Source organism: Rhinichthys klamathensis, unplaced genomic scaffold (genome assembly GCF_029890125.1).
Source record: "Rhinichthys klamathensis goyatoka isolate OS25496 unplaced genomic scaffold, OSU_Roscu_1.1 h1tg000557l_1, whole genome shotgun sequence".
NCBI classification, from domain to species: domain Eukaryota; kingdom Metazoa; phylum Chordata; class Actinopteri; order Cypriniformes; family Leuciscidae; genus Rhinichthys; species Rhinichthys klamathensis.
In genome coordinates, this window is record NW_026607025.1 from 2,304,644 (window position 1) to 2,448,822 (window position 144,179).

Below are 144,179 nucleotides of genomic sequence, written 5' to 3' on the forward strand. Positions count from 1 at the left end.
AAGATGAGGAGGAGGAAAAGAAAAAAAAGAAAAGGCTGGACAAGACCAAAGCAAAGAAGCCAGTGGAGGAGAGCGCAGAGAGGTACGTCATCCACAGATCTAGACCAGCCAATGTCAATTATCTAAAGTTTTGATCCGTTTGTTTCTCCAAATGTCTCATGTTTTGCTCCATCATGCCCACAGTGAGCAGAGCAGCGGCACCGAGGACCGGAAACGAGGCAGGAAAGCAGTGAAGAATCAGAAGAGCGCTTCAGAGTCAGAGAGCGAATCAGAGAGCAGCGAATCAGAGGAGGAGGAGTCGGAGGAGTCGGGGGAGGAGTCTGAATCTGACACCGACATCAGGAAGAAGAAGGTTAGACTAGTTCAGAATTAGCCTGGATGCCAGCCCGAACCCTGCCCACAACATTTTTTGGTTGGGAAGTTCGGTCTGGACTCGCTCCATTGAGGAGTAATTATGATCGGTTCAGAAATCGTCGGGCCAATCAAATTGCCAGGGCGGGCTTTATACGATGATGGACAGATGATCTGCAGGGACGTAATCCTCACGTTATCAAAGAGCGCTTGGGTTGAACTGGTTTCCCTCAGAGATGACTGCAGCTGGAGAACTGAGATGTAGAGATTCCGCTATCGCGTCTGTTGTAAAAGAAATCGACAGCGCATTCATTTTAAAAGACGAACAGAGAACTGCAATCAAGGCATTTGTCGATCGGAAAGATGTGTTTGCCATCCTTCCTACGGGATTCGGCAAAAGTTTATTTTATCAGCTGGCTCCGATGGTAACTAAGAAGATGGGACGCAATGAAAACCCTGTGGTCGTTGTGGTTTCTCCTTTGGTCGCACTCATAGAGGGCCAAGTAAAAGAAGCAACACTCGTTATTTTACTTCTTCCAGCGTGCGTGCATTTGAGTTCTGTAGTTGACAACTGTGCTATGCAAAGTAGTTGACTTACTGCGTTGCTCTCATTGGTTGTAGGTCTATCCAATTGAGTGCAGAGTTTTTTTTTTTCCCTGGTTCGGTTAAGACACGCCTCATAATCAAAGCCCTATGAAGCAGTATCAGACTCACATTCTGACTAGAATATGAGTATGACGAAGTCAGGCTAGTTCAGAATGGGATACTAGCTTACTACTTAGTGAATACTATGCAGAATATATCATATAATTAAAGTTTATTATCTGGTAATAAACATTTCTAAAAGTAGTATGCTACTGTTGTTACACGAATCAAGGTGTTAATAAACTGCTATTTGCCTCTACTAATTACCTTATGCACAGATGAGAGTTCATTCATGTATTTTTCTTGTTTCGCTCAGACGCCCGTATCAAAACAACCTCCCAAACAATCCAAAAAAGAGAGCAAGAAGGAGACGCAAGAAATGTCTTTGTTGGATCTGGATGACTGTGAGTAAGACATACAAGACCAAATACTAAAAATGCTTGAATGTAAAAGCATATAAACTCTCTCTCTCTCTCTCTCTCTCTCTCTCTCTCTCTCTCTCTCTCTCTCTCTCTCTCTCTCTCTCTCTCTCTCTCTCTCTCTCTCTCTCTCTCTCTCTCTCTCTCTCTCTCTCTCTCTCTCTCTCTCTCTCTCTCTCTCTCTCTCTCTCTCTCTCTCTCTCTCTCTCTCTCTCTCTCTCTCTCTCTCTCTCTCAGTTGAACCTACCACAGCAACAGCTCCGGTGACTCCAGTTAACTTCATGTCGAGTAGTCTGGTTTCTGATCTAGAGGGTTTGTCACTGACCGACTCTATTCTGGCACCTACAGTGAGTTCTGGGCCAAAATACAGAAAAACAGTAAATTGTATTTTTTTTTATGAAACAGCAAAGTACTATGCATGTACTTTGCTGTTTCATAAAAAAAATACACAAAAAACAGCAAAAAATGTCAATATTTTTTTCTATTTGAATATATTTTAAAATGTGATTTATTCCTGTGGTCAAAGTCTTTACTCCAGTCACATGATCCTTCAGAAATCATTCTAATATGCTGATTTGCTGCTGAAGAAACATTTCTGATTATTATCAATGTTGGAAACAGTTCAAGAATCTTTGATGAATAGAAAGTTCAAAAGAACAGCTTTTATTTGAAATAGAACTCTTTTGTAATATAGTTCTTTTAATACTGAATAAAAGCATACATTTCCTCTAACTGACCCCAAACCTTTGAATGGTAGTGTATATAAAATTTCGATTAATATGATATAAATAAAATCTTTTCTGTTTTCCAATAGACCATTGCACCTTCTGGTTCGATAAAGATGTATGAGCTCCTGCATCGTATAAAGGGCGAGGGTCTTGCGGTTGAGTACTGCTTCAGCCGGCAGCCCTTCAGTCCAGACCCCAACATGGTGGCCGTCCAGATCCAATTCACCAACAACACCAACTCAGAGACCAAAAACCTGCACATCGAGGAGCCCAAGCTGCAGTCCGGGATGAGGATCCGAGAGTTCTCCGAGATAGGTCTGCAGCCCAGCACAGAATGAGTTCTTCTACAGGAGCTTCAAGTTTATTTTTGTTCTATTTGCGTTGTTCTTTCAGAGGTGTTAGCAGCAGGTGATTCGGTTACTGTGGTGATGGGCATAGATTTTTGTGATTCTACGCAAGCAGCAAACTTCCAGCTGTGGTGAGTGTTTAAGAGGAGCTGAATGATTCACTTCTGTTTCCTGATGTCCACTTATGATAATGCCTGTCTTACACTCAAAATGGTCATAATTTAGTTTTTCATGACCATTCGTCACATTTAGAATTTAACTCTTTCCCCGACATTGACGTAACTTTCCGGCTTTCCGTGTTTTCACTGTTATACGGTAGGGGGCGCTATTACACACCTTCTGAAAAAGTACTGAATCTCCTGATCAAAACACATGCAAAGAAGATGCAGAAACAAGCAAGCGATATCATATGTAAGCAGATGCATATGTAAAATAATTTGGTCATCAACATTAAACAGCATATTTAATGCAAAACTGCATAATGTTACTGAATGAAATGTCGATATAGGACGAGCTATAGGGTTTGAAGCTAGAATAAAACCTTTCTTGTTTTGTATTGTTTTTTTAAAGCAGTGGGTCTGTTCTTTATTTTGATATATTGGATATTTAGATCTTCATACAACAAAATATTCTGGGCGCCATGACATTTTTGTGAAAATGATCAAAAACGCTGGCGGTGGCTAAAATGCTGGTGGGGAAAGAGTTAAAATATTTCTATATGCAAATTACCTCCATTATGATTGGCTTAACTCCATTTATATGACTGGGATCAGTTCTTTGACTCCAATTCCAATTAGCTTTATTTACTGTAAAAATAATGTTTCAATTTCTTTTTCAGTACTCACACCCGCAAATTCTTCGTTACGATCCAGCCGCCCGTCGGGGAGCTCATGACACCGGCGTTTCTGACAGAAAACGACTTTAGGAAGGAGCAAGGTGAGCGAACATCAGCCTTTCTCAATTTAGCGCTCACAGTCTATCGATTGCTCCTTTTCCTCAAAATGTCTGTCATTTTTTTGGGTGTCTCTGAAATACATTTTCAAGGGTTGATATGAGGAGAAAACTTTTTATGTCTGTCGTTCATTATTCATGAAGTATGGCCCTTTTTTTGTTTCATGGCTTTTATCAAGGCAGAATCCTAATTTGCATACTTCGATTGTGCACTAAAAAAAACGACATAATTTTGTAACAGGAAATTTGCCTCTTGATATCTCTTGTACTGCAAAAGCATGCACAGATGCACATGTCATTTTGACAAACTATTTTCAACATATTACAATGTTGAACACACTAAACTGAATCTAGCATACTTTATGTCACGGATAGTGTGCGAATTGGAATTCAGCCCACGCTAGTTAGTTAGCATGCCGCTAACAGCTCAGCATAAACCTGTCTGTCAGTTTAGCATACAGTGTTAACGTATTTGTTGAAACGTATTAGTTTAACAAACTCATGTCTTCCTCTTCCATGGGGTTGTTTTGACGCTGTTCGTTAGAGAATCTTTTGGATGGTAAGTTTCTCTGATGTAGCCGATTAGCATAGCACTTACAGTCACCTCCTCTTCCACTTTAGTCCCTGAATTTATATTTTTGTTAGCTGCACACCTCCTTCCTGTCTTCCTGTAAATGCTTTTGCTTCCAGCTGCCTCTCCCTCTTAACGCAGTCTTCAGTTATTGCCTTGGCGACTGTTACCATGACTATGCATTTTCTCATGGCATGTCAAGGTAACAACATGCTGCATCTCACTAGGAATGTGCCTTAGAAACACTGAACCCGTCCGATCGTCCCTGAACCATCACAACACTCTTGAGATCAGCACGCTCAACACAGCTCACAAAAACTCTTGTCTACTGTCTACATAGACTGCTACCTTTCAAGGTGGTATCTATAATGACTTTTAAGCTTTAACGTGGTTGAATCGAAACACTCATTGTGGGCAGCAACTCTGTCAATGCACGACAGACCAATAGAGTCTGACTTTAGTTTTATGTTGCTAAGCTAACAACAACATAATTCATTTAATTAGATGGAATTATTTATGCTCTTCAGCGCTTGGTCTTGGTATTTTTTGGTCATAATTTTGCTGCCTACTGTTCAGAGTCTTCACATCTGGAGTGCAAGTGTGATTCCTAAAAATTGTTGTTGATTAGGTTGTCAGCAGAGTTAGCATTTTTTCATTAGCATTCAGCTAATCTGACAAAGTGATGCTTTGTGTGTCTTTTTGCAGGTAAACTGATGGGAATGAATGAAATCTCAGAGAAGTTGTCGCTAGGAGAGAAATGTGTGAACGAGCACATCATCGTTGAGAGAGTCACGGCCACCGCCAACTTGAGCAGGGTACCCTGCGGTTCTGATAAAGAGTGCAGGTAATAAACACTCACACACACACACTCACATGAATACAGTGGCTGTGTCCCAAATGAAGACTTTAGTAATGCAATGTTGCATAAGGGCTTTTCACACTACGCTTAACCCTGTGTTATTGTCGTTCTGAACCCTGGGTAAAGGAACGTTTCACCAGTGATGTAAAGTAATTGAGTAAATGTAATTAGCTACTGCACTTAAGCATATTTTGGCTACTTTGAGTGTTAGTGCTGTCAAATCGATTAATTGCGATTAATCGCATCTAACAAGTGTGTAAAAGTTTTGTATACGTTTGTAAATATATATGTGTGTGTATAATATATATATATATATATATATATACTAGTGACATTTCATACATACCTTTATAGTCCAAAAAGTCCTTAATAGTAAAGCCAGCAATATATAATATAAGGATGCCCAATGCTTGAAAAACAGGTCACATGCTCTGCTCATCCAATCAGTGACACTTACATTCCAAATATGCAAATAAGAATGTTAACACACATGTAAGATAACCCAGGATTCCGTTTACCAAGGTTTTAGAATTTCAAGTGTGAAAAGCTAGTGAGCACATTTCTGTACCAAAATATGACAAATGGGACACTCGATGATCTTGTAGATGAAGTACACACTAGTTGTGTCAATTGGAACGGGTCATCGAACTACACTGAATAAATCTGGTGTAGAAACTATTTTCACTCAAAAATTGCCTGTGAATTTCACAAATAATCACAAAGAAACAGCAAGTAACACATTGAATTAAACATGGAATTTTGAAGGCACAAATAGTATTGTCTTGTAAAACACTCTAATAATCTGTTAGATTTTTTTTTTTTTGTGTAGCGCCAGTATGAGTATTAGTTATATTTTCGAGGACTCTCAGATTCGTATGTGCAAGTATATTTTGATTTAGGCTTATTATTTGAGTATGTAAAACTCTTTCATTTTTCACTTTTCTTTACTTTACTGTCTGTTTTTCTGGCCTGTGATCTCTTGAAATCTCAGTACTCCTCCTCCTCCTCCTTCCGCTCCTGTTTACAGATTCGCAGGTAAAACGGTCAGCAGCGGCTGTCTCGTGCTGGTCACCGTCGCTACGAAGGAAGGGGTCGGAGCTCAGCTGACGGTCAACTGTGAGAAGATGGTGATCGGCACGATGCTGGTTAAAGATATCCTGCAGGCCCTGTCGCAGTGATGGCGCCCCCTACAGTCAACACCCTCCTACTGCTGCTTACCGCATTGAGTCGCATCGCTGTGTAGATATTTCCCCCGCGTGGACTGGCTTGTAGCATCAAAAATATACTGATGTCAGAACCGCGACAACAACAACATTCAGGGCCTCGTAATCAGGATGTTCCTCTTATGTTCCTCTGTTGAATGTTGCATGGCATCAAAGACAGTCAGTGCACCATAAACCTGCCGAATTACTGCACAAACCTGTGTCAGTTTTAGTTTAGGGTCTCTTTAGGATTTACAGTACATGCTCAAAACAAGTATTTGGACACTACCTTGTAATCAACAGCAACCAGTTAATAACAATCCATCTGCTCAACGAAAGAGACTAATAATCATCTGAGTTATTAATTTGCTTTCAGATCAATCGTTGCCTTTGTGATCTTCCTAAAATTAACGGAAGCTCAGTGGGGTTTATTTTTTAGCGTTTAGCTTACACATATTCTGAATGTAACATCTTGCATCTGATCCCAGACCACATCCCAATGACGACAGTAGATTTGTTTCCAGAAACCACATCAAACTGGTTTTTGAGCTTTGTTGAACTCTCTGGAACATAATGCAGTCAATTTCTGTTGGTTTAGCAAAGCCAAAAGCTCCAAAACACACATCAGTATGAATTTGCTGCCTTCATCTCAGATTTTGTAGCAACCTCATCTAATCTCTCAAAAGGAAATGTATGTCTTCTCTGTTTTTGTTTTGTTTTGTTTTTTTTGCAAATGTGTAACTACTGAATCTAAGACTGGTGTTTATCAGCTTCTTGTTCTCGTGAAGCTCTCAGAGAAGTACAGTAACTCACAATCCCATTATTTTAGATATTTAAATGCAATCTGGAGCCGTTTATCTTGATGAAGACTCCATTAGTAGTTAGTTTTAGACTTATTTTTAGTTATGATGATGTGCTTGTTGGCATAAACCAGATCTTCCTCCGTCCTCCACAAGGTAAAAATGAAATCCAGCTTTACTGACTCATCTCTGTGTGACAGTGGGAAATCATGTGTTGTTTGAATATTATATCTCTATTTATTATAAAGAGTTTTAAATGTCAATAAAAGAGAACACACACTCAAATAAAGATGTCTTCTTTTATTATTTAACTTTGATTTGAGTTATTGTTTATAATGTGGATTGATATTTATGCAGGCTATTCCAGTTTTATTCAAGTTGGTGTATTTATGAAACGCAATTTCTGTATAGGCCTAGACGAATAACATAAAGTCTACAAAAATCAATTGAACATTTCCACCATTATTGTCTAGAAAAACAGGAATTCAGTTCAATGAGCACATAGCTTTGTGACAACATGCCCCAATAGCGGTCACAATGTAGCGTAGCCTAAAGGGCTTTTCAACCCAATTTAAATAGTAAATTTGAATGTCAAAACAATTAATCGAACGGCGATTTTTATCGGCCATTTCTGAGGACAGAAATTGTTTACAGAATTTATTGTAGGCTAATACATTGTAATACATCTATTCGTATAATTTTATAAACATTTAAAACCATGTATAAAACTACTGTTAGAGAAAAAAAAAACATTTTAGGTACTGAAATATATAACCCTCGTGAGTCGTGACAACTTCCCGTGTGACAACTAGCCCCGACCCCCACTGTATATTGATCGCTTGTTGTCTGCGCGTGGATGTTCGCAATGTGCGCGTGATGTGCTAATGCTGAGCTCATGCACCTGTTCAAAGCAAAATGACTCTCTAACCTGTTCAGGTTTGAATCCTGGTGTGTCGAGCAGCAGCGTTACACTCATTTTGAGCGGCCTGAACTGTAAATTATAAAGTCAAAGTTGTCGTGTTTTTGTTTTGTTTTTAGCTGCATTTAGACGCTCTAATGGATTTCTGCAGGGTAAGAGACATCATCTGTGTATGAAAAAGTCTTAAACTTTCAGTTTCAGTTTTGTATTGGCGCGAACTGTATATATCATCATCACCAAACATTTGCAACTTAGCTCTGTATAATAAAAATACTGCAAACATAAAGTACACGAATTGAGGCAAACAACAATGACAACACAGAAGAATAAAAAAGATGACGAGCATTAAGGCATATAAATAAAAAAAATAAGGAAGATAAATAATATAAACAACACCTAATTACTGTTTTAAGCAGTGAGCTTATTAGCTTATAAGACACAGACTTCATGTTAATAGTAAGTGGAATTTTTCATAGTTTGGTAGGTTCTTGCTTCATTTTTCAGCTGTACATTCCAACACTTTCTATAATTATTTTAGTTAACTACTTACAAGTAGACTTAAAGGAAATGTTCAGCCATTTTGACAGTTCTGTCACCCATGTTCGCATAGAACAAACTGTCATACTGTTTCTTTTAACAGAGAGTGAAAAATCATCGTCATGCTACTTATGGAGACCCTGGAGCTCACAGGCCCTTTGGGCTCTTCACAGGGGCCAACCAGCAGAACTTCACAGGTGAGATCCACACACACACATACACACAGATAGGCTACACTAAATTTAAGACTAAAGGTCTCAGTAAGGTCAACATAAACTTAAGCAATGAGCAAGTTGTTAACGTTGGTCAATAAAAATACAACCGTTCTTTGTTTGTGCATGTTAACTCAGATCCGTTAAATAAAATTAACAGACACAACTTTTGCTTTTCATTACTAGATAATGTTGAAATCAACATTGACTAATATGAATAGATTCTTTGTCAGGATTTTGTTTAGAAATATAGTACTTGCTCATATTCTGAAACAAGAGTTTTAGACTAGTGTGACTATTGTTAGACTAAAGTTAACCAATTATACAAATAGCTATTTAAGAACTGTTTTCGCAAACCTGCAGATGCTGGAATCTAATGCACACTTTTCATTATCCTGATAGATAAAATCAACTTTTTCTAACAATGTGAAAGTGATAGAATTTCACTTTCACATGTAGCTTGCAAAAGAAAAATTAATTTTAGAACGGCAATGAATATTGTCTCAGAACCGTATATTTAGGTATAGTTAATTTATATTAACTATACAATATACTGTATATAGAGTATACATAGTTTATTATGAATGATTTTATATGATATATACACATATAGGTGCTCGCGTGTTCAAGAGCTGCTAACAAAGTAATCTATTTACATAATGTTCTTTCTCTTAAAATAAAAGCGAGTGTAAATGTCATTATCATGTAGATATATTGAAGAATGTCGGCAACCAGACAGTTGATGGACCCCATTGACTTCCATAGTCGGGAAAAAAATGCTATAGAAGTCAAGTGGGTCCATAATATCTTATTTTGTGTTCAGCAGAAGAAAAAAATTCATACAGGTTTGAAACAACTTGAGGGTGAGTAAATGATGACAGAATTTTCATTTTTAAGCGAACTATTCCTTTAATTGTGCAACGCCAAAAAACATATAGTAGTGTGTAAGTTATAACTTAGTGCTCATTTACATCTAAACTAGGCTAAGTTGTAACTTACGCACAGCTGGTGCAACAGGCCCATGATAACTTTGATTAACGTTAGAATGTTTCCTGTTAGCTGGGAACGCCCCTTTAGTCCGACACTAGGGTGTGTCTGGTACAGCCTGGGTTCAGCAGTGTGTGTGTGAAGTCAAATGAGCTGAATCATAGTGATCGTTGAAGCCCTGCCCTCTTCTGTCTGTCTCTCTGCTGAGTCAGGCCATGAATGGGAGACGGGCCAGAGAGACAGACAGAACACGTGATTCTCACACACACACACACACACACACACACAGGGACGGGAGGTGGTGAGGCAGTTCTGGCAGACCGAGTGTGTGTGTGATGGAGTGAGCATGGCTTTAGCACTAGCAGCAGTGTGTGAGGTTTCAGTGGGGCAGTCACATGTTTAACAGGTCAGTGATGAACACACAGCGATATAATGACCTCCACTGGACCAACGGCAGGTCGGTATGGGAAACGAGGTTCGGTCGTGTGTCTTTGTGTCTTTGTGCCTCTGTAACTCTCTCTCTCTCTCTCTCTCTCTCTCTCTCTCTCTCTCTCTCTCTCTCTCTCTCTCTCTCTCTCTCTCTCTCTCTCTCTCTCTCTCTCTCTCACACACATAGATGGTTCGGGCTCAGGCTGCTCTCCGCTGGTTAGCAGAATGCTGTTCTCTCCAGAGCAGCAGGATCCCGTGGCTGTCGTGCCCAGCGTTGATGAGCTCAGTCTGGGCCTGTTGTCTCTGAGCCTCCCCTGCTGGACCCAGCAGCCCTGGAGCCGCCCTGATCCCCAGCGCTCGACCCAGCCCGGTGAGTGAACCTGTGTGTTAAATGTGATGTTTACAGTTTTGTGTGGCCGCTCCTATCTGTCTGTTCAAGCTAGTTTCAGACACTTTGTGAGTTTGTGAGTGAACTGCAAACAAATCAGTGCGTTTGTCTTGATTATCTGAGAATATATGATCTATAAACAAAATATACGATCTAAATAATAATATAGACTATATTTTATAATACAAATATTACACAATTGTTTAAAGATAATAAGACTTGATGTCAGAGAATATATCTATATTTTTATATACGTAAGTATAAGCCTTATTTATACTTAAGCATTAACCTCAGTCAGTGGTTACATTTAAATAATTAAATTTGTATATATATATATATAAACACTTTAAGTGCATATAAATTAACAGTTAGCTAGATTTTTGTTTTATTTAAATTGAACAACACTAACTGAGATTTATGAATAAAAGTATATATAGTTAATTTAAATGCATATTACATTATATAAATTATCTATATATTCCATATATATATATAGTAGCTATATAGTTTTTTATTTTTATTTAAGTATAAATCTCTATCAGTGTTGTTACATTTAAATGGAAAAAAACGAATAAAGTGAGAAAAATAAATTAAACTGTTTATCACTTTTTAAGGATTTTCAGATTTTTAATGTTAATAGATTGTTCTGGAAGGTCTGAGCTGTAGTGTTGTCTCATATCTTGATTTCTCACTCATGACTAATCATTTTCACACCGATCACAGAGGACAGAACGCTGGATTCATCAGCGTTGGGATGCGTTTCATTTTGACTTTCCCTATAGCTTCCCTATCTCAGATTACAAGCTTAAATGAGTGTGTCCATCCATGTTTTAAATGAAAGCCATGATGTGCCTTAGGTTTGTTCTGACCCAAATCCTGTAAAAGAGGAACACACACACACACCAAGCTCGTTTCTGCTGTCTCATCCAGCACTTCTCCCATTCATTCAGTCTTTTCACAGGAATAAAGATTACAGTGTTATTTTTCTGCTACTATTGGCTGCAGACATAAATGCTCAAATAAAAAACACGCCACCCACCCTGTCTGCCATCTTTTGGAAAAAAACAGGTAGTCCAACCCTAGACTCACAGCACTGGTTGAGCCAGAAGTTGGCCAATTTCTAAAATGGAGCTATTAATGCTCATTATATGCTATTATTTCAAGAGCTTAAAATTATTTTGGTAACACTTTAGTTTAGGGTCTAATTTTCACTATTAACTAGTTGCTTATTAGCATGCATATTACTAGAATAGTGGCTGCTTATTAATGCTTATAAATGCCTTATCCTTTAATTCTACTAATACCTAAACTTAACTACTTTACTAATATTAAGCAGTAATAAGGAGTTTATTAAGGCAAAAGTCATAGTTAATAGTTAGTTAATAGTGAGAATTGGACCCTAATCTAAAGTGTGACCATCATTTTTATTTTAATATCTTTTAAAATATATATTTTTCCTGTGTTCAAAGATTCATTTCTCAGTTCATTTCTCATTGTCTTCAGTGTCACATGATTCTTCTGAAATCATTCTAATTTGCTGATTTGCTGCTTAAAAAAATTCAGATTATTTTCAATGTTGAAAACAGTTGTGCTGCTTAATATTTTTGTGGAAACAGGGATACATTTACTTTTTTTTTTTTTTACAAATATTTTGTAATATTATAAATGTCTTTAGTGTCACTTTTGATGAATTTAATGCATCCTTGCTGAATAAAATAATTTTTCAAAATAAAAACTGATCCCAAACATAGAAACAATGGTGTAAATAACTAGTTTAATATTTTGGTAACACTTTACAATAAGGTTCATTAGTTTTAACTAACATGAACTAACAATGATCAATACATTTGTTACTGTATTAGTTAATCTTTGTTAACGTTAGTTAATAAAAAATACAGCTGTTCGTCGTTTGTTCATGTTAGTTCACAGTGCATTAAGTAACGTCAACAAATACAACCTTTGATTTTAATAATGTATTAGTAAATGTTGGAATTAATATTAACTAAGATTAATTAATGCTGTAGAAGTATTGTTCATTCTTAGTTCATGTTAACTAAGGTAGTTAACTAATTAACCTTATTGTAAAGCGTTACCAATATTTAAAACACAATATTCATGATTTTGCCAAGTTATTGTTTTCCGCTAAAATGATACGCCCCTTAAGAAATTAAAGAATGTAATTATAAAAAGTCCGTAATTGACATTTTTAATCACATATTCTCTCCTGCAGCGTTTAATCTGTTTGGTGCTTCACGAGGCGGTGATTCGGTTCAGCAGCTGGCTTTCCAGACCCGTGATTCTGCCGCTGGAGCAGATCCACTGGAGCGCTTCTCGAGTCTGATCCCAGCGCTGGAGCCTCACTCTCTGCTGCACTCTGGGTCCAGCAGTCCCGTCAACTCCGAGAACAGCGTGTTCTCTTCAGGATCCGAACACCTGGTGAGCAGGAACTCAAAAGAGTGCAGTGGAACCTTTCACAGATTTCCACAGTGTCAGTTTCTCAGTAGTTATAGTGTGGTTATTAGCGTGTCCGTCTCCATCAGGCCTCTCTCAGAGTCTCAACCCCGTCGCCCCTGGTGCTGCCTGAACTGCAGGCGGAGGGCGTGAAACTGGACGCAGTTGCCCGTTTGGGGCAGAACCCACTAACCACCTTCACGAACGCTCCCAGTGCTCAGGCTGACGGGTCAGTGTTTGGGTGCTGGTCCACAGGTCCCATCTGGCCCGGCTGGGACACTTTGAGCCTGAGCAAACCCTCGTTCTGCATCGAGAGAGAGGCCAAACTTCATAAACAAGCTGCAGGTACAGTTACATTAGCCACCTATGCTAAACTATTAGATTCAATAAGCATGATAATACTCAATGTAACTTAATTCATTAATTTTTTGCAACATTAACAATGAATATTGTATAAAGCGCTATTTAAATGTGACGTTTAAAAAAAAGAAAGAAAATGGAACAGATGTTTTGAGGTGCATTTTTAAAGTTTAGATTTTTTAAAAATTGCCATATCAAATTAACCCTATACAAAGCCTACTGTATCATTTGATTAGCAAATTTCTACGGCCTTAAAATGATCAAAACTGCTGAAAACCTGTTGCACACAATCTACTACATGCCTTCTGTCGTCTGATTGATAGTTATAAATTTAAGCAAATAAAAGGCCTTTTATTGTAATTGTAAGCGTTCAACTTCAGGTCTTGGTTCATGTGTATTTTTGTTGTGAAATCTTTACTGATTTTTAAAAAAAAGTAAAAGTTTCTTTTCAGATCTGAAGTAAAAGTGAGAATAAGTTTTATATTGTTAGTAATATTTCAAGATGAATATTTTCTTAGCTGAAGCAACATATGTTTTCTTGATTATCCTTACATAAGACAAATCACGTTAAACTGTGAATATCAAATATGATACATCAGTCTTTTAAGTAACGTTTATTTGAACATCTCTCAATCATCATTGGGTTGTACACAATCACTGTACATAAAAACTATTTTATGATACTAGATTTGATCATAAAACTAAGCAATTAAATCAACTTACTAAGACATTATTTGGCAGATAGAGTTACAACAGATATTTATATGCTTTATGCAAGAAGTTATACTGTTATAAAGATCTGATTGATTTACATTACAAGCATTTCATCTTAATTTTTGGACATATAAATAAGCAACTACATGAAATAGCATATTTTTGCTCAGTTTGAGTCTCTGAATAAAATTGAGCTGTTTTTTCCTCAAGTATGAGAGCCATATTCTTACTAGATCATACCATAAAATCCTGATGTATCAAATATGGTACTAAAAAAAACCTTATGCAACCTTTTTTTTTGATATCTTTATATTTTGTCTTAATCTTAATTAAAGTGTTCCATTAATTTTTAAGTATTTCATGTTAACTTTTACATGGTAAAAATGGTTAAACATTAAAATGCATCTTAAAACTCTTGCATTTAGTTGCTGCACTCTGTCTAGCTGTCATTGATATTGTAGTGACTTTATGATTGACTGCGTCTCACAGCCGTGAATGAAGCCACTTACACCTGGGAAGGGCAACTTCCTCCACGCCACTACAAAAACCCCGTTTACTCCTGTAAAGTGTTCCTGGGAGGTGTGCCATGGGACATCACAGAGGGTGAGCTGACAAACACACATTTGAGATGGAGATTATTATTCGGTATCATGCATCACATCAGAGGATGGTGATGAGGAAGAAAGATGGATACATTTCGAGTCCTTTTATTAAAGGGGTCATGACGTGGATTTTTTATTATTATTTTAATATGTTCCTTGAGGTTCACTTATAAATGTTAATAAAGTTGTTGTTTTTTTATATAAAAAACAACAACAAATTTTTCAACCTTTTTCTCATGTCATGACCCCTTTAACAAAAACCAAAAAACAAAGAAGGTAATAGAAATATAAACTCACAAGTTGGAGAAAACGTAGCCGCTTACTTGGTCAGTAGCATAAAGACAACATGACACTGGACTGCAAACGGAGGAGGGTTAAATACACAGGATAAAGAGGAGTAAAACAAGGCACAGGTGGGGACTAATCAGTCAACTAATGAGTAACCATAGAAAAAAAACTAGAAATGGGAACAAAGGAAACAGGAACAAAAACAAAGTTGATGAAAACAGAACTGAACTGAACACAAACGATTTGTGAATGACTATTTTTCTCTCTCTCTTTGTAGCAAGTCTGTTGCACACATTTAGTGTGTTTGGTCCATTGAAAGTTGAGTGGCCTGGTAAAGATGGTAAACACCCACGCTGTCCTCCTCAAGGTAACAATTCCAGATCTACAATTCAACAACATCTATCTAACATTAATAAAATTAAAATTAGATTTTTATAATATTCTAACGTACGTATTTTTTTCATTATTCAAAGTTATGTCATTTTGAATATATTTATAAATATATTTATAAATACATTGATATATTTGAACATTTTTTTTTTTTTACATTTAGCATTTTTGGGGGGAAAAGTTGCCAGGATCAAAAGTTAGCAAATTATTTTTGATAATTTTCACAAAAGTTTCATGGCCCCCAGAATATTTTCTTGTATGAATATCTGAACATCCATCAGTCCCTCTGCTTAAAAAAAAGAAAAAAGAAAAGAAAAAGGGTGGTATGTGTATAAAAATGTGGGTATGTTTCATAAATAAAGCAACATTTTGAGCAAAAAGCTGAGGAAATCACGTTTTTGTCAAAGACTACATCCAGATTGGATTCAGAACGATGATCAAAACACAGATGGAGTAGATCAAGTCCATCAACACCCTAAAGCTTCAGTCCTGTAGCTCATCCTGGGTCGACTTTTCCTTCAGTAACATCAGGCAGTTTTGATTTATATGTTATTTAATGTTGATGATTATGTTATTTTACATATGGATCTGCTTACATATGCTATCACAGGGAACTACACTAACATTTTCCACTGGTGGCACTTGCGCTACTTACTTTTTCAGTTACTAGCGCAAAACATGATTTGGTCGCACAAATTATTTATAGTAAGCTACTCTGGATAATAATGACCAATAATGAAACTGTATTGCATACAGATGTGCTTTTTATTTTACTTGCCATCTTTTAAACCAAATGCCTTCTTGTTTTCTTTAAAATTGGTTGGGATAGATTTACTGCAATAGAAAATACAGTAGGCCTACACAATAAAGTGCTAAATGAATTTCTTTTGGATTTCAACATGCTATTGCAGGCACAGATGGGTAGACTTCTGAACTCTTAAGGAAAAATAAAATAAATATAATCCACTTCGCGTGCTTCATACTGTCATAGTGAAGCTTCAATGATTTGTGTTTGAATTGTTTTGACGCAGTTACAAATTTGGACAGTCCTGAAGGCCCACAGAATTTACAGTAGGGCTGCACGATATTGGTAAAAAATGACATTGCGATATTTGATTTTGCTGTGATATATATTGCGATATAAAAACAATTTCAAACAAAAAGCTCTATTTGGAAAGAATGAATCATTCTAGAATGACTGGGGTGGTTTTGTCATGGAGTAAATCCACATAGAAACTAATATTAATAGAATGTTTTAATGTAGTTAACTAGACTTTAATAAATGGAACCTTATTGTAAAGTGTTTCTGATTTATGTCTCTTGAGTTCAGTGTTGGACAGATCAGTTGTTTTAACCATTCATTAAAGTGAATCGGTTCAAAGGAGTCATATTAGTTCGCGAATCGGACGTGTCATTAACGGACCACGGCACACGTTGTGTGATTATCCAGGCAGTTTAGGACATCGCAAAAGATTTGTCTCACTCTCAACACAGAAAACATTTCATCACTAGATAGATTTTTTTGTTTTGTTTATTGAAAGTGTGGTTTATGTCATATTTGTGTGGAAAGCTTTTCAGAGAAGATGAGGCAACGTTATTTTAGCACAATTCACAACCAGTGGTAGTTCAGGAAAAAAATACCATCGTGTATTCTCAAAGATATTCAGTCAACTCAATTCATTAATATGAGCGAGGGCGGGAGAGAGAGCAAGACAGTGTGAAGATGGCGAGAGAGTGCGCGCGCGCGGCTTTCACTCTCTCTCGTTCTCTCAGTTAAACAAGCGCGAAGCCAACTTGATGTGTTGAATGCTCAGAGAACGTTATAAAACGTATTCTTAAAATACACATTTCTGTTTTAATAAATGCTCATAGTAAATCATAGCATATTGCCTAAAACATATAGGTACAAAAATAATCAAACGGTGATACATTTGCGACCCATTAAAAATTAGGGTCGCAATGGCATTTCAAAAGGTCGCATATGCGACCATTTTGGTCGAAGTGTAGTTCCCTGTATCACTTGTTTCTGCTTTTTTTTTCTCCTGTGTTTTGATCTGGAGATTCAGAACTCTTTCAGAAGATGCGTAATAGCGCCCTCTACTGTCAATGGCAGGGAAAGAGTTATATATTTGTATTAACCTGGTTCCTTTGGTGGCATTGAAACTTCCACGAATCATAAGTTCCTTTTATGAACAAAAATGATTAAATTAATAGAAAATGCTTCAGAGGTTGTAAATGCAATTAAAAATACATGTTTATTGTGATCAATAAATTACCACACAAGCAATAAGTATCAAATATTATACATAAAACACACACATATTTACATTTTTTTTCATGTAAGTGTTACAAGTGATTGTTTGTGTTTGTGCAGGTTATGTGTACCTGCTGTTTGACTGGGAGAAGTCAGTGAAGATGCTCCTGCAGGCCTGTACTCAACACCGCCTGCAGTCTGACGATTATCTCGAGTTCTTCTACAAGCTGTCCAGCAGGCGGATCCACAGCAAAGATGTGAGAATAACATGCACTTAAACACACTGTTTTTGCCCCCTGGCCTCTGACCCCGTTCTCTCACTTCTTCTACTGCAGGTGCAGGTCATCCCGTGGGTGATCTCGGACAGCAATTTCGTCCGTTGTCCCTCCCAGCGTCTCTGCCGCAATAGGACCGTGTTCGTGGGCGCTCTACACGGGATGCTAAATGCAGAAGGCCTGGCACACATCATGGACGATCTCTTCGGAGGGGTCACGTACGCAGGCATCGACACAGACAAGCACAAATATCCCATAGGTTTGTGCACGCTTCTTTCATTTATATGAAAGTGGTGGTGTGTGCACACTTAGCAGGTTTGGTTAGAATAAAACAAACTCTAGTGTGATTGCTCTGTTAGTGCGGTTCATTTGAACCATAAGTGTGAACGCTGCCATCCGAACCCTGGTGTGCACCAAACAAGCGGACCAAGAGTCCTGAAAAGATGGGTCTCTGTTAGCCTGGGAAAACCCAGACAACTTCTGGCAAATTTAGATTTGCTCTGAAAGTTAGTCTGGCAAAGAGCTCATTCAAGCCCATTTCCAATCCGCCGAAATCGCGGCACCAATCAGAAACGTTGGGGCGGGCTTTACACGATGACGACAGCGCTGGGATTTTGAAGCAGATTTTGTAGCCTACATTACAAAGATGGATGCCGCCGTCGAACATCACTCGTTCCAATCAGCTATCGCGTCTGTTTTAAGCGGTTTGAACATTTCCTTTTTGTTAAAAACCGAGCAAAGAACAACACTCGGTTTCTCCGCCGCTCTGCATACGTCATCTCCTTCATCGCTCTGATTGGTTTTAGGACTATCCGCGACGTCCGTTGGTGACGCCCCTCTGGAAATGATTTGTCTATGACGCTTTGCCAGACCATAACTCAGTTACAACTGAGAATGGTCTGGTTTTAACCAGGATAGGTCTCTGTCTGCTTACAAACGAACTCTGGTTTGGTTTGAATGATATATGAACGCAACACGGACCAAAGACATCTAAACAAACTAAAAACAGGACCATAAAAAGGACAGAATGCTCAAGCATACATGGTTCCTTTCATCACATGAACTACGCTGTCCATTAGAGTTTGTTACCGGAGTCGGAATCACTGTCTTTTTGCAGCAGATCTTCGTTTGTGCGTGTGACGGAGGGATTCCTGACGCTGTTTTGACACTTTTACACACTTTCTAAAGTCTTCATGAGTTGTCAGTTGGTAGAAAACACCACCATATGAACGCACTTGTAATGAGCGTGTTTGTCCCAAGCACACAGCTTTGTTTTGGATGTTCGGAAAGTTCCGTCGCAAAATACACGTCATAAAAGCCATTGGTTTTGTTTTGTATCTTTATGTTTGTTGTTGAAAATGACAGTGTGAACACCAAGTGAACCAGGACGTATCATTTTCTTTTTTGTTCTGGTCCAGAAAACTAAGAGAACCAAACTACAAGTTTGAACACACCCTAAAGGCCCATATTCACACCAAGGATGATAACTATAACGATAACTATATTGGTGTCCACACCAACGGACGATATCATTGTTTATTCTAAGCGCGCGCTGCAGTTTTGTTGTCTACCGCTTTAAATGCTTGAGCTCTTTAAACCAGGATTGATTCTGATTGGCTGTCAATGTTTTTATTGTTCATCAGTTGGAAAAAATCGTTCTGAAAATGATTCGATATCTTTTCTCTGTGCCGTTATCGTTATAGTTGTGGTGTGAACTCTGCTATTCTTTTAAACCATTTTTAGAACTACATCTTTATCATTATCGTTATAGTTATTGTCCTTGGTGTGATCTGGCCTTAAGAATATTTTTCTACACCCATAGAGTGAACGTGTTGCATTTGTTCGTGTAGGTTCTGGACGAGTGACATTTAGGAGCCAGAGGAGCTACTTGAAAGCCGTGACTGCGGCGTTTGTGCAGATAAAAACATGCAAGTTTACCAAGAAGGTACAGAAGAGCAGGACTTAAATATACAGCATCAAAGATCATCCCCGTGTATCTACCTCACTCTCTTTCTGTTCCCTCTGTAGATCCAGATTGACCCGTATCTGGATGACTCCATGTGCCAAATATGTAACAGTCAGCCCGGCCCGTTCTTCTGTAGGGCCCAGGTATGAACACTGTAAAGCATCATATCAAGAGTTTCAGCTCAGGTCACTTTGTTTCAGCATGATTCTGCCCTTTAAAGGTGCAGTAAGTGATTTCTGAGAAACGCTGTTGAAAGTGGATCACCCCGAGCAGTACAACACACTTGTAGCCAATCAACGGTAGGGGGCGTGTCCATTTATGATGGGGTAAGAGAGAGAGTGAGCCAATCAGCAGCAGGGGGCGTGTCCACTCGTGATAAGGGGGGAGAGAGTGAGCAAGAGCGAGATTTAAAGAAAGAGAGATCGCCGAGAGACATTACAAAAGAGAAAAGGTCAGAGGAATATCACTGGTAAGAGAAAAGTAACGATTAGGCAAGAGCTTTAGGACTTGTGTTAATACTAGAAAAGCTTTTCAGCGCTGGAGAGACCAAAGCGGCCTGTTAGGCCTAAAAAACCTGTGGTTGTGTTGTTTCTGCTCCATTCGTGAGAAACATTGGTTTTGCTAAGTTTCACAGAACCAAGATATGCTGTTGATGTAATGTTAGCTACTTTAGCAGTTTTGAGTGTCATTGTTTGTCTGGAGCTGCTGGAGACAGAGTGAGCTGCTTGTTCACTGTATGTTCATCCATCTTCACTTTATTTTTCGCAAAGCTTTGCTTCAGCTATGATAAAGCATCCACCCTTGCATTGAGTGTTTGTGAAGGGAGGGGTGTGTTTGTTTGGGTTGATTTCAGATATCAACTGTTTCTCAGAAATCACTCTTTTCACATTGTGTTATTTTACTGTAAATGTGCATTATCAACGTGACAGTGAACATGAACAATTTTTAAACATTGTTTGATCAACTTTTTGAATGTATTTCTTTATTGTGGCCATGTTTCTAATAAGTAGGGCTGTGAATCTTTGGGTTGACGGCGAATTGATTAGATTATTGATTCACTGGGTTAAGTTGAAGTTTTATATATATATAAGCACCTAACAAATCACACTCTTTACGTATTGCACTTCTATGTATATTTCTTGAAACTATTTTTTTTTTTTGTTCTTCCAGGCTTGTTTTAAATACCACTGTCGGTCATGCTGGCATTGGCGTCACTCTCTGGATGTTTTGAGTAGCCATCAGCCACTCATGCGCAACCAGAAGGGCCTGAACCCCCACTAAACCCAGCGTCAGCGGCGTGGGGAAGAGTCCGGACTGAGTTCACTGTTTCTTGAAAGGATGTTGGTGTGAGTCTGAGGGGAAACAGGGGCGACTCACTTGAGGAGGTTATTGCGTTGTATTGCACTGCTCTCGTTCATTAAGGCTCTATGCACACTAAAGGGTTCGTTGATGCTGAGCCACTTGCACAGTTAACCAGACAGCCATCGCCATGGATATCTGATTTTAAGAGTTGTATTTTAAATTTAGCATGAACAGAAATTAGTTTCTTGCAGTTTTGACCCTCTGCAGGCAAATGCCAGTCGGTGCCTTCGGCTTCTTTTTTGTTACCAGCTTTTCCAGACCTTTTTTTTTTTTAATTATTATTATTATTGGCTGGTTAGCTGGTGATTTTTAGAGTTTTTTTTTTTTTAAAAACAGATTTTGAAGTTGGGCTGTCTCAGTGTCTTTTCCTTTAGGGCCTTTTTATTTTGTTTTTTAACACTATTAAATGGTTGATGAGCATCTTGGCTTGTAAAATGCTCCAGGAAGTGACATCACAGCTGGCTGATGCTGTTGCTTAGCAACCACCCCGCTGCACCCCGTCAATCATCCATCAGATTGAATACAACTCTTGTTAGCAACTCTGGATGTTACTCTGACCTCTGTGCTGTACATAGTTTTTATCAAATCGTAGCACTTTTTTAAACATGGCACTAGGGAAACGTTTGCCAGTGGTTTTAAATTTGTTTGTTAGAGCAGATCGAAGTGAAATCCTCGCATTGAGTTTTGTATTTTGCTTTAAACACTCCTAACCTTAGTTCAGTAAATCTGCACGGCTCTGGTTTCTCGCTGTGCCAAAGAGCATCATCTCTTCCTTGTTGCCTTTTGCAGCTGCTTTTTAGATTTTCAAAGTCTCTACCTCATTACTCTGCAAGTATTGCCATGGTTATTTACAAATGTTCAGAGTGGACAAAATAAAGTTGTTGAAGCATCAATCCATTGGCCGTTCTGTTTATTTTGGTGTGCAAACATGAAAGTGTTAGAAAATATCACTCTAAAGGGAATTATTATGCAATTAGATACAAATGTAAAGTCAATTGAATATCCTATGAATTCATTTAGAAACTATTAAAATTCATTAATACCATAAAAATCAACTGAACTAAAATAAAAATGTTGTGAAAAATAAGAAATTATGATAAGAATGTATGACTTGTTATACAAATATATCTGATTACAGAAGTCAAATGGGTCGAGGACAGATTTTGAACTTAATATTTATGAAATATTCAAGATTTAATTTAATAAGGCTTTCAGCTGCCAATAAGAATTACTGATACTAAGGATTTCAGTACAGAAAACATGGCAAAAAGTGTGTGGAACCTTCAGGTCGACTTTTCATAGTGCACTTGTGCAACATTAAGGCAAATTGTTAAGCTCTTTGGTTTGGTATTTTGGTCCCAGAATGCCAAGCTTGGCTGTATCATGTCAGTTCAGTCTGTTTAGTTTGAGGCAGGCGTAGAGCCGCCAGTCCTCCTGCCAGCAGGAGCGCAGACACCATCAGCAGAGGTACGGCACAGTTGGAGTCCACCAGCTGCCCAAAAACAACATTTCCCATGATGGCTGCCATGCGGCCCACTCCAGTAAAAACCCCCAGAGCTGATGAGCTACAAAACAGAAACTGCAATTAATATATTCATTCATTTCGTTCTCTGAATTCTATTTAAAGAAGCCATATTCTACACCTTCCTATTTATTTTTCATATAAAGTTAGTTAAAGTTTTATTTTATTAAGGTCATTATTTGTATTTGTAACTTTTTTTGATACTGTACATTTATGTAACTCTATACAAATAATTAAGATTTTGTTTAATGTTGTTGAAAGAAGTCTCTTCTGCTCACACAGGCTACAGTTATTGGATCAAAAATACAGTAAAAACTGTAATATTGTGAAATATTATTACAATTTAAAAGAACTGTTTTCTATTTTAATACATTATAAAAAGTAATTTATTCCTGTGATCAAAGCTGGATTTTCAGCATCATTAGTCCAGTCTTCAGTGTCACATGATCCTTTAGAAATCATTCTAATATGCTGATTTGCTGCTCAAAAAAACATTTCTGAAGGATCATGTGACACTCAAGTATTTCAGCTTTGCATCGCAGGAATTTTTACAGTTAAAAAAAAAAAAAATTGTAATCATTTTTCACAATATTTTACTGTATTTTTAATCAAATAAATGCAAAACCTTGGTGAAAAAAAAAGATTTAAAAAAGCTTCATTACTCCAAACTTTTGACATTATGATTGTCTGACCTCTTTGCATGTGAAATCAGTAGCAAGATTACAAATGAATATTGGGATTTACCGTAGTTGTGTGGGGTAAAGTTCCGTCCCGACCACGTCCAGGGCGTTCCAGGAGATGACAGAAACGCCACTGAACACGCAGGACACGATCAGACTCTGAGTTTTGGTTTTCACCATGTAGATGACAAACACACTCACGCTGGACGCCAGCAAACTGACGGCTACCGGACAGAAAAAAATCATTATTATAGATGGACTTTTATAGTGCGCTTTGTTAGTTCTTTAATGTTTTGCAATAATTAATGTGGTGATGAGGTATATTAACCTGCCATAACAATCTGTGCCATTCAGTCATTGTAAGATAACTTGCTGTACTTACACAGCAGAATTTTCCCGCCAATTCTGTCCATGAGAAGGATAGTGAAGATGTTTCCCGGCAAGTTTGAAGCCGCAGTTATAAAACCCTCCATGTATACTGCAAAAGACACAAAGCCATTATAAAAATACTTGGTCATGACAACAAAAGAGAAAAATAATGATCAGTCTCATTTGGTCTGGTTTTAGTAACACTAACCTGCAGTTTTGACTGGATAGCAGCTTTCATTCTCTGAGCTTTGGACTCGAGACGTGTTGGTGCATGGAGACCCTCCGTCCTCGGCTCTCTTAAAAAGCTCCGGAAACCACATCCATAATCCATAATACCTGCACAGAGAGGGTTTTTTTCAAACTAATTTGTAATCTTAAATGTAGTTAGCTAATCACAACTAGAAATCTTAAAGGTACAGTAGCAAAAACAGCCTGTGTGGAGGTTAGCCAATCACAACAGAGGAGAGATATATAGTATATCCTACTTTACCTGCATACACACAGTACACAATAAAGCAACATATTTTATATACCAAATCTCATCTGCTCGATTGCTAATATCGTCGCAAACATGTCAGCAGTGTTACCGTCTCTACATATATATATATATATATATATTTGCATATATATAGTATTCTCACGTAAAGCAATACATATATATTATCAGCTCTTTAGATATATACAGTAAGTATCTCCAACCTTAACTGCATAAACACAGTATACTTGCTAAAGGGGGGTATATACACTATATAGCAAATCTCAACAGCTTGATTGCTTGTATTGTCGCAAAATGTAAATATATTAACGTCCAGCTCTAATCTGCTAAATGTGACTATAGGGCGTGAAGATATTAACATATTATAAACATCAATGTCATGATTTTCAGTAAAGCTGTTTTGAAGCTGTGTTGTGAAAAGCGCTATACAAATAAGTACATATATATATATATTTATATAAAACATATTAAAGTCATGATATAATAGTAGCAAAATACAGCCTTTTTAATTCTAAAGGTCAGAGAGACCGGGAAATGGCCGTGCCAAACTAAATCATGACTTTGTTTGGTGTCAAAAACCTTGACTAATATAATAAGTGGGCTTTAGAGACAATAATAAACCTTAAAATAGCAGAATATTGATAGGTTTTACCCAAATGAAATGCAGAAAAATATAATCAGCAAAACGACACTTCTGGAAGCCAGCGGTCCAACAAACAGCTGTTTGATGGGGTCCAGTGCCTGTAGAAGAAGCAGCGACACCATCAGGACCTCAGTGAGGCTTTAATACTTTCTAAGAAAATGTTTTGATAACATATCAAATGTGATCCGAACCTGTTTGAGTTGATGGCTAAACCGCTGACATCTTGAGCCGCTACTGGGTCTGTTCTTCTCTTCATCATCTTGGGGTCTGATCACAAGACCTAGTGCCTGTTAACACAAACTCATTTTCATCAACTGATCATCTAAATAATACAGTTTCCTACATGAACAGAACAGTGGGAAGGTTTGGCCCAGAACTCATCAAACATCTGTGATTTACGCACAGGAAACGGTTTTGTGGCATGTCTGTTGTTCAGTTTGAACATCTTCTGGAACACAGATAAAGCCTCCGCCTCACGTCCGGCCTGTGGAAAAGAAACACCTAATGAAATAGTCCCACTAAACCTGACAAACATTCGTCCGGTAACAGACCCAATGTAACTTGTTCAGATACATGAAGTTCTAGAATTTACGACCTATTCGTTGAAAGTTGAGTCAGTGCGTACCTCCATGAGGAACTTCGGGCTCTCCGGCATGAACAGTCTGAAGATAAGTGCTGATGACAGGCTGGGGACGGAGCAGAGGACCACAAACAGACGCCAACTCTGAAAATCCAACCAGCCCCAATGAGCGTTCAAAGATGTTCTGGGAATCACCATCCACGCCACACCTGGACAAAAACACACAAAATACCTATTCAAATAAATATTTATGTGTGAATGTTCTGTGCACATAGCAATGGTGTATGTATATATATATATATATTAGGGCTGTCAAACGATTAATCGCATCCAAAATAAAAGTTTGTGTTTACATAATATATGTGTGTACTGAGTATAATTATTTTGTATATAAATGCACACATGTATATATTTAAGAAAAATATGTTATTTATATATAAAATGTTTATATATAAAATATACATTATATATAGGCTACATTCAGTCTATATACAGGCAAATATTTCTTAAATATACATGCATGTGTGGGTATTTATGTATTAAAAATAATAATACACAGTACACACACATATACGTATTATGTAAACACAAACTTTTATTTTGGATGCGATTAATCGCGATTAATCGTTTGACAGCCCTATATATGTGTGTGTGTGTGTGTAATAATATATTTATGGACATGTATGTATGTATATATATATATATAAATATTATAATTATTAAGATTAATCGATTAGACAGCACTAACTTTATTTTGTGTTATACAGTATATATATATATATATATATATATATTTATTCATTTATATATCTTTGGTTATGTATTTTCGTCTCATTCTTATTTTTTATAGAAAATATTCTTTTCATTATAAGTCTATTTATATATCTTGTATTTTTATGTATGCATTTATAAGTTTTTGGTTATGTCTTGGCATAAAGTTATGTCTTAATGCGTTTTTATTTTACATAAAGAATTTTTTTTATATTTATTTACATATATTTTTAATTTTCATATATTCATTTTGGTTATGTAATTTAGTCTTTATGCATTCTATAAAGGATATATTTATATATATATATATATATATATATATGTATATATACACTTTCTTTGTTTTTTTTGTATTTATACATTTTTGGTTGTATTTTGTTTTATATATTTTTTATATTATATTGTTTTATATTATATTTATTTTACATGTATTTTGTCTTTTGTCATGTTTTTATTGTTTATTTATATAACCTTTGCAGTTTTATTTATTCATTTATTTATTTATTTTTGGTTAAAGTTATAGATGTTCTGATTGTGTTCTTTACTGCTCATGTTTCAATATAACAACAACAACAAAAAATGGAAAGAAAAAGATTAGTACAACCTTCCAGACAGTATTTTAGAGGCACTCCTCTCTCAGCTCAGAGGATAATGGTTTTACCTGCTGCCAAAATATTTCCCGCCATCCAGAATGTGGCGAGAGCGCTGATCATAGCTCCCCTCCTCAAACATGGTTGAAACTCAGAAAAATATGAGAAGATGACAGGAATGGACCCGCCGACCCTGAGAGCGAGACACAGATGCATTCATGTGATACTAGTAAAGATTCTGTCTGTGTAATATCGATCTAAACCTTGAAACTGCATGTAAAAACTCTTTTGGGATGTGGTTACCCGACTCCACTGAAGAACCGCAGGAGGAGAAAGAGCCAGAAACTCGGGGCCAAACTGGCCACTGCCCCAAACGTGCCATTCACTGCCAGAGAAATGACCAGAACACTCCGCCTTCCTCTGCGATCAGCCAGATACCCCCAAACATAACCGCCCACCATCATCCCTGTCAGAGGAGACGCTAGTTATCTGACTGAGCAGCATGAGACATGATCAGATGACTCGGGCAGTTATGCATTTCTTGTTAAAACTCTCCCTGAAAACAATGAGCATGACTCTGCAGTTTTCAGACACATGATAAGGCAAATACAATTCAAAGTTCAACCAAATAGAGAACAAACTGCATTTCTGACCTGACTTAACAGTTTACATGATAAAAATGAGTAGCTAATGTTTCATTTTCCTTGTTTGTCCTGCTGTTTAAGAAACCAGTTTCTCTTCTTGAAATGCAACATGATCATTACTGATTCTTTTTAACAGTTTGGTTAGAAAACAAAACACAAAAAGACTGATGATAACCCAGGAATATGCTGGCAGTGAGGAGCCCCATGTCGCCTGAGCTGAGCTGGAGGTCGCAGCGTGCCGTGGGCAAGAGGAACGACACACACAGGATCTCCACCGCATCACTGGAGTTCGCCCACCCGCAGACGACCAACAGCAGCCAATGGAAGAGTCCGAACCCTGCGGACAGACAGAAACATGAGGACCGATGACCACTGCATGTGGACAAACATATGAAACTAAATGTAGGAAAAACTATTCAGCACATTAAAAACATAAAGGTAAAATTAACCTGCTTTCTCAACAGCCTCCTCATAAGACAGTTTCTTTCTACTGGACACCTGGTCATCTGATGATGGACACATCATATATCAGAAAACATCACAACATGTATTTCCATCAAGAGGTGCATCGATTTTTGGTCAAGATCTTGTATTGACAATGCAAGAGTCCAGCGCTCTGTAAAGTCTCCTCCAGCACATCCCAAAGACTTGCAGTGAATTTAAGATCTGAACTCGAGAAAATGTGAAAATGATTCTTCAAGCTCCTCACAACCATTCTTTCACAGTGCGAGTCTGATGAATCTTGACATTGTCATCCTGGAATATCATGTTGTGTCTTCCTACATGGTTGTTTAAGAAATTAAAAGCTACACACTCCATCATTTAGGGTTAGAAGAACTGTTGCCAAACATATAACATGCTAGAAACATAATAATCACTGCAATAATGATAACTAGGGATGTAACGATTCACTCGCAACCGGTTGAAAATCGATAAAAATGTGTGACGATTCAAGTCGGCTGAAATGTTAAACGAATCGCGATACACGTTTTAAACAGCAGGGCGCGTTTACTGTATAGCCTACTGTGAAGTTGTGAACCTAGCTTTACAGGCACAATAGCAGCGAGCACACACTGGCGTGAAGCTAGCGAGTGTTTTCACTTCATTCATGGAACTTGATCTTGTGTGAGCCAAGCTCAACTTCCATAGGAATGAACTGAAAACGCTCGGTTTGCTCCGCTCGCGCATAGACTGGTGTGCACGCGCCGTCAAACAGTAGACATGGCGACGGCAAGCGTAGATGTTGACGTTGACTCATTCAAATCGGAGGTGTGGCGGCATTTTGACTTTCCGTAGACTAATAATAATCACCACCGTGAGAAGCACCAGTCACCTCCGTTTTCATGTAAAAGTCATTAATACGACAATTGCGAGAGTCACGGAGATCACAAGGTGCATCAGTGTTTCCGTGGCAACCAGGTGTTGTATTTATTTTACTATCTCTTTCTCTAAATGTGTTTTTTTAAAACTCTTTCTAGTGTAATGATACAAATAATAACAAAATTATAATCTTGCCTTTATTACAATGTAAAACCCCTGTCAATCTGGTACTAATTTTACACAGTCTTTTACATAGTGTGCGAAGGTACCAGTGTCCAGCCTCTTGACCAAACAGACAGTAAGACTGAGTTGAAACAACCTTGAAGGGAATTTTTTTAATGTAGTTTTATTATTTGACAAATATATTTAAAATGAAAAAGAAATGTGCAGCATTTTGTCTGAGAAATAATAAAAGGGGACACTTTTGTCTTAAATCTCATTTGTTAAAAAAATCGTGAGAAAATCGTATCGTGAAACCAGTATCGTGAATCGTATCGCATCGTGAGATGAGTGAATCGTTACATCCCTAATGATAACCCAACCAACCATAGACTCTTGAGCATTTGCCTCTTTAAATCCAAACAGCGACTCTTTTTTTTTTTTTGCAGTATATCGTAAAAACCCCTCATGCTGGATCCAGATTTAACAATTAATAGTCTATGACTTGTGAAAAGTGTTTGAGTCAACATTATACTCATCTACAATCCACCGGGATATCAACCACTAGAGATCCAGTAATAATAAACACATTCTACATGATTAATAATGCATTTTACCGTCTTCGTCCAAATGAGTGGACGATAGCAGGGGTTCTGTATCTCCATGAGCCCGTCGAGGCATAATAACATTTCAGATTAAAGTATTTATGAGTGTAAACTACATGATCGTTGGGCAAAAGATTCAGTTCACTCTGTACTTCTGTAAACAAACGCATTGGTGGGCGTGGCTTGTGTCAACGTCACAGCAAGGCTCGCCCCTCTACACACTCACTTCCTCAATTTTATTTATTTTTCACGTTTTTTTCATGTACAATTATGTAGCTCCATAACGGCGGGACTCTAACGTTATTTTAATTTTTACATTATAAACTAGTGTATATATTTGAAAAAAAAAAATCATTACTTTGGGAGTGGTCTTGTGAGCGTGACGTAACAGCGCAAAGCCCGCCACTATTGACCACCGGGCGTCGCTGTTTCGCTATCTCTCTCTCTCTTCGTATCAGTTCAATGTCGCTCTCTCGTTTTCACTCTAGCGTTCTCCGCTTGTAATAAAGTTTTTCCGTGTGTGGAGCTGAAGATGGCGGCCAGCTCGGAGCGCAGTCCTCCTCCTTTCCCGGACTCAGAGGAGCCCGAGCTGCTGGAGGACAGTGACGACGGCGCGGATGCGTTCACGGGCACGGTGAGTAACACAATTAAACGCATTTATGAAGCTAATTAGCTAGAGACTTCATACAGACAGACAGAAAGAGAAGAAGACCGACCACTTTCACTTCTCGGACACCCTCAGATCTCCCTGCTCTTCTTCTTCTTCTTCTTCAACCGTGGATCTTCAGATCTGCTGGTTTATACGGCGTTTTCTGTGGTCATATTTGCTTAATGATTTAATAAAGGTATCATTTTTATCACCACCTCAGATTTGATTCTTCCGCAGGGTTAAATAGATCTAAGTTTAGGCCTGCATGTGACATACTGAAGTTTTTGGAGGACTCTTGTTGTTGAATAAATAATATCACGAGGAATGTTGACCCAGTTTTCCAAACAGACTGAAGTCACTCTGTAAGAGATTGTGTAAGTGTGTAAAATTAATGTTATGTTGTGTCTAATTATAAAGGAAGCGTGAAAGTAGATGAACTTCTTTATGCAGAACCACCCAACATTATCCTAGTAAAGATGTTTTATGTAGGCTATTTAAAATATACATATATGCATGCAGACCAAGGAAGAGATCCAAACTACAGTATGATGAGTGTTATGAAGGCAAATCTGTCTCTAATAAATGAGCTGGTGTCCAGCAGTCAATGTTTACTTAGCGTAGTAATTTAAGTCTTTTCAGGTCAAAGTACTGAAGGTCTGGTCATGTGAGTCTCAAACTTGAGTGAATGTCTAAATGCCTTTTTTTTACCTTAGTAAGCATTTATTTTCTGAAGAATTTGCTTTGTGGGAAAGAATTTACAGTTGCTGTACGTGAGTCATGAAGGAGTGGGTTGGTGGTTAAAGGTCTGCACTGGAACTGGAAGGTTGTAGGTTTGAACCCAGCATGGGTTGATTCGTATGTTGTAACCACTGTACCGTTAAGCAAGGCACTTAACCCTGGGTTAATACAGGCGGATTGTCCCTGTAAGGGTGCTAGAAGTCGCTTTGGATGAAAGTGACTGCAAAATGACTACTACAGTACTTACTATCTCATGAGAAAAATGTGCAGGTCTTTAATATATATTAAATACTTTACCCCAAAATCAAAAGATATAAAATTTCATTTTTCTTTAACATAATCAAAAAGTAGTCAGTTTCAGGACCATTTAAGAAATTTTTCGTGATTACATTTTATGTAATGTTTATTCGAACCATCCTGTCTGGAATCAATGTTATATATTTATTCATTTGAAACCATCAATTGTACAAATGCTCACGTATATAAAAATAACAAAGTCTAGCATGATGAATATTTTACCATTTAAATATTTACTGTTACAATAATGAGAATTTGGGTGAAAAAAAATTGCTTCATTTTCAATGCAAAGATAGTACTAAAATACGCTAGGCTTATTTTGTTATTTAGTTATTGTAAAATGCCAGTTGTACAAGCAATCAAAAAAGAATAATGACAAATACCTGTAATAACAATATTTTACATTTTAATTATGTAAGTACTGTTACAATTATAAGTATTCGGGTGGAAAATGTGCTTTAATTTTCAATGCAAAGAAAGTACTAAAATAGGCTTGCTTGCAATTCACAAATACTTGTAATATAATATAATAAATATTTTACAATTTAAAGGTAAAGTAGGCGATTTTCAGAGTTCGCTTTAAAAGCATAAGATCCCACCCTCCCTTCAGAGCGTCTCCAAAGCCACGCCTCCTTCAAAAAAACACATGAACGCGTACAGCAGGGAGCAAACAAAAGCGTCACGAAAGACGGCGTTAAATTACCTCATGTCTCACAGCACATAATATTACAATAATAACGTCTGAGATCCTTTGGGGTACGTCAGGTACTACTTAAGACATTCTATGACTCTGTAGTCTCATCTGTGATTTTGTACTCTATCACATGTTGGGGAGGGGGACTGATGGAAAAGGAGAAGAATAAGTTAAATAAACTCATAAAGAAGGCAGGCTCTGTCGTGGGGAGTGTATTACCCACTTTAGAGGAGATAGTGCAGGATAGAATGATTGGGAAACTTTCTCTTATGATCAATCATGACTGTCATCCTCTTAATGAAATATCTCGAGCTTTTGTGAGTACCTACAGCTCAAGATTAATTCATCCACGCTGCTACAAAGAGCGTTTTAGAAAGTCTTTTTTCCCAACCGCAATTAGATTTTATAATCAGTGTTATGTGAGATGATATATATATATATTTATGTATTTATTCTGGTCGTATATAATCATGGTGCTTTGAAAAATTGATACTTGAGAACAAGACTTGTTGCTGTTGTATGTTGTGTATGTTGTTTGTTGTTGTTTATTTATTCATTGTATTTCTATGCTGTTGTGACACATAAATTTCCCCCTGTGGATTAAAGTAAATCAAATCAAATCAAATAATGAAAGAGCTCTGAGCTGTATCACCTGACTGCTGCAGATTCATAGCGGCGTTGATAGTGGCGTTGATAGTGTTGCCATTGAAACGTGTAAATTCGAGTCACGAACCGCTCCGAGTGTAACGTCACGGATTTCCATCTCCTCCAAATTGCAGTAGTTGTGGCGTGAACGCAGCATAAGCTCATTGTTTTGGTTCAGGAGGAACTACGGCCGCTGTTTCGTTTACTGTGTTCTGTGACTGACATCTGTCTAACTCTGCAGAGCATGAAACGCACTGATGATGTGCGATGTCTGCGCGAGCAGGGTGTGTAAAAACATACGTAGATGTTAGGACATCCTATCGTAGCCCTCGGCACGAGTTCTATGAGTTGTTTTTATGGTCCTACTACGCCTTCCACAGACAGTATATTTCCACATAAATACATTTAGACCACTTAGTGATTGCTATTAGGATGTGAAGAGACTTTCAACCAGCATAACAAAACATGTTTTTGAAGCAAATCACCTACTCTGCCTTTAAGTATAAAATGACTGTTACAATAATAAGTATTTGGGTGGAAAATGTGCTAAGCCCAAAATAGGCTTACTTTATTTATTTATTTAAATCACCAAAATGCACAAATACATAAACTAATAAATATTATTAATATGAAAAATATTGTATAGCCTAATTACGGTTACAAGAACTTATGCTTAACAAAATATGCCTAATTTTTCAATGCAAAAATAATACTTAAAATAGATTTTTTTCTTTATTTAGGGTTGAACTTTAACCAGAGATATGAAAATAAACGAGGAAAATCCAAACACTGTTTAACTCTTTCCTTTATTCGGACCCAAATCTAAAAAGTCGCTGTTATATTTTGCAAATAAAGGAAAGAGTTAAACAATCTGTGGATTTTCCTCATTTATTTTCATAACTTTCGTTTTGATCCTGTGCCTGTTAGATATCATTCGGATGTGGGTAATTTTTAAGCAAATTTTGTGAGATTCAGCCTGAAAATGTTTCATGTATTTGTAAAAACAGTTCCATGCCAGATGGAAAACTAGTAATCCTGTTTAAACTCACAATATTTCTATTTATAGTAACTAAATTTACAACATTAGCTGAATAATCATTTCTGTGCTGTTCCTAGTCAATCTCCGAGATGGATTCACTGTCGCCTGACACGACCGGACCTCCTAAAGACATCTTCAACGAGCCACCAGAAGATATCTTCAGCGATCCTCTTAGCGACATTAACTCTGAACCCCAGAAGAACCTAAAGATACAATCTCCTGGCAGCGATGAGGCCGTCGACCTGTTCAGCGACCCGCTGGACGATGAAGCCGATGTGATTAGTTCGCCTGAAGTCCAAAATCCCGTGCCAGATCTCTTGAAAGCGCCTGTAGAAACGCCAAAGTCTGATGTCATCGGTAAAGCACCTATTGATATCAGCAGCAAGCCTGAGCACAAAAACGCCATTGGAGCCCGACATCAGGATATTTTCGAAGACCCTCCGAAGGGCAGCAGCAAAGGCTCTGACACCAAGAAAGCAGGGAGCGCTGAGCTGTTCGGTGATGAGGATGAGGATGATGATGAGGAGGAGGAGGAAGATCTTTTTAAAGAGCCATTAAAAGCCATGACGAAGACCCCTCAGCCTTCAGTGGCGAGTGGGCCACCTATCAATGTCTTTACAGAGGTGAAATCAGAAGTGAAGGTCAAGCCACATGTTAAAAAGGACCCCACGGATCTGTTCGCAGAGGAAGCCGTGACGGCACCTGCCACCAAACCTTCCTCAAGCGGCAGCTCCAGGACCAATGGGGTTCACTCTGAGGAGCAGGATATCTTCTCAGGTACGACATTTCACCGGTAACACCAGATCATGACTGTGACACTTTTGACTGCCTAGCTACACCTGTTTTTTGGGCATCAGGCACATTTGAAAGTTTGTGAACTGCCTAAGCAACCTAGACACAGGCAGCATTTTTGGGCATCATAACACAAATTGATTGTTCAAATCTTCAAAGCGTAGTGAGCTACTTGCCTAGACAGCATTTTGAGCATTATACACTCGTATAAATAATGGGTCTTTATTGGCATCGATGGTTCCATGAAGAACCTTTAAAGGGGTCATATAATGCCATTTTTGTACAAGCTAATATGATTCTTTAGGGTCTAAATTAAAAGTTTGTAATATACTTTAATTAAAAATTCTCATTAGTATTGTAAGAAAACACTTATTTTACCTGGTCAAAAACAGCTCTGTTTTCAGCACGCCGTTTCAGTGCATATGACTTTAAATGATCATGAGCTTTGCTCACCCCGCCTCTCTGTTCTGTGTACACCAGAGCTCTGGCGTACACCGTTTGTAACACAATCACCATAACACGTTGTTCAGTATAAACGTGGGATTATGCATTATATTGAGAACGTCATATATAGAAAACATGCCGTAATGTACCCTAAGTGTAAACCTTAGACGCATTCATCGTGAAGCGTGCAGCTAGCGATTTACAAGGATTAATATACATATTAATATAAAGTTTAATAAAACCTTACTCTCACTTCAGTTCTTCTGGAGATTCAGCAGGAACACGAATATCTGGTACCGATCTTTTTTCAGGAGCAGCTTCTTAGCAAATCCAGCTTTATACTGATCCTCATTTATAAAGCAGTCTGGTGTGTGAAATGATTCGCACATGAGAGCATTGACGTTGCTCGTGGGGAATATTCCCTTCGAAAACAAACTCAGCCACTGCGTCTTCAGCGGTTCGGATTTAGGAACATTAAAATGACTGCTGTGTTCGTTATTACACCCAAGAACAGAACACCACAATCGCTTAGACGCCATTCTGCTCATAGACAGTGCTCCAGCATATCAACAATGACCGCGCCGGTCCGCGCAGACTATGATTGACAGCTGGCTCACGAGCGGGGGCGGGTCTGTGTTGAAACCCGGCTGTCATTCAACTATCGTGGGAGGGGCGTCCGACCGTGTGACGTCACAGGCTCGAACGGCTCGATTTGAGGCAGGGGAAAACATATAAGGAGATTAAAACAAAACCACTGGATGGATTTTTATCATTATATGATGGTTGTGTACAGACACTGCCAACACACATTTCAGTACAATCAACTTGTAAAAGTGCATGTTCCATTATATGACCCCTTTAAAGGAGCATTGCGGAAGTTCTGAAATTTCTTACCGTTACTGACACCAGTGGCCGTTAGAGAAACTGTAGCCAGTCTCATGCTCGTTCTCGGTGCGCACGCTCGTTGGCCGCACTAGATAAGGCTTTTTTTTTCTTTTCTTTTTTACTTACGAGGAGTTTCCATGGGTATCTGGATTGTGCTGGAGGCTGGTCGCTTCTTTCCGTCCGCAGAGTCCATTTGAAACACTACTGCTAGCGATCGCCGCTGCTTACTAATGGCTGCCGTACGGATGTAAGCCCAAGTAGACGAGAACGCGCATGACGTCACATTTCGTGAATTTTCACGCCAATTCGGACCCGACTCCTCCACACACAAATTTAGCCTACAGGCTGATGGAGGCAACCGTGGTGGACAGTCAAGGTGTCATTCTTTCTATTACATTATGGTTGGCTCATAAATGTACAAATGAAGACTCTATCTTAAAGATTTTTTTAAGTAAAAACCTACACATAGCCCCTTTAACATCCGTGGAACCTTTACATTCCACAAAAGATTCTTTATAGTGAAAAAAGCTTCTTTAGATGATCAAAATGTTCAAACTAAAACCTTTAATGAAAGGTTTTTTGGAGAACCAAAAATAGTTCTTCCTGCGAAAACCCTTGTAGCACAGGGTTTTTGGCCATCATACCACAAAAATGTATTGCTCTGAACTTTAAAAGGTGCCTACATTGACAGCATTTTTTAATATTTGTAAGCAAGTTTAGTTTGTTTTTCAAAACTTGGCTACCTTGTCAGACAGACAACATTTTTAAGCATCATAAGCCCTTTTAAATGCTTGGTTCATGTTTCAGAATCGAGTGAGCAGCCTACCTAGACAGTATTTCCGGGTGACATTGGTGCATTTAAAAGTTTGATTTGTGTTGCAAAATCCTCCGAACTGCCAACATAGACAGTGTTTTTTTGTATATAATTTAATTTCAGGGAGCTTTTTCAGGCATCATAGGCAAATGTAAAAGTTCATCTTTCAATACTAACGCCTGGTTTCAAGCCAGGATTAGGCCTTAGTTCAATTAGCTAAGTAGCTTTTATAAATGTGCCTTACTAGTGTGCATCTAGAGACATCAAGAGACAAAACAATGGCACTGACATATTTTAAGATATTTCAGTCCAAGTTGCTTTCAGTTAAAACGGTTCAAACAAGCATTTTAGTCTGGGACTAGCTTAGTCTGCAAAACTGGGGGTAAGTACTGCATAAGCAATTTAGTAACATACAGCGTTTTTTGACATCTTATAACACAAATGTATTGTTCTAATCTTCAAAACCTAGTGAGCTGCCTATCTAGACAACATTTTTGAGCCTTTAAACCTTGAGAGCATTTTGGGGCATGTTTAAGCAAGTTTAATTTGTGTTTCAAAATGTAGCTGTCCTCCCACATGTGAAAAGCATCTTTGAATGTTTAGGTCATTTTTTGGAAACCTTGTGAGTGGCCTACCTAGACTTTGGTTTGGTGTCATTGGTGCATTTAAAAGTTCGACTTGTGTTTCGAAACCTTACGAGCCGCCTACCTTGAAAGTATTTTTTTGGCTATCATAGGCATCAAGCGAATGAACTGCCTTCCTAGATCGTAGATGCTCAAGTAAAATAATCAAACTCAAACCACAATTAAAATAAAAACTGAAAATATAAAATGCTCCTCTAATAATAGTATATAAATAATACTTAAATAACACTGATTAGAAGTCGCCTAAAGTGCTGTAGGGTTTTCCAGGCTTAGTTTTTTGCCTAATGAAACATTTTCCTGCTTTTTTTTTTTTTACTGGCATGTATTGTACAAGCAGAAATGCGTGCACATCACTTCTCTGAGTGATGGATGATGAATTCGCTTTCTCAGCGTTGACTCAGGAAGGGGAAAAGGAATTCCTCAGTGACCTTTGACCTCTCACCCGTCTTTATGTTGCTGATGGAATGTGTTTTGCATGTGTGTGTGTTTGTTATCTAGGTTGTATTTGTTGTATCTTTTTAGTTTTATTGAATCCATAAAATGCACTTTCTCTCACTGTTTTTCCCAGAAGCTACAGTGGAGTTGTCTCTGGACAGTCCTCTTAATGACCGCAAGAAGAAAGATGCGGTGAAAGCGCCAGCATCGGCTCCTGCCGCCCCGGTAGCCAGCAGCTCCAGCAAACCTCCGTCCAAAGCCCTGGAGGAGGTAAAACACTTATAAAGACGGTTGGAAATTGAAAGTTTTTAAAATAAAAAGTACTGAGATTGAATATTTTTCATGATGTTTGGCTCCGTTAGTGCCTGATTCACAAGCAAATGACTCCTATGAGCTGATTCTTTTTGATTAATTAGTCAAGAATCAGTCTTAAACTTATGATTTATTTATTTATGTGCGTTTCATTTGAAAATGAAATGACTCAAATCTACTTAAAGAATCAAGTTGAATCAGAATCAAAACTGGATTTGTTGCATTTCTTGCGATTCCCGTCACTAGAGATCAGATCAAACCTTACAGGTTTCCTTCTTCCTTTCTCTTTTTTCTCATAAAGCTGGAGGAAGAAGAAAGTGAGGACAAGTTTGATCTAAACATTTCTGTCACAAATCCAGAGAAAGTTGGTAAGACCATCATCTTCCACTATGTTAGCTGGGTTTAGCTTTTTGATGTCTTGTTTCAGGCTTTTGTGGATTAACATAAGTTTGAAAAAGTAGTGGGCTGAGTTTGCAGGAAACAGAAAACCGTGATTATCTTAAGAGGTGAAATTGTTCTAATTAAGGAACTGAGTCACAGATACGACAGTCTGGAGCATTGCCATACGATCACAACTTCCTTTTTTTGCACTGTACCAGCTTTTTTTCCATTTCCTGTCCTTCTTCTTTTTTAAAGGTGTGGTGTTTACTGTAAGGTCTCTGGGGAGATAATATTTCATCTGATATAGTATATCATATTTTTGCTGATGTTTTGCTCACTCTTACTTTGTATATAGTGGCCAAAAGTGATGTCCAGAGGGAATATTTGTTTTCAATGACCCAACAATTTAGATTAAACCATCAGGATATGAGGAAAATACTTTATATTTATCAAATATTTTTAAATATGAGGGAGGGGAAAAAACACTAAGGTATTTATCTGACAAAATTATTTGGCAAAAAAAGAGGCAAACTACTAGCCTGGGAAAACCCAGACAACTTCCGGCAAATTTAGATTTGCTCTGAAAGTTAGTCTGGCAAAGAGCTCATTCAAGCCCATTTCCAATCCGCCGAAATCGAGGCACCAATCAGAAACGTTGGGGCGGGCTTTACACGATGACGACAGCGCTGGGATTTTGAAGCAGATTTTGTAGCCTACATAACAAAGATGGATGCCGCCGTCGAACATCACTCGTTCCAATCAGCTATCGCGTCTGTTTTAAGCGATTTGAACGTTTCCTTTTTGTTAAAAACCGAGCAAAGAACAACACTCGGAGATGTTTCTCCGCCGCTCTGCATACGTCATCTCCTTCATCGCTCTGATTGGGTTTAGGTCTATCCGCGACGTCCGTTGGTGACGCCCCTCTGGAAATTATTTGTCTATGACGCTTTGCCAGACCATAACTCAGTTACAACTGAGAATGGTCTGGTTTTAACCAGGATAGCAAACTACAGCTAAAGGTTTATTTTATTATTCCAAAAATATGCAAAATGCATAGAAAAGCTAAAAGCATACATTGACTACAGCATAATCAGTTATTAATATTTCGTTGGTTGTTGTCTCTTGTTTTCATGTGCTCTAAATTTCATTGAATGAGAATTTATAAAGATGATCTAGTTATTTGTGATCCAGCAGCATAACTAGGTTGAGGAGAGATCCCCTGATGATTGTAAAGCTCTTTGGGTGTACAGTAGTACATATGAAAGCGCTATATAAATGCCTTATTCATTCAACTAACATAGGTTGGTCAGAAATTTGATAAAGACATTAGCATATCCCTCCCACTTTTATGTATCCTCTCCTTTAGACCATTGAGCAGTTTTGCAAGGGCGTCGTAACACATTTTACATGCTAATCATAACCGAAGTCATTTAAATATGTAAATCGTGAAAGTTTCAATAGTAAAAATATTTTTTTAATTTTGTTGATTTACTCTAGTTTGCTGTTTTTTGCTGGTGACCTGGACAAACTTATATTTAAACTGGTTTAGTTTGACAAGCTGACAACCCTTCTAAAACCAGCAAACCGGACCAGTCTGGGAGACCAGTTTAGGATAGTCAAGCTATTTTTCAGCTGGGATCATTGACTCTAAACCTGAATGACCTTTGTGTAACCAGTCCTGATGTTTAAGCTTGAGGTCAACAGCACATATGCTGGGGTTTTATTTTGGGCATGTGAGGTGATTCTCTCTCTGCTTCTTACAGGTGATGGTATGAATGCTTATATGGCCTACAAAGTTTCAACACAGGTGATTTTTTTTTTTTAGTCTTTATTGCAGATTACACGGCCGCACAATACGACACACTGTCTAAACCTCCCTCTTTTCCTCCTCTCAGACGTCGTTAACCATGTTCCGTAGCAAGACGTTTACTGTACGCAGACGTTTCAGTGATTTCCTGGGATTGTACGAAAAGCTCTCGGAGAAACACACGCAGAATGGATACATCATACCTCCACCACCGGAGAAGAGCATTCTGGGTAGAAACTTGCTTCTGCTAATGCATCCGATCTGATCTGGTTATGGGCAAGTGTCTGATTATGAATAACTGTGTGTGAATTTTCCAGGTATGACAAAAGTCAAAGTCGGGAAGGAGGATCCATCGTCAGCAGAGTTTGTGGAGCGGAGGAGAGCTGCTCTAGAGAGGTTCGTTACTGAAGATGACAATGTTTCTTAACTAGTTGCACTAGTAAAGCGATGAATCGCTCTTCTTCTCCTAGTTTTTGTCCTGACCAGTCACATTTGTCATCAATGTGTCATGTCAGAACCTTTTGTTACATTGCACTAAGAAGCCCCGCCCCCAGTGAATTCTCATTGATTTAAAATCCCTCTCCATATATCTGTGTATAAAACATCAAACTATGATTGGCTGTGATGCTGCCTGCTACCATACAGTATTTTCAATTTAATGTGGACAGAAAAATTACTTAGATTGATTAATATAATATAATGTTAATATTAATATTAATTACTACTATCATTATATTTATTTTCATTTTAATGAGAACACAAAAATTACTTAAACTGGATAGTATAATAATAGTTATATATTATAACAAATATATATATATTATATATATATATAAAAACTGAGGACAGAAAATACTTAAACTGGAAAATATAATAATCTCAGTAGTAATTAATATTAATATATATTTAAATAATGAGGACAGGAAAAATTACTTAAACTGAATAATGGTTATGTTCGCCATAATTAAAATGATATATGGGGATAGAAAATGTATTCAATTGGATAATTTAATATTAATCACTATTATCATTACACTGTATGTATTTTCATTTTAATGAGGACAGAAATATTACTTCGATTGGATAAAATTGTCATATAGTATAATGTTAGTAGGAATTCATATTAATAAGATTATACTTTATTAAACAATAAATACAATTAAATAATTCATTATTAAATTTGATAATGCAATGTAATTTAATGTTAGTAGTACATATTATATTTTAATGAGGACTGAAAAATTACACCTCTAATCCAAGAAATCTAAGTATTGTATATGAATATTAATTACAACTAAAATTAAATTATATGATCCAATCTAAGTAATTTTTCCATCTTCATTAAAATTAATGAGTGTATATATATTAATTAATAATAACATTACATTTTTATTATATCCCAATTTATGATATGATCCAATGTAATGTTGTTGATTATTATTTAGATCGGATAATATAATGTAATAAATATAATGTTAGCAGTAATTGATATTGAGGATTGTTTGTGTGTGGTTGCAGGTATCTTCAGAGGATTGTAAGTCACCCGTCTCTCCTGCAGGACCCTGATGTCAGAGAGTTTTTAGAGAAAGAAGAGGTGAGACAGCTTCTTGCATAAAAATCAAAATTTTTAATTATTCAACGCATGCGACCGCAAACTCCACATTAACATAAACCTAAGAGAAGTGATCGTCTCACATGCAGATGTTTATCTATCCATTGCTCACATGCTCTGTGTGTGTTAGTTACCCAGAGCAGTCGGCACACAGGCTCTGAGTGGAGCCGGCTTCCTCAAAATGCTCAACAAAGCCACAGAGGCCGTGAGTAAGATGACCATAAAGATGAACGAACAGGACGTGGTGAGTGGAAAAACAATTATACTATATTACTATAAAGAGGAATAAGCTTAAAACCAACCTAGAGAGGAGACTGAATATTAAACGGTGTGTGTGCTTGTTGGTTTCAGTGGTTTGATGAGAAGATTCAGGATGTAGAAAATGAAGAACAGCAGTTGCGGAAACTTCACGTCATGGTGGAATCGCTTGTCAATCACAGGAAAGGTCAGAAGGTCTTTTTTTTTTAATGTAGTGCATTTAGATTTGGGAATTGCAACCCATTTTATTTCTGTAATGTGACATATATTAAGTGAAACAGAATCTGATTGGACGAGCAACTAGTTAAAGGGTGGGGTGTGTTTCAGAGTTGTCTGGGAACACAGCCGTGTTTGCGAAGAGCGTGGCGATGTTGGGCAGCTCGGAGGATAACACGGCTCTGTCGCGAGCTCTTTCTCAGCTGGCCGAGGTGGAAGATCGAATCGAGCAGCTCCATCAGGACCAGGCGGCCAACGACTTCTTCACCTTCTCTGAGCTGCTGGCCGATTATATACGACTGCTGGGAGCCGTCAGGGTACAGACACACACAGAAACATAGAAGAAAAATCAGACTCGTCCTGTTGATTTATTGTGTATTATGACTTAATTCTGCTATGTTTAAAGGTATTATATAATGTTAAACTGGCACGGATTGATTTGTTATAAGTAATCTTATATTTCAGTTCCACTTGCAAAGAGAAAATTATACCCTTCATTTGTAAACCTATTTAATTCACTGGATTGTCAAAAAATAAGCATTACCATATGGTTGCATTCACTATATATATAGCACTAAAAATATTTTTTAATTACATTTTGTTTTTACCATATTATCCAATATATTATCGTTGTTGTTGTTGTTAATAATAATAATACATGTATTATTAATTTGTTATATTAATATTAGTATTATAGATATATTTGAAAATAAAAAGAAATAAAACTTTTACATTTTTAGAATTGTGATATAAATCTGTATATATTTTATTATTATTAATAATGAATAATAATTCAATGTTAATGTTATATCTTAATTATTGTTATACTAATAATAAATAATAATAATAAAATAACAATTATGTAAATGCATACAGGTATGTATCAGGATCATTATTGTATCAGAATTCATTATTATAATTATTGATATATATATTTTTTCAGCACCATGATGCATATCTGTATGTATCTACATAATTGTTATTTTTATTTGAATTATTATTATTATTATTTAAAAAAAATTATAATAATAAATTACATTTACAATGTAGATACACTACTGTTCAAAAGTTTGGAATAATTAAATTTTTTAAATGTTTTTGAAAAGTCTCTTCTACTCACCAAGGCTGCATTTATTTGATCCAAAAACACAGAAATATTGTGAAATATTACAATTTAAAATAACTGTTTTCTATTTGAATATATTTTAAAATGTAATTTATTCCTGTGATCAAAGCTGAATTTTCAGCATCATTACTCCAGTCTTCAGTGTCACATGATCCTTCAGAAATCATTCAAATATGCTGATTTTCTGCTCAAGAAACATTTATTATTATTAATAATCAAACAAATTGAGTAATCAATGAACAAATTTCATCAAACTTGGTGAGCATGAATTTTTTTTTTCAAATGTTTGACTGGTAGTTTACATAGAGTATGTATCATTATGTAAAAAATGTAAATAAAATAAAAATCTAAATCTAAAAAACACCTAAATCTATAATAAAATATAAATAAATTTGAATTATTATTAACATTAATGTAATATTATAATAATTTATTTGTATTCTACATTGTCAGGGGTGTTTTGATCAGAGAATGAAAGCGTGGCAGCGCTGGCAGGACGCTGAGAACATGCTGCAGAAAAAAAGAGAGGCCGAGGCCAAACTCCTGTGGGCCAACAAACCCGACAAACTCCAGCAGGCCAAGGACGAGATCTCTGAGGTGAGGCACAACACCACTGCTGCTTGTTTGGGGGATGTTTGATGTTAAACAGATGAACACTTACATCTGTAACCTTCTAAGTCATGTCTTACTCTACTGTCGTCCTTCTAAGTCATGTCTTACTCTACTGTCGTCCTGCAGTGGGAGGCAAAGGTCACGCAGTTCGAGAGAGAATTCGAGAGAATCTCATCCACCGTACAGAAAGACGTCATCCGCTTTGATGTAAGACATGATTTCCCTGTTGGCTTTGGATATCTTGGCATTAAAGGGCCCCTGTTATGCTTTTTTGGATATTGCCTTGAATGTAGTCTGTAATAGAGCACTTTGTGAATATAATGGACTGCAAAGTTTCAAAGATCAAAGTGCTCAATAAATTGAGTGATTGTCTTCTAAAAGAAAAAAATAGATTCTGAACTGCTCGAAAAAATTTGCACAATGCCAGTCTATGGTCTTCTATGGCTGCCCTCAAACAAAGTCTACTTTGACACTCAAACACTTTAGTTGTAGTGAAGTCTGGAAGTTTGGTTCAAGACGATGCTGTTTTCTGTGCTGCCAAAGCAAAACCACTGCTGCACTTGAGGACTCAAGCTCGAATCGGTACTAAAAAACCGAAGCCATTGTTACTGTTTGTATCATTGTGTGTCAAGTGTTGAGGAAGATCCAGAGCTGAAGTTCAGATATGGTGATGGGCGTTTGGTTTCTGACACGTACTGTAAACAGTCGACCAATCACAACAGACTGGGCCATCTGACCAATCAGAGCACAGTAGACCAATCACAACAGACTGGGTCATCTGACCAATCAGAGCAGAGTAGACCAATCACAACAGACTGGGTCATCTGACCAATCAGAGCAGAGTAGACCAATCACAACAGACTGGGCCATCTGACCAACCAGAGCACAGTAGACCAATCACAACAGACTGGGTCATCTGACCAACCAGAGCAGAGTAGACCAATCACAACAGACTGGGCCATCTGACCAACCAGAGCACAGTAGACCAATCACAACAGACTGGGCCATCTGGCCAATCAGAGCACAGTAGACCAATCACAACAGACTGGGTCATCTGACCAATCAGAGCAGAGTAGACCAATCACAACAGACTGGGCCATCTGACCAACCAGAGCACAGTAGACCAATCACAACAGACTGGGTCATCTGACCAACCAGAGCACAGTAGACCAATCACAACAGACTGGGTCATCTGACCAACCAGAGCAGAGTAGACCAATCACAACAGACTGGGTCATCTGACCAACCAGAGCACAGTAGACCAATCACAACAGACTGGGCCATCTGACCAACCAGAGCAGAGTAGACCAATCACAACAGACTGGGTCATCTGACCAACCAGAGTAGACCAATCGCAACAGACTGGGTCATCTGACCAATCAGAGCAGAGTAGACCAATCACAACAGACTGGGTCATCTGACCAACCAGAGTAGACCAATCGCAACAGACTGGGTCATCTGACCAATCAGAGCAGAGTAGACCAATCACAACAGACTGGGCCATCTGACCAACCAGAGCACAGTAGACCAATAGCAACAGACTGGGTCATCTGACCAATCAGAGCAGAGTAGACCAATCACAACAGACTGGGCCATCTGACCAACCAGAGCACAGTAGACCAATCACAACAGACTGGGCCATCTGGCCAATCAGAGCACAGTAGACCAATCACAACAGACTGGGCCATCTGACCAACCAGAGCACAGTAGACCAATCGCAACAGACTGGGTCATCTGACCAATCAGAGCAGAGTAGACCAATCACAACAGACTGGGCCATCTGACCAACCAGAGCACAGTAGACCAATCACAACAGACTGGGCCATCTGACCAATCAGAGCAGAGTAGACTCTCAGAAAGGAGGGGTTTAGAGAGACTGAATCCTTTATCAAAGCGTTTCAGACCCTGAGAAGAGAGCTGATGCTGCAATAAATATTATGAGAAAATTACAGTGTTTTTTGACTGTGGATGCATGTGGTCTGTTGTTGGAGATCTCCAAAATAAAATAGCATAACAGCGGCACTTTAAGTACTGCTAATAAACATTTTATTTACAGTTGGTCTCGCCTCAATTAATTGTTGAATGGTATTTAATGATTCTGACTGACAATTCATTTAAATTTCTCTGCTAACAGAAAGAAAAAGCTCGAGATTTTAAGAGACAAATCATCAAATATCTGGAGTCACTGCTGCACTCAGAACAACAGGTACAAGAACTCTTTCTTTTTTGTTTTTGTTTTTTTTACTGAAAAAAATTTGTCTGAATACCTGTACTTCACATTTGGCTCTCTTTCTCTCCTCTAGCTGATAAAATACTGGGAGGCGTTTTTGCCGGAGGCGAAAGCGATCGCATGAGGATGCGTCCGCGCACACACACACACACACACACACACACACACACACTCACCCGTGACTGAGGCCTTTACACTCTTTACCTCTTGCCTATAAACCAAGAGAAATCGTGCTGCAAAGGGAATCATCTATCCGGCCGCTCGTTACTCTCATTGAATTAGTAACTTGTATATTTTCTGTGTAATCTTCACCTTTATTTTCTTACGTTGACTATTGTTTTGGGGGATGTAAACGCATGTGGTGGTGGCTGGGTGTCTTCCTCGTCTGTATGCAACCAAACTTCATGTTCATTCTCCACTCAGACGCGTTACTCATCAGCAGTGATGTCAGTGGTTTACACTAGAGGGCGCTCTCCTCTCATTCACAGTGAGAAACTTCCCAGCAGGCCACGCGACACCTGTCAAAAGATGTTTGTACTTCTGAAGGAGGGATTTCAGAGACAAATGGTGACCTAGATCATTTCAGAAGTCCAGGATATTGGTATATACACTTTAAAACACCATAATGACATTGTATTTAGCAAGTAAAAGAGATTGTAATGCAGTTTTTTTTTGGTGGACTATTGAAATCAAATAGGCCGGGGATTGTGAACTGGCCGGTGGAAATGACAGGAACTGTACATGTTAACACTTACACTCGATCTGTGAGTTTTCTTTTGCTGGCTCATAGTTTTCACTCAAAGGATCATTTTAAATCTTCAATAGATTTAGGATCTTGTTTCTATTTGTTCAATTGACGTAAAGCATTTATAAAGACGCTCCTAAAGCGCTGTATATCAGTACCGGAGCTCTTTCAGCTGGTCAAACCAGAATCCCAAAGCACTTCAGTCTTAAAACTGGTTTTCTTCTTCATTTAGGGCCTGTTTTTCTCATTTTCATTCTTTTTTTTCTCTTTATTTACTTCATCTTACATTTTCGTGTGTAGACATTTATGCCAACATGTTATCGTTTCGTGTCGAACCATATTTGACTCTGACATGGTCAAATAATTAATAGACTTTTGCTACGCTACTACTAATGATTAAATTGTTTCTACATGAGATTTTTTTTTTTATATACAGATTTTGCTGCTGTCAGAGTTTGTAAGGCTGTTATTCATCGTCATTTATAACATTAGACATTTTTTGTTGTTTGTTTATTAGTTTGCTTCATAAACGATATGTTGGGCCCTTCTGTAATAACACTTTGAAGAGACGCAGTTGGACTTCACCATTGGGTGCCATACAAATCAACTGTTTGTTTATAAGAAAAAAAGGGGCAGGTATTTTTTTCACTGTGGACACTTCTATTGAGGAAAACAATAAAGATTTAATTACAAATATGAAGCTTTTGATTTAGTAGTCAGTTGTTTTGTGTGTGCGCGCATGTATACATGTCTGTGTGTATATGCATATATTTTTGTGTCGATATACAGTATATACACTCACCTAAAGGATTATTAGGAACACCATACTAATACTGTGTTTGACCCCCTTTCGCCTTCAGAACTGCCTTAATTCTACGTGGCATTGATTCAACAAGGTGCTGAAAGCATTCTTTAGAAATGTTGGCCCATATTGATAGGATAGCATCTTGCAGTTGATGGAGATTTGTGGGATGCACATCCAGGGCACGAAGCTCCCGTTCCACCACATCCCAAAGATGCTCTATTGGGTTGAGATCTGGTGACTGTGGGCGCCATTTTAGTACAGTGAACTCATTGTCATGTTCAAGAAACCAATTTGAAATGATTCGAGCTTTGTGACATGGTGCATTATCCTGCTGGAAGTAGCCATCAGAGGATGGGTACATGGTGGCCATAAAGGGATGGACATGGTCAGAAACAATGCTCAGGTAGGCCGTGGCATTTAAACGATGCCCAATTGGCACTAAGGGGCCTAAAGTGTGCCAAGAAAACATCCCCCACACCATTACACCACCACCACCAGCCTGCACAGTGGTAAGGCATGATGGATCCATGTTCTCATTCTGTTTACGCCAAATTCTGACTCTACCATCTGAATGTCTCAACAGAAATCGAGACTCATCAGACCAGGCAACATTTTTCCAGTCTTCAACTGTCCAATTTTGGTGAGCTCTTGCAAATTGTAGCCTCTTTTTCCTATTTGTAGTGGAGATGAGTGGTACCCGGTGGGGTCTTCTGCTGTTGTAGCCCATCCGCCTCAAGGTTGTGCGTGTTGTGGCTTCACAAATGCTTTGCTGCATACCTCGGTTGTAACGAGTGGTTATTTCAGTCAAAGTTGCTCTTCTATCAGCTTGAATCAGTCGGTCCATTCTCCTCTGACCTCTAGCATCAACAAGGCATTTTCGCCCACAGGACTGCCGCATACTGGATGTTTTTCCCTTTTCACACCATTCTTTGTAAACCCTAGAAATGGTTGTGCGTGAAAGTCCCAGTAACTGAGCAGATTGTGAAATACTCAGACCGGCCCGTCTGGCACCAACAACCATGCCACGCTCAAAATTGCTTAAATCACCTTTCTTTCCCATTCTGACATTCAGTTTGGAGTTCAGGAGATTGTCTTGACCAGGACCACAATTTATATAGCTATTTTTTATAATTTAATTTAATATCAACTGATCAAACTGGTTGTTAGCTTATATTATTTTATTTAATATTTGAGTTATTTTTTATTTTCAGATTTAATTTTAGTTTAAGCTTTGGTAATTTTATGTTCTTTTTTCATTTTAGTGAGTTTTTGTTTTTTAAATTTAGCTAGTTTTTTTTCTGTTTGAGTCATTTTATTACTCAAAACAATTGTTTTAGTAAGAAAATTTTATCTAATATATTTTATTTCATCTTTATTTAATTTAAGGAACATAATTTTAATAGTTTTTTTATTTAACAATAACATCACTAATTATAACTGATGGGATAAAATACAATTTCTCTCCACCTGAAACCTTGAGGCAAAAGATCCACATCCACACGGCAGACTAATGAAGGAAGTGATCCTTCCAGGCCTTCCGTCTTTTAGTATTTGTTCTGTGTTGAGCAGAAGCTCTCATTCAATACTCTTATCGTCAATGCTTGTTTCTCTCCAGCTTCGATGAGACATTTTCATGTGACAACATTGAGGTTTACTGCGGTAAAATTATTGCAGCTGCAGCGGAATTAACCTTTCACCAAAATCCTTTAAATTCATTAATCATTAAACTTTTCAACCTGTTTATTTTCCAGCAATTTGAAGGTCATAAATGGTCCAGGGTTCATGATCAGTCGTTCTGTTTGGAATTAAACTGAGCTTGAGTTCTAACCTCCTGATGGGATGAAGTGGGAAAGCAGGGATAATAACACTTGAGCATCAGGAATGTGTGTTATCTTCAGACTGGAGTGTGTTTAGTCAGCAGTAAATGCATGAATGGTCGTTTGTCACAGGAAATCATGTGATTCTCATTTATTCTCCATTCAGACAGAAGAAATGAGGACATCAGGTTTGTTGCTGACACACCGCTGACCATTTGACCATACAAAAATAGACTTATTCTTTTATTTAAATGATGCTCGCTCAATATCATCTGTACCTAGACGTAATTTAATGCACAAATAAATGTAGACAAGTTTGTATTTGAACTCTGGTTTGAATAGATACACAACTGTCCTTTTATGTAACTTCTCCGAAGTCTATTACGGAGTTTATTAAGAATGATAAGTGTTTATACATGAGAAATCGCATGACAGACTTGTGATCCGACGACACACACACAAACACTGGGCTCTTTATATTTAACTCTCAAAAAAAGTTCCAGAAACATCCTAAAATAACTCTCTAGATCTTTAGAAAACACATGTCTGAAGAATTTATAATTGTATAATCTCCAGAGAAACAATGTTCAAAGGTAGGGTATAGGCAATTTTTTCATAAACCAATTTTTTCTTCGATAAAACATGTAGGCCTACATATCTTTTGTGGAAGTATCATGACCAAAAAATGTTCATCCAATCATTGCATTCCAATAAATTCAGCCTCTGAATTGGGACGCATCAGAGACAGACCAAGTGCCACAAACAAACAGCAGTCGCCTTTAACAGTTCCTCCTGAACCAAAACAAGAGCTTATGCTGCGTTCACAACATGTCATAACCCTAATTACAAGATGGCAACCCGTGATGTTCAACACTATCATGAACCTGTAGCAGTCCGGTGGTACAAGTTAGAGCTCTGTAAGTTGTTTACATTATTATTGTACTGTGCTTTGAGACATGAGGTAATTTAACGCCGTCTCTTGTCTTATGACGCTGTGCGCGTTCGTGTGTTCCGGAGGAGGCGTGGCTTTGGAGACACTCTGAAGGGAGGATGGGATCTTGTGCTTTCCACGCTAACTTTCTAATGCTTGCCTACTCTACCTTTAACTCTAAAACACACGTGAAAAATGTGTGAGACACTAATTTGTTAATAGGGAATAGGTATTAGCTTACATCACAGTGTTGACTAGTGATTCGCTGGCAATATTAGAGGGCGGGACATTCTCATTTTAGAGAGCATTTGATTGGACAAAAAATGCATACGCGGCCAGTGATGACAACATTATGTCATTGATATTTTTGAATCCCTCGGTTTATGTAAAAAAAAAAAAATTACCATCTGGCAGTTGGTTACCGACTCCGAGTTGTATTGGTAATTGTATTTTTCTTTAATGCGAATTAATTAATTAATTAATTTAGTATACATTTAATCAGGTCTTTAACACTGTTACGTAGGCTAAGGTCTTCTTTTTTAACCACAAAAAGCATATCCTTCTGTATGAATGGCTTTATTTCTCTCAGCTGTGCGTGCGTGTGTGTGTGTGTGTGTGTGTGTGTTTGGAGGAGGAGCTCTGGACTCTGGAGAGATCCACGGCGGATTGATCAAAGCACGTCACGAAGCTGATCTTCAGTTCAGTCTGTGATCTGTGTGTGTTTGGGATGTTGGATCATCAGTGTGTGTCTCCAGTCATCGAGGTCTTTATTCCGTCTCTCATGAGGGAAGTGGACGAGACGGGAAAGTTGCGTAAAGTAAGTCAGACAGAAACTTACTGATTTGTGGTTCCTCAGTCAGGACTGAAATAGGCTAATATAAAGCTCGAACGTGAGTTTGACGGTTTTGCACGTGATTTTTTGTATGTCATTAATTTTGAAGGCTAAAAAAAATAATTTATTACTCAATCCATTGCATAAACTTACCATGGTAACCACCGGTGCAGCAAAACTACAGTTGTTTTAATGTAAAACTATAGTGAAATAATTAGATATTCAAACTATTTATGTAATATCTTGTTCCATTTTCAACTAGCCTATAGTTTTGCAGAAACTATGGTAACTGTGATAAGTTATTGCAAAGTCCCTTGTATTTCAGATTATGTAGTGTATTAATGTCATAATATTCTGTAGTAGGTAGGCTATAAGTTTGCAAGAAGGTGCACTGTAAACTTAGTGACGTCATGTTGTCATTTGTTTTATTATAATATAGCTACATTTCATTTTAAATACACGTATAACAAAAGTTAGAAAAATGTATCAATTTAACAGACACGTTTATGTTGTGGCAAAGTTGCTGCCATGTTCTGTTTGTAGCCTACTATTGCAAGCCACGTTGCTTGTTGTAACAATGCAGAAATGATGACCTTCCAACTCTGGCTACTTTTTGTGCACTTATTATTATTATTATTTTTTTGTCTCAACGTTGTTAGAGGGTTTGTTTGCATTGCATTGTGTTCTGCGTTTACTAGGAAGCAACAAAAACAATTACGAGCATAGTATTATTATTAGCACAGTAGATGCTTTAAATGCAATATAATATAAGGTAACACGTTCGTTAAAGAGCATATTGCAGGTTAAAAAAAAATCTAAATTAATATCTAACCTTGTATGAAAATACCATATGAAAAGGTAATGCAGGATTTAAAATGTTTTAAAACGACATAAGGGCACACATTTAGTAGATAAAGTGAGCGTTTCTTCGACTGCTCGTAAAACCCGTTTTTTTTTTCAGCATCGCGTCATTTTACGTCACCAGAGGGAGGGAGCCTCAGTAGCGCAGATAGGTTTGTATTCAGTAGAGCGGGTAAATTTGCTTTTTTATACTCAGAATGACAATTTGGAATGTAAAGAACAACATATTATACAGTTATTTGTTTCATTAGGAAAATACCATGTACAAAAAAGGATTGGGCTTTTTTCACGTTTTATAAATGACTTCACATTATATGTACATCTTTTGGAACAAACAAACTAAAAACAAAAAAGCAATGAAAACATGTAATGCTTTGAAAGCACAGGATTTTATGTAAAACTTTTTTTTTTTTTTTTATTCCTGGCAGCTAATGTTAATGTGATATTGTGAATATGTAAAACCTCTTGTTCTTGTGGCATCGAATTTAAAAAAAAAGTCAGTAAGAGCGGTCGTGAATCAGTGTTTTCGGTAGTTTTTATATTTTAATTTATCATCGTCATCATTGTAAATTATTGTGTTTGTGGAGGTTGCAAAAACTCCGGCCTGTCAGGACATCGAGTCAGGTTTCCTAACAAGAAAAGGGACGGTGCTGTCTATCGTGCCTGTGTGCGGTGTGTGCAGCTGTAGAGACAGGATTTCTCTTCCGCATCGGCTTCCAAAAACGCGATCGTGTGTAGCGTACACCAGATCTGAGGAACAAAAACGTGTATATCAGGAATAAAAATATCTATGTGTCTCTCGATGAGCTAAGTTATATTACGTAACGTTAGTCTGGACGGATATTAATGAGCATGACATACGCGCCTGATCAAAGCTTATATAGTTTATTCTGATAATGGTAAAATCTAATACTCCTAGATGACCAATAATAGCTTTGCTATTAACTGATACGATGGTAATAATCGATATACACCTCATTTTACCAAACAGAATGAACGATGCTCTGTTAACTCTATTACACTATTAATTAAAACTCACAGTGAACAGCATTAAATATAAAAACACATATGCCTTACCTTTTTGTTGCAGTGCAGTGTTTATTGCAGTGGTATAATGTTTTGCCGACAGCACTACAGTCCTCATTTTTTTATTGCTGCTTCCATTCTCCTGATTGCTATTATTTAATTTCTTCTTAAAAAAACATCCAGGGAAGATTGAATAGGCCTGTTCTTTTAATGTTTACTCAGTATCTGACAGCTAGGCTAATCAAAAATACGTGCGATTAAGTGATGCAATAAACTGCGGCTGCGCACACTCACTCCACACAAGTTTTTTTATAATAATACTTTTGCAATAATGTGTGTCTCCTCTGACCGTTGTTCTGTCTAACATTTAATCCTGGCCTGTCCCTGCTCTCTCAGCAGCATAGCAGGCTCATAATTGTAAGGCTGTCGTCCGTGGTCTGTCATACGAGTAAGTCCGAAATGCCATTGCGATCCATTGTTTTCCTGTTGTTTGAATGGTTTGAATCGACCGCTCTCCCGCCCGTTACGTCACGACCGTCACGCCCATTTTCAGATGCGGAAGTAAAATTCTCTCACAAAAACGACTCCAGAAGCCAATGTAACGTATTTATAAGTATATTTTAAAGAAAATCTAATTACTACATTGTTTTTCTATACATTTACTCGTTGGGTCCTCTAACCTGCAATATGCCCTTTAAGTGCTAAGGTGTGTCTTCAGCGGATTTTAGCGCCTAAGGAAAAATGACGAAATAGCCAATGCAATTCTTAAGAATAGAGATGCACAATTCTACTGTCAACACTTGACAGTAGGAATGAATGGAGCAGGAATATGACAGAACATGTTTGATGACGCAACAGGTTTTGGACGGTCTGAAACATCTCAACTCATCTCAGCTTTTTTATACATTTTCAACTTTCTTTAGTGTGTTGTTGCTGTTTGAGCATGAAAAAGATCTGCAATGTTACAAAGTCCCTCTAAAGCAGTGTTTCTCAACCTCTCCTGCAGGGACCCCCTGACAGGCCATGTTTCTGTTTTAACCTTGAAATGGCACACCTGATTCAAGTCATTAAAGGCTTACTGAGTAGTTGACTAATTGATTAATTGAACTATTCCTACTCTAATTACTCATTAAGCCTTTAATTACTTGAATCAGGTGTGCTATTTCAGAGTTAAAACAAAAACATGGCCTGTCAGGGGGTCCCTGCAGGAGAGGTTGAGAAACACTGCTCTAAAGGGAGTTATCATTGTCGCCGTGAACTCCCTAAAACGGCTCCATTGAAGTCTTGAGTTTTCTTCTGCAAAGGAACATGTCACAATATTCCTCGTTTACATAATTCCCGCCCAATGCTTACGATTAATAAAAAGGCTGAGGCCTGGTTGGCTGCAGGCGCCGTCTTCTGGGAATTCATTCAGCATGACCCTCAGTGCATTATGGGTATTCTCTATAGCCGTTTAGCGTACATCAGTTGGGCTGCGTTCCAGTCCACTTTTAGACATGCACTTGCGAACTTCCCTAAGCACTTCCCCTCGGGGGAATCCCTGCCGCCATTTTGAAGTGCGTCCCACTTCGCGAAGTGGACGAGGGAAGTTTGTATGGACAGACACTCGTTCCCTCGATTTAGACCGAGGGAGCGAGTCTACTTCATATGTACACTTCAAGCACCTATATTTCCCACAATGCAGTACGATTGTGACATCACCACAAATCTCGTCTAATCACAACCACAACAAACAACTCTAAGATATATATATATATATATAAATCAATTTAAAACAACCCAAACACACCTATACACATTTGGATGCTGCATTAAACAAATTCTTAGACGGAAAAAATGTTTAAATTATAAATCAACTCCATGGCTGATTCCAAGTGATCAAGGGCTTAGGACGTTCCAGTTCAGCCCATTGCAGTTTCCGCCAGTAGTGGGCACTCGTGCAACATAAGCAATGGCGTACATCCGAGTGAACGAGACGGAGGGAAGTTAGCGAGTGAAGGGCATGGCAATTTTGGACTGGAACGCAGCCTTGTACACTCGTTATTGCGGTGCATTCTGGGATTGAATGAGTGCACTCGATAACGTCCACTGTGGTTTCGGACACCGCTACAACTGGCTGCCCCCTCAAATAGTGCCCTATTTAAGGGTATAGGGGGCGATTTCAGACACAGCCATGGTCTTATTAGGAGATACGAGGGTCCGTGGCGCTACCATTGGAGAAAGTGTAACGGCCAACTTGGATCACGTGTGCTTTAATAACCAATCAGATCACAGCACTGACGTCATTGAATTTCGTTCAGAGTTGTGCGACAGTCAATCATCGTTTGCGAATATCATAGAAATGAATGAGAAGTGCCGTAAACTATACCTGTCACCAATTATTCTTGGTGTAAACTCTAAAAATAGATCAATCCAAAAAACAAAAAAGCCTTTCCTCCATTGACATCCATTAAAAAAACAGCCTCTGTTCTCCTTGCCTCAGTAGCGCAGCGTTAGCAGGCGTTGCGATTTTTCCGCTAACCTTGGAGGCTTGCCTTGTTTAAGAGGCTTTGACGTTACTGACAGACTGGGAAGAGAGGTGCTATTTGCACCTCAGTGTTGTTGTACATTAACAGTATACAATAATAACACAGTGTAAATTATTATATTATTTATTTAATGGATTAAATCAATAAATTGTCCCTTATTGGGGCTATTTGGACTTAGTGTAAATAGACGCTCCGAAAAAAAAGGCGTTTTTTGAACATTCAAGCATGAAAACCTATTCTAAAAAACAAAATCAAGACTTTATAAAGGGCATAATGGCCTCTTTAAACGAAAGATCTAAATGTTTTTCTGAATATTGAATTTTACTCTTAATCCTGGATTATTTGAGTAGTTTATTGCGCTGTCTTGTGTCTTTTTGAAATACTAGAACCAGTGTGTCGTGTGAAGTCCAGCTGCAACAGAACCGACCCAGCCAAGAGTGAAGGAAAGAGAGTCACTGTGCTTTCAAAACATGCAAAACATTTAACTTGAGATTTGGTGTCCTCAAGTTAAAACGACGCAGTTTTTGTGCATTTATCAGATCAGATGGAGTCGAATCGTCTGAGCAAACTCTAATATTGGACTGTTTTGAATTAGAACGTGTGCATTTCTCTCACATCCTGTGTTTTCTGTATGACCTATCAGAAATGGTGGCGCTTTTGCGGACAGAAGTCTGTCTGAACGAGAGGCTTTAACGGGGGCAGTTGCTAAAAGTAGAACAGCTGAATCGCAAACCACACGGCAACATGCTGATGTCAGTCAAAGCCGTAATGCCCGACACACACACTCACACCTGTCAGATCCAGTAGGCCATGAAAACATCTCAGAACACAGAGAACTGGAGAACTTCAGAAAAACGGAGGTCAGAGGTCACAGTCGAGAAAGATGAATAGAGTGATTTGTGTGTGCGAAAGAAGCTCTTCGTCCTAGCGGAAGTATCCGGCTCTGAACATCAGCAACAATGAGAGCTCTATAAGAACGAGAGAGGGAGAAACTGGGGTTAAATCTGAAAACACACATACAGTGCCCGAAACAGACGTGTGTCCTCGGCATGGCTAACCAATGCTCTCTCCACCCGCCTGCACTAACTCACTTTACCCAGAAAGCTCAGCGAGAACAAAGACGTATACGTTCTGTAGACGGTGTACTAGAATTTCACGGCTAATTGTGTAGAATTGCCTGATTTGAAGGGATATTTCAACTAAAAATGACAATTTGTCATCATTTGCTCACTCTCATGTTGTTCCAAACTTTAAATGCGAGTTTTTCCCCCCAAGCCATTATGTGAGTTTTTCTGTTAAATGTTTTCCATAAAATGAAAATTAAGGGGACTGAGGCTGCCATGCACCAATACATTTTTTTTTTAAATATCATAAAAGTAGTATATATGGACTCCAAGTCATACAAATTATACATAAATTAAAGGCGATTAGTTTGACAGCCTATTCACCTTCATTGTAAGAAAAAGAGCATTCATATTTTAATATATGATATATTTATTTAATTCTATTTATATATTAAATAATTTATTCACACATTTATATGTATAATACATATACTGTATATTTATTTATAAATAACTGCATATTATTTTAAACATATTGTTTGACAGTATTCACTTTCATTGTAAGGAAAAGAGCAGTGTGAATATTTTGCTTTTGTGTCATACAGGTTTAAATGCTTTTAAATGCTTAAATAGCTCTACATTTCCTGAGTTTTTTTAGTCTGAGCTGATCATAACACTGCATAGATAGTTCCCATCACTGTGTTGAGCATGCTTGAGCACAGACTTGTCAAAACATGCTTGAGAAACAATCATTTTATTTTTATTTCTCTCTCTCTCTCTCTCTCTCTCTCTCTCTCTCTCTCTCTCTCTCTCTCTCTCTCTCTCTCTCTCTCTCTCTCTCTCTCTCTCTCTCTCTCTCTCTCTCTCTCTCTCTCTACCTCTGATTCGGAGAGAAAAAATATTTGAGGTATTGAGAAGCGAAAGATTGAGCTCACAGTGGGAAATGTTAGCTGGAACTGAATGTTCTGTGTTCCTTTGTTATGGTTGGAAAACGGGAAACTGCTAATTCTCAGATCTGCTCTCACACAGCAAGGTTACTGGCAATAGAGTACTAGTGTAGTATACACTGAATTCTGGCTATGAGTAATCAAAACCATTCAAACATATCAGTTGTCGTCACATGACCTCATGTCAAAACAAGTCATTTTTAACATCTCTCTTAGCAGTTTGACCAAATTATCAGTGTATTGTGAAATACAGTAGCCTATTCACCTGCATACTGCAAGGTTTATACTAATACTTACTATTTCTTTTAAACTAATATAGCAGTTTCCCATTCGCAATACACATGAATTTTTATAATATCTCTCACATGGAGCTCAATGGCTGATAGAACCAGTAAAAATACTGTTGTTCTGTCAGGATCTCTGGAGATGAAAGGTTTAGATATGTCACATTGACATGTCTTTGTGTTGTTGACAATAAAGCCCCACGAGTCTTTGTAAAGAGGGTGTGATCCTGAAGAACTGCCACACCTGTGCTGATTTAACCTGTGTAAATTTACACAACCTATATTAAGACTAAACTTTTGTACTGTTATTTTTGATGAGGATAGTCTTTGGATATCACTGGATAGTCTTTGGAATTTCTGAATTAATTCTGATGGAAAGAAAACTTGAATTTGACTAATAATTGCCAATATCTGCTGTTGTAACCTGCCGTGAGCACATCCGAGCTCTAGAGGGCGCACTGATGCTGGAGAATAGGCACTGGCGCCTCCTGCTGGTCAAGAATCATCACTGCACTATGTGTTGTCTCGTGGTAGTTATTTAGTTTTAGTGAAGTCTGATTTAATCGTTTACAGGTTTTGTGATATGAACTTTCTTGTATTTCAGCTCTTCAGGGTGGAGATTCTCTTCAATGGAAGGAAACACTTTGTTTTGCGGCGATACAGTGATTTTCAGACGCTTCACAGGAAGCTGAAGAAGATTGTGCGCGCTCCCGATTTCCCTAGTAAGAGAAACCAGCACCTGCGAACCAAACCACTGGAGCAAAGACAACAGGAACTGGAAGACTACATCCAGGTGGAGACCCACCCTATATGCTATTATATAATTTATTCATATTTATAATTACCTTTTATTTTATTTTCATTTTAACACACAGTCACAGTCTACGTCCAGCATAGGCTACTTCACAAATATAGTACGAGTAGTATGCTATTCCTCCTAATATATCATTTTCACCCCTCATTGTTTTGTTTTTAGTGTATATTAATGATGTGGAATAAATACTCTTATTGTATGCTTTCTATTATTAGACATAGGCTACTGTTCAATAATTTCTCTTCGTGAAAGAATTCTTTTCAGCAAAGATGCAATTTGTTTAAAATTGACAGTAAAGAAAGTCATTTATAATCATTTTCTATTTCAAATAAAGGCTGTTCTTTTGAACTTTCTAATCATCAAAGTATCCTCATAAAATGTACTACGGTTTTCACAAACATATTAAGCAGCACAACTGTTTTCAACATTGATGACAATAAATGGTTCTTGAGCATCATATCAGCAATTTGTTTTAATTTTTTTTAATAATATTTCACAATATTACTGTTTTTTTGATCATATAAATGCAGCCTTGATGAGATCGACTTCTTTCAAAACATCCATACTGACCCCAATCTTTTGAACTGTTGTATATATTAAATATTATATCAAATATATTGAAATATATTAACATTGTAATATAATGTCACACTGATGTTGTAATGTTTTATTCATTGGCTGCCAATTGCAGGTGATTCTGTATCAGAATGATGTTGTTCCTCAAGAGCTCCTGGACTTCCTGCAGGTCAAACATTTTCATTCAGCGAGCAAGACCTGCAGCTCTGAGTATGTGTTTATACCAGATCACAGTGTAATCTATCAATGTCTCTACATTTTAAACTCCCCCTATTATGCTTTTTCGCATATTGCCTTCAAAGTTTCATAGATCAGAGTGCTTGATAAATTGAGTTATTGTCTCCTAAAAGGAAGAACCGTTTCGATTCATAAGTAATTCAGTCTTATTTCCCGCTTGGACCTATGTTTGTAACACATTTGCATAATGCCAGATTATGGTCTTCATTGAACCATCTGACTAATCAGAGCAGAGTAGACTCTCAGAAAGGAGGGGTTTAGAGAGACCGAATCCTTTATCAAAGCGTTTCAGACACTGAGAAGAGAGCTGATGCTGCAGTGTTTATTTATTAGAAAAATAGTGTGGTTTTTTTATGATTAATGCATGCAAACCTGTTAAAATTAGGAACATTTAAAAAATAGCATATATGGGGACTTTAAGGAAAATCATTTAAACAGTTAAAAGTTTAATAGTTAAGAGCAATATTATTTAAGGAAATGAATAACAATATTAACTTATTAATGTCCTTTCAGTGAAAACCACTCGGATGACTGTCAAGAGCAAGGATACAGGTGTGTTCATCCTCATCTCATTTAGCCTGCTTATTTATTACACCTACATTTGGATTCTAATTTATTCTAAACAGCATTCATGTTCTCTGAACGATGTCTTTTTATAGATTTCAGTCATTCCATCAGAGAGTAGTTGGTTTCTCGGCAGACCCTTACCAGCTTGAATCCAGATCAGGTAAACCTGGGAGATTGTTGTGATTTCATTACAGAAATGTCTTTTTTACACTCAAAAACCATCCTGGGAAACTGTGTGTTGTGGTCATTTCCCCCTCACAGATCTCCCTGATATCGTGGCGGCCGGTGTCCTGCAGGGTATGTACCCCAGAGACGTCAAAGTGAGTTTCAAGAAGAGCTGTGGTAAACCCAGTGTCCTCGCCTGTGCACCAGAGCTGCCCGTGTATCCCAGAATCCCCATCATTACCATAAACAGAAGTGACATCAGGTCCCTGCCAGAGTCACGGAGAACATAAGTGCATCGCTGCAGTGTTGCCTAGCAACTCCACCTGTCTAAATCTGCCTTTGCATGTTTATATCGACTGAATCTCGTCTAGAAACGGTCTAGGCCATTTTCCAATCTTAAAATCTAAGAAAATAGTTAAGATTTTTTTTTTAGGAGCCCCATCAATTATATGATGGACAAACATAAATATATATTAATTACATATTACAATGATGTATAATTAGTTGTAATGATTTTTTAAACGATGTGTTACTATATTAAATATTATACTATATTAAAATATTTCACTATATTGTGAAATATTAGTTTAAAATAAAACTGTGCTGATTTGGAGCTCAAGACCCATTTATTGTCAATGTTGAAAACAGTTGTGCTGGTAATGTTTGTTACTATATTATTTGGTTTTGTGCTTAATTGTCACAGACAAATCTTTATGGTCTTATAAATGAGATATTTAAACATTCTTTTCATATATTTTTCCCTTTAAAATTCTGTAAAAAAAAAAAAACTTTTACATTTCATCATGAAATTCACATTTCAAACCATGGTTTAGATCACTGATTTTGACTGTGTCAAGCCATTTGTCTGTATTTTAAAAGAGTATTTTTGTTAAATAAAGAGTGTCTGATTTGTTCTTGGTCAAAAAAACAAGGAATTATTCAAGCGAGACAACAGCATTAAGAAAACCTGGATCCTTTATTGAAGATTTGATTATAAAAGCAGGTTGAAGTGGGTCAGAAACCGGACCGATTGGAATGCCTGTTAGAACTGGACCCAGGATGTGCCGCTCTGCGGATCAGGACTGGTGTGTGACGCTCCCACGAAGGGGGCGGAGCTCCAATAACCACATACACACACTCTCTCACACACACGCGCACTCAAGCGCTCACTTTCCACTAGAACTAGTGGCACCAAATTAAATCCCCTTAAACCCAGAGTCCCATTGTTTCTTCAAACTTAAATTACTCTTTAGCAACTGCGAAAGGCTTTTCCACTTCGAGCTTGCCGCTGTCGTGGATAGTGATGTCCTTGAGGGGTTTATCTCGGCCATCGGTCTTCGTGCCCTCGATCTTTTTCACAACATCCTTGAAGACAAAGGGAAACTCAAAATTAGCACAATTCTCTGGAGTAAAGCACTTCTATATGATTCCTGACTGTTAAGTTCAGGTAAATAACTAAGGAAGAGCGTCTCTACAGACGGACGAAGTGGAGATACTCACCAGACCCTCCAGGATTTTGCCAAACACAACATGTTTGCCGTCCAGCCATGGCGTTTGGACCGTGGTGATGAAGAACTGGGAGCCGTTGGTGTCTTTGCCGGCATTGGCCATGCTGAGCCAACCAGGACCGTAATGCTTCAGCTTGAAGTTCTCATCAGGGAAACGGTCTCCATAGATGCTCTTACCTACATAAAGACAGACAGAGGTGTTAGAAATATCAGTTTATTGGGCGTTTTTAACATTTGAGCGACATCAAACCCCCAAATTTTCGTAATATTGGGCTGATGACTTTTAGTTCTAATCTCATGACATCATAAATGGTAACAAAGATAAGTATTTTTTAGTATTTCAATACCTCCGGTTCCATCTCCCCTGGTGAAATCGCCTCCCTGGATCATGAAGTCTTTAATCACCCGATGAAACTTGCTGCCTTTGTAACCAAATCCTTTCTGGAAATCGGAATCACACAATTTAGTCTCAATTGACTGTGATTCATGAATACTGACCCCCAGTGGAAAGACACACTCACCTCTCCAGTGGCCAGCAGGAGGAAATTTTCCGTCGTTTTAGGGACAGTCTTTCCAAAGAGTCCAATAACTATCCGTCCTACATCCTCATCTCCAATCCTGATATCGAAGTACACCTGGGAAAACAACCCACCAAATCCAGAGTTACACCAGTACATCAAAAATCAGTGCATTATATTATAGGAATTCCACTCCACCAAGAGGCCACAAACCCCCCACTTATCATCAGACTACGGTTTAAGTGACAAATACTGACGCAACATTAAATTATGAAACATTTGTGTAGTGTTACCGACCTTATTATTATGTTATATTTTGCACAAAACCAATGAACTTTGGTAAATGCAAATGAAAACGCAAAACCGATACTTTGCAAGCAAAAAGAAACTGGCTCCACGAATCTAGCACGCTGAATTTAAGTGTGAACGCAACATTAGAAATTCGAATTCCATCATTTGTATCCGATAGGCCAGATTCAATGTTGCAGTGCATGTAGCGCAGCGTCTCTGTACCTTAGCCGTGACTTTTGGTCCCTTTTTCTTCTCATCCGCCTCTGATCCGCTCGGGAAAAGCAGGAAAATCACCGAGCCAACGATCAATGTGACTGCCACCAAAAACTTCATCCTCCTCTCGCAGATCCGCACCATGAACGACCCGAAAAAACTGTGTGTGTGGCGATGACTGTGTTTTAGGGTTTCTGGGGCATCCGGGGAGGAGATTTAAGCTGCGCCCCAGACATTAGGATCAAACCCGGGCGGGATTTGAGCACTATAACTGATCCAGGAACAGATAAGGAAGTATAATCACTATGGGAACATACACCCCCTCAAACTGATCTGAGAACAGCCGCTGGAAGCGCACGCTGCTATATGTGACGTGTCCCAACCCAACGGATTCTGATTGGACGGGCTTGTGTCTGTCTAGGTTTGAAGAGCCAATCAGAGTTTGAAACGCGTAAAGAATGGACGGAGCCACAGGCGCTACTGGAGACGCATCAGCATTAAAGGCACAGGACACTAAATAAAAGGTGATGTTCGTAATAACATTCAGCAAATTTAATTAAAAACGCTTGCGACATACATATAAGTGCATCAGTACAAATATACGTACAGCACAACAAAACTTTAATGAAAGACAATAAGATAGCATGAAAAGCCCTGAAAAATATTATTTCTGTTATTATATCTGATAAGTTGCTGCATTTTAACACTTTTTTTTATGAAGCTATGAACATAATATTGCAAAACTGAACAACCCATTTGTTTAACACTCCCACTTCTATTTATAAATGTTATTCAAAAGAATGAGTATGGGGGTGAGCGAACACAAACTACTGCGGGCTATAGTTGTAACCATAGACTGGTTGAAACAAACATGGGTAAAAACTTTCCACACATGCCAGCATGACGAAACTTTATTATTTATGAAGGAAAATGTATTTTTAGACCCATCAAGAACTATTTTCCCACCAAGGAGGAAAATCAAATGTATTGTTACTATTCAAAGACACATGCACACTGTTCTTATTTACACTTAAATATATGTTTATTTAGATTTATTTGGATAAAGACATTCACAAAAAGCATTTCCAGGACACCGTGAACTTAAACTTCAAGAAGGTTTAGTGTGCTCAGTCTAGACCCAAAATACTGCGTGAAGATGTCTGGATGTCCCTTATAAAACTGTGCCAGGAGTCGATTCTTCTCTTTCAGGGAATATTTGGTGTTTTCGTCGATGTTTTTCAGGAGAGAGTACAGCTCGTTTTTAGTCTCGTTCTTTATGGTCTCTGTGTATGCGTCTCTTGCCACTCGCTGACAAATTGGGGTGTCTAATATTCAGAAGATAAATGCAATTAATACTTGTCACACGAACATCATCATGGCCACGTTAAATGGTCACACAATAATATATACATATCCAGGGTTATTATCAATAAGTAAAATTGTTAAAAACATTTGTTAATTTAAATAAAGCTTAAATGAAATAAAGCACTAAAATAACAAATTAAAATTGAACTAAAACAATAATATTTACCCAAATAGATAAAAATTAAATAAATGACCCAAATAATGTAAAAAAAAGAAGAAAAAAAAAAGTGACAAAGCACATTATAATAATTATAAAAATTACTAATTAAAATGAAATGAGAATATAAAGAATAATAGCCAATTAAAAATGAATAATAAAAACAACAATAGCCTACTATATAAACGAAATAGAGCTGAAATAAAATAAATTCGATGAAAAACTTAAACTAGAAATGCTGCCTTGGCAAACAACAAATTAAACTGAAAGTTGAAAAGAAAAAAGTATAAATAAATAAATGAAAAATAAATAAAAACCTGAAATCAAACATAAATATTAGATGAAAAAAAGTCAAATGAAAATTAGAAATGTTGCCTTGGCAATCAACAAATTATAATGAATGCCGAAAAAAACTAAATAAATAAAAATACAGATAAATAAAATAAAAATAAAATAAACCTGTAATGAAATATAAATATTAGATTAAAAAAGTCAAATGAAAATTAGAAATGTTGCCTTGGCAATCAACAAACTGAAATGAAAAATGAAAAAGAAAACAAATGAAAATAAATAAATAAATAAATAAAAATAAACCTGAAATTAAATAAATATTAGATAAAAAATTGAAGATTGAAATGTTGCCTTGGCAAACAACAAATTAAAACTACTAAAGTATTAATAAATAAAACTGAAATAAGTTTAGTTTAGTTAAATTAACTAATTAAAGTGATTCAAACTAAAATGACAAATGAATCATAACCAAAATTAAACAAATTAAAACTAAAAAATATAAGGCAAATTTAAAATACTAGCAAAAAAAAAAAAAAAAAAAATTATATATATATATATATATATATATATATATATATATATATATATATATATATATATATATATATATATACTCAACACTGTAAACAACATACCGGTAGACGTAGAATCACTTTGTTTCATAATGTCATCCAGTTTCTCACTGACCAGTTTGTGAAGAGAACCTGGAATCTAATAAAAGGTCAAACTGTAATGCACAACAGCTTCTTTCTGATATTATATCATTATTGATCATCATCACTTTCTGGCACATAAATGAGAGAAACCTTGAAGATCTCCTGGTGGTTGTCGAGCATGAAGAGCATCAGCAGGTCCATCTTTCCTTTGGTCAGACTCTTGCTCTGGATGACGGCTCTGGTGAACGTCTTCTTCACAACCACCCGGTTTTCAATCTGAAGAATCAGATTCAAAATAAGTGTAAACATGACAGATGTGTGGTGAATAACTCCTCACATGCATTAGGACTCCTCACTTCTCTGTGCAGCCGGACACTCGCAGCGTCTGCAGCTGCTGCCATGAACTCCAGAAGTCTGCGCAGTTCCTCGCGCGCAGACGCAGACAGCAGCTTCAGCGTCAGCTGCAGGACTTCCAAAGCTCCTTCAAGCGTCCCGTTCGCTACATATACAGGTAAACAGATGCTCAGACACAAAGAAAAACATTGTTTTTTTTTTTGGAAAGAATGAATAATTTGAGGAGCGTTAGCCTCACCCAGGAGTTCCATGATCTCGATGTAGACGTCTGCCATGCTGTCACAGAGGAGAGGCTTGCGCTCCATGTGCCCGTAGTGTTTTTCCAGCACATGAAACAGCAGTAATTTGCATTCATCGTGGCCTGAGGGTCTGACCTGTCCATCCTCTTCCTCACAGGAGAACGTGGGCATTTCTCTGCTCACCTCCACCACCAGATGATCCGGAAGGAAATCCAGCAGGTCTATGGCTGCCGACAACCAAACATCAGCTCTGGATGGAAGAAGACTATTATTAGCCTCATCTGAGGTTTCATTTCTTGACCGATTAAAGGTGAAGATTTCTCACTGTGTTTCTTTGAAGGCCTTCAGAACCTCTCGGTCGAGGTAGTTGCTGGTGTAGAGCAGGCCTGGCTCATTATTACTGCCCCGGGACGGGGGGGAGACGATGTGTGCGCAGTTCAGCACTCCCTCCAGCAGGGGGAGATCTATCAGCTGGCACAGCCTGCGTACCGTCTGCTCCTGCCACACTTCTCTGACCACTGAAGGAGAATTCAGACCAACAAACTGTATACTGTATACACCCATAATGCATGTTGCCATCCACCATTACCAGAGTCAAATTCAGCCTTGCTTGAGTAGGAAATACTTCTTAGCAAACTTTCAGTTATAATTTATAATGGTGTCGACTTGTATCGTTCCCAGGTGCAAGAATTCAAAGAGTAAACGTTCAGCGGGAGTGAGTTTCTTTCAGTTGTAGGCAGCGGCTAAACACTGCAAAGAATCGTACATGGGGATGAAAATCTGAAAAATCTCTGTTTTTATAGTCGACATTTCAAATTGGATGACACGAACAGTGTTTTAGGCCAAAAGGAGGGGAAAACTGAAAGAAACCACCGTTTTCATGAAAGCCCTGGAGCGGTCAAAAGTCCGCTGGATGGAGCGTTTGGATTTAAAAATAAACTAAACATTTATTTTCACAGTATGCATACCATTGTTGGCAACTCAGAGTTAAAGATAATTTTGAGATATATATATATGTATGTGTGTGTGTGTGTGTGTGTGTGTGTGTATATATATTATTTATTTATTTTTTACTTTGAGGCATAGCTCTAAAGTGGAAAACGAAATTGACAATTAGATTAAAAATATTTTTTTTTCCAATACTATACCATGTTTCCACCTTGGAGTTAAATAAAGAATTATGAGATAGTTTAAAATAAAGTCACAATTAAATTTCAAATTTAGGCACACCACACACTTTTAACTGATTAATATAATCAGAATTTAAGATATTTTTAAAAAAAGTTTGTCTGCATCAAAGTACAAAAATAAAATAATTGTGACTATTATTTTAATCCATCTCATAATTCTCTTAAATTATGACGTGGCAGAATATTATGCATATTGCAACATTAAATGTTTCAATTTTTTAATCCAATTTTGTAAAAAATAAATAAATATATATATATTTCACTATACATACAATGCCACCTCAGAGTTAAATAAAAATAATTCTGAGACAGATTTAAAAAAGTAATAATTATTTTATTTTTGACTGACGATGACAAGCAATTTTTTTATTTGAAACAAAATTGGATTAAAGTTAAGAAAAAAGCTTGTATGCCTACATTTAAATTGAGACCATTTAAACACTCTCATAATTCTTTAAACAAACAAAACATTTAATGTTGCAATATGCATACTATATTGCCACATCAGTTAGCCTACATAAAGATAATTATAACAGTTTGAAAAAAGAAAAAACCGAGGCAGACAATCTTGTTCTATTAAAATAAAAATTTTAAAGATACTTTAGCAGGTTATTTAGTTCACTGCATAAAACATTCATCATGAAAACTACTCAGTAGATTACAGTGCATTACAAGCACAGCTTTTGTACCTCAAACAGAAGCAAAATCTGAACAAAGCTCTCACCAGAGGGTGGAAGATATTCATTGGAAGGAGAACCGACAAGTCCAGTCAAGTCCAGCTTCTCCATGAGCCGATCCAGTGCCTGTCTTGGCTTCACAGGTGTGCTATGAGAGAATAACACGATGTCTTGCCTACAAACATCAATAATCGCAATCATTAGAATTCATAACATTCAGTGCTGCGCCACAAACATCCACAGCGATCTGAAACACCTGCATGGTGTGACGTTCATAATGCTCTCTTCACTGTGAGGGAACAGAGCCATTTCAAGCATGTCCTGGGACAGATCCTCAGTGTTCAGGAATCTGTAGAGACTGCTGCTGCTGTCCTGGAAGACTCCTGGTTGACTGATCTTCCCCAGAACCTTGGTTCCCACCGCCTCAAACACCTTACAGTCCAGCAGCACCTGACACAGACGAGCCACCATGACTCTGGAGACCAGCGCATCTCCCAGAACCTGGCTCTGAGTCAGATGAGCCTGGATGACATCCACTGCATCAGAGCCCAGAAAGCAGCTGTCGTGAGACTTCAGATGCAGCCTGCGTTTCTTCACCTTCACCTGGGCCTGCAGGACAGTGATGATGTGCCTCCAGATCTCTTTGTTTTGAACCTTGTTGGTCTGTTCATCTTGAGGTCTGTTGATCAATCTGCGATCTGAAGAAACACACAAGCATTTAACTGCGATCTCCTATCTTTAAATTTAAAACACACTAGCTTGAACTTTCATAAAGTTGGCATTACCGAGAGGTCGGTTCATGGGGGTGTATAATTTCCCCGCAAGATTTAATGCAGCAACTTTATCTTGAACTGAAGCCATGCATTCGTTTCCTCTCTGAGTCTGCAGATCAGAGTCAAACTCATCAGTTTGTCATTAATCAACAGCAGCTCATTAGCGACCTCTGCATGATTGGCTGACAGTGAATCAGTGGAAATCACAACCGAGATCAACTCCCAGATGCGACACTAGATGGAAGCAAAGTATCTTTAAATAAATGAGGCCACATGTGGAATGGCACACACCACCACACACTGCTCTGAGCCTACAGTGTGTGTGTGTGCAGTATACAGTTTAACACTGCGCAGTTCGCACACATCAATATCTGGATTTAAATTGATCTATGTCCACTACATTTGACAAAATACACAGTATACAACTAAAGCATACTAGACTGGGCACTGTATCCTACAATACAGTCTATATGTCCGTCCGTCTGTCTATTTGTCTAACTATCTATCCATTCATCTGTCTGTCTGTCCATCTATCCGTCTATCTATCTATCTATCTATCTATCTATCTATCTATCTATCTATCTATCTATCTATCTATCTATCTATCTATCTATCTATCTATCTATCTATCTATCTATCTATCTATCTATCTGTCTGTCTGTCTGTCTGTCTGTCTGTCTGTCTGTCTGTCTGTCTGTCTATCCATCCATCCATTTATCCAACCATCCATCCATCCATCCATCCATCCATCCATCTATCTATCTATCTATCTATCTATCTATCTATCTATCTATCTATCTATCTATCTATCTATCTATCTATCTATCTATCTATCTATCTATCTATCTATCTATCTATCTATCTATCTATCTGTCTGTCTGTCTGTCTGTCTGTCTGTCTGTCTGTCTGTCCATCCATCTATCCAACCATCTATCTATCTATCTATCTATCTATCTATCTATCTATCTATCTATCTATCTATCTATCTATCTATCTATCTATCTATCTATCTATCTATCTATCTATCTATCTATCTATCTATCTATCTATCTATCCATCCATCCATCCGTCCGTCCGTCCGTCCGTCCGTCCATCCATCCATCCATCCATCCATCTGTCTGTCTATATATGTATCTGTCTGTCTGTCTATCTTTATATTGTTTGTAACATTCTAAAGGTTTATTTCTGTCTCTTCTCTTTGGCAGCTGATCCTGTTTTCCGTGTCTGAGGCGGATGGATCTCCTGTCATCATTTGAAATGAAGGATGTGTTTGTCGTGTCACTTTCAGGTTCACATGTAAACACACTCTCTCTGGGGAACACAGCCATGTGACCTATGATTTATGTCACCCCCCCCCCTCTCTCTCTCTCTCTCTTTCTCATCTTTCTTTGTCCTCCGTAGTTCCTGCTGTTTTTAATTTGGTGAGTGTAGGGAATGTCTCTGTGCAGGTTTCTGTGCCGAACTTGAAATAGTTGCGGCGAAAACTCTGCCAGATGCCCGAGGGGCTTCAAATACCTGAATGAAACATCTTAAAACAAATCTGTGTTTGATGTCCAAGAGAAACATGAAACCATAACATGTCTAAGGATCAAGGAGATGCTATGTGAATAATTCCGCAGGCCTTTTGTTTTTAAATCTTTGTTACATAATGTTTTTCACAACTTTCAATCACTAGAGTGGTATTTAAATAGACTTTAGAATGGCTTTAGAATAGACAAACATATATGCCTAAGGCCTAGCAAAACAAAGGCACAAATTCGAACTCAGGTCTTGTTGAATCAAACATTTGGAGGGTCCAGATTGGTTTGATATATTGAAACCCATGATGCTCTGGCACTGCTGACCTGAATAACTGTGACCCACAAATGCATTTCCACCACTAGAGGGCAGTTTGACTGCCATGATACCTGATTCCAGGGTGATCTGAGGCCAAGTTTCATCTGAGATGCAAATCTTAGAGCAACACACATGCACACAGTTACTGTTGGAGCCTGAAGTCCGCTGCCTGACCGCTCACCACAACACAGGACGGTCCAGATTCCCAGTGCTCTCCAGATCAAACAGAGACAAACGGCTCAGTCTGGAGTCTGTTTGACTCAAACTTCCCCTCCACCAATCAGTGGCTAAATTACACCGTTCTGGATCCAAACAGAAGCAAACAAAAGAAAACAAAGTTGATTGGGGGCTGAGGCGGAATGTGCAGTGTGAGGTTTCAGACTGTGTGTGAGCTGCAGGTGATGCTTTCTGTAGTCCAGAACAACTGAACGGTTTCTGGAAAGTTCACTGTGGACTTCTCAGCTTGGTGTTTCAGTTCAACCAGACTTTGTCAAAGTTTACTGTTTTATTTATGGCGGTCATAATTCAGGACATGTGGCAATATTTGGCACATGAACAAAGATGGATGCATCTTTCCCGCTTTATGTAAGTTATGAAACACTAGACCTTTGCTTTTAGACCTTTGAATGACTGATATTCAAATGAATATGATCATGCTGAACAAATGAGCTAAACAGCTTCTATGGAAATGATGTTAATCTAATGTCTCATATACTGTCGCCTATAAAAAAGATAAAAACTCCTCCAAAATGCTGATCCTGATAAATCCTGATAAAATGAGATATAAAAGGTCAAAATATATGCCTTGTCCCCACAAAGATGGCAATATCAGGAAATCCTTGTCCTTGTTGGGACATTTTTTGGTCCTCATGAGGAAAACAGCTTATAAATCATACTGAGTGATGTTTTTTTGAAAATTAAAAAATGCCGAATGTTTTGGGTTTAGGTGTAGAGTTAGTGTAAGGGGGGAGAATATACAGCTTGTACAACGTAAAAATCAATGTCTATGGAAAGTGCCCATGAAACATGAAAACACAACATTCCAGTGTCGTTTTTATTAATTTAAATAAATATATTTAGGCTATTTTAAAATACATACAGGCTTGGCTTGAATTAAAAGCCTCTGTTTGATGGTTAATAAAAAAAAGGCATTTACCGTTCTATTTTCACTCTAGTTAAGCAGAATCAGAAAATCAGCAAAAATCAGAGTAATGCACATTTAGAGAGAGAGAGAGAGAGAGAGAGAGAGAGAGAGAGATACACACACACACACGCACGCACTGCCAACAGTGACTCCGCCCCCCTCCGTCTTTATTCAGTGTTTCTCAGCCTGAAGGACAGAGAGAAAGAATCACAGATCAGGACACAAGGAGGAGAGACGGGCCGAACACACCGAATCATGGCCACAGCAGACACGAGACCGCAGCACATCCTTCCGTCCGATCCCCGCACACCGAGCCTCATGTCACGGGTCACCGGCACCAGAACCGAGCTGTCTGACACCACGGCGGATCCGAGGCCAGAATGAGGGTGATTTACGTCCAGAACGCCGGCGTGGTCGCTGCTTTCTCGCCTGAGATTTTCTGCGGTAGATTGAAACAAAGGAATAACGGAGAAATCATGATCGAACGCGCCACGGGAAAGAGATCACGTCATAACGGAGTAGGAAACGTCATAATGGTATAGAACGCGTCATAATAGAATAGAGCACAATAGATACATTGTCGTTCTAATTGTGAATGATACATTGTAGCAGTTTTATAAGTGCCATAAAAACCACTTGGCGCGTGTTCATTAGATTCTTTTTAATAATATGCCTTTTTAGTCCGTTTTTAATCCATATTGAACCTGGTTTTATCGTTCATAATTAGACTAGGAATATTATTTTTCTTTAGATAGCCTGCCATAGCTGGCTATAGGTAGAATAGATAGACACCTCATTAAAATATGAGTCATTATTGACAATCATAAATTAGTTTATATCTTAACATAATTAAACCTTTGCATTGTAATTTATTTATTTATTTATATGCTAATTAGGTTTATTAATTAGGTTTTATATTATCAATATTTCAAAGCATTTAGTCAAGATATTTAAACAGAGGGAGGTTTAAAATATCCTCCCGCATGATGGAGACACAAAGGCCAGGTGACCTGTCGGGCCCCTCAGTGGTGGCGGTGGCGGAGGCCCCTGAGGGCCCCGGTGAGGTAAAACGCAGCAGCTCTGGTGTGAAGAAACATCATCACAAGCACAACCTAAAGCATCGGTACGAGCTGCTGGAGACCCTGGGGAGAGGAACGTACGGCAAAGTCAAGAAGGCCATCGAGCGCCATTCTGGAAGAGAGGTGAGCGTCTGCTAAATCAGTCAGTCTAATGTCATAGTTATTCATCTGAACTGGTATGTAGGTTCAAACCCTGCAAGATACTTAATTATGGTAATGCCATGATACACTGATATATACCAGTCATTGAAATTTTGAATCAATGAATCATTTGGTAAATGTACAGCACTGGCCTGGTTCTTGGGCCGGCTGTAGTTTGTCATTTAGGGTGTCAGCTAAAGCTATAATAATCCGTTGTTGTGTTTGGCTCGTTTCAGCCCATCTCATGGGAAGTCCACCCCACGAGTGTGCTCCGCACGCGTTCAGTGGTGCAAGAGCAGATGCTTTAAATCTTGTGTAAAGTTGCTTTAATGGCCCCCAATGAAACGCATCACTCTTCAAACAATTGACAGTTTCTGTTGCAGTTGGGTTCAAAGGTCACTGCTGACCGCTCACCATAATAATGCGACCAGTGTGCGACTATGTGTTAAAGACCTTGAGTTATGATCTTGGGGTCACTAATGGACCAGCATAGTTGACCTAGGAACTGACCTAGTTGCCAAGTTATGCTGTGGTCATCTAGGTCAGGCAGGGCTTAAGTGTTCGTTTGTTCATTAATCAGACATACCGGATTCGTTCGGCACGCTGCGGCACGTGGCATTGGTTGTTGTTTAACATTGCGGCTCGGTCACCGCAGAACCCAGAACAGCTGCTGGAAGCAATGAAATCTTTCTATTCTGCTAAAGTTCACCAAAAAATGAAGATTCTGTCATTGTTTGCTCACCCTTATGTCGTTCCAACCCTTTCTTCTTGTGGAGAACAAAAGCTATTTTGAAAAACTTCTCCGATTTTTTTGGTCCATTCAATGAAAGTCAAGGGGGTCTAGTTTTGTTCGGACCCCAGCGTTCTTCAGATTATCTTCTTGTGGTCGGCACAAACCATGTTGTTGTTGCTAGTTCTTTCACCCTGAGTAGATTTGTTCATGGTTTTGAGTGTTAGCATCTGGCTGATTTAACTAGCTGTGATTGAATTTGCGCCTAATTACTGTAGAGTTTGATTGTTTGTATGGGAAACTAACTAAGAATGACTGTTTGTTTACTTGTGTTTTGTTATTAGCATTTAGCATCGTTTTTTAATCTGCCGAATAGACCTGAAACACATTCTTGAGGCGTGACCTAGCAGTCGAAACACCCTCTAGTCATGTATATTTCCATGGCAACAATATTGTTGGTGGCTTTTATGAGCTGTAAGCAGATATATAGCCTTCTTTTAGTTTAATAATTTACAGTTCAGGCTATTTCACAACACAGTCACACACACAGGTCTGAGTGTATCGGCGGGCAGTGTGCCGAGTGTTGGCAGGCTGTTGAAGAGTGAGCGCACTCTAAAATACCTAAAAATAAAATGGTGCACACACACATACATGTTTTTTCATTTACCTCAAATTCAGACGCATGGTAAAACATAATTTGTCATGCGTGTTTGTGGGCCCATAAACATAAAGTCACTCAGAGAGACATACAATGTTGTTTTCTGGCACCAGTTTAGTGTGCTTAGCAGGAATTAATCAGAAAAACTGTTAACCAGCCGGACGCACTATCTGTAAAGAGTTATAGCGCAGACGTATGGATAACAGACATAGAAACCACTGATAACTGCTCACAGAGACTAAACATTTGAAACCACAGTCTTAAGTCAGGCCTACACCCGTAGGAAAGAAAAATCACACTGCAATATTTTGATTCTTTTTCACACATTATATTTCATACATTAAAGTGATAGTTCACTCAAAAATGAAATTTCTGCAATCATTTAATCACCCTCATGTTGTTTAAATCCTGTATGACTTAGGGGCCGTTTACACGACAACGTTTTCAACTAAAACCTGAACTTTTTTGGCCGTTCATTTACACAACTTCATTTTGGGGGCCTGAAAATGCAAACTTTTGAAAACAGGTTTCAAAGGGCAAGTTTTTGAAAATGAAACCGTTATCGTCTCCGTGTAAACTACAGAAATGCGAATTTGTGAAAACTGTGATGTCATGTGCATACGTATTACGTGTTCAGTCTATAGGCGCGTACTGTTTCTATACAAAGTGACATCGCCAACTACTGGCCTGGCAGCAGAATACAGTGTTTTTTAATAGTTTTCGCTTATCCGTGTAAACAACGTTGTCGACTGTATGCGAAAAACAGAAAACGCAAATGGAACACAAAAGAAGCATTAGCGCCCCCTTGTGGCTTCGCTGAGAATGCACCATGTACTCGCATTTTGTTGTAAATTGCATTTCGACACACTTTACAATTCAGCAACGTGGGAAAACTCACTTACTTAAATGCATTTACCTGTTTTTTTTATTGTGTTCTGACACATTTTGCAGCGCAACATTTTAAATTGGACTTGCATACTGAGAAACGTTTGCGTTTACATATTGCCTTATGAATAGAATGTTTAATACTTTTTTGCGTTTAATCAAACTGGCATATCTGAAAGTGTAATGCGTTTGGCAAACATATTAAAAACTTGAATGTTAGGTACAATTAATCGCAACTAATTACAGAAAAATGTGCGATTCATTCGTTAACTCGGTACTTAAATCAAACACAACTGTGATCTTCACTAAATCTCTTGAGATATGTCAGATCAATCTTCATAACCATCCAATACATATTTAGTTTTGTGCCTCTCAGTGATGTCCCTTTTGTTGCTGAACGTAATGTTTATTCTGCCATGATAATGCTTTACTATCTGTTATTATCACGTACGCAGACAAACACAAAGTTCTGACTGTTGATAAATGCTACAATCCAGTTCTTGACCTCTACTCCTATGATAACCGAAGAAATTGCACAACATATTTCTTCTTTATGGCTTTACCAGCCTGATTCAGCATAATGACCCGAGCAGACAGACAGATAGCATGTGTGTGTGAGCTCTCGCACGTATGAGGTCAGTTCTGTACGTGTTTGCATTGCATTTGTGTCTATCTGAATGCACAAACAAGATCGGATGTCCACAGAACATAACGGTGAACATTCCTTCCACGGTGTGATGAATTGGTCACATGTCCATCATGTGCGTGTGTTTGTGTGTCTGCAGGCGAAAGGTCACTGACAAGTCAAGTAGACAAACATTTTAAAGTCCATCTTGAGCAGGAAATGAAAGCGTTGTGGAAAATTAATATCCTGTACGGGGGCCAAAACAGCATGATAGAAATGCAACTGGCTCTAAATTCTGATCCAGGGTCAGTGAGACCTTCATATCTGAGCCTCGGTCATCAAAGGGAAACGAAATGTTATGTTCGCTGTAGTGTTTTCATAGGAAGCTGGTGGCCTCTAGCGGTTGTAAGAGGCAGGGACAGTTTATTTCATGAAATGACTTATCCAGCATGTTGTAGGTGTTTTGAGTGTTATTCCTGTGAGGTTTTAGCTTCAAATCCCTAACCCTTTGCAAACATCATTAATGAAATGCAAAAACTCGTCCGCACTTTTATTGATCCTGTATTCTGTTCATTTGGCTCGCACACAGATAAACAAATAAAAAGCTCTACTGGTCGGGAATCCTGTTACTACCTCTTCCTGGAGATTATTTTAAACTCTCGCTCCCGCTGCGTATGAACAAACTGCGACATTAGTATTCCTGGCGTCTCCAGCGGACCTGGCGGGAGGTGAATACCTTCAACTGCGCATAACTTCATGAGCTCATGGAAAACACTCCGTGATGGCTTTCCAATAAAGAGCAGGACTTGCCCATTCTGCTTTTAGAGAACGGGCCCTGGTTTCTGGATTTGTTTATGTCTTTTTATTCCACATAATCAGTTTTGAAGCATTCTGCTAGGGCTTTCCTTTTATGGATGTAGTCGCTGATTTACCTTCAGCTCCTCGGAAACATGTGGTTTTGGTTTCTCCGAGAAAAGCAGAGATTTGCCATTAATGTGAAGACACTGCTCTGGGAATTACAGCGATGATGAGAAGCCAAATGGAGGAGCGGATAGACCTGTTTTAGGGACCATTTGGGGCCCGTCAATGTGTATGACATCACGAAACAAACAGAATCGACAAAGGACTTCCTTTTTTCCAATGAAGGTCTATCATCGGCTGACTCATTGTTCCATTTGTTCTTTAAATGGACGTGTAGCACACGCCTGGGAGCGAGAGATAGGACAGAAATAGACAGGAAATCACTACCCAGATGTCATTTCCTCTTCTCTCCTGATGACATCTAGCCTCGTGAGACCATCCTGATCTCGCGAGCTTTCAAGGTTTCACTCGCAGATCAGTCTGGATACTTTCCGTTAAAGAAAATTTGGGAGCAGTTCACCAAACGAACGTCCAATCAGCGTTGGCTTTGAGGCGGGTTGAGGTGTGACGCAACGAGAAGCGCGTCAGTTCAGTCTAAAGAACGCCGGTTACTGGTGTAACCTTGGTTCTATGAATAGTGGAAGACCGCCAGAGACGGTCGAACATAGTGGAAGGAGTCGCGTCTCGCGAGCCATATCGAGAATCTCGCATTGATTTGTCACCTGTGACCCTGACCGATGACGTGTCAGCAGCTATATCCGCTCCGTTCACGTCACGGTCGTTCTCTGCAGTCATTCTCAGTCCGAGTGACCAGAGACTCTGGCGGTCTTCCACTATTCATAGAACCAAGGTTACACCAGTAACCGGCGTTCTATTTCACTGTTACAGACCGCCAGAGACGGTCGAACATAGTGGAAGACGAATACAACCAAGTCACGAGGGCCGCTCACCTAGATACTGTCCGCTAACACAGCAGAACTGACCAAAGGAATAGGTGCCACATTAATCCTGTAGAATCTTGTGAACGTGCAAGGTGACGACCATGTAGCCGCTGCACATATATCAGAAAGGGGCACTCCCCGTAGTGCTGCCCAAGAAGTAGCCACTGATCGGGTTGAATGGCATTTAATAGATGCTGGAACTGTCTGACCAGCCGAATCATATGCCTGTATAATGGTATCCACCACCCAATGAGACAACCTTTGCTTCGACAAGGGTGAGCCCCTCTGACAGGCATCAAAACGGACAAACAGCTGATCAGTGGTGCGCCATGAAGCAGTCTTCAACACATACTGTCGCAATACTCTCACTGGACACACAGCTGTCTGGGAAGCCTCTTGATTAAATGCCGCAAGCTGAATGGGCTGGTTCACAAAGCGGTCAGACAACACTTTAGGTCGGAAAGCTGGATTCGGCCAGAGTGTAACCTGATTGTACTCGGGCCCCCATCTGAGACACTGTGGACTCACCGAGAGAGCATGAAGCTCACCTACTCTTCTGGTTGACGTTATAGCCAAGAGAAAAGCAGTCTTCATCGAAAGACTTTTAATATCAGCTTGTTCAAGTGGTTCATAAGGTGGTAAACGCAGGCTGTTAAGCACCATCTGAAGATCCCACTGGGTATGCATTATCCGTACCGGTGGATTAAGACGTACTGCTCCCTTAAGGAAAGCCACCACCAACTTTTCCGCACCAATTGATTTCCCCCCCAAGGGGTTCCGATGTGCTGACAAGGCTGCCACGAATACCCTTAGAGTCGCTGGGGACCGCCCAGTGTCCAATAAATGTTGTAAGAATTCCAACACTGAACTGATGGAACAAGTGACTGGGTTAACAGACCGATCTGTACACCATGAAACAAAGATTCTCCATTTACTGGCATAAGTGCGACGTGTTGATGGGGCTCTTGCATTCATGACAGTGTTCCTCACATCTGCGGAACACAGTGAGAGCTCTTGCTCAACCCCAGGGGCCATACACATAGACTCAACCTGCCCGGTGAGGGGTGCCAAAGCTCCCCGTTCATTTGTGACAGTAGGTCCCTCCGAACTGGCAATGGTTGTGGTGGACCGGTCGTAAGGGCCATCAGCAGACTGAACCATGGTCTCGCTGGCCAGCAGGGTGCCACTAGAATAAGCCTGTGTCGTCTCATCTGCACACGCCTCAGCACAGGCCAGAGAAGTGGAATTGGAGGGAAAGCATAGAGGAGGAGGTCTGGCCAGTCGTGGGCCAGGGCATCCTGGCCTAGTGATCCCTGCTCCTCCTGCTCTGCAAACCACAGCGGGCAATGTGTTGTATTCCTGCTGGCAAAGAGGTCGACTGCTGCGGTCCCATAAAGTCCCCAAACTGACTGAACTACCGCCTTGTGCAGACACCAGTCCCCTGGCTTCGGACCCGATCGAGAGAGTGAGTCTGCCACACTGTTGCAGTGACCGGGAATGTGTGCCGCTCTGATCGACAGGAAGTGCTGGTTTGCCCACAACAACAGCACTCGTGAAAGTCGAAGGCAAGGTAGAGACCTCGTGCCCCCTTGGTGATTGATTAAAAACACCACTGTGGTGTTGTCGGTCCGCACTAGGATGTGCCTCCCTGATAACTCCTGTCTGAAGTGTCTTAGGGTGAAAAGCACTGCCCATAGCTCTAGGATGTTGATGTGAGATGTCTCCTGCTGCAAGGTCCAACTCCCCTGCACGCCCTGGTGTTGCCACAGCCCTCCCCATCCGGAGAGAGAGGCATCTGTTGTCACTACTTCTCTGCGTGCTGGGGGTGGTCCCATTGGTACACCCCCTTGTAGAAATTGTTCCCGTCTCCAAAGCCTCAGGGAGACAGAGCAACTGGTTGTCACCACAACAAGGGTCTGTCGGTTGTGGACTGCTGACAACCGTCTGGCTATCAACCAACGCTGAAAAGGACGAAGGTGTAAAAGTCCTAAGTGAATGGCCGATGAGGCTGCCGTGAGAAGGCCCGCTAGCCGTAAGAAGTGAAGATAAGGTAGCTTGCGTCGAACCTGGAACCTCGCTATGGCTCCTTGTATAGCCTGCCTCCTGCGCGCTGTGAGGGTAGCCCTCATTATTCTGGAGTCCAGATGTAATCCCAGAAAACATATTGACTGGCATGGAGTAAGGCAGCTTTTCTCCAGGTTTACCCTCAGTCCTAAAGCAGTAACATGCTCCAGTAGGCGCTGTGTGTTGTTGGCTACCTGCTGAGGTGATCTGGCACAAAGCAGCCAATCGTCCAGGTAGGGGAGAATCAACATGCCCTCCCGTTGTAGAGGTTCTAGTGCCACTTGCATACACCGTGTGAATACACGGGGAGAGAGGGAGAGGCCAAATGGTAGGACTCGATATTGGTATGTCCTGCCCTGGAATGTGAACCGAAGAAACCTTCTGTGATGAGGTGCAATGGGGATGTGGAAATATGCATCCTTCAGATCCACAGAGGTAAACCACATGCCGGGTTCGACCGCTTGTAGGACATCCTTGACACGCAGCATGCGGAAAGGAAGGTGTTTGAGACTCCTGTTCAAGCGTCTGAGGTCCAAGATTGGCCTGAAGCTTCCATCCTTCTTGCGAACTAGGAAGTACTTTGAATGAAATCCCCCCGGTTGGACCTGGGGGTTTACTAGCTCTACCGCACCCTTTTCCAGTAGCTTCCGGACCTCGAGAGATAGAGCAAGAGCCTGACGAGGGTCCCGAACCACTGTGGGCCGAGTGTGTGTGCATAATTGGGGTCTGTGACGGAACTGAAGACAGTAGCCCCTGTCGAGTGTGTCGAGGAGCCACTTGTTGTTCGTAATCCCTCTCCAAAGTTGTAGTTGAGAGGTTGAAAAGTGTCCCATCACAGACCCTGGACCATCACCGACGATGAGGAGCGGTCTCCCTACCCCTGGGGGGACGACGATAAGTAGCCACAGGGCGAGCAGGTGGTCTACGAGCACGGGATGCCTCCCTTCTCGAGTCATACCCAGGTCGAGTTGCCTGCTGTACAGGCCTGTAAGACTGTCCCTGCCTGCACTGGAATGGATTTGCATGACGAACAGGTATTTGATGTGAGGATGGTCCATAATTCACACTGCGCTCAAAGTGCTGGGACCGAGACTCCACTGCACGAACTCTGCGCTCAAGAGCTTCTTGAGCGGCTGGACCAAAAATCTGCCCAGGTACCAGAGGTAGTTGACGAAGATTGCTACGGCAAGCCTCTGGAAGTTTAGACTGTGCTAGCCAAACCTGCCGCCTAGCCTGAGTAGTAAGCCCAAGAGCCTTTCCGCTAGAAAATGCGATTGAACCCAAGGCTTGTAAGGAAGCCTCAAGTAACTCAGATGTGGTATTATCTGGTGGGTTAGTACTCAAAGTAGAATGAAGTGCCAGCAGAAGATGAGCCATGGAATTCCCCACACGACTCAAGCCTGAGACAGTATTATAAATCCTGACCAACAGATCATCTGTACGTCTACACTCTGGGTTGGGACAGCGAAGATTGTGTCTAAGAGCCTCATCTGGTGACACTACCAGTGAAGAAATGCATGGCTCCACTGGGGGCATGTTACCAAGGCCCTTTTCGTCTGCATCAGCCATTGCCGCTAGCGTACGAGCCACACGATCAGGTCTGGATAAGGGAGCTGACCGAAACGCTGAAGAAACCACATCTGTGAAGTCAGGACAACTCGGCATTAGGAAATCCTCCTGCTGGGAAACTGGGCGACGCAAGAGGTTTGACTGGCCTGATAGGGGAGGAGGTGGATCCAAATTCCGCTTAGCGAGCGCCATCCTGAGTGTGTCCTGCAGAGAGAAAACCACTGAAGGCGGCGCATCCTGAAGGCCAGAACCGTCGTCGCTATGGGAACATTGGACCTGGGAATGTGAGGGTCTCGTCTCCTCCATTGGCGTATAATACTCCTGTTCCTCCCGGTCTAAGGAGTCAGAAGCCGCAATAGATAAAGTGTCTGGTTCTCTCCTGGACAACCTGGATGCCAGCTCACACCTGGGCAAGGGAGGAGCTAAACCACCCCCCCCTGTCCCCTCACTCACATTCTGACGAGTGGGGGGAACAGATAATAAGTCTCTAATACCCTGAACTGCGTTCGCAAGTTCAGCTACTTGCTGGGTCAATGTACTTGACTCCGAGGAGGTTCGCATCCTCTTTGAAGGCCTTCCAGTCCCACTGGCCACACGCTTGCTACTCACATGTGACTCTGTCCCAGCTGATGGAGCAGAATTCTCAAACTCAGGGTCTAATTCAGCCAGTCGATGCTGTCTCATCTCCAAGGACATCAAACCACATTCAGGACATGGGTCTACTAAAGCCTCTCGGAGGTGATCAATGCCTAGGCAAGTAGGACATTGAATATGAGCATCCATGAGATCCATTGGACCGAAGCAGAGGGAACATGAAGCTGCCATCACTTCCAGCCCAGTTAGTTGAAAAAAACCCCTGGTCAACCAATGGGGTTATCCACAATAAGGTTTATCAATGTATCACTCTGGTTAACCAATGAGCATAACCTAAAGTAGCAGTTTCTGACAATATACAATACCACACGCAGTATAACAGAACCCTGGTTAACCACTGAGTTCACATGAGTACTCACCTCAACACTGCTAGTAGCGATCGGTTCCAAACAAACCCTGGACAACCAGTGGGTATATGGTCCGATGCACGTCAAACTATATCCAAATATACAAATATTTCTCCCGAGACACAGCTGTAGCGGGGAGCAGTTGCTCACCAAAAACGCTGTGCACGCTCGAGCGAGATCTCTTCGCGAGAATGACAAAGAGAACGACCGTGACGTGAACGGAGCGGATATAGCTGCTGACACGTCATCGGTCAGGGTCACAGGTGACAAATCAATGCGAGATTCTCGATATGGCTCGCGAGACGCGACTCCTTCCACTATGTTCGACCGTCTCTGGCGGTCTGTAACAGTGAAATAGAACATGTCGGCTTCAGCGGATGAAACTAGCATCAGCGTGGCTATCGAGCGAGTTTTATCGGAATTACAGAGTATTTCTTCACTGAAAGAAGAGCAAAACACTGCTCTGGAGGCTTTTCTCAGAGGAAAAGATACGCTCTGTTAGTACGTCATATGCTTCGTTGATCTGATTGGTTGATTTGGCCCGTCTATCACCAACATAGGCCAATCAGCTAACCAGTATTTTCGCCCCTTACCAAAACTACTTCAACGGAAGGTTTCCAGATGGATATGCGGAGCAAATCCATCTGGCGGAGTCAGGTTAGATGACATCATCCATCAGGCAGTGAGCAGGGCATCTCCTCTCTGCCCGCATCTTATCTCCTGTTCGAGTGTGTTAAGGTCATGTGATGGTCATATAGAGACATCAGTGCAGTGTCCTCAGGGCCCATGAGAGCTGAATAAACACACGAGAGAGCTTTCATTCCGCTTCCAAACACTGCACCCTCATTTTCCCAAAAAAAAAAAAAAAAACTCAGGAAAATTACATGGCTAGAGGCTGAAAATATGCTCAGTTGTGATGTGTTTATGGGATAATTCTGTGTGTGTGTGTGTGATGGGATGATTACACCTTTCCGTCTGAAGAATCTACTCAGGTGTTTTTCTGATATTCAAGAATAGAGTGTTTTAAGAGTTGTTTGAGTGGTTAGTGCACATGCTCAAACAAAAAGCCATAAAACTGTGGCTTATGCTGGCCACGCGCTTGAAGAGTTTAAGCTCCATTTTGGGCCTGATTTGCACCCGCTCAATGATTAGGGGGGCGCGGCCCGATTTGAGGCTTGTGCAACGGACTTTTTTCCCCCAAAAATCCTCAATTGTGTGTAGAGCTGCACAATTCTTGGTAAATTGAGAATCAGAATTTTTTATTTTTTTAAATAGAGATTGCGATTCTCCCACGATTCTGAGTAGACAACTAAATAAAATAACATGTAAATTACTAGAGGTTCTAACACAATATTATTATGAATAATATTTGAAACTCTAAAACTCTTTCTTCTCTTCAGGTTGCCATCAAGTCTATCAAGAAGGAAAAGATTAAAGATGAACAAGACATGGTTCACATTCGACGAGAAATCGAGATCATGTCGTCTCTTCGCCACCCACATATCATCTCTATATATGAAGGTATCTATCTATCTATCTATCTATCTATCTATCTATCTATCTATCTATCTATCTATCTATCTATCTATCTATCTATCTATCTATCTATCTATCTATCTATCTGTCTGTCTGTCTGTCTGTCTGTCTGTCTGTCTGTCTGTCCGTCTATTTATCTACTGTCTATCTGTCTATCTATCTGTCTGTCTGTCTGTCTGTCTGTCTGTCTGTCTATCCGTCCGTCCGTCCATTTATCTACTGTCTGTCTGTCTGTCCGTCTGTCCATCTATTTATCTACTGTCTGTCTGTCTGTCTGCCTACCTATTAATCAATTCACTCAAACTCAACAATGAATAAAACATACATTTCTAATGAATCATAGTAATCTTTCATTGACTAATAATAGGCTTGTGTTGTGAAGGACAGTAAAGGCCTTTTGATTTGTCCATGCAATAATATTTCAATGAAACTAGATCAGCCTCAGTGAATATGACCCTCCCCATTCCTGTCCAGCATGTGTTTCAATGGTTAAGATCTCCAGAGAAGCCCTGTGTTGATGATTTCTAAAGACGTTTTTGCTGCCGTCTGGTTTCTTCTGCTGATTCTGTGCCACGGCGGGCCTGGCGAGCTCTCGGCGCGCTGACTCGACGGTTTTCCGCTCAAAGTCCGTCTGGGTTTATAGGGCAGTTTATTTTTTGAAGAGTTGCCGTATTCATCTTTGTTCTGTGTCATGACTCCGCCTGTGTTGTGGTTGGCTCGACCCAAAGAAGGGAGAACACCTCTTTAAACGAGTCTCTGGAGTTACCAGCTTTAAATGAGTCTCCAGAGAATCATTTTTTTTCCTGTGTCTGGCTTTGTCTTTCATTGCTCCAGTGTCAGAGTGTCTTTCTCTTTTAATTTAATCTTGCCATGTTAAATTATGTTTATGGGTTTGGGCTGGTCGTGGAAATTTTCGTATAGAGGAATGAATGTGAATCGCTTGTGTACCCGTTTAGCAGCGTGAACTTTCCCAGAGGAACATTTTATTACTCAGAGGTTGCTCTTTAATTGCTCAGGAGATTTAGAGCTATGGTTAAAGTATTAAAAATGTGTCAATTGTTTCTCCTAAAATTCCACACAACTGAGACAACTGTTGACATACATGTAAGACAATAAAACTCAAGCTCATATTGAGGTCTCTGACTTTTGATTGCAGACTTGTTTGGCAAATCTGAGCACAGTGTGAGACATTTAAAATGACTGGGGTGTTGTTTTGGTTATACTATTTCAATAGTCCACTTTAGACATTCTACTATCTATAAGTAACTTTGCATCTACTAGTCAACTAACTCTCATTAATTTGCAATTACATGTAAACTAACTTTCATTAGAGTATTAGTTGACTCACTGCTAGGTTAGGGTTTGTAGAATAAGCTAACATGTACTTGCAATGTTACTTGTAGTCAGTAGAATGTCTTTAGGGGAACGAATAAAGTGTTAGCAGATATTAAACAGACAGTCTACTAATACTCTAATGAGAGTTAGTTGACACAAAGTTAGTAGAATGTCTATAGTGTACTATCGAAATAAAGTGTTAAGGTCCTTGCACACTGAGTCCGAAATTTTCGTATTCGTGATTCGGTGGCTCTTAATTGTCAAAACACCATTCAAAATGCTTGCTACGGATGCGAAAAATGCAGAAAATCGAACCCGATTCGAATTTTTTTATTACGGACGAAAGTTTTGGAGGCAGTGTGAGCGTGATTGACATAATGTGAGGTCGTATTTATTTTTTAACGTGCAAAAATTTCGGACGCGAATTTTGGACTCTTTTTCTTTTCAGGGGAAACTTCTAAGAATCAGGAGTTTAGTTTGCATTCAACCTCATTGTAATATTGGAGAAACAGTTAAGATGTTAGAGATCTCATTTGGGCCTCCTTTCCTACAGGCCACAGTGTATTTGTCAAATAGATTTTCTCACATGACAGTAGAATTTGTCACCGAGCTTCAATATTTAGCACTTTGAGAAGACTGTGATTTACTGTCTTTGACACAGTAAATATGTTAACTCTGTTACCCTCTCTCTATAAACTGTTTTTGCACAATCCCAAAAGGCCTTGCGCTCACATTCCCTGCTGTTCTGTGGAAAGCGGTGGCGGACACAAGAGACTCTGTAAAAAGATGAGAACCGATTCTGGACGTGTGACAGGAGCCGGCGGCAGCGCCAAACACATGGGTGGGGTGATCCGTACGAGGATTTTTGGGGTTTTGCAGAAACAGCCACTTTCTGCTGTGTCGGACTGTAATTTGCTGTGTTTGTTCCTCTGGATTTTTCGGCTTCTCCTGGTCGTTAGTGGATTCTGCTTTGACTTGATGAACTTGCTGGACCGGCCACTACAAAACAAAGTATTTTCAATGTTATGCATCCTTTAGTTTTTTTGCTTGTACTTTTTCATTGTGGGTTGCATTCTGAAGAAACAAGGCGCCACCGTACATTTTGTTTTTGACTGGACGCCTCCTTATTGAAGCCTTGGCCTAAACTAGACATGGCTCACGATAACCAGCTGGTCAATTACTGAGGCCTCCAAATTTATCTAGATTTTTTCTTATATCCTTCTTTATTCTAATATACAAAAATACATTTTATAATGCATTTCATATGTGTGTGTATATATATATATATATATATAGTAGGGGTGTAACGATACACGTATTCGTATTGAACCGTTCGGTACGAGGCTTTCGGTTCGGTTTTCGGTACGCATTTTTAAACCAAACGGTTCGTTGGACCATTTTTCCTGCCGACCAAAATTTCGTTATTTCAAATGTAGGCGCATCGCGTGTGGCAAGCGCGCTCATAATGTAAGAGACGCTGGCGTGACCACAACATTGCCCAATCAATGGCAAATGTAATGTAAGCGGAACGAAACTGAGCTACTCGTTATTGTGTGTTTGACGGACCGTTTATCAGTTTGGACCAATGCAGCGCGAGCCGATCTTAATCAAGCAGCACTGTTACTACACAGCCAAATCCAGTAAAAATCTAGTAAAAATTCACATTTCTCCGTTATTAACGGATCAAACAGCGCTGACGTGGAAACCAGGAAGAAACATTGTGCCATGAATGAACTATCCAGTGTCCACAGATCAGCAACATTCACCATGGGTTTACTGTAGTAACACTACTAACTGTAACCATGGGATGTTAGTTTTAATAAAAATATAATTAAAAAATTAAATCAAGGAAACTTTTTGCTGTACCGAACCGTACCGAACCGTAACACAAGTGTATCGTATCGAACCGAACTGTGAATTTTGTGAACCGTTACACCCCTAATATATATATATGCTCAGATTTTCAACATGATGTTATTTTGTTTTATAGTGTTTGAAAATAAGGACAAGATAGTGATTGTCATGGAATACGCCAGTAAAGGCGAACTCTATGACTACATCAGCGAACGCAGACGCCTGACTGAGAGAGAGACCCGACACTTCTTCAGGCAGATTGTCTCTGCTGTGCACTACTGCCACAAGGTACGCACCTCCCTTATCTCTCTCTTTTCCACTCTATCTCTTTCTCAATCTCTTTCTCCTTCCAAAGAGAGCCTCATGTGTCATCAGGGTTCCTGCAGAGCTGCACGCGCAGTTATTCGATGAAATCGGGCTGTGCAGTGCGAGTCTATTATCTTTGGCTCTTTTCAGTTTGGGAGGAATCTTGGAACAGACAACTGATGTGAAACAGCTTTGCATCATGGGTCACACATTTCAGCTTTTAGCAGAGCTGTCGATGGAGTAATAAACCAGCCAACTGTACGTTTCCGTGAATAAGGTCTTTCCAGTTTCTTACAATCAGGCCCTTTCTTTTCATTTTAATAGAGTTTTAAAATATCTTGATGCAAAGCTAAGCATAAAAATACATAGGGCAAACAAATACTAGATAAAAAAAGCGATTGTAAATAGATCTTTTTTTTAAACCGGTCTACACGGTGAATATTTATAACTGATGTTTCTCCAGTGTCATGCACCATTTTTGGGTGAGTTTTTTTGTCACTGGGCTCGTTGCAATGCATTATGGCATTGCATTCACATACCTTATCATCAAAATACTGTCTAATTAGACAGATCACTAAGTTTTGAAACCTAGCCGGAGTTTTGCATCACATTTAACAAATGAGACAGTCCTGTTCCCCCATTGATGCACTGCTCAGAGTCAATCAAGGTCTCCATGGACCTGTATTGGGTGGGCTGGTTTGCAGCTGAAGATGACGTGATGTCATATTTCAGGGCTGGGGAGCTCCCAGACACCAGAGGGGAGGGTAATGAGTCATCATCACCATGGGCAACCACAATGTGGGGGGATTTTCGGGTGGGGTCCGTCAGACAACACAAGAAAGCAAGTCTGTTAAACTGTCAATTTATAGTCCATCTGCTAAAAGCTGTGCATGCTGAACACATGCTTCTTTCATGGTCGTCAGACATCTGTAATGAACTCTCTCAGATCCCAAACCCATTGTGACTGGGTTTCCGGGTGTACTGTAACCCAAATGCTGTTTGTTACTTTGAAGGAAACACAAGGACTAACTGCACAATCATGTTCCAATCAAGAGCTGGTGTCTGAACAGAACTGTAATTAGAGATAGTGTTTGTGGAACAGATGTCAGTGGTTAATTGGTTGTATTCTGTTGGCTATGACTATATTATCTCCAATCTCTAAAGTGTATTCTGACGTTTTCTTTACAGAATGGTGTTGTTCATCGGGACCTGAAACTGGAAAATGTGCTACTGGACGAAAACGGTAACATAAAGGTGAGAACTTTTTTTTAAGTTGGGTATGTCCTGAAACAGTTATTATGTCCTAGTTCACATACGTACTATATATAGTATAACACATTAGGATTAGTGCATCCCAAATTGAACATTGAAAAGATGCTGTTTTCAGTAGGATTAAAATGTAAATGTGAACTTAAAAATAAAAAAATGATGGGCTTCATTCATGAAACATGAGCAGAACGTTGAATGAAACAATGAAACGTTGAATAGAACAAACACTTACTAAACCAGAAAAATTAAATTTTATCTGCACTGGTTCTCTAAAACAGAACAACTTGTTTGTTGTTCATACAGATTGCTGATTTTGGGTTGTCCAACCTGTATCATAAAGACAAGCTCCTCCAGACCTTCTGTGGTAGTCCACTCTACGCGTCCCCAGAGATCGTCAACGGCAGACCGTACCATGGTCCAGAGGTGAGGCATGCTCAGATAAAGAAAGCTACACAAGCTGCTCTTTATGTTTAACTTTTTTCCAGGGTCATAATAACATGCTGGAATGGTTTACTACAGGCCTGCATGACGAGATGCACAGGCATAAACCCTTGAGGTTTGCATCATCGTAAATGAAACACCCCACAGTTTCATTATGTTAGCGTGTGAAATCCACTGTGAGCGGCTGTGATCTATCAGAGACAGTCTGTGTGGTTAGTGAAGCCTCGTTCTGCTCTTTGATGGGATTATCCTTCCACAGACCCCTAGGATCAGGCAAACACACGCTTGTGCTTCCCCACTGAACATGGAGCGCAGCTGGAGTTTCTTTCTCCAAGTATCTCTGATTATACATGTCAATCCTGGGTCAGAGTTAAAAGGTTCTTTAGAGCTTTACATGTGTCTCTCTTGTGGTATACAGCCCAGGGTATTTTAAGATAGAAGTAGTTTAGTGTACTTTATAGACTTTAGCATGCAATAATTTACTGCAATGTTCCTCAGGGGTAGAGAAAACACTACAATGTAGAGGATGTAATCAAAAAGCCAAACCTTGCAATCAATAAAGTCTCTTGCCATGGTGACCACCTTGAGATAACAATCACTCAGATCCATAAGTGATTTCCGGTGAACTGACAACTCAAGGACCTGGAAAACCATTCAGGCAGCTGGGGAGGTCATGAGATTTCTAGCCTACATACCTTGTCCTTTCACTCTACCCTCCATAGGACTTACATAACTGACTGCTCAGGGTGATGTGTTGTGTAGTAGAATGCTTCAAAGCAGACTGATAGCATATAGCGTGCCGTTGAAGCTAAAAAAACACCCTGAAACCAGCAAAAGCGGGAGACTGGTACCGTCTGATGCTTGCTGAAGTGTCCAATTACTTTCCTAAAAAGTCCAAAAAGTCATGCTATAAATAGATTCTTGCATGAAAGCACAGTCTAACCAACCCAGTCTTGTCAAATGATATCTATCACCCCTCTGTGTGACAGGATGTCTGAAGTGTTGTTTATTCAACATTTAGCAGTAACTCAATGTTCTTTTAGAGTCAGCTGACATCAATGCCATCCATTATTTGTAGGTGGACAGCTGGGCTCTGGGGGTGTTGCTGTATACGCTGGTCTATGGCAGTATGCCGTTTGATGGAGGGGACCACAAAAATCTTATTCGGCAAATCAGCAATGGAGAATATCGAGAACCATCCCAGTCATCAGGTACTGGAACTATTAAATTCTTTAGACAATGTTTAGAATGACTTTTGTATAGAGAAATGTATATTCAAGTAAACTTGTCTCTGATTATGCTAAACAAGAAGCTGGTTTGGTCTTTTGTTTAGATGCTCGTGGTCTGATCCGCTGGATGCTGATGGTCAACCCTGAGCGGCGGGCCACGGTTGAAGACATCGCCAATCACTGGTGGGTAAACTGGGGATGGAAGACCAGTGTGTGTGACTGTGAATCGCAAAGGGATGCTGGCTCGCCCATGCTGGCTCGTCTCATTGACTGGCAGAACCGGACTGAGCCACGACCCACTAAAGCCATCCGGTCCGAACCATTCGTGCTTGTCCGTCAACGGCCCAAAAAGTCCAAGAAAGAGAATGATGTTGGAGTGTCCCACTGTAATGGAGAGGACAACCTGGGCCTCAAGAGACCAAAGGGCATCCTGAAGACAAGAACCTCTGAAGAGCAACGCTCTCCAAGTCTGGAGGAGATAGAGTCCCCAGGAACCCCAGAGAAGGAATCTGGGCCTGAGGGTGAAGAGGACGAAGAGGAGCAGAGGCTAACAGGCGACTCTCCTACCAAGACGATTTCCATCCTTCCTAAGAAGGGAATCCTAAAGAACAACCAACAACGGGAATCAGGGTACTATTCTTCCCCAGAGCGCAGTGAGTCCTCTGACGTGCTAGGTGGCAACATTACACCTCTCGCCGCCAGCTCACCACCAAAGCGAGCGGTTGGTAGGAAAGGCATCTTGAAACGCAACGGGAAGTATTCTACGTATAGCGGCGCTCCTCCTATGAGTGTCCTTGGGGAACCAGCACCTGGCGATTCAGGTTTATCCCGCAGTCAGAGTCGCCCATCCAGTATTGTAAGGGAGGATAGCGACACCATCACCAACAGTTCCTTCAGCGGCGCTGACTGGCCCCCACCCAGAACCCGCCCCAACATCAGAGGCTGCGTGTCTGCAGAAAACCTTCTTCAGCTGGCCAACTTTAAAGGTCTCCAGGCAGCTCCTCCCCTACATAGTGGTAAATTCAGTCGAGGAACACAGGGCTCTCCAGGGGATAACAGCAGCTTCTCTCTGTTAGGAGATCTTGATGATATGACTCAGGTGTACCAACAAGCCCTGGACATCAGCAACAACTTGTCATAGGGATAGGGGCCTAGAAAGAATGGAGGAGGAGCAAGTGAAAGGTGTTTGTTTGGCATGTTGTTGACGACCAGTGCAAAACTGGGATTCTATGAATGTGAGTCCTTTTTCAATGGGATGATATTGGAGGTTGTGTACAACCAAACCTTAAACCTAACTCCCAACCCTTAACCCTAATCATACCCTATCTTTCCTTACATTAACCATACCCTATTTTATACATATTCAAAATTTGTATCAAATACAACTTGGGGGAACTGCAGTCTTGGGGGATTTAAGGTTTTGAAGTAAGTAAAAGTTAAGTTGGTACTCCGTGACATTACCCCCCTACAGGCAAGAAATTAAATTAAATGTTTACATATTAAGTAAAAGGTGAGTTAGCATCATAATAAGGCATCATGTAACAGCAGCCTTGATGAAACAAAAATAAGAGCCAACCGGAGTTTATCAAGCACCTTAAAACTCTCACAGAGCACATGTCATTTGTGGTCTTTACTTCCAAAAAAAAAGAAACCAGGGTCTTGCTCCAAATGAACTGTTGTTGTGTATTATTTATTAATATTTTTGGTAGATTTAGTGATATAAAACTGGTGTGGTCTAGCAGAACTGGAAGAATAAGAAAACTCAAATCTCTCCTTGTCCTTGATTGGAACTGACATATATAATTATTTTTCTTTCTTGGTTATTGCGATATGTCATTTAAACTGCATATGTAACGATCAAAATCATATTGATCCTATGAGTAGATTCATATCTATGGACTTATAGAAGTGCCTTTTTGTTTGTTTGGTTTATTTAATTCAAATTAAATTATGTATGTCATTTCCTTAAGGTGGAGAGAAATGCCAGAGGAAGCTGTCATCAGAACAGCGTTTTATTCATTTGTATTATTTTATTTTATTTTTGAGTTTGTATTGAATGCTTAGAAGAGGCCCAGGACCTCTGAACACAAAGCCTACCCTACCAAACTACCTGACTGCAAGGTTAAATTTGCCCCACTACTAACGAGACTGGTGCTTTACAGTCCATTATTCAAGAAGTGGAAGAAGAAGAAGAATAGTCAGTCTGTGATCACCTTGAAAAGGAGTTTTATTTCCAGAACCTGTTGGGTAATTCAAAGTTCCAGCGTGCTGGATTGGTTGTTTCTGATTGAGTCCTGACAGGAACATGTGTGCATGTAGCATGTGTTTCTCTGGAATGATACTCTTGTGGTTTCTTGATTGGGTTAGGTGACTGTTTGGGGTTTCTGGACAACTTCACCATAACAAGGTTTAACACAAGGTAGAATTGTCAGACACAAGCTCAGCTCTAAAGAATGTTTCAGGAGAAGACAAGCTTGTTTGACTATTTCCAAAGGTTTTTGACTGTAGGAACATTGTCTCTCCCAGTGTTTATCTGTTGATACTAAGGGATCATAATTGCTCAGCTCTAAGAATAACGGATTATTGGTTCTCTGTTGAACTTTGATAGCCCAAACCACTCCCGTTAGGGTTAAAAAAAACAAGGAGAACGATTAGTTTCAAAGCTGTGATGAGGCAGCAAATTCCAAAGGCTCTTTAGAGGCATGTTTGGACTAGAGAGCTTCCCTGTTTCGTAGGTTTAATGGGACAGAAGCTTTATTGTTTCAGAATCTTTAGTCCTTTGTTTGTTGTCTACCTGCAGAATATAAGACGAATGAAGGTGCTATTTTAGTTCTAAGGCTGTTGTCTAAATGTTTTTAGAAGGTAAGTGTGAAGTAGCTGTAGAGAACGAGGTATTTTACAAGGTGTGTTCATGAAAGCTTTTATGGATGGAGGACACTTTTCCAGTAAGAGGGACACATAGAATTATTCACTGGAAAAGTAGGACGTAGCTTTGTATTTAGCTGCATGTGAAGAAAGACTAGTGCAAGTGTAGAAATAGTGAGATGAAGAAAGTAGATGAAAGGATAAGGGAAGTATTTTGTACCAAAGAAGGTGTTTATGGGTAGAAATGTCTGACATTACTAGAGTAAAGAGATGCTATCAGCATGAATGGAAAAATACATTTTGCACCAAAAATTTCAACTGAAAAAGATAATGGGAGGCATTTTGTTCAAATGAGGTTCTGGGTAGATATTGTAGACACACCTAATGTGTATCTTATCGTACTGCATTTCTGTATTGCATTGTATTGTCAACTGGATTCAGTGATCAAATTATACTATGTTAGTATTTTTATGTTATTGCGCTTCTGTTTTTGATTCTCCAAAATATCGTTATTATTGATTTACCTTACAGAAGGACGTTGTGCGTATAATCAACGATCTCTCCTGGTCTCTACAGGTTTTCAGTGCAAACATGCAGTGCTTATGCTAATGTAAAGCATTTGCATAAACAGACGATCGATCACAACTACTGCAGTTTTATCAGGGTCATTTGATGTGTTAGAAATCTCAAAAGCCGCCTCGCTGATCTGACCCAATATTTGGTGTCAAGATATTCACTATCAACCTTATTTGTCTTAATACTTTAGGACAAAGTTGAGCATACACTCAAATGTGCCATTGCTAACCATAGTGCCATCATAACTGAGATTATAAGAGAGGCGGCCATTGCAAATCAAATGCAAACATGCTTTCAGCCAAACTGGAAATACCTGGTGCATTTTAGTCAAAAGTCAGCATAGAGGAAAACTTGACTGGATATTAGTATTATGTTATTTATGCATTATTTTATTATGGTTAATTACTTTTGTTGGTCAATGCCATAATCTTTTTTGGGGGTTTGGTATCAGTTTGAAAAACCTGGACTGCCAAGGTATTTTTCGTTCAGTGCCTTTGCTATCTTTTATGATTTTTGTTTAATTTTTTTTTGATAATAAAATTATTACAATTGCATTTTTATACTATATTTATTGGTGGTGAAGCCATTTAATTTCATTTAAAAGCACTCATACAAAGTGTGCATGTGTGAGTGTATGTTTAGACGCAAACAAACACTGAAAGACAACTGGAAGAGCAAAATAACAGAAAGATGGTGCATTGTGGTTGTGTTCTAAAGCTTTGGTTGTGCATTCAGCTGCTTTGGTTGTTGTTTGGTGGAGATATCTCACTAACCAGCAGTGTTTTGTACCACAGAACCAAATCTGTGTAAAACCAACTCAATAAATGGATAATTTCAAAGGAGCTGATATCTGTGTCTACTTTATTTGAGTGCATTCATGGTTTATTCTTGCATGCACAAGTCAATGAATATTTAATATTTAGTAGACCAATGAACCATGTGGATCACTGATTTGGATACCCTCTTGTGTTAAACAGGTTTATAACAATATGAGTGTGAGTAAATTATGACAGAAGTCTCATTTTTGGGTGAACTACCCCTTTAAGCAGGTCAAAGATTTTACACAAGACGAGAGTATGGAAAAGTGCACATGAACAAGAGAGACAAGATCTGAAGGGAGAAATATATAAAGGAGAGGCAGCTGTCTTTGCCAGCTTTAATTTGATCCAGAGCTGCTCTCCAAGACCCAAGGAGACAGAACAAGAGACCATTTCAGCCGCGTGCCAGAGAGAAAATTAAATTTAACAGACCCTCTGCACAAACCAGACAGACCTAAATACAGTTGTCCTTGGTTTTCTGGGTTTAAAAGACAATGGATGTGTCTCAATCGTCTGTCTAGTTGTTCAGTAATAAACTTACTAGGGAGTCCCATTGTCAAAATGGCAGGAAAACTCTCAGAATGCACCTTAAAAACAAATAGGCATCAGCTACTCACTACATTTACTTGCCAGAGATGTATAGGTCTTCTTAATTCTTCTTAAATCTTATAAAAAGTGGAGATGAAGGAAGACAAAAGCACTATTCTGAAGGGATTCGTTTTCTACACTACAATTAGGCTATTTGCATTTAGTATCCACAATGTATAGGCCCACGGGAAAAAAATGGTGATCCACAGGTGGGCTGGATGGCCCGATTTCACTCTGAACTTGTTCTTTGATCCTGAAATACTGATCCAGGAACTGTGAGAGATTACAGCTGATTATCGTTGCTAAATGGACCACACACAGAGAAAGGCGAGTCATCGCACACGCGCTAATCAATTCAAGATACGTATAAGCTCATAGACGAATAACTGATCGCACTCGCACATATTCAGACAGACTTACTGAATATAGTCCACAACAGAAGAACAGACACACATCTGCTTTCTTCTTTTCTCTCCCCCTCCCCACGGCTCAACCTCTCATTCGCTTTCTCTCTCTGTAGTGGTTTGAGAAAGTTCCAGACATTCCTGAAAGGATTCCGCTCGGCAGCAGCACAGCCAGTCAGCAATGAATTCCAGAATAGCAGGACAACGGCTAAAAATAGAGAGGACGATTTGATGAAAGAAGTCTTACAAAAATCCTCTGGCGGTACCATGGTAGGAAATTATTGTCATATCAATAGTAGAACCATAAAGAGATCACAACAAAGTTCTAAGTAAAAAAGAAAAGAAAAAATTATAAGAGTAAAAAATAAGTTACTCTTATTTACAAAAAATATACCATGGTAATACCACATTATTCCAAATACACATTTTTTGGCACTAGGCTACTGTGAATGTACCCTTATAAAAAGTACTGTGGCTTTAACGTGGTGTCAGATAGCTTATGGTTGAAATATACCATGGTACTGAAAATAATAGCCTAACCCTACTATAATATTACATTTTTTAAAATACTTTCAATATAGGCTACTGAATGATTACCATACATAGATGGTATTTAGGGAGACCGAGGGCAATTGCAACATATTTTACAATTTCCTTAATAACTCACAAACTACTTGAGATAGACTAGTCATCTTTTGATACAAGAAACATATATATGTGCACTAATTAATAATACAATTTATATATTTTCACTTATAAGAACAAGACTAAAATATTTAATTAAATGCAAGAAGTCAGAGTGTTACAATTGCCCCCGCCAAGGGGGCAATTGTAACAGTGTGTGGGGGCAATTGTAACACTGAGAAATAACTCCTATTAACCCAATTTATCTCAAATAAAAGCCTACCTCAAAGTAATCACTTTATTGCTGTTGTATTTAATAATGTTACTTAAGAGTTTTTTTGTATATGGTTCAATTTTTTTTAGATGTCAGGCATCACACGCATTATATAAAAAAATGTATGTTAATTGATGATTTGTTAATACTGGAACAAACATTTATTTTAATACACCCTTTTAAAATGAAGTTTTACAATAGAATTTAGTGAAATATGTTCATTTTTTAACAGAAAAGTATGTCAACACACACAAACAAGCTTATTACAATGGGCCTTGTGGCTCGGGGGCAATTGTAACACAGTGTTACAATTGCCCCCGATACTGCAGCCATGACAAAATCTTATATGCTAGCTAGCCCAACCTGTATTAGCATAGGTTGTTCATGTTCGTTTTTAATCAATAACCTAGGGATAAAATGTATATAAGTTTAAATTCACAGACATCTAATCTTTAGACAGCAGAAGAAAAATACTGTACATCCAAAAAATAACTTTCATACCTCAAAATCAGTTTGTCGTTAACAACTTCTGCTAAAGTTGAAAATTTCTCGCTTCTTTTCCACAGATAGAGAGATAATCCTACTGGGCATGTACAGATTAAGTGTCATCACTCTAGCTTGTTTCTGATTGGAGGAATTGAGTGTGTTACAATCGCCCCTTTACAATTGCCCCCGCTCTCCCCTACACTGCACTCCAAGGTAATTCAACAAATAGCACCATGGTAGCTATGTCCAGACTTACCTTTACAAAAGTACTGTGGCGGTATGGGCAGTGATAGAATCAGATGGTTATACTATGGTACTTTGAAATATGCTACCATGGTACTAAAAATAATACCACTTACTATGGTATTTACATGGTATTCAGCGGTACTTCTAAAAATGCCATGGTACATGTCCCAAAAACATGGTAAAAGCATGGTACATTTTGTCATTATGATGCTGAATGATTATCACATTTATATACCAATGTATTTACATGGTATTCCAAGGTAATTCAATGAATACCCTGGTATTACCACAGTAAATGTCCAAAAAACTACTAGTACTTTAAACGTATACTTTGAAAAAATACCATGGCACTGAAAATAATGCCATGTGCTATGGTACAGTATTTACATGGTTCTTCTAAGAATACCATGGTAATACCATGGTAGCATGGTACTTTTTGATGCAATCCTGAGTAATTACTATATTTAGTATCATTGTGTATATATAAATCATGTACTGTACCATGGGTTTTATTGTACTCCATGATTCTTCCAAGAATACCATGGCTGTATGATGGTAGTTTTTGTATTACATTATCATAATATTACCATCTGATACAATCAATGAACAATGGTACTTCTACAGTACCTTTGTTGTAAGTTCTAGCATGTGTCTGGCTGGCTGTAACTCAGTTTCTGAGCTCCTGCTGTGTTTTAACCAGCGCTGTAAATGCTCAATGAGGAGTATCACCACCAAAATATTCACAGGAAGACATCTCTATCCCAGGATAAACTCCTGTCCATCAACTCAAGAGCTCTTTCCTTTGAAACTCTTTTCGCACCCATCGAGTGTTGTGTTCAGATCTTCTATGGATGTTGGGAAGCCTTCATTTCCTCCATCCAACCACTTGTGCTCCATCTTTTGATATCCGTCTTAAAGCTGCGGGAAACACTCACTGATGCATAAAGAGCTTAATTTCTCTCGTTGGTGGAGGAAGAAAGAGTTTTTGGAACATCTGCCCACTTTTCAAGAAGGAATGGAAACAGTTTTAAAGCAAACACTTGGGGTTGCAGCTGTGTTTTATTTGAGCCATTGATTCAGTACAATGACAGATAGGCATTAAAAATGGCCATGCAGTTCAACGAACTGATTCACAGTGACAGATTTGTTTACAAAACTGTGAATCAGTTCACTTGTAGAGTTTAAAATCATTAAATTTAGCATAGTGTTTACACTACAAATGCAATGTGATTCTATTTGGTTGGTTTGAATGATTAGATCAAAATGCGTCATCACCAAAACAGAGCATTTTTATACATTTTTAGTGCTGTTTACTTGTGATTGGGATGATAATGGGGTCATTAAAACACATTTTATAGGCCAAATAAATATATGAAGTAGATAATCTACTCTTTGTTTCTGAATGCATCGCCCAGCTACACGCAGATTTTTCTTCAGGGCTATTTTCTTTGATTAAAGCTTCTTTTATCCTTCTTTCCATTCCTCTCGCTTTCTCTTATTCAGCTTCCTTCAAATAAACTTTAACGTCTGAATCTGAGAGAGGAAAAGCGTTTATGCCGAGAGCAGTTTGGAAACGGTCTGTGAGTGGAATCTTTGAGATTTTATTTGTGGGAAAGCGCTAAAGAAACTGCTGATGGATTCTACATGCCGTAGATTTAAAGCCGAAGCCGAGAGCGTTTGGCATGTGAAGACTCTAGTTAACCTTCATTCAGGCGGGATTACAAGCGTGGCCTGATTTCAGCCCAGCCCATGATAAACGGGGAAATAGAGAGAGTTAGGCATAGGAAAATAAGATGTGTGACTGATTCGTCCTGTAAAAACTGTTCTTTAAGAGCTCACTAAAGCCTCAGAACACCAAGAACCAGACTGAGGCCGTATTATGTGTCCCACACCTCTTTCTTTTCATTCCTTGCTCATAGTGGAATCATCTCTCGATTTGCTTTTTCATTTTCATTTAAAACGTCCATATTGTGTCGTCTCAGTGAAGTTGAGTATTCATTTAGAAATTATGTGGGAGGGACTAGATTTCATCCATTCATTTCATACAAAAGTGGGCCATAAAATTTCCCCTGCTATAATATTAGGGCTATGATATTTCCCCCAGTCATTTTTAGAAATGGAAAAAATATACATTTTTGAAAAAAATAACATTCCCAGGAAAATCAATTTAATATATTTTTGTTCTATAATATTCTATCATATAATATATTATTTTGAATTTTGAGGGGATTTTATGATAATATGCTGTATTTATACAATTTGTATGAGCTATTTTTTTCCACTAAAATTAATATATATTTTTTTTTAAAATATTTCAGATTAAAATAGAGTGAAGGCCTTTAACATATCTGAATCATGTCCATGATTTTTTTGTGTGTTCACACAGCTAATGCGACAAAAGTCACCAAGTGTTATCCCATTCCGATGAAGCGAAAAATGTAAAAAATATTTTAAACGTAAAATGTTTTGGCCAGTTCTGACCGAAGAGGCCTAGAGCGTTAAAAGGGAGAATCCACAAGATATTAAAGCAATCATACATATTAAAGCACAAGATAAACCAAGCTGAATGTGGACCAAGCTGAATGTCCAACATTGGTAATGAAGAATGCCGGAGACAGCGCCCACTGGCTGTTTGGAGGTTGCATGAAAGGCTCATGCCACAAAATAGACAGACAGAAGCCCCGGTGACCTGGCAGAGGAGGGAATAGAAAGAGGGATGGGGTTCAAGGACACTCAGCTGAAAGCCAGTAGGGTCTTCGTGGTGGTCTCTACCTGTCACAGTTAAAGGTTTATGATGCCAGATTTGGCCCTTGTGGTTCACAGCTCTTGTAAAAATCTGTGAGGTCACCTCTCTAAAAACACACACACAGACTTTATCTCTTTTCCATGAGGCTACAAAACACACACATGCATAATTACTCTCACTCAACATATCTCTGACTATCCTGAGTGTTTGCATCTAACACGCACGGTTTCACAGACTTAAACCTAGACTAAAATGAGCATGTTTGAGCTGTTTTTACTAAAACAACTTGCACTGACATATCTTAAAATATGTCAGTGCCATTGTTTTGTCTCAAGATGCACACCAGTATTTGAACTAAGGCATAATCCTGGTTTAATCTAAGCCCTGTCTGTGAAACCAAGCCATAGTCTAATAAATGGTTTAAGTACTGAGCTGGGCTCCGCAATTTTAATTATAATAGCTAACGTTCTAAGAGGATGGAAGCCGATTGTGACTCTCTGAAATACATTATTTTATGCAGTAACAGTCAATTTTAAACTCTTTCTGCAGGTTACATCGTTCCGCCAGTAGGTGTCGACAAGTGACTGAATGAGTGAATAATTGAATAGTTAATTCAACCGATTTTTATTAAACAACACCATTCATTAGGTGTGTTCAACTTGAAGTAGCGCTGCTCAGACCGATCAGTGTATGACATCCAAGTACAGCGAAAACCATTCGAAAGCATACCGTGTGCTCTCTAAACACTCTCTTGGTGCTTTGATGTCATACATCGATTAGTTTGCAAAGTGCCGCTTCAAGTCGACCGAAAACTTTGGCAGACTTCTAAGGCAGTGTCACGGTTTAATGATCTACAGCAAAATAGAGAAAGCTTTGGTGAAAACTAAGCTATTATAGTCATTTCTTGCTAGAAATTACATCAAAAGTGGAAAACGGTAAAAAAACTTACTGTGGCGAGCAGGACGAGGCCGAGGGCCGTGAGAGAACGAGACCTGTGGTGGGTCGCGCAGGTGTTGCTCATTATCAATCACGCCACTGGCCTCGCGCCGTTCTCTCACGGCCCTCGGCTTCGTCCTGCTCGCCACACTTACATTTACATACACTGACCGTGACCACCAATCGCAACTTTCAGATGCCATCTTTTATTTTTGACTTAAAGCTACAATATGTAGCTTTTTTGGCCACAAGAGGGCGCAGTTTCCAACAATGACAAAGGCGTATGTTTATGACGCAGTGATGAGCTGAATGATGGGACTTGCTGTCAAGCTGATGGATCTAATAATGTATAGGATTAGTGAAAACACTCATGTTTTTTAACATTACAGTGGTATGAAGCAGGTCGCGATTGCTAAAGAGACAGATATCACACGCGAGTCACGCAGATATAAAGGAATAAGGAAATTTCATCCTATTGAACTACACGCAAGTGCTGGATTACTCACACAGGTCAGTTTATTAGATGAATTAAACTTGTGAGGGAACGCAGCGCTGTTCCACTTGGTCTAACGTTACACTATCACACTAAACGGCATTTAAATGTGTGTTGAAAGTTATAATGTTATTCTACGTGTTAGTTCGTTTGCTATAGAAAACTAGCAGCTAGATCAACATAAGAATAACATACTGACTATATTCTAACATTTCATCATGTCAAGCTAACGTTTTAACATTGATTTGTTTTATGTACATTTGCTCACCTGTCTAATAAAGCTGTAAAGTCGTGACTCGTGAAGTCAGTCTCGGACGCTAGCTCTCGGCATCTCAAAAACATCACGCTGATATTAATCCTCATTTTAGTTCTCCTTGTTTGTCCCAAAGTCTGCTTGCCATGGTCTATGTTTGAACGAAACAAGAACTTTGTGCCGCTAAACGTTACGCACTATGCAGTTGTCTACGTCTGTCGCCATGGTTACGTCATGCTATGGCAGTACGAGCGGAAACCGAGGATAGCGCAGATATTGCGTCATCGACAGGCGACATTTTTTTCCAGGACGGCCACTTATTTAAAATTGGAATTTCTCTGAAATAAAAGAACTTTGGAGACTTTGGGGATATTGTAAGTACACAACTGCAGGAGATATATCACACTGTGCAAGTGATTTTTGGATATTTTATTACAAAATTCTTACATATTGGACCTTTAACTGTCACGGAATGGATTGTGGGATATCAAAGGCAGCGAAGGATTCATACACAAGGTAAATAGCGATCAGATGAAGGTGTCTCAGGAGACAGGAAGTGAAGCTAACATTGGATTCGGACGTGCCTTGATGCCTTCATACCTTGTAATGCGTCATCCGAAGGCAGCATTTCTAAATAGGGACGCACGCAGCCCTATTGTTTTATTAAATCATTCATTCAACATTATCGTTCAACAACACAGATTAATCCAGAAACTATGAATCATTCAATCATAAAGGCAGGAATCAGTTGAATGAATGATTCAGTGATTATTTCATTCAGCTGAGTGTCTTAACACTGATTTATTCAGGAAAAGAATGGCTGCGTTTATGAATGAATCATTGAATGATTAGTTCAACTACATGGAATCATAGGAACGCCATTACTCGCGTGTTGCATGGAAATCCAGAGTTATGACTGATTCTGCTTTGGCTTAATTTGGAACTATTACGAAGGAGAAATGAACAAAGCAACTGGCAATAAGTGTGTCTAAAATTCTCAATATTAATTTTATGGACCTGTTGTTTAAAAGCAAGATCACTCACAATCGTTCTGAATACCATGGGGCTCGTTGGATTTGTGTGATTCAGCAGCCTATTTTCCCCCAGTGTGAGAACAGCTATTTTGGGAGGGAAAGTTTAAGATACCATCTTCCTTAGCTGTCACAAAGGGAGGAAAATATCCTGATATCAAAGCTAAATTGGCCTTTCTGAAATGACCCTTTATGACGGATGGCGCTCTGGCCCCCTTTTCTCTAAAAAGGGATGGATTTACACTCTTTACTCTTCTGTAAAACAGCAGTGAAATTTTGCTGGGAAAACAAATGAAGAGATAGTCTTTGAAAAGCAATCCCTCTCTCAGCGGTCTGACCCCCCTGTCGCTCGGGCAGGCTGATGAAAGATTCCCTCCTCCTTCCCCTCCTTCCATCGCACGCAACTCTCGGGAAAACCTGAGAGGAGAGCAGGGCCAGGAAGACAGATGGAAGGAGGGGGGAGACGAGAGAGGACAGGAGATGCAGAACGAAGGAACGAGATAAGGAGTGAGATGTTCTCAAGATAAACAAGCAGGTGACAAACTCAAAAGTTTTTTATGTGCGCCATAGCGTTAACAAACGGTACTGCAAAATTAATTCCTGATTTCAAACATCCCCAGATTGTAATTTTCATACAGTGATATTTTGATTAGGTTATTGCTTAATAAAAATAAAATAAATAAAAAGGTTTACGAAATATATAAAGTAACCAAATATTTAATATATAAAACATATTTAAACAACATTTAACTGTAACAGTAAAAATTATATGATCATAAAGACTTTTTATAAGTTTTAAACTTTTCTAAGTTATAAAAGAGTCAACTTTATATTTTAAGTCAGTTTAATGTAATTTAAGTTGAAATGACTTAAACATCCAAGTTGATTGTACTTAAAAAATTTAAGGCAGCAACTTTTTTATATATATTGTTTAAAATATTATAATAAAAAAAACTATATTTTTTTCTGTTAGAAAGCAATTCACACGTTAAAAAACTTTAAAACATAATAAAAAAATAATATGGATAATTATAATTCATAAGATTATTATAAAATTATCACTCTAAAAAATGCTGGGTAGTTTCAACTCAACTTTGGGTCAAATATGGACTAACTCAGCAGTTGGGTTAAAATTTTAAATGACATTTTTAACCCAATGTTTGGGTTTGTCCATATTTGACCCCAAATTGGGTTAAACCAACCCAGCATTTTACTGTATATATTCATAGAAAAAACATTCATTTGCCGGTAAGAAATATTTATGACTAGTGAATTTTTTCAATTGATTGAAAAGTTCATTTCTATCCAGCTGGAGGTTCCTGGAGGTTCAAACGCTGTTTCTCCACAGACGGTCTGAATGAAGGCGTGGATCTCGTCCAGCTCTGGTTCTCAGTTGATTTATGCTGGTCTCTATCAAGACATGAGTGCTGAGAGCTTTTGGGCTTGTCTTCGCGAGCACCTGCAGGCTGCTTTCTGCCTCTTTAAGTCTTTGAGAAGTTAAATGTTTAAGCATTTTAGTCATGAAAACATCAAAGCTGGTAATGAAGGGCTTCTCGCTCTTCAAACAGCCATCAATCGCACGGTAATCATAATCCTGCGTGTGCTGAGCGGCAGAGATTAACACACTGCCTCACATTCCTTACAGCTGACTTCACCCTCTCAGACTTTACCTCACCAAACACAAACTCACAGCTCTGTATCTCTCTCTCGGTGTCCTGATCTCAACAGTGTCATGTTAGAAGCAGATTAGCTCTGTTGCAAACCCTTGTGAACAAAGACAGTCTTTTTTGGCATCACCCAATGTAAAAATGTGTTGACCAGCAAAACTATGTTGCCTTATAAGACAGATTGCATGTAGACTGCATGTATCCTTTGTGTGTAAGGCATATGCACCCAGAATGCATTCACACACACAAATTTGAAGACACATCACATTCAAGATAACATTTAAGATATTAATATAGGAATAAATTGTATTCAGAATTAGATGAAAAATGAAAATATACACAGTTGATGCTAATTAAACGTTTACTTTGATTTCACTATTTAGGTCAACAGTATCATGTTGGGTGTTTCTTTGCCTCAATGTCATGCATTAAAATCATGCATTGCACATTTGGGTTATCCCACTGAGAATAATTCGTTTTTGTTATTTTGGCTATCTGGAACTCATTAGTAAAAAGAAAATAGTGTCACTGAATTAACTGTATTAAAATTTAAATACATTAAACAGTTATTGAATTGAACCAATACTGAACTAACTTGAGATGAATAATGACACTATTGTCTTTTTTGAGCTGCTTTTCAGCTGAATTATTTGTCGTATTTGCCCAAGCTTAGAAAATTGATTCAGTGGTTTTCCTGTTCATTACTGTGACGCTGATTTAAATCAATCTTTATTGTAAGCGCTATAGAAATAAAGGTGGTTTGACTTGGTAAGATTACATTTATTTGAATAAATATGAATGAGAGAGAGAGATTGTGTATGTGTGAATTGCATCTGTGCAGTGTCTCTTTAAGCTGTGATTTTAATGGCTTAATAAACAGTGGTGTTACCATCTTTAATGAGAAATATAATGTAGCTTTTCAAAGCCATTTAACTGATAAAAGTCATGGGTGCGTGACTGTCAGTAAGTTTCTGTGCTCCTGATTTGCATTCTACACACACACACACACACACACACACACACACACACACACACACACACACACACACACACACACACACACACGTTTGTATGACTGTCTGTATGTGTGTTCAGTTTTATAACACAATCATTCCAATCTAATCAAACATAAATAGTCTCTTAGACTAAAATGTTTTTGTAACATTTTCCAAGCACAGAGACGTGTTAAATATCCAATACTTTTATTCAATTAATATGAATCAAGTATATGTCGTACAATTACATTTTTACTCTGATCTAATTTTTTTCTCTTATTTATTTACGCTACATATGAATTGAATGTGAAGAAATCTTTGTTAATCTATTTCAAAATCACAGGTCAACAAAAAAAAAATTCAGCAGTTAAAAGCATTAAAAATGTTAGATTTACTTTGACATCTTTTAATGTTATTTTTTGTGTTTCATTTTCTTAAATTTTGGGTTGTTAACTTGTTAACATTTCTAGCTCTTCTGGTTGGCTTCTCTCATCTAGAAGAAAATAATAAGGATAAAAAGATCAATCCGATAACGTAGTGTGAGTGTAACTAATGCTGTTTAAGTTTAATGTAAATACATTTTACCCAACACAGAAACAGGCAATAGGATCTCACCTTCATTCACTGGCTGGCTGCAGAAAAGATTTAAAAAAAAATTAATTTCACATAATAATGATGATGTCTGATATAAATATTACCCTTAGGACTTCTCAAAAATAATTGTCAATAGATGACGGTTCATGACATTGAATAAAGAATGTGCCACAAACAATACAATTCTGATTAAATGATGGGAAAAAAAGAGATACTCCAGCATACCTTGGCATGGGCCCTGGTGTGCCCTGCAGAATTAAAAGTTTGTTTAATATTTTCAAAGATCAATGACAAGTTTACTTATAAAATTGATCAAACTTTCATTTGCTTACCCCCAGCAGTCTCAGCGCAAAATGCAAACAGTTATTGGTGATCAAATGATATTCTTGGCTATCCTCCATCGCAGTGTAAATCTTCTCCTGGATGTCTGGAGGGGGGCCAGTCTTCAAACGGTAAACAAAGGCTTTCTGATCACAGATGAATTTCTTCACGCTTACTTTGTCCACTAGTCCAGTTTGTTGTTGTGATAGTGAAACTGACCAGTTACAACTTGATAGAGGTTGGCTCGGAGTCGGAGCAGCTGAAAAACACAAGGTAAATTAATAAATAATTCTAGGCTGTGGATGTGTTGATGTTTTACTAAAACTGTTTATATTGTTTTTATATTTAAAAAAATACTGAAAATTATTCTATTGTTTCATTGTGGTAGAAAATATTGACACTCCTAATTAGTTTATTTGCAAATAAGTAAAAAGATGTGCACACAAATTCGCAAAACGAAAGACATTTTGTTAAAAGCAGTGTTAATTTTGACAGCAAATTTTGATTTAGTTTTAGTCTTAGTCTTTTGACTAAAATGCCATTTAGTTTTAGTCATATTTTAGTCATCTGAATTGTTTTAGTTTTAGTCTAGTTTTAGTCGACGAAATTCAATACGATTTTAGTCGACTAAATCTACAGTAGATTTAGTCGACTAAAATATAATTGGTTTAGGTAAATTGTAATGCATTAATTTAGAATTTTTCTAAAATGTCCAAACCCATTTACTCCCTAAGAAAACATCTATTAACCTGTTAATATGAATGATTTAAAAGTTTGAACATGCAATACAGATACAGATTTAACTACTGTGGTTTAAAAAATATCTTAAAATTAAATAAAACCACTTTTCCTAAAGTACAACACAGTGAATTTTTCAATGAATTATATATGCATTCTTTATAACTACTTACATCATTCTTTATTCTTTCAAACAGACATTTATTTGTATAAATTAAATGAATCCTTATTATATTAAAGCTATTAACAAACAGTGAATGCTTTTCTCTTTTTCTTTTGTTGCTTGATCAAAATTAAGGACACAGACCGCATTAGGTTGATTGCCACTGTCACTTTAAGACATCAGATCATGTCCAATGATATGCGGATCCAATTGCACTGTACATCCGATACACTCACAACTGTTTACATAACCGACATAGTTTCCCTAAATACTCTGCAAAACGGACATTTAGACATAATGGTGTGTATTTGTAGCCTGGCTCCGCCCTCCTACGCACTTCCGCTCAATTTTATTTTCCTTCAGTACTACGTCTGGGATTGTGCTGTAGACTTTGGTTTCCAGAAATAATTCTTTTACCGGTCCAATCAGCGAACAGAGGGAGTGGCTGAGAACGATGACGTTGATGTAGCGCGTCAGTTTGAGTTGGAGTTCAGTTGCAAAACTGCCGAATATCCAGAAGTTAAAGCCGGAGCAAGATCAATGTTTTGCTAAGTGTTGTTGGTGGCCATGATGTTGTGGCCCTCCTCCCCACGGGGTTCGGGAAAAGTTTAATTTTCCAGCTCACTCCGCTAGTGGTGAATGAGTTAGCTAAGGCGAACGATAGGATGCAAAGCCTATAGTTGTTGTCGTCTCCTCTTGTTGCACTAATGGAGGACCAAGTGAGGGAGGCAGAGAGGTTAGGAGTTGGTGCTGGGCAGCTCGGCGTGCACGATGATCACTGTACAGCATTTTGCGGCAGATCCGAAACGACCGCAGCGGCGTATTGTTAATGATTACACCCAGCTTCGACAGTTGACTGAATACATCACTGTCATTAGTGTCAAATATACATTTAGAATTTAGAATTGTTCCTTGAACTCTTAAATTCTATTCTAAACATCTTATTCTAAACATAATCCTCTGATCATTCGGACTTGTTTTTTTTTATTGCTTAAAACAATACACAAGTAATAACAGAAAACATAATACAAAAACAAACAAAAAATAATAATAAAAACAAAAATAAAACAGTAGGGGGATAATATAAAATAAACATGAACAAGTTAAGAGAATTACATGACACTGAAAAAAGGAAAATAATTACAAACATAATGTTTTTAAGGCTTTTTTTGTTCTCAGACAACTTAATTGAAAAGAGGTATTTTTACAATTCTTTCACAAATATAAGAAAGAGAGGTTTAGCATTTAGATATTTAGATTTATGAATATGGAATTCGGACTTGTTGTTTCCAGCCGGTTTCGGCGCATGACATACGTCACGACCACACGTTAGCGATTGGCTATGGCAGATCCTGAGTGACGCTGGGCAGATCCAATAGTTTTGAACTTTAACAGAGAACCCGCCTACAAGGAAGTAAACGTTTCTCAATGGAGCGAGGCCAGACTCTCTGTACAAATGAAATGTACGAGAGTCTGGTAGAACCAGGCTAGTGTATTTGTCCATTCAGACACGATTCACGAAAGAGAGCTCGGTTCAGTCCTCGCGCGCTGTATAGGTGTGTGTATGTGCATGGCTGCACGCTTCAGGTCGGGTGTGTACGCACAGAAAACCGAACCGAATATAGCTCTTTTATGCATCGTCACTGTAAGTGCAGAAAATGTTTGTCTTTTATTTTGTATTTTTGCGTGTACGTTTCCAGGTGGTTTGGTCACATGGGTATCGGTGGGTATATACCTGGTAGTATTTCCTGTTTGGTTCATTGTGTAGAGAGGGGGTGAGTAGCGGGGAGTGCTCACTTTCTGTTGACCGTTTATACGTATCTTTATCATGTTTTACGTGGATAGTCTGTTATCATGCCAATAAAATGTTATTGGTTATTCAATGAAAGAAAACGCGTCACGGATATTTCCTGCTGCTTAGCCTCTCAGCGGCTATAGGGTGCCGCTACATTAGTCAACAGAAAACCTGCATAATTTATGGATTATGGACGCGACTTGGAAACGGCTGTTTCTGCATACAGCATGTTGTGGCGGACGTGCATCATGAAGTAGATTGACGGACACGACGCACATACAGACGGCAAACGAGGTATGTTGGCGGTTTTAATGGATTGTGCTGTATCACCGTTGTGGAAGACGCTGTTGTAGTCGTTGGATTGGAGTTGGGTTGAATGCGCTTTGTGCTGCTCGTGCATATTTATGGGCTCTCGTGTGCTGCCTTGTTACGTTCATTCATTGTTTGGCTCTGTGAGCGCGCTGTTTGAAACGGAGCTCACATTGTCCGTTGCGTTGGAGAATGATGGATTCTGAGGATATGGAGCACGCTGCTGGTAGCGGCAAACGAGAGCATAAACCCACGGCAAAAGCCCTGGTGGCTAAAATTGAAGCCTTGCAAAGGGATCGCAAGAGTAAAGTGAATAAAGTGAAGAGTTTGATTGGGTCAATGAAGGAGCTGATGATATGCGATGACAATGCGTCTCAAGTGTGTTCTATGCTGAAAACGACACAGCTGCTTATGGATGATGCATCTGCGCTGCATAAAGGAGTATTGCCTCTACTTCCTCCGGAGGAACAAAGTAAACAAAATGAATGGTTTGACTCCATTTTGGAACATTACAATGGCTTTGTGGATGACGTTAAACAATGGATGAATGAAGTTGGGAAATTGAATACCTGCACCGCTCCTTCTAATATCTGCGGGCCTGTGGTTGTGGAAGCCATATATACAACATCTCAAGGGGTTTGTGCATCTGATATTTCACCCTCTGCTGACGTGGTGTCCACGACACACAATACTCAGCCCTCTAATGTACATCTACAAGCTGGAATGGATTCTGGGAACCTCGAAAATGAAATTCAACCAATGGACAGCGCTTCAAATATAAGCAGTAAAAGATCTTCTGGAGTTACATCTCATGGGTCTCGATCATGCCGATCTTCCATTCGTCTCAAGGCTGAGGCAGAACTGGCTGCTTTATTGGCTTCTCAACAAATGCTGCAAAGGAAACATGATTTAGAGGAACAGGAGGAACTGTTGAGGAGAAGGAGGGAAAAACTGGAGTTGGAAACTAAATTAGCAGAGTCAATGGCAAGAGTAAAGGTGTATCAAGACGTTCACTCTGCATCTCATTCATCTGCGGATAGGACTATGTCGAAACCCCTTCATTTGGTGGCGGAACCATTTGTTCCTTCTGCTAATGTGCCATCAGCATCAGAGTCCATACCTGTAACACGTACATCACATGTCGATAATATACAAAGGATTTCAAATTATTCTCTATCTCAGTCAGGACAACAACAATCAACAAGATCTAAAATGAAACCTTCACAATCTACATTGCCTAATAGGTCATCATTGGATAATCAGAATAGTGAATATGCTCATGGGTCAGGATCAAGTTTTCAAATTGACGCAAGCCATACAAGCATGCTTCAGCTTATGGGTAAGCAGAATGAAATAGCTACCCTATTGGTTAAACAGCATAACTTGTCTTCACTTCCACCCAGAGAAATACAGTACTTTGATGGAGATCCATTGCGCTTTCATGAGTTTATGCGCACATTTGAGGAAGTTGTGGAAAAGAAGGCAGACAACCCAGGAGATTGTCTGCACTTTCTGGAGCAATATACACGAGGACAGTCGAAAGAACTTGTCAGAAGTTGCCAGCTCATGACCCCGTTACAAGGTTACTTAAAGGCTAAGGCATTGCTTAAGGAGAACTTTGGTAATGAGGTAAAAATTGCTTCGTCATATATGGAAAAGGCTCTTTCATGGAAAGCTATAAAATCTGAAGATGCTAAGTCTCTGCAAGAGTATGGTCTTTTCCTAAGGAGTTGTTGCAACGCTATGCAAGATATTAACTATATGAATGAGCTGAATCTCACCACTAACATGCAAATTATCCTCTCAAAGCTTCCTTATAAACTCAAAGACAGATGGAGAGTCGTTGCATATGAGTTAAAGGAGCGACGCCACAATCAAACCACCTTTTCTGATGTTGTTGACTTCATCGAGAAACAAGTAAAAATTCTATCTGACCCTGTATTTGGTAATATTCAGGATGTATCACCTGCTGGAGGTAGGAAGACTAATTTCAAAGCAAGTCAGCCAAAAACTAGAAGCAGCTTTGCAACCACTGTCACTGCTATACCTGAAATGAAAGAACACCATAAGATATCAACCAACAGAACCTGTCTCTTTTGTAGTGGTGAACACATACTGGATGTCTGTAATAAACTTATCAGAAAAAGCCATAGAGAAAAGATGAACTTTCTGATGACGAGAGGAATTTGCTTTGGCTGCTTGCATACAGGTCACCTCAGTAGGGACTGCAAAAGGAGAAGTATCTGTAATATATGTAGTCTTAAACACCCCAGTCTTCTTCACATTTATTCTCATGAGAAGGTAGATACTTTGGACCAGAAGAAAGCTGAGTTCAATTCAGCAGTAGCTAGTGCCATGGTCTCTCTCCAAACTAGTGGGCTTACTGGGGCTGGTAACGACAGCTGTGCGTTACCTATCGTTCCAGTTTGTGTTAAATCAAGAAAGGGAAACAGTGTGGTGAGGACGTATGCTTTTCTTGATTCTGGAAGTTCTGCTTCTTTCTGTACGGAAAGTTTGATGAACAAGCTCAATCTCCCCGGAAAGAGAGTTAATATTCTTCTCAGAACTATGAGTCAAGATAAATCAGTCGGTAGCTACGTTCTAAAGGATTTAGAGATTTCTGGGTTGAGTCAAGAATATTACTGTGCATTGCCCGAAGTGTATACTCAAAAGAGCATGCCTGTGACCACAGCAAATATCGCCTCACAGAAAGATCTTGAACGTTGGCCTTATTTGAGTCATATTTGTCTACCTATGATTAATGCTGGCATTGAGCTTTTGATTGGAGCTAATGTTCCAGAAGCACTGGAGCCTTGGGAGGTCATACGTAGTCAAAATAATGGCCCATATGCTGTAAGGACCCTGTTCGGATGGACTGTTAACGGACCACTTAAAGGAGTAGGCATGAATGGAGATGATGCTGCCAACCAACTTCCTGTGACTGTGAATAGGATTGCAGTAATTAAGTTGGAAGAGTTGTGGAAGCAGCAATTTAAGGCCGATTTTCCAGAGACTGCTTATGAAGAAATGGTAGGAACATCTAAAGAAGATCAGCAGTTTATGAATTTTGTGTCCAATTCAGCAAGACTGATTAAGGGTCATTATTACATCGGTCTACCATTCAGAAATGCTGAAGTAGTCATGCCTATGAACAGGAGAATTGCAGAACAACGTGCTTTAACTCTTCAAAAAAGGTTTAAAGTGAATTCTTCCTTTCATGCAGATTACACCACCTTTATGGAGGATGTGATCCATAAGGGTTATGCAGAAAGGGTACCGGCGGCTGAACTGGAGAGACGTGACGGACGTCTGTGGTATTTGCCGCATCACGGTGTATATCATCTCAAGAAACACAAGATTAGGGTTGTGTTTGATTGTGGAGCTTCTTATCAGGGTACATCACTGAATAGCAAGCTTCTACAAGGTCCAGACTTAACCAGTTCACTGGTGAGTGTACTTCTACGATTTAGGCTGGAACCTGTTGCCCTGATGGCCGACATTGAAGCCATGTTCCATCAAATCAGAGTTCACCCAGAAGATTGTGATCTCTTGAGATTTCTGTGGTGGCCAGAAGGTAATGTAAACGGCAGTCTGGAGGAATATAGAATGGTGGTCCATCTATTTGGGGCTACATCATCACCAAGTTGCTCGAGTTTTGCATTGAGGAAATGTGCAATGGATCAAAAGGATCTATTCGACCCCAAGACAATGGATGTCGTTTTCAATAATTTCTATGTGGATGACTGCCTTGTTTCCGTATCTTCCGAATCAGATGCTGTTCAGTTGTACAAGGATCTTACTAGTATGTGTGCTAAAGGTGGATTTCGTTTAACAAAATGGACGAGCAACAGCCGTGCTGTATTGGGTGTAGTACCTGAGAAGGACAGAGAGAAAAAGGTAAAGGATTTGGATTTCGATCGTGACACTTTGCCAGTGGAACGAGCATTAGGAGTGCAATGGTGTGCTGAATCGGATGCCTTTCAATTCAAAGTGGTAGTCAAAGATAGACCTCTTACCAGGAGAGGAATTCTCTCAGTGGTTAGTTCCATTTACGATCCTTTGGGGTTCTTGTCACCTGTGATTCTGTCTGCCAAGTGGATACTACAAGATCTATGTAGGGAGGGAATTGGATGGGACAATGAAATTCCATCAGTGTATGTTCAACGTTGGATGAACTGGCTGGATGATCTGCATCACTTGGAGAGTTTTGAGGTCAGAAGATGTTTGAAGCCTGATGGGTTTGGAGATGTAATTTCTGCTCAAATGCATCATTTTTCAGATGCTAGCGAGCAAGGATATGGCGTGGTATCCTATTTGCTGCTCCATAATGACCAACAACAGGCATATTCTACCCTCTTAGTAAGCAAGGCAAGAGTTACACCATTAAGATCCATTACAATCCCTCGCCTGGAACTTACAGCTGCCACTCTTGCAAGCCGTATTGACAAGATCTGGATGAAAGAACTCAAGATGCCCTTTCAGAACTCCGTGTTTTGGACTGACAGTACTTCGGTACTCAAATACCTTCGAAATAGCTCCTCAAGATTTAAGTGCTTTGTGGCTAATAGAGTGTCCGAAATCCTGAAGGCTTCCGATGTAGAACAATGGAGGTACGTGAATTCGTCAAGTAATCCAGCAGATTTGGCGTCTAGAGGAGTGAAGGCGGATTCACTTTTGAAGAACGAGACGTGGATTTCTGGTCCCGCATTTCTCGTTCGATCACAAAAGGAGTGGCCTATGGACCCCACCTATAGGGATGTAATATTGCCTCGTGACCCTGAGATTAAAAGGAGTGCTTTGGTAAACATGATAGAAGTCAATGAAAATCCTGACTCCATATCATATCTCTTTGATTACTTCTCCTCTTGGATTCGACTAAAGAAAGCCGTAGCATGGATCCTTCGTTTGAGACGAATCTTGATGGATCGTAGCAAGGAAAGGAAACGACTGCAGACTGTTCTTGTCTGCTCTGATATAGATCCATATCAACAAGAGATGATTATTAATCAGGAGATGCAGAAGTTTGAACCTACAGTGCGTAAGGACTTACTTTCGTTGGAAGAATTGGAAAGGGCCGAAATGGAAATCATTCGACTTTCTCAAAGAAAGAGATTCCCGGAGGAACTAAATAGTCTACGAAAGTGTGGAGTAGTCAAGCGAAATAGTCCTCTTTATAGTCTTAATCCAATACTTCAGTGTGATATCATCAAGGTTGGTGGACGTCTTGATAACGCATTGATTCCTGAACACTCTAAACACCCAATTATATTGGCAAAGGACTTACACATTTCTAACCTAATCCTGCGACAAATTCATGAAGAAGTGGGACATAGTGGACGGAATTTCATGCTGGCAACTCTTCGACAGCGATATTGGATCCCTGGAGCTAGCGTAGCCATAAGAACATTTCTGTCAAAATGTGTAGTGTGTAAAAGGTTTAACGCAATTGCAGGTCATCAACAGATGGCTGATTTACCTCATGATCGAGTCTCATCAGACAAACCACCCTTTACTCATGTTGGACTGGATTGTTTCGGTCCATTTGAAGTAAAGAGAGGAAGAACCACTCTAAAGCGTTATGGAGTCATTTTCACCTGCTTGAACATTAGAGCCGTTCACATTGAGATGGTTGCATCACTGGACACCGACTCATTCATTCACGCACTCAGACGTTTTATCGCCCGACGAGGACAAGTGGCTGAAATACGTTCAGATAATGGAACGAACTTCGTCGGGGCCGATCGTGAATTAAAAGAGGCGATACAAAATTGGAACCACAGTCAGATAAACGACGTTCTTCTACAAAAGAAAATTAAATGGACTTTCAATCCTCCTACCGGTTCACACCACGGAGGTATCTGGGAAAGGCTCATCAGATCAATAAAGAAAATACTGAACTCCATTCTTCGAGGGCAAAGTCTGAATGAAGAAGGTCTTCATACTTTCTTGTGTGAAGTAGAGTCTATACTTAACAACCGACCCATAACTAGATCATCTTTGGATCCTGACGACATGGAAGCTTTAACACCTAATCATCTTCTCCTTCTAAAAACAAAGCTTACATTACCACCTGGATTGTTTGAGCAGGAAGATTTGTATGCTCGTCGAAGATGGCGTCAAATTCAGTATTTAGCCAACCAATTTTGGAAAAGATGGATCTGTGAATATCTACCTTTACTACAAGAACGACAAAAGTGGATGGTAAAGACACGGAACTATCAGTTGGGAGATGTTGTACTGATGATGGATGAAAACGCACCAAGAAGTTCCTGGATCATGGGTAAAATTATTCACGTGATAACAGACAAAAAAGGATTCACACGGCAAGTTAAGATCAAGACTATGAGTACCTGCTTGACCAGGCCAATTACAAAAATTTGTCGTCTTCTTGAAGCTGAGGAATCTAAAGATTAGCTATGACTGACATTTGAGAGCTCTCAACTGACTTTTTTGACTTGACCTTTTTGACTTGGACTTGATCGAATTACTGACTTTACTGACTTAGACTTGACTTTTACATTAACTTTACTCCAACTTTACAATGATGAACGTTTGAGCGCTCTGGACATTCTTGCACACGTTTTTTCACATTTCCTTAAGCAAAAAAAAAAAAAAAAAGAAGAAAAAAAAAAAAAAAAAAAAAAGGAAAAAGAAAATCATGTATAACAATTAATTATGTAATGTATGTTAATATTGTTCATATTTTGATTGTGTCTATGATTATTGCAGGTTTATTGTGTAATAATCAGGGGCTGGAATGTAAGTGCAGAAAATGTTTGTCTTTTATTTTGTATTTTTGCGTGTACGTTTCCAGGTGGTTTGGTCACATGGGTATCGGTGGGTATATACCTGGTAGTATTTCCTGTTTGGTTCATTGTGTAGAGAGGGGGTGAGTAGCGGGGAGTGCTCACTTTCTGTTGACCGTTTATACGTATCTTTATCATGTTTTACGTGGATAGTCTGTTATCATGCCAATAAAATGTTATTGGTTATTCAATGAAAGAAAACGCGTCACGGATATTTCCTGCTGCTTAGCCTCTCAGCGGCTATAGGGTGCCGCTACAGTCACTCTTATTCAGATCTATATGTCTGCACTACTCATTCTCCCAGACGTTTAAATTTGTTAACGTTTTATGAGACCTCTGGGTAGACCAGCACGTTACAGTACATGTGCGCATCTACCACAAATGCAGGACATCAGTTCTGACTGGATCGCTTCCCAGATCGTCACTATCTAACATTTTCGTCTAGTTTTTATTCGTTGACGAAAATGTCAATAGATTTGTCATTCAAAACTAGGTTTTATTTACTTATCGTCTCGTTTTCGTCTGTGAAAAAATGTCGTTGACGAATTTAACACTGATTAAAAGACACGCCATATTGCCTTGAGCAACATGTTCTTGATCAGTGTTTTTCAAACCTGAACACTGATTTCATGACAGTAAAGCCATGTGATTGGCTATAAAGGCACACATGATCCAAGTTGAGCCTTCAGAAGTTGGTATCCCTCCATAATAAGAACCTCTCTGCTTCAAGACCTGAAATAGGTGGGTCAGATTAGGGAGACATCCAGAGTGTGTACTGTGAGTGTGCCGTCATCTTGCAACAGGGTTGGCAAACACTGATCTAACTGATATTTGTTTTTTGGTCACTGCATAATTTCTATACTATTATTTGTGTTGCAAAGTTTAGATGGCTTTAGTATTATTGTAAAACAATTAGAGGTGTGTCATTATTTTTTTTTTTTTACATTTGTGTTTGTCTCTAAACTATACTAAGCGCGCTGCAAACAGCAAACACAGAACCAAACTATTTAAAAATAAAGCAGCAAGCTCATTGGCTGTAGAACCGGCAGAGCACAATCAACTCAAGCCAGATGATATAATTGTTTGTAATTTCACTAAGAAAATATCAGCTTGTGCCATCTAGAATTTTATGACTGAAATATTGAGAGAGATTAAAGAGCTCTGTACCTGAAAACTGAATGACTTCATTTTGTCCACAGAAAATTCCAGCATGGTAAATCTTTTTCTGTGTGCCAAATATTTCCCTAAGAATAAGGTCTCCCATCTGAAGCTTGAAACTTCTATAATTTGAAGAATTCACTTGGCCTATTTCTTTGAAGTTACTGTTGCATCCGAACATCAAAGCCAAAATGTTTTTGAAATTGTCCATTGTTTTCTAAAATAAAATAAAAAATACATTAAAAAGGTGATTATTTATTTAACAAATTCAAATTAAAGAAATCGGTGTCACTTTAGGTGTCCTTATTTATCTACTTGCATCAAAGGTATGTACAATCAATGTGAAATCTGAATTACATTGTTGTTCTATGTAATTTTTAGTTTAATTGTAATCTTCAACAAATTTTTTTCACAACCTTTCTCAGTAATTCACAGTGATGTTTTTAATCAATGTAACTTAAAAAAAATTATACTAAAAAAATATACTTACAAACAAGCTTTTAAAAAGTCCTTTATGTGGAAGTTTAAATGATTTGTGAAGTCTGCAAGCAAAACAAAAAGTAAACCTGTTCCAGTCCTCTCCAGATCAAACCAGTTCAGTTTAAGTGGGCGTTGTCATGACAGGTTTACTTCCTGTTTTCTCTTTATTGTCATAATGGAGAAAACACCATTTCTCTGCTTTTATTCTGGCACTTCGACTTTCCGTGAATAAAATATTTGTGAGATAAAATAACACCTAGGCAGCCTATAGGCAACACCAAAAACAGCTGGACAGAGAACCCTCAGATAACCTTTGTCCATGTTTACATTACAGTAAAAATTATTCTTAAGTTTACCTCTTTTGTATGCTAATGAAAGTGAAAAACGAATTGTTTTGATAGTATTTAATTTTTTAGATTTGGAATAAACAGTAATTCAGAACAGTATTATTGTAGAAATTAGCAGATTGCTGTATTATTCAGTTATGAATTGTTGTTGTGAACTTTTGAAAAGAGTATGTTAACATGCAAATTGGCGTATATAGAGTTTTGGCAGTAGTTGTGTATGAGTGAGAAAACAATTCATGTAATTTGAAAGATGCGGTCATAGAATGAATTTTGTGTCAAAGCAATGCTAAATGATCCACAGTTCAACACAAACCTCCATCGTGCTCAGGAGATTATAAAAGAGCTTGACAAATGCATCCTGGTGATTGTAAAAAACTGTAATTGTATTCCCTTACAATCAAATTCCAATTGAAATTATGCATCCTTTGCTACCTCAGTTCAAATTCAGTTCAGCAGAACAAATTGCAATTGCATTTGAATAATTTATTTACAGTACTTAGCCAACAGTAGGCTAAAAAAAAACAAAAAAAAAAACAGTCTTTCAAATTGTCCAAGACATAAAAATGATATTAAAAAAATCATGGCTGAAATTGATTTTGGTTCATTTATCAGAATTGTGAGGAGGTCTACAACACCAGGAGAGATTTATCTGTTAGCAGTCATGTTCATCTATTCTAAATGGTGAAATTTAGTTATCATTACAGCGAGGCTTAACAAAGGATAAAAACTGGATCTGTGGTTAAATCAAAGTAAGAGTTCTATTTCATGATTCATGAAGAGTTCTAGTCTTTTTTAAATAATGAAAGTAAGAGGCATAGAAAAGTAGAGGCAGGGTACTCAAGCTTATTTTTTTCTGAACACCTGTGTTCTGCAATGCCATCGTGTTGACAAGATAGAGAGAAATAAACTATATTTTTAATATTTTCTTCAGAAGTGATTGTCTTTACAAAACTTTGTAATCCTTGGTGAGAAATTTCCCATCAGAATTATATTCCTAGGGTGGTTGCTAAGGTGTTGCTATGCGGTTGCTAGGGTGGTGCTTTGCAGTTGCTAAGGAATTCTGGGTGGTTATACTGGGTTTATGTAAAAATTCCAGTCTGTCAACTTCTTCTCTGTCCTTCGCATCTGGTTCTCTTTCAGTTTCCGTTCTGTTTAGTTAGAGCTCACATGCTAAAGCCACATATACTGCATATGTGGCTTTAGCATGTGAGCTCTAGGAGCTTAGTTGCATAGGAGGAACAATACGTTGTGTTTTTTTTTGGCAGGGGCTCTTCATGTTCTTCTTCAAGGAACACTTTTTCCACTTTATAAAAAAAAACCTTAAGGGTTCAATGACCAATAAATAATCTTTATTTTTAAGAACGTAGGTATGTTTTTAAAAATATGCTGTGCAAAATTTATCCCCTCTCGCTATGTTGATGGGATTGATAAGAAATATAACGTGAACCTGTTTGTGTTCACTGTCTTGATTTGTCTATTCGTACAGACTTCTATAATGTTGCTGCCACAGGATTTTATAAAAATTTTTGTACAGTAAATGTGTGGGTACATGTTTTCCCCCTTTGAGTCAGTCTGGGTTCGGCTGACATTACAGGGGCACTTTGAATATTTTTATAGGTGTGTCTTTAGCATTTTCTTCAACCATGTAAAATCTCTTGTTGGAACCAGTTTTAGTAAGAAACCATTCCAGCTCTTGGATTTCTCTTCAAGACTCACTCCTGTAAAACGATCTCATAGGTAGGTCGTTTGTGCAAGCAGTGTATTACAACCTGTTACATCTGATTTCCTCATCTAAAAGAACACCAAATAAAAATCCGGAAGAAGAATGAATCAAAATAGTTATAATAAGTCAGAAAATGACCTCTTTGCTCTTGCAAGCTGCAGAAGAGATCTGGGCTGCGTTTCTCGAAACCTTCTTAACGCTACGCTACGTTCTTAAGTTACACCATAAGCTGTAGCTTATCGTTAATACGTGTTTCCCGAAACGTTCTTAGTTAAAGGTATAGCGGAGGATTTTCTTTTTCCGGGTGGGTAGTCTAAACTATTGGTCCACCTAAGTGTCAATCATTCTGGTGATATGTTTACGTAATGCCGTCGTACGTGCTCGTCCCTATGTAGTTTTCGCTTTCTGCGAATGCGCACTTTCAGGTGTATAATGTGTGAGGAGTTACGGTTTCAGCCATTCCTTTGAAAATGGCTGAGGGTCGAAAGAGAAAAAATGTATACGAAGTGTATGATAAGAAGAGAAAGGCTGCAGAATATAGAAACAAGACCAGAGTGATTTTGGGTGAATATTTCACACGCTGGCGTCACTAAAAGCACAGGTTGGGCTTCCACTGATGCCGCAGTCGCGAAGATTCTACTAGACAGGTAAAGTTTGTCATGCTATTTGGAGAAATCCATTTAAAATCACTGCTAGTAAAAGTTAATGTAAGCTATGATTAGCGATGCTAGCCCTGGCACAAGTCATGCACCGCGTAGACACGGTAAACATCTCAATTTGTCTAAAGTAGCCTTATGACCAAATGGTAAATGGTATCACGCTGAAATATTCTAAAACCTTGTGTGTTCATTTTCGATAATTCCAATGTGTTCACCATACAAGCTACTTCTCCATTGCATATCATGTCTCTCTCGTGCACACGTTTAATAGGCGTTCCCTCTCGGGAGCAAATAGAGTGTTGCGCATGTGCATTTTTAAAAAAATTGGAGAGGGCGGGTCTTCTCTAAAATTCGGAAAGATCCTCCGCAATACCTTTAAGTATACCTTCTGTAAGTCATACGTTCGGAAAGTTGGTCTGGACCACTTTTAGCTTTACCTTATCACTGTTGCAGGTCTATACGAATATAATTCTGAAGTTTTAATACACCCAGACAGTGTTCAATTAGGCTAATTCAAGTGTTTTCATGCAAAGAATAAAATTGTCATTACTCTGATTGTTGTTAGATTTTAGAGGTCGGTGATTTTAGTGCCGTCCGAATCCATATTGTCAGTGTTTTTTCTCACCCATCCCACGTATAAATCCCTGGCCAAATTAGGCTACTGTTTTTTGACAAACAGGTCGTGTGGTAATTAAATTAACGTCTGAATCCAAAGCTCTGAGTTTACAAGAAGATATTCAGTTTTTTTCGTTCTGAGGTAGAAAATGGATAAACAGCTTGATTATTCGATTTCTACGTTGACGGAATTCTTGTTTTTCGTTGAAAAACAAAAACAAAAACTAAAAAAGGAACTGTTTTCTCAATTTTCTACTTTCAATATCACATCAAAAAACGACTGAACGAGTGATACACGGATTTATACCTAGAGTCTTCATAGTGGTCAACGTTATCAGGCAACGTTAACGGAGACAACGTTAAGAAACAATGTTATCGTGAAGCCCAGAAGTTCATCAACATAGTTGATTTCTTTGTGTTAAAATTTCTTGACAACACCTGCAGAGTTTGTGTCAGCTTCTTCTCTGCATCTGTTTCCTGTTTACTGAAATGAGACAATGCAATGCATGTGTCAGTAGGTTCAGTGTGTGTGTTTTTTTTTGTTTTTTTTTGCTTCTTCTTCAAAGAACCCTAACGATATAAAAAAGCCGTTTGTGCAATGGAAGGGTTCCATGGCCAAGAATGTAGTTATGTTTGTGAAAAAATGGTTTGGAACAAAACTCATGCTATAGATAGGACGCAGATTTTGTTTTTGTATTGCTCCTTCCAAATCAGTTTTTCTTGATGCATATTTATGTATTTAACACAGTTTAACCACAGAAACCGTGCTGAGAATTGACATCTGAAGACAACATTTTTCATGTGGGTGGAGTGTGAGTAAAGGTGCCAGAAGTATAGAGTATATAATGTGTCCTTTGCTGTAACATTTTGTGTCTTCCCCCACCAGAAACCAATAATGTCAAAGTAGTGTGTTTCACTTCAGTTTAGACAACTGTTTTGTAATAGCCTACTATGATGTGAATCATGTGATGTAAAATTACATAATTGTAAGTGTTTATTAAAGTTTTTTTTAAAGTGTTTATGTAAGTATTTATTCAGAATATCTTAACCGAAGTTTGTTTTAAGAAGACTGAGCTTTTATGTAGGTCTAAATATAATATATAAATGCTAAAAGTCAGATTTTTGCTTTATAGTCAGGTCATAAAAAGCACATGAAAATAATTCTTATTAAAACAGACACAAGTAAACAGTCTTGTGTAAAATGAAAGTAAAAGCTTACTAGAAAATATAAAGTAATTTCCATAGCCTGCATGTCGAGGCAACATTTACTATAACATACTGTGTGTTTTTTGTGCATGACTCATTAACAGCTCTACTCTTGTTTGTGACGGACTCTGCATAACAAGATTAAATTAAAATGTAATAATTCTTTATCTTTATCTATATCTAAATCTTTATCAATTGTTAGGTTTACTATTTTAGGTAACACTCAAGGTCCTTCATTACCAGGATATTAGCTGTTTATTAGTACTTAAAGCAAATTTTAATGCATTATTCTATCCCTTTACCAGTACCTAAACATAACAACTACCTATATTAATAAGCATTAAAGGGATAGTTCACCCAAAAATTAAAATTCTGTCCGTTTTTACTCACCCTCATGTTGTTCAAACCCCGTAAGACCTTCGTTCATCTTCGGAACACAAATTAAGATATTTTTGATTTAATCTGAGAGCTGGATCACTCCTCCATAGGCTTCTAAGGGATTGAAACTTGCCGGCCCCGGAAAGTTATTAAAGACATTGTTAAAATAGTCCAAGTGACTACAGTGGCTCAATCCTAAGTTTATCAAGCGACGAGAATACTTTTTGAGCGCAAAAACAAACAAAAATAAAGACTTTATTTCAACTATTCATTTCCTTCTCTGTTGGCCTCTAGTCAGTTAACGTAGTGTGATAGCGTAGAGCTACGTCACACGCAGGCTCACTATTGGCCGGCGCTGGTCATGTGTGTGATGCGTGTGACGTACAACAACAGAAGCTTACGCTGTTACACTAGTGAACTCACTCGAGGCCCACAGAGAAGGAAATTAATGGTAGAATAAAGTCGTTGTTTTGGGGGTTTTTTGCGCACAAAAAGTATTCTCGTCGCTTGATTAACTTAGGATTGAGCCACTGTAGTCACTTGGACTATTTTAACGATGTCTTTAATAACTTTTCGGGGAACAAGTTTCAATCCCTTAAGAAGCCTATGGAGGAGTGATCCAGCTCTCAGATTTCATAAAAAATATCTTAATTCGTGTTCCGAAGATGAACGAAGGTCTTACGGGGTTTGAACAACATGAGGGTGAGTAAATGCTGACAGAATTTTTGGGTGAACTATCCCTTTAATTAGGAGTTTGTTGAGGGAAAAGTCTTAGTTAATAGTTTGTTAATAGCGTGAATTGGACCCTTATCTAAATTGTGACCCTATTTCATTCTTAAATATATAATTCAACACACTTAGTTATTTGTTCTTAAACAGTTAATTTACTACACGGCATGCATAGAAAGTAAAAAATAGTTGAAAAGCCACAAATGAGTCGACTTCCATGGAGGAGTTTGATTTCTTAATGTCTGGCACCCACAAGAACTTTAACATGATTTTGGACAGTAAAAGTGGGATTTCTGAATCTGACATATCAAATCTTCTGATTCTAAGGCCCATGGAAGTCAAAGGCCTATTCTATCATGTTGGGATTTACTGTGGAGTAATTGATTTTGCAGGTAAGAATCACATTTGGATTACTTAATTTGTACTTGCATATTTAAAGAAAATATTTACTGTTGTACTTTTGTTAAACCTTTAGACGTCCATGTATTTATGTACAGATCTACATATTCATATATAATTTTTTTAGCTCAATCAGACAGTACTGACAGGATTGGTCAGTGCCTCAACAGCATAATATGAATGGTGTAGTGCGCAAAGTAGAAGTGAAGAATTTCGTCAAAGAAAATGCATGGCGTCTTCTCCGTTCGAGCTCTGGCGTCAGCGAAGGCTTCTCTGAGTTATGACAGCAATGAACTCTGGACCAATGTACAATGCTTTGACAAATAACTCTGCATTTCACAATGAACCTGTTTGGGTAAGCAAAAAAACATGTTCTAATGTCTAATACTCTAACAACAATGTTCATTAATAAAAAATATTAAGTGAAACTTTTGTTCTCTCCGCAGAAATAAACATCTCTTCAATGGTATTCTGCAACATCAGAATCATGAAAATGAAACCCACATATTCTCTGTATTCACTTTTAATTATGTGAGTCAATATAGCTCTACAGAATGGGTAAGGTTTTTGTTATTTTTAAAAACAAATCCTCATCAACTGGGACACATCTGCATGTGATATGATGATCTCCACTATTGCTATTACTACTTGGTGTTTCAGTTTTGGTTTCATTTTCATTGTGATTCTGTTCGCCTGCATTAGTTATTTAGTTATCTTTGTTTAAATAAACTAAACTATTATTTTGACCATGCACCATCAACCTTCATATTCAGACCCATAATGTGACACTGGGGTTGTGTGTGTTTTCCCCCCCGAATAAATCTGCTTGTCTGCTCTATTTGTCCAACAAGTTATTGTTGAGGAGAGGTGTGCTATTACTTTTGTGGTTTTTGTTTGGTATACAATAAAATGAGAAAGATAATAAAAGACCTATTGCAAGACAGACTTGTCTTGCAATATCACAGATATTACAGGTTTAGAAATGACTTCCTCATATTCTAATATGACCCACAACAGGTTTCCCAAGGTTTTTCATCTACAAGCATTGCTTCTGAAGAAAATGTGAAAAACAGCTAATCTTACATTAACATCTCCATTTTAGCTACACTGTTATGGTGGCAAAAATAAATTTTCCCCATTGACAAGCATTTAAAAGTAAGTGGGTATTATTTTGACTAAATAAAAAGATTCCAAGCAACATGTACATTGCAAGTATTTTGTAATATTCCTGGAAGTAATATAAGTTGTGTGAGCTTATTTTGTCCATCAGATGAAAGAGATCTAAAAAACAACAACAACAACATATACATTTAACTGCAGCCTCCCCTTGAATAAATCCGGACAGAAGTGGTTGAAAATGGACAAAAGAGACAGATTAAAACACCAGGTGTAAACGCAGGGCTGCCAACTTTTGAGTTCAGCTTAGAGTGAGATTTTGGGGGGCGGGGCTTGGGTTATGGGCGAGGGGCTTATTGAGGGGCGTGGCTTGGTGTGGGGAAAAATACAAACACAAAATCCTTGCATTAGCAGAAGTGTATTAAATATATATTGATTGTCAAGGTATTTGGTATCTGTACAGAATTTCTTGGGAGATTTACATTACATTTAATTTTACATTTAACATTTTAATTGACATTCTGTTCTTAGAAAACAATAATTAACATTAACTACTAGGCATGTCCATATTTGTCATCTGGAAATGCTTTTGTACTGTTTTTATGATAAAGTTATGTAAAATAACTGCTCAGTGCTGCAAAACAAACAACTCTGCTATTGCTAACTTAATTCTATATAAACTATATAACAGGCCTATTACCAGCCTAAACTGGATGGAGACAAGGAGCGCCCTGTAACTCACTGACCTGCCTGCGTTCACAATTCACACAGTGCAGATGGGAGGGAGAACGGCTGACTACACAGTGTATGGGAATAAATTGTGTATTTCCCTCACAATTGTCACAAAAAACTCACACTGTCTGTGGTCTCCAGAGCCGGTCCGAGCCTTTTGGGGGCCCTAAGCAGAATTTGATTTGGGGGCCCCCTCCCACTACGCGAAGTCCCCTGTGCTTGACGATTATTGACACAAATGTCACGCAATAATGATACATTATGAATGAATACAGTAAGGTTATGTATTAATACAAAATAAATAGGCCTACTTAATAAAAAATAGATGCCTACTTAAATAAAAAAAAGTTTTAACTTTTACTTTACTCTTTTACTAACTCTTTAAAACTTCTTAAAACAAACTGTCTCAAAACATATAAAATAAATGATTTGCTAAAATAATGACAAAACTGAGAAATCAGAAATATAATAAGAGCATGGGTTCAACAATGACAATTATTGTTGAAAACTTTAAAAATATTATTATTTGTCAACTGTCTCAGTACAGTGTAACTGTCCACTGGGTTGTGTTGCGAAAGACACGCAAGCTCGCTTAATCACCTCTCTGTCGTCGTGCGCGTGCGCGGTTAGGAGCGCGCCGTTAAGAGCTCAACACATCTGTCTCGCATGCACGCTCGCTCGCTATAGATTACAGGATATTTTAACTAATTTGCGGTAAAACTAGTCGATCACGAATGGCTCAACTGGTAGATCTATAGATAAACTTATCTTTCAGGCATTTGACCGACCGGGTTGACACTTCAGCGTGAGAAATCGGGGGTGTGGCGTGAGAGCGTGAGAATTGGCTCAATTGCGTGAGTCTCACGGTGAATGCGTGAAGTTGGCAGCCCTGGTTTTAAACGTGAATGTGTCTCCCTCGTCTACTTGTGTTCTGATCGACCCAAACTCATCTTAATACCAGAAACATGGTCAAATTCAGCTTGATAGCTTGAGTGTGAATTTGAATTGGTCAGGCCCCACAGGTCTATATGATTTGAAATGTAAAGCAATTCGAAATTGGTAATTGCATTAAGGTAAAAGGTCCACAAAAATATGTTTTAAATATTATAAAAAAATATTAAATGAATACAAATTATTCCTTTATTTCAGGATTTTATACATGTAGACCATCAAAACACTTTTATTTGAGACTGATGCAGATATTTTCCTGCTGTACACTAAATGTCTTCAATAGGAGGAGCGCCAAAATATGCTGAACTAATGAAACTGATTTCTGTTTCTCAGAGTCATTCTTGTTAACAGCACAGATGTGAGATCCTCCTCCTTTCCAATCCATCGTAAAATCATTCACCACCACCAAACCTTTCACACATTCACACGCAAATCCACCCACACGGACCCTCATTTGGATTCACTTTTTTTGATTGCAACCAGGAATGACTGGCACGTCCACAGACACACCCGTCGAGACACTTCAAGCCGCAGCTCGCAGGTCCTTTTATCTCAAGAGTGTGTGTTTTATATCTCCTCTCCTCTTCACCGCATCAGCGGTATTCATTGCATCCAGACACGGACAGATTGGATCCTACCAAACCCGATGCCCCAGGGTGCCACCGAAAGACCAAATACCAGCAGATTCCTTGGCGAATCACTGCCAGGAGACACTTTAACCCTTCACAGAGATCTGAATAAAGTTTAGCTTTGTAGTGAGGCCTATTGCTTTCAGGTTCCTGCACAGCATGTATAGGACTCAAAGGGAAAGTGTTTTATTTCCAGGTTTGCATTATTCCCGAATGTTTCCAGGGGGAAGAATAAGAGAAAATGGTTTCAGAATTCCAGATTTTAACCCCTTGGGCAGTGCGGTTAAGAAAAGGATGGATTTCCTTATATATACCACGGCGAGGCCGCCTGGTTATTTCCGTAGTGCTCCTCATGGGAATTGTGAGCTGAATTTTTATTCTTTTGTTTTGGCTGGAATTTCAAAGCACAAACATGTGGCAGTCATTCCAGCACGGGCTCGGAAGTTCACTGTCCTAATAATGGGCAGTTAAGACAAACAAACCCCTAGAGTAATGAAAGAAACCAGCCGTCTACTTAAACCGGGGGCCAAGATTCATTTCCCGGTCAGGACGGAGAATTAGTGGAGCTGACAACCATCAGTTTATTTTATATTTAGCAATTTGACAGAGACATGAAAGATAAATTTGATTGAAAAATATAATAAGAAAAACAGATTCCCTTTTGAAGAAGAAATAGCTGGCAAAGTGTGTACTGTAGACCTCATTACATTGTCCTCAATACATTGCATGTTTTTTTGTGAGTGGCATCCTATTATCTTGGAAATAAATCAAGTTAATTAACTTTTTTTTTTTTAAAGAATTATGTGGAAAAAATAAATTTCTACCATTTTTGCATATCACAAAATACTGACATTTCCATAACAACCACCTCGTCTGCCATTTAAAATACTTTTGAAATAGCGTGAAAAATATTTATTAATATAAAAAATATTGTGGCAATAAGGTGAGAAATAGGTGTCTTTTTGAGGACATGTCCTCGACTCCTCTTGCTTTATCTTTCTGTTTTTTTCTCTTCTGGATCGTGCCAAAAGGGTAACGGTCTTGCGCATGCGCATTGCTTCTCATGCAGTGACGAGGCAAGAAATAGTTGAGCTGAGTTGAGAGCCTAGCATACAGTCTGGTTCGAATGTGATTGGATAAAAATACGGTTTGGTGCAAAACAAAGGTAAGAAAACAGGACCATCTGCCTTAAAAAGTAACGTTATCCGATTCAACGCGACTAGTGTTCTGTTTCAGTAGCGACTCGTCATTCACTACGATATGTTCTAAAATCGCCTCAAAACATCAAACGTTTTGATATCCTCCGACTGGATGTAATCATTGTCTGAAGCCGCCTTTCCACTGCACACGACAAACGACAGCCGTTGGACCGCAAGTCATTCATTTCCAATGGAGAGTCGTACGGGAGCTGCGGGGAGTTCCGATCATATGCGTATGCGGAAAATTCGTATCCGATTTGAGCTTTGGATCCGTTGAAATATCTGAACTTCTGCGGCTAGACCGTATGCGACTGGCCGACCGGATGTGATGTATTCTAATCAAAACTATGAGCGTGAGGCTAGAATTACCAATATTTCAACTCTTTAATGTTATTCTGTAAATTCTATTTCTGTAAAATGTCGGTTATTAATAATTATGGCAGAAAAAATATTTTATAATTATTAAATAAATATTTATTTTGATTAGCTCTGTAAAATCTATTGTTTTTATTTTAGATGTATTGGGGGTCATTTGTTTTGTGTGGATATATTCATGCATGAATTACATTCATCATTCATTTTACCATTGTGAATAGCCGAGGGACGGTTGCTTCACGACCAATTTCAAAGTTCCGTGCGACTGACACTAGGGGGCGAAATTTGACAATCGTATGCGAATGTCGTGTGCAGTGGAAAGGCGGCTAGAAGCAAAACATTCGTATGCTGTGTCCGAAAACGCCCCCTATACCCTTAAATAGATCACTAGTTGAGTGGACAGCCATTAGGGATGTCCGAAACCGTAGTGGACGTTATCGAGTGCACTCATTCAATCCCACAATGCACCGCAATAACGACGAGTGTACAACCGATGTACATGCAACGGGTAGAGTATACCAATAATGTTTTTCCAATCCGCTGGTCCAGGTATAAATTCCTTTTTAATTGATTTCTACATTTTTTAATTAAGTACATGCTAGTTTCCATGACAGAATTCAAGATAAATCATTTCTTTACTACTGGAGCTGCCAGTTTGCTAAGTGTCAAATGATTATTAAACAGTAAGCACAAACTATGCAAAAGCGGCAGCCCTTCCAGCACACTCAGTGTCCAAATTCACTCACTCATTTTCATTCACTCCTTCAAGTGGACTATATTAGTGGAGTAATGTAATAGTGAATGACAGCTGTAGTGTGTGCCCATCATACACTGTGTTATTCTGTCAACTCCGACTGCCCAAAATCTGCAGACTGGTGCAGACCTTCCACAACTATTGTAGACTTGTTCAGACAGCAAACAGTGTGACAAAAGATCATAATGCATATTATACAGTATGTTGAATATTTATACAGGCTTTTTCTTATTAAGAATGCTTTTCTGAGACGAGATACAGGCCAAAGACCTGTGTGTGTGAATTGATATGCTTACATGCAAAAATTGACTGCGTTGCGATGTTTTGAAGCCTGCCATTAACGGCTGTATGCCATGATCATGCTTCCAGATGGACAAATTTGGCCAGGAGATCAGCTCTAAAGAGAGAAAGACAGAGAAACGCTCTCTGAACGTCCACACATTACATGCGTATGAAAATCGCTTAGTTCCGACAGGGTTGTCCAAACCCTAAAGCCATTCTCTCTCTGCAGTGGTCTCCAACTCCACCATTAAAATTCCTCGAGTCGCTTCGGAGCAGTTCCTCTTCCACAGTGACCACGAGTAGGCCCACTTTCTCTAGCTGTGACGTCAAGGGAAGTGGGACAGAGGAATTCTGGGTAAAGGGAGAGGTGCCTGAACCACCATGGTATTTACACGCTCACACATCCAGCTCTAGTCTCACACACACACATAAGACGATGTCCACAAAACACAGCCCCGTTTGTTAACGTTGGAAGAACTGAGTTCTGGTTCTGAAGAAGGAGTTCTGGTCCAACTGTGATCCATTTTGGAGCGTCTAAACACAAAGTTTGACATGTTCATGCAGTCTGATGTGCTCTTGGCCGACGCCGCAGAGACACACCACAGAGTTTCTGAATTACACTAGCCATTTTTCTTTGTTTTGACATTAAGGAAATAGTTCATCCAAAAAATGAAAATCTTGAAATCATGTACTAACCCTCATGTTGTTCCAAAGCTGTAAGGCTTTTTTTCTGTTGTGAACAAAAGGAGTTTTAAAGAATATTTACAATACTTTTCCATACAACTTTTTTTCCATAGGACTCCCTAAAGTCCCATAAAAGTAGTCCAAGATTTTTTTGTTTGAAAGAAGTGTATACTTTTATTGATCAAGGATGTATTAAACTAATCAATAGTGACAGTACAGACATTTATAATGTAGCAAAAGTGCTGTTAAAAACATAAAAAGTGCTGTTCTTTTTTAACTTTATCTTCTAATACTGCCGTTCTTTATCAGTTTCCACGAAAATATTAAACAGAACAACTTTTTTAACACTGATAATAAAAAAGAAATTCACAGCAAATCAGCAACATGATTTTTGAAGAATCATGTGACACTAAAGACACTTATTTAAAGTGACCTCAAGTTGTTCCAAACCTGTATGAATTTCTTTCTTCTGTTGAACACAAAAGAAAATATTTCAAAGAATATGAAGAAACTAAGAAACTCATACAGGTTTGGAACAACATGAGGGTCAGTAAATGATGACAATTTTCATTTTTAAGTGAACTAGCCTATCCCTCTGACATTTTCATAAAAAAAAAAAAATGTACCCTGCAAAAAATAAAGACAAATCCTGGAAAAATATCAAGTTTTTTTAAAAGGAAATATTTATCTAAGAAGCACAATTGTTAAATTGTGAGAGAAATGAGAGAAAACTGACTTCTGACTGAGAAATTTGACTAAATTTATTATGTCTTGTTCTATTGGCAGATCTTACCATTTAAGTGAAGCCTAAATATTTTATTTATTTAATTTAAAGTTAGTCGATCACCTTTAAACATGCTGCTGTTGTCTGCAAATTTCCTACAGTATAAAATAATGTAAACCTGATGCATGTACATGTATAAACAGATTTGTTTCCTGTCATAGAGACATGTGTGAAACAGCTTTTCTGCCTGTTAGTTTGATAGCAGCATGTGTAATGATTGCTGTTGTGTGTGTGTGTGACAGTTATATGACCTCCTGACCTCACCTATATTTTCTAATATACACGGCTGTCCAAAAGACCAGAACTGCTGATGGAAGATGGAAGTATTCAGCCGTGGAGGGAAACGGACCATAAATCTGGGTGGCGAGTAAACCACTCGACACCCGTTTACTCAGGTGGGTCCTTTATCATGTGAGGCGTCAAACCTCCCAACCTCACCACACAACAGCATGGGAAAAAGACAGATACTGTATCAGCCAGAAAACAAGACAATGAGTGAACCAACACGGAGACAGGAAGGACATCATCCCAACCCAGAACCCTAAAAACACACAAGATACAGGGTGAGATGGATTTCCGCAACACAAAGAGGTGGAAATGTTGGCAGTACTGAGCAAACAGTTAAATTCTCTTCTTATCTGTGCTTCGCCGTTCAGACTGCGAATGTCAGTCAGTCATTTTAAAGTCAAATAAACGCCCGGAGCCAAGCTAGTGAACTACAGCCTCATCCACACTCATGGATGCTCACTCATTAGTCTGCTGCCAAATCGTCATGTATTTCCTTTGGATCAAACTGTTTCTACATCGTTAATTTTGCTTTAACTTCAGAGTCTTGCCAAGAATTTGCCATTCTCAAAGATTAATGTGTCTTATATGGCTGCGTCCCAATTTGCTACTTTTAATTTTAATACTTTAATACTTTTACTTTGTACTTCCCTAAGGAAAGCTTCCTGGAGCATGTACTGACAGTATGCTACAACAATATACACAACAATAAATTGATACCACATACCCTCTTTTGTTAAAGGATTAGTTAACTTTAAAAAAAACTTTTGATGATAATTTACTCACCCCCATGTCATCCAAGATGTCCATGTCTTTCTTTCTTCAGTCGAAAAGAAATGAAGGTTTTTGATGAAAACATTCCAGGATTTTTCTCCATATAATGGACTTTAACGGGACCCAAACGGTTCAAGGTCCAAATGACAGTTTCAGTGCAGCTTATAATGGGCTTTAAACGACACCAGACGATGAATAAGGGTCTTATCTAGCGAAACGATCGGAATAAAATAAAACATCAAAAAATAAATGAAAAAGTTTAAGTTTTATAAGCACAAATGCTCGTCTTGCTCTGTTCTGTGATGCGCGTTCGTGACTCTCCTGTTCGAACTCGTTCATCAAAATGAACGAATCTTTTTTCGAGTCATTTCGTTCGTTGAAGTCCATTATATGGAGAAAAATCCTGGAATGTTTTCATCAAAAACCTTAATTTCTTTTCGACTGAAGAAAGAAAGACATGGACATCTTGGATGACATGGGGGTGAGTAAATTATCAGCAAAAGTTTTTTTTTAAAGTGAACTAATCCTTTAACAAAAGAGGGTCTGTGGTATCAATTTATTGTTGTGCATATTGTTGTAGCATACTGTCAGTACATGCTCCAGGAAGCTTTCCTTAAGGGGGTCGCACACCGGACGAGAAGCGCAGCGCCGCGTCGCGCAGCGCCAGGTCTTTAAAATTCGAACACATTATTCTCTATGAGTGTACACACACCGGCGGCGCCATTCGGCGTCTGTCTGCGGCGCCCAGCTACGGCTCAGGACCTTGTTCAAAACCCTGCCGCGCCACAGAGCGCCATTTGCATAGTTGTATATTAAATTTACATTTATTTGTCTCAAATCGTCGTTAATGTACATGGCTTCACCCCGTGCTGTTTTCACTCGGGTTAGCTAAACGCTAGCTAAATAAATACTATTGTATTATGTGACATAGTTGCCTAGACAACGGATAACGTTACAACAAAATAACAGACTCAACGTGATAGACACTTTTACTTGATTAACGTTCAAACATCAGCTATTATTCAATGAACATAAAAAATAAATAATTAATCAATATAAAACACACATCGTGCAGCTCTTCTACCAGGAGTTGATTCAAAATTGTGCTCGCGCGATTAGAATGTGCGCGTCCGGTGTGCGATACCTGGAGTTGTCCTAGACGTGGCGCGACGCGGCGCTGCGCTTCTCGTCCGGTGTGCGACCCACTTTAGGGAAGTACATAGTAGCCCATAGTAAAAGTATGCAAATAACTTTTAAGTAAATTATCAGCAAAAGTTTTTTTAAAAGTGAACTAATCCTTTAAGTACTGGGTATGTGTGTTATAAGTTTTAGCATTTAAATAAATTAATTTAAGTCATGATAACTCAAGCATTTAAATAAATTAATTTAAGTCATGATAACTCAGAGTAAATTTAACCAGCATTTTTTGGCATGTACAGTAATGTGCATATGCTTTATTTTGGCATGTCCTATAATAAAGGACATACTGCTGCAAGAATATATAAGAAGTGCCATAGCTGATCTGTACAGGTGGTGCTGGGGAGGAGGAGGGGTAAACAGAAGTTTTCACAATCGCGCAGCAGGGCGATCGCAGGCGAAAGTACGAAATACATGGTTACGTGGATTAGGAAGTATGTCTGGTTGGCTAATGCCATATATTTATATATTTAACATGTTTTCCTTCTGCTTTTTGACGTCATATACAGGACTGTAGTTAGTTTAATCCTCCTATGAGTTTGAGGTTTTCTCACTAAATACATTGTCCTCATCTGTTTGAATGCAGTTTTTCCCCATGTGGACTAAGAATTCTCCTCCTTCGATTGACTGGAGATTTAATTTTGAAAAGCCTCTGGGGGAAGGGTTTGCTGGTTTCCCGAATTTGAAACATTTGAAGTATCCAACAAGGCTCTTGGATCGAGTCTGGTCTGGTTTAAAGGAATCGCCGGTTGGCTCAGGACTTTCAGTGTTTAATGACTCACAGATGGGCCCTGCTGGACCCCATCGGGCCACTCAAACTGGGTCAGCCGACAACACATTTGCTTCTTGATCTCACTGTGTAATTTACTCGCATACACAGGAACAGACTGTGGTGAACAAAGGCTATTATGTCCTCCAAACACTTTAATACAGCAAGAATTAAACCCGACACTGGATTCGATAGTTGTTTTCTCTTACTTATACTGTGTAGTATTCTGGCCGAATGCAATGATTGAACAAACATTTTCTGGTCCTGTAATGTCAAATTAAACTGCAAAACTCTTTAACTTTTACATTTCTGAAATAATATCTCAACATAATTAAAATGTAATTTGATTTGGCACAATACACGCATTATTACCTACATTATTTATAGAAATTGACTTCAATAATTCAAAAATGCACCCAATCGCTATAACAACTCCGTGCAGCACTACTGTAACGTGTAGCAATCTTGAGTGTTTAAAATCAATCTCTCTTCATTTTGGACTATTTTTCATGTAGATTTTGGAGATGGATTTTCAAAAAGTAACTCAAAGAGGCGCTAAAAGTTTCCGTCTACAACACGAGTTCTTGGTCTGGAGACGTTACACCACGCGACTGTTGTCTAAAGAAATACTGCTTGTCAGGTCACACTTTATTATTTTAAAGTATGTGAAATAGCAGACATTACTCGTAGTGTGTAACGGTTTTAAAGGCTAAGATGTTTTACGGTTTTAAAGCTACCATTAGCATCATTAATGGACGGTCATAAATTGTTTTTGTAATGTCATGCTAAACATCAAACAATCCCTGAGCGGGCATAAAACAAATTGGTGCTGTTGATTCACAACAACAATCTGAAATCACTAGAGCTTTTATTGCTTGTAAATCTGTGATTGTGAAGTGAACTGACTGCACTTGCAGACGGCTCCAGTTTCGCTAATGAGATGAGACTCCATCTCTATAACGGACTAAAGGTTCTTTTTTCTTCTGTTTTTGGCTTTGTGGAATAGAATGCTAGCTTACTGCAATTTATATGGTGCTCAAAAGAAATGTTAATTGCTCAGAATTTGCTCTTTTATAGCTCACGAGACTTAATGGAGTTTTCAGTCATGATTTATTTACAGTAGGCTAAGTATCAAGTTTGTCTCAGATGTTTCCTTGGAATTCCGTAAGATGTAGACAATGTAAGACAATTTTGACAAATAGTAAAAGTACAAATCTAAAATGAATGTGGATAGCAGCTCAGATCATTTGTTCATAATGTGATCTCTTGAACTTGACTTTTGCAGACTTGTCTAATCTGAGCACAGTTTGAGACATTGCTGAGATCTCTTCTCTTTTTTGGATAAAAATCTTTTTTTTATAAATAAAAGTAATTTTTTGCTCTCCTTATTGATGTGTAGTTGTAACAATTGAGATCTTTCATTTGTGATTTCTTTACTATGGTTGCCTCATATTATTAAAAAATAATATGTCAAACTGTATACAGTATGCACTTGCAGTGATTAATGTTTCAAACTAGTGTTTCATGACCACATCATGTTGCATGTTTAAAGGAATATTTAACCCATTAAATGTCATACAATTTCATGGTGCTTTTTTTTGGAGTTTGCCAGTGTAATTCATCATTCTCTTTTGTTGTGTTTAAAAAAGCAATTTTGTCTTTCTGTCTAACATCTTTTTATTTGTTTAAAGGGGAAAAAAAGATTTTGGAAGCACGCTTGGGTGAGTAGGCTAAATGATGACAAAATTGGCATTGTTGGGAGATATGTTCCTTTAATTCACGTAATTAAAGTCCAAATAGCCCGCCTTTTTACACTAGGCTATTTAAACTAACTCCGTCCACCAAAATTACGGAAGTCGCTGGAAAGTCAACAGTAGCAATAGTGTAGGGGTAAGTCGCATGACAAAAAGTTTTGTCGCAAATCCTTCTCGAATCCTTCTTTTCCCGAACTCTCTCTACTCCCTTTTCCCATCACATATCAGATCGGAAACGGAAAGGCATTTATTTTCAATAAAAATGAAGAAAATATTTTTAAAAAAGTGTCTAACCTGTGTTTAATAATAAAGTGTTTATAAGAATAAATAACATCTAACTACTATTTACCCTTATTGCAAAGAAAATACTGCTATTTTTACATAGTGTAAATAAAATCTATCGCTATTTTCACAGTGTAAACAGCAGCTATCGCTAAGAAAATGCTGCTACTTTCACGTAGTGTGAAGATAATCTAGTTGTTATTTGCACTTAGTGTGAAAAGCATCTATTGCTATTTGCTTGAAATGATTTTTTAAAACAGCTTTGCTTGAAAATGTCTTTTTATAACATCTATGATATTTTCCCATTGAGATGTTTCTTTTATACTATTGATTTTTTTTTCTTATTTTTCTCTTTATCTCATGTCTCTCTTCCTTTTATTCTGCTACTTTTTTATGCAATACCATGATATTTTTGTGTAATGTTGGGTCATCGTTTTGTTTTGTGTTGTTACTGTAAATTTCTTTCGTTAGTTTTGCATAGCAAAGGGTTTTGTATGAGTCCAGAGGGAAATCTTGATTTAGGTGTACTGTAAATGATTTGCATGCCATCTTAAACCACTGTAATGCATCACATGTTCTGTTGACTCATCACCAGGTGTTTTACACTCTCGTTTGCGTGTTTCTCTGCAGGTGTTGCGGTGCAGTTCACGTCTCCGTCTACACTCTCATTTACGAGACCCACATAAATCCAAGTGTGTTTATCATTTCCATCCAATCAGGAGACACTTTTATGAACAGGTAAGAACAGGGCAGAAACTCCACACAGGTGTACAGTCAGAAAGAGGGCAGAGGTTCATGGGAGGAAACGCAGAATCAGGACCACATGTAGATGCAGTCATCACGGCGAGATCAAAAGGGGCCGGGTTACGCTCGCGTGAGCCCTACAGGGGCTGAGGTGGACTGGACCGCATTAGACATCTGAGCCGAGGGCTTCCAAAACTAACAAGAAAGCCAAATAGAGGAGTGGGGTGATTCAGTAAGACAGTGGTACCTCCAAAATACTTTAGTTAGACTAGACACCATATTTAAGGAATAGCTCACCCATAATTTAAAAAATGTACTCACCCCAATGTTGTTCCAACCCTGTATGACTGACTTAAAAACACATGGAAATGATCAGGCAGAATGTATATGCTACACTTTGCCACACAACGAAGGTGCATGGTTGTTTGTACTACAAAGCTCCAAAAAAGCGCAATAATAGTGCCATAAAAGTAGTCCAAACATCTTGTACACTATATTCAAAGTTCACTACGGCACAGATTCAAGATGTCAGCACCATATTTGAACATTGGCTGCTTCGTTTTTCTACAATGGAAGAGAGTGAAGGTGCGTCGTCCATCTTTTTTTTACAGTCTACGTTATCTACTCTAACCTACATCTCTTAAACGGCCAGGGGTGCATTTCCCAAAAGCATCGTTGGCCAACTATGATCACAATTTCTATTGAACTCTATTGGTAACGATGGAACTTGCGACCATAGTTGGCTTTGGGAAACGCACCCCAGGATGTTTCACACACACATCCTCGTAAATGAGCAACAGCAGAAGTGTGATGACTTCTTTGTGATCTATGACGACTTCACACCTAACAAACCGCAGATTCACATGCAGGAATCCGCTCAGGTTTGCTGGAATTCAAGAATCAACACTTCACATTCTAGAAATAACATCCTTGAACAAAAGAAAACGAAACCGCAGTAACCTGAGAGGCCTGTTATTGGAGACGCAGAACTTCAACGAGTCAAAGCCATCACGTACAACAACCAAAACACCCGTTAAATATTTATTATCTTAAAGTCTCTTGTTAAGATGGAGGCCTAATCAAATTTAAAAGACCTATTTTCCCATCACAAAATGAAGTAGACAGTCATAATTACCACACCGTTTCTATGTACACACCTCGTAAATGTTATTCGCAGTGCTGATTTTCCTCAGTCTCATTTTGTTTGTATTATTTGTGGTTGGTTTTTTTATGAAGTGATGATTAGATTGTTTGGAACATTCAAGCATGATCTTAACGCTATATGGATGACTTCTCAAGTTGGATGTTTTAAATGTATTAAAACTTGCGCATTTGCCCTAAATCAGTCGAATAGGGAAAGGTTTAAACAGAACAGGCAGTGTGCTGCAGTCTAGGACAAAACAAGACTTTGTGTAGCCTTTTATTTTTTCGGAAAAAGTGCCAGAGCCGTAATGCAGTCCAGACGCTCTCTTTTTTTCCCTCTCCTCCCTGTGTCCTCCATCGCTACTGACCAGCTTCAAACTTCTCTGTTTCTTACAACAATAAATGGCTGCCACTCAGATGGTCCTGATCTTCCATTCCAGCCCACCCAAAATCTCAGACCTGGCTGTGAACTTGACCCTGACAGCGCGGCGGAGTCTTCCCCAGACCCACGCTGAGATTGAGGTGCTGTTGTTTGACGTGGTTGTGTAAGTGAGATATTTAGACCTCTCTCTCTCTTGAGAATGAGGTACAGATGGATGACAGAAAAGAGGTGAAGTGTGTTTATGTGTTAGCAGGAACTTTTTTGCCATTTTGTCAAATCCAGCTAGAAGCAGCTTCTAATTCATTATGGTCATTAGCTGGTCCAAACGAGTCTAGATGGTTGATCAGCTTGACTACCAACTGGTTGACCTGGTAGACCACCTTGGACCAGCAACAAACTGTCTAAAATCACAGCTTATTTTTTTTTAAGTTCTATAAACCAGTTTAACCACCGTAGTATGAATATAGGCAGAGACGGTCCAGGCTGGTGATTTATGGTTATTAGCTTGTCCAGAATGGTCCATCATTTGGACTACACCTGGTTTCCACTTTGTAGGCCATCTTTGTCAAGATGTAGACTTGTAGACTAGCAACAAACCAGTTGATACATTTCAAAAAACAGTTTGACCACTGCTTTTTTTGCCCATAGTTTTTCAACGATATAGTCAAGATCCAAGCTGATCAACTGGACTAAAATGGTGGACTTTGTTTCGCCCTGTAGACCATCTTAAATGAGCAGCTTAGACTTGGTGGACCATTTTGGACTTGCTACAGACCTCTTAAAAACCGGTTTGACCTGGTTTTCAGAGGCAAAGATCTGCTGAAAAACAATGTGATGTTTGAAGGACAGTGTGTTTAGCCGTTTTCTCCACTAAATGATGGAGAAGAAAAGAATGTTCTAACAAAACAAACCAACGTCTTGGACAAAGAATTTTTTAAAACACGTTTGAGAGACAAGTTTGTTCTTACGCTTGTCAAACTGTACCTGTTCTCTGAAGAACTGTAGGAGAACTTTGTGTCTGGAATGCAGGGAAGCATTGCTCTCCCTCTTTCCTCTCTCTGGAACGGAGTTTGATCTAAAATTAGGTTTATTTTAGGGTTTGAGATCTTGGCCAAATGTGCTCTGACATTAATTCGAAACAGCTCAGCCCAGGTGGGAGGAGGAAAAGAGGGGCCCGCGGTCTGTAAATAAGAGCCAGTCCGTTTTTATCATCTTCTCTGTCTTTTGGAAAGTCTTGGATTGAAATTCCTCCCTGCTTGAGCCTAATGCTCCTGCCTGACATCATTAAGGAGGAATGCACACCGTACGCTCTCTGTTTTCCTCCATTTCATGTTTTAATTCCCCTCTTTCCCGAATGCCAATCTAGCCGTGCTTTCATCATGTGAGGAGGGACGTTCAGACATGAGGCGAGTATGAACACCCCCATTCATTGGGCCGAAGCCTGGCACACACTCAGGAAGCTCAGACTGTTTTTTGGCTTCATTGTACCTGCAGACGCTGTAGCTGTCAAGATTTTCACTGACCTACTTTCTGCCAGTGGTGTATATGAGTTATTAGAGGCGCCCGGGGGGCTGATTTTTTTCTCTGGACGTATGCAGGGCTCGCCTTTCTCCTCTCGTGCTCAGCGCCGCCTTTGTCTCTGCAGAGAATGATATAAATCAGCCAACGGCTGTGAGGGAAGAATGAAGCTCTGTGGAGTCTTCCAGGGGGTGTGGAGCAGAGCTGCTGAATCCAGTGGTTTCAGTGTCTGTGGATTAATATCTTCCTGCTGATAGGGGAGCCATGCTTTATCTGAACGTCCAGATCCTTCTCAGGTCCGCCACAAATAAATGAGTCCTTCAAGAGGACATTTAGGGATGGTGTCGAACACAGATAAAGCATTGTGCTGGGCGTGCAAAGGATTTAAAGGGAAGTTCATCCTAAAACTAACATTCTGTCATCATTTATTCACTCTTATGTCATTCCAAACCCATATGACTTTCTTTCTTCCATAGAACACAAAAAGAGACATTAGGAAGAATGTTCACACTGCTCTTTTTCATACAATCCCTATGGAATCCTTTCCATACATCCTTATCCCGAGGTTACCAGAGTAAGCTGGATCCGGGCCATATCCAGATCAGATGGTGGACGTGCATCTAGACACGACCACAACGCAGCCCTGAATGACAGCAGAGACCATGTTGAGGTAATTCTTTGTGAAGACTTCGTCGACACTACACTGAACTGACTTCAGCTGAACAATGACACTTTTTTTTTACAGCTGAATTGAAGTCTGTTTGCATCATTGAATCATTATTTTCCTGTTGATTTAAAACAATCTGTATTGTATAAAGCGCTATAAAAACAAAGGTGACCTGACTTGACCAAGTGAATGGGGACATAAAAGTGTCTCTTTTTGTCATTGTTTAGTTGCATGACTTCAGTTTTTCTGTCACTGAATCTCCATTAGTGCAGCACTGGTCTTGCTTAGACCTGAAGCTACACATGTTAAATCATTTAAAGTATATAAAGGAAAAACTGACCCACTGACTAGTTCACTACTTTGCTGGGTGACTAGTAAATGTAAATACTCTTAAAAACATTTATTTGCACACAAAGTACCAGTTAAGCTCAGTAATAAAGACTGTTCCACATAATATAAAAGCAGATGACCTTCCGAGCTCCTGCGGCTTTTCCCAATAAAACACATCAGCATTGCATAACCTGTTCACCTGTTGGTATTTATCTTCTCACTTTTTGTCATTCCCATGCATAATACATCATGGGATCAGCCTCAAGGGAGAGACTTGTCTTGTCTACATGTACATGCCATGACATAAACATGGCCTCTGCAGCATTTCACAAGGGAGGACAGACATTCACACAAAGGTGTTTGTGGCTCAGGGGTTAGGCATTGGGGATTAGGATGCTTTTATCAGATTTCACAGAGGAGGCCCAGAGAGCGACCGAACATGTCCAGACATGCAATCAGTGTTCACTACATGTTTTCAGCATGTAAACCTTCATTACATAAGAGGGCCTCATTCTTACAGAGTGATTCACATGTTCTGGGACAAAAGAGTATTGGACAGAGGAGGTTCGTTTGGAACAGGTGTGGACGCACTAGACGCCGGAGGGCATGTGACCAGTGAGTAGTCAAAATAATGATAGGATATGAGATGCGTGTTCACTGGCAGGATTCATGTTCACGTAACATTTTACACACGCACGCACACTTGTTGATTTTTTGGCTAACACTGACTGCTATCTATGTCTGCTTCATCTTACTCTCGGAAGTCCATACACAACCATTCAAAAGATTGAAAAAATAAAGCAAATCAGAGGTGTAATTTGTCATTTAGCTGACACTTTTATCCAAAACCCCATATGCAGCATTCTAGTCAACTTGGAAAGTCAGAGAACTTCCTACTTGGAAAAGGTTCAATCAAATGGCAGTAGAAGGTATATTTCCAACTTGGAAACTTTTCCAGAAATGTCAAATTTCCCATTCTGCCGGTGTATGACATGAAAATGGCAGCGTCCATGAAAAAAAGTTCCTAGTTGATAAGACCTGTTCAACAAATGTTTGCAGACAGAGACAAACAAGGCAAAAAAATACAAGTTTCTACCATTACATAGCATACTTTATTCAAATTACTTTTTGTGTTGACTGCAAAGCTATCGGCAGCACTGGTATTTTTGTCTTCCGGGCAATGGAACACCTTTGAGATATCAATTAGGTAAGTCCCATATCTGACATTTTGAGATTATCAATAATATTTTGAGATGGCAATTAGCAATATACCATATCTGACATTGGATGCATTATTAAAGGGGCGGTTTCACTGGAGCAATCTGAGGTTAAGTGTCTCATTCGAGGCACAACTGTGATCAAACTAGAAGCTTTGAGTTTTAGCTACTAAACCACTACACGACTGTGGCCTGAAAGCATTGTTTAGATTAAATGTCCATTTTCAATGGGATTTTCCTGTTTTGTAAGATCTGGCGTGCTTGAATCAACCCTCAGACCCCAAATCAAACTTTACTCAAGGCGCATCAGCAACGCCATAAAACCGCATGGACATCTGCATCTGAGGGGACGCAAAACCACCCGACAATCACACCGCTGTTATATGGGAGCCAGTCCCCAGAGGGCATTTGGGTTTGTCTGCCCTGTTTCCAGTACAGCAGTGTCAGAGGCTTGTTGAAAGCAGTGGCATGCGGTTTCTGTGCTGTCCCAGCCGTAGCTTTGAAATACCAGCCCCACCGCAGGCTATTTTAGGGCGAGCCACAACCATGCTCGCTCGCTGCCCAGATACTGTCGTTCTCCTGGGGCCCGTGTCACAGCGCTGGTACTCTTTGCATCCCCAAAATTGCACAGTGGTGAACCAATGGCATTGTGAGCTTCCGTCAGAAGGCTTTGGCACTGAGTCTCTTGAGAAGGTCCACGCGTTGAAGAGTTTGACTTGTCTGCAAAGGGTCTGAATGTTGAGACAAATTCTCATTGAGGTTCTCCAGTTGAAGAAAGTACAGATTCTTTTTATTCTAAAAGTGTTAAATCCTGCTTTACACAGTTCTCTGCAAAACCTAGGGTGTGTTAACATTTGGTTCGATTAAAACAAATCCTGTTGCGATTGCTCCGTTAGTGCGGTTCATTTGAATAAGTGCATCCGAACTATGGTGCGCACAAAACAAGCGAACCGAGGCCCATCTTTTGGTCCACTTCCAAACAAACTCTGGTGCAGTTCGAATGAAATATGAACACAACACAGACCAAAGATATGTAAACGAACCAAAAATGGGACATGATGTCACAAGATGCGACCCTAAAAAGGACAGAATGCTCAAGCATACCTGTTTTTCTCGTCTTAGTCGCAATATTTCCAATCACAGTTCGGTACAGGCATCAGAACCGCGTCTCCTCGCAGCAGATCTGTGTTTGTGTGTGTGACGGAGGGATTCCTGCTGCTGTTTCGACCCCTTTTACACATTTTTAAGCTCTTCACGAGTTCTCAGCTGGTTAAAATACCATCATATGTAGGGTAGACACAAATTTAGTGCATTTAGCCCAAACAGAGCATTGTTTTGGATGTTCGGTAAGTTTCGTAGCAAAATATACGTCAAAAAAGCCGACCAATCAGGTTGTGAACATAACCCTATGTCTTTAGTTTCGTATCTTTAGATTCGGTGTTAAAATGCCAATGTAAAATCTAAACGGACCAGGACTTAATGTTTTTTTTGTTTGATCCGGACTAAACGAACCAAGCAAACTGAACTACAAGTGTGAACACACCCCTAACCTCTCATTTGGCTTATCTAGCAGATGGGCCACTGTGGCACTGCCCCAGTGTCATTTTGCTTAATTATAGAAACAAAAACCATTTAGTTCAGTTGGTCAACGGACACTGCTATTATAAACGGAAGCGTCTGATGGCAGAGGATTTGATGTGCAACAGATCCTGAGTGTCATTGACAAATACGTATCTTATCTTGTAAAATGTGCAATCTTTGTTGACAGATCTTTATCCACTAGCCCATGGACACAAAGTTTGGTCCTACTCACCCAGGTCATAGCAATGATCTGGTAAAGATAATTTTTGTGGACTAAACTCTCTAATTCTTGGGTCTATCTTGTCTCCTGTCAAGGTAAGGTCTTGTCTTGTGATCCATATAAACACTTCCTTCTCTTCTTCCCTCTTTCTGCAGGTCGCACTGGGGCATTGAGACGAGCGCCATGGTGGCACCTGGGATCTTACGTAAGCTTCCAATCTCTTCACACATCAGCTCTGAACAAAGGTAGATCCCCTCCATGTTTTGGATTTTCCACCCTCATCCAATGATTGGATGCAAGTCAAGCTTGAGTAGAGCAGACAAGAAGGAAAAATGTTTATGAGGGCCAAAAACTGAGATACTGGATTCTGGTAAATGCGACTTGTCACACACACATTCATAAGTGTCTTGCTTTGAAATTTGACTTATAATACATCC

General features: G+C 38.9%; 8 protein-coding genes across 16 annotated transcripts in view; 5 read left to right on the plus strand and 3 right to left on the minus strand.

Annotated features, from left to right (window-relative positions):
- LOC130073672 (AP-3 complex subunit beta-2) overlaps positions 1 to 6,639 on the plus strand; it is a 50,233-nt gene extending 43,594 nt beyond the window's left edge. For 5 of the 9 annotated variants that reach the window (XM_056239223.1, XM_056239224.1, XM_056239218.1 and 2 more), the window contains 9 exons: positions 1 to 82; positions 184 to 352; positions 1,313 to 1,400; positions 1,653 to 1,762; positions 2,230 to 2,458; positions 2,537 to 2,621; positions 3,329 to 3,426; positions 4,718 to 4,856; positions 5,863 to 6,639. The exon at positions 1 to 82 is cut by the window's left edge and continues 108 nt beyond it. In XM_056239223.1, coding sequence (XP_056095198.1) covers positions 1 to 82; positions 184 to 352; positions 1,313 to 1,400; positions 1,653 to 1,762; positions 2,230 to 2,458; positions 2,537 to 2,621; positions 3,329 to 3,426; positions 4,718 to 4,856; positions 5,863 to 6,049 — 1,187 coding nt within the window. In that variant the 3' untranslated portion in view covers positions 6,050 to 6,639. The remainder of the gene's footprint in view (positions 83 to 183; positions 353 to 1,312; positions 1,401 to 1,652; positions 1,763 to 2,229; positions 2,459 to 2,536; positions 2,622 to 3,328; positions 3,427 to 4,717; positions 4,857 to 5,862) is intronic. The other 4 variants (XM_056239225.1, XM_056239226.1, XM_056239220.1 and 1 more) reach the window with 1 other exon arrangement.
- Positions 6,640 to 9,797: 3,158 nt separating this feature from the next.
- cpeb1a (cytoplasmic polyadenylation element binding protein 1a) lies at positions 9,798 to 21,900 on the plus strand. The gene is made up of 11 exons (XM_056239233.1): positions 9,798 to 9,985; positions 10,145 to 10,327; positions 12,576 to 12,781; positions 12,886 to 13,141; positions 14,360 to 14,473; positions 15,038 to 15,127; positions 17,525 to 17,661; positions 17,740 to 17,938; positions 19,530 to 19,624; positions 19,708 to 19,788; positions 20,816 to 21,900. The coding sequence occupies exons 1-11, from the start codon at positions 9,961 to 9,963 to the stop codon at positions 20,924 to 20,926; spliced, it is 1,497 nt and encodes a 498-aa protein (XP_056095208.1). The 5' UTR covers positions 9,798 to 9,960; the 3' UTR covers positions 20,927 to 21,900.
- Positions 21,901 to 22,164: 264 nt separating this feature from the next.
- Positions 22,165 to 29,562, minus strand: sv2 (synaptic vesicle glycoprotein 2). Its single transcript, XM_056239232.1, has 13 exons — positions 29,399 to 29,562; positions 27,752 to 27,808; positions 27,478 to 27,639; positions 26,962 to 27,124; positions 26,730 to 26,851; positions 25,343 to 25,506; positions 25,121 to 25,201; positions 24,909 to 25,004; positions 24,727 to 24,815; positions 23,787 to 23,914; positions 23,592 to 23,687; positions 23,274 to 23,433; positions 22,165 to 22,572 (listed from the first exon to the last, which is right to left on the minus strand). Exons 1-13 carry the CDS (start codon positions 29,460 to 29,462, stop codon positions 22,389 to 22,391), a joined length of 1,566 nt encoding a protein of 521 aa, XP_056095207.1. The 5' UTR covers positions 29,463 to 29,562; the 3' UTR covers positions 22,165 to 22,388.
- Positions 29,563 to 29,862: 300 nt separating this feature from the next.
- On the plus strand, positions 29,863 to 46,177 carry snx1a (sorting nexin 1a). The gene is made up of 15 exons (XM_056239228.1): positions 29,863 to 30,020; positions 33,526 to 34,225; positions 37,596 to 37,732; positions 38,076 to 38,142; positions 39,919 to 39,962; positions 40,051 to 40,192; positions 40,280 to 40,358; positions 41,481 to 41,556; positions 41,705 to 41,818; positions 41,926 to 42,019; positions 42,160 to 42,365; positions 43,628 to 43,771; positions 43,913 to 43,993; positions 45,921 to 45,992; positions 46,090 to 46,177. Exons 1-15 carry the CDS (start codon positions 29,919 to 29,921, stop codon positions 46,138 to 46,140), a joined length of 2,109 nt encoding a protein of 702 aa, XP_056095203.1. The 5' UTR covers positions 29,863 to 29,918; the 3' UTR covers positions 46,141 to 46,177.
- Positions 46,178 to 50,953: 4,776 nt separating this feature from the next.
- On the plus strand, positions 50,954 to 60,661 carry snx22 (sorting nexin 22). Its single transcript, XM_056239236.1, has 6 exons — positions 50,954 to 51,131; positions 58,461 to 58,649; positions 59,362 to 59,456; positions 59,997 to 60,035; positions 60,143 to 60,210; positions 60,312 to 60,661. Exons 1-6 carry the CDS (start codon positions 51,042 to 51,044, stop codon positions 60,503 to 60,505), a joined length of 675 nt encoding a protein of 224 aa, XP_056095211.1. The 5' UTR covers positions 50,954 to 51,041; the 3' UTR covers positions 60,506 to 60,661.
- Positions 60,662 to 61,172: 511 nt separating this feature from the next.
- On the minus strand, positions 61,173 to 62,958 carry ppib (peptidylprolyl isomerase B (cyclophilin B)). Its single transcript, XM_056239237.1, has 5 exons — positions 62,755 to 62,958; positions 62,245 to 62,358; positions 62,071 to 62,164; positions 61,716 to 61,900; positions 61,173 to 61,580 (listed from the first exon to the last, which is right to left on the minus strand). The coding sequence occupies exons 1-5, from the start codon at positions 62,887 to 62,889 to the stop codon at positions 61,458 to 61,460; spliced, it is 651 nt and encodes a 216-aa protein (XP_056095212.1). The 5' UTR covers positions 62,890 to 62,958; the 3' UTR covers positions 61,173 to 61,457.
- Positions 62,959 to 63,768: 810 nt separating this feature from the next.
- On the minus strand, positions 63,769 to 68,735 carry depdc7b (DEP domain containing 7, paralog b). Its single transcript, XM_056239231.1, has 9 exons — positions 68,460 to 68,735; positions 67,931 to 68,372; positions 67,722 to 67,849; positions 66,133 to 66,325; positions 65,807 to 66,057; positions 65,571 to 65,713; positions 65,365 to 65,490; positions 65,194 to 65,269; positions 63,769 to 64,070 (listed from the first exon to the last, which is right to left on the minus strand). The coding sequence occupies exons 1-9, from the start codon at positions 68,533 to 68,535 to the stop codon at positions 63,847 to 63,849; spliced, it is 1,659 nt and encodes a 552-aa protein (XP_056095206.1). The 5' UTR covers positions 68,536 to 68,735; the 3' UTR covers positions 63,769 to 63,846.
- A 2,870-nt stretch (positions 68,736 to 71,605) lies between these two features.
- On the plus strand, positions 71,606 to 94,239 carry nuak1b (NUAK family, SNF1-like kinase, 1b). The gene is made up of 7 exons (XM_056239230.1): positions 71,606 to 72,629; positions 83,382 to 83,502; positions 86,843 to 86,994; positions 88,201 to 88,266; positions 88,585 to 88,704; positions 89,801 to 89,933; positions 90,056 to 94,239. Exons 1-7 carry the CDS (start codon positions 72,411 to 72,413, stop codon positions 91,090 to 91,092), a joined length of 1,848 nt encoding a protein of 615 aa, XP_056095205.1. The 5' UTR covers positions 71,606 to 72,410; the 3' UTR covers positions 91,093 to 94,239.
- The last annotated feature ends 49,940 nt before the right edge of the window (positions 94,240 to 144,179 follow it).

What these genes read in the sequence shown, in the direction of transcription:
- cpeb1a (XM_056239233.1), top strand. Translation starts at nt 9,961, where the DNA reads ATGACCTCCACTGGACCAACGGCAG. An exon ending in CCAGCGCTCGACCCAGCCCG is followed by an intron (nt 10,328 to 12,575) that starts GTGAGTGAACCT and finishes TCTCTCCTGCAG; the next exon opens with CGTTTAATCTGTTTGGTGCT. An exon ending in ACTTCATAAACAAGCTGCAG is followed by an intron (nt 13,142 to 14,359) that starts GTACAGTTACAT and finishes TGCGTCTCACAG; the next exon opens with CCGTGAATGAAGCCACTTAC.
- sv2 (XM_056239232.1), bottom strand. Translation starts at nt 29,462, where the DNA reads ATGCCTCGACGGGCTCATGGAGATACAGAACCCCTGCTATCGTCCACT. An exon ending in CACTCATTTGGACGAAGACG is followed by an intron (nt 27,809 to 29,398) that starts GTAAAATGCATT and finishes GTCCATCATCAG; the next exon opens with ATGACCAGGTGTCCAGTAGA. An exon ending in GGAGGCTGTTGAGAAAGCAG is followed by an intron (nt 27,640 to 27,751) that starts GTTAATTTTACC and finishes GTCTGTCCGCAG; the next exon opens with GGTTCGGACTCTTCCATTGG.
- snx1a (XM_056239228.1), top strand. Translation starts at nt 29,919, where the DNA reads ATGGCGGCCAGCTCGGAGCGCAGTCCTCCTCCTTTCCCGGACTCAGAG. An exon ending in GGAGCAGGATATCTTCTCAG is followed by an intron (nt 34,226 to 37,595) that starts GTACGACATTTC and finishes TGTTTTTCCCAG; the next exon opens with AAGCTACAGTGGAGTTGTCT. An exon ending in GACTGCTGGGAGCCGTCAGG is followed by an intron (nt 42,366 to 43,627) that starts GTACAGACACAC and finishes CTACATTGTCAG; the next exon opens with GGGTGTTTTGATCAGAGAAT.
- snx22 (XM_056239236.1), top strand. Translation starts at nt 51,042, where the DNA reads ATGTTGGATCATCAGTGTGTGTCTCCAGTCATCGAGGTCTTTATTCCG. An exon ending in AGACGGGAAAGTTGCGTAAA is followed by an intron (nt 51,132 to 58,460) that starts GTAAGTCAGACA and finishes CTTGTATTTCAG; the next exon opens with CTCTTCAGGGTGGAGATTCT. An exon ending in TGTCAAGAGCAAGGATACAG is followed by an intron (nt 60,036 to 60,142) that starts GTGTGTTCATCC and finishes GTCTTTTTATAG; the next exon opens with ATTTCAGTCATTCCATCAGA.
- ppib (XM_056239237.1), bottom strand. Translation starts at nt 62,889, where the DNA reads ATGGTGCGGATCTGCGAGAGGAGGATGAAGTTTTTGGTGGCAGTCACA. An exon ending in TCCTGCTGGCCACTGGAGAG is followed by an intron (nt 62,165 to 62,244) that starts GTGAGTGTGTCT and finishes TCCGATTTCCAG; the next exon opens with AAAGGATTTGGTTACAAAGG. An exon ending in CAGGGGAGATGGAACCGGAG is followed by an intron (nt 61,901 to 62,070) that starts GTATTGAAATAC and finishes GTCTTTATGTAG; the next exon opens with GTAAGAGCATCTATGGAGAC.
- depdc7b (XM_056239231.1), bottom strand. Translation starts at nt 68,535, where the DNA reads ATGGCTTCAGTTCAAGATAAAGTTGCTGCATTAAATCTTGCGGGGAAA. An exon ending in TGAATATCTTCCACCCTCTG is followed by an intron (nt 66,326 to 67,721) that starts GTGAGAGCTTTG and finishes ATTCTCCTTCAG; the next exon opens with TGGTCAGAGAAGTGTGGCAG. An exon ending in AAGGCCTTCAAAGAAACACA is followed by an intron (nt 66,058 to 66,132) that starts GTGAGAAATCTT and finishes TCTTCCATCCAG; the next exon opens with AGCTGATGTTTGGTTGTCGG.
- nuak1b (XM_056239230.1), top strand. Translation starts at nt 72,411, where the DNA reads ATGATGGAGACACAAAGGCCAGGTGACCTGTCGGGCCCCTCAGTGGTG. An exon ending in AGCGCCATTCTGGAAGAGAG is followed by an intron (nt 72,630 to 83,381) that starts GTGAGCGTCTGC and finishes TCTTCTCTTCAG; the next exon opens with GTTGCCATCAAGTCTATCAA. An exon ending in ACGAAAACGGTAACATAAAG is followed by an intron (nt 88,267 to 88,584) that starts GTGAGAACTTTT and finishes TTGTTCATACAG; the next exon opens with ATTGCTGATTTTGGGTTGTC.